This window comes from Trichosurus vulpecula, chromosome 1 (genome assembly GCF_011100635.1).
Source record: "Trichosurus vulpecula isolate mTriVul1 chromosome 1, mTriVul1.pri, whole genome shotgun sequence".
NCBI lineage: Eukaryota > Metazoa > Chordata > Mammalia > Diprotodontia > Phalangeridae > Trichosurus > Trichosurus vulpecula.
Window position 1 is genome coordinate 146297530 of NC_050573.1, and position 144179 is coordinate 146441708.

The 144179-nt window shown below is 39.4% G+C and overlaps 2 protein-coding genes across 2 annotated transcripts; both read right to left on the minus strand.

The window, feature by feature from the left end:
* Positions 1 to 38170: 38170 nt before the first annotated feature.
* SPAG1 (sperm associated antigen 1) lies at positions 38171 to 106617 on the minus strand. The gene is made up of 18 exons (XM_036740516.1): positions 106481 to 106617; positions 103004 to 103163; positions 98310 to 98435; positions 91394 to 91461; positions 88787 to 88896; positions 88092 to 88197; positions 84419 to 84549; positions 82912 to 83018; positions 69358 to 69514; positions 64274 to 64678; positions 63746 to 63845; positions 55719 to 55871; positions 52883 to 53049; positions 48217 to 48358; positions 47214 to 47340; positions 43038 to 43202; positions 40839 to 41216; positions 38171 to 40691 (listed from the first exon to the last, which is right to left on the minus strand). The coding sequence occupies exons 1-18, from the start codon at positions 106615 to 106617 to the stop codon at positions 40560 to 40562; spliced, it is 2871 nt and encodes a 956-aa protein (XP_036596411.1). The 3' UTR covers positions 38171 to 40559.
* A 19009-nt stretch (positions 106618 to 125626) lies between these two features.
* On the minus strand, positions 125627 to 130225 carry POLR2K (RNA polymerase II, I and III subunit K). Its single transcript, XM_036740850.1, has 4 exons — positions 130143 to 130225; positions 129690 to 129759; positions 126561 to 126653; positions 125627 to 125815 (listed from the first exon to the last, which is right to left on the minus strand). Exons 2-4 carry the CDS (start codon positions 129748 to 129750, stop codon positions 125793 to 125795), a joined length of 177 nt encoding a protein of 58 aa, XP_036596745.1. The 5' UTR covers positions 129751 to 129759; positions 130143 to 130225; the 3' UTR covers positions 125627 to 125792.
* Between the last annotated feature and the right edge of the window lie 13954 nt (positions 130226 to 144179).

Here is a 144179-nt window from a genome sequence, read left to right on the forward strand (position 1 = left end):
CTCATTTTTCACATGAGGAAACTGAGGACAACAGAAGTTAAAATGACTTTCCCTAGGTAACAGAGAGCAGGATTCCAAACCCAAGTCCTTCAGCTCTAGTTTCACTGCTCTTTTCCTATATTAGGCTTCTCTAAATCCACCCATGCAAATACAGAGTTTTAAGGTGTTTGTCATCTTTCTGTATCTGTATCTGTGAGTTTACTTGAAAGGATTTGGAATGTGTTAGAAACACTTTTTGGTGCTGATTGCACCAAATGAATTCAATCAGCAGACTAACCTTGGTGGAAACATGTATATTTATCCTTCTAAGTGCTAACACAGTGATGAGAGGCAATGTAGTTCAGTAGAACCAAACTTGGAATCAAAAAGCCCTAGGCTCAAGTCCAACACATATAGGCTGTATAGCCATGAGCAAGTCACTTAACACTAGAAAGACCAAATAGATTACATGAAAAATTTGTGTGGTCCTTTGAAGTCTTCTTAACCTCTCAGTGGCCTAGATTGCCCTCTAAGACCCTTAAGTTACTGTAGTGCTGCTAGTGGGTCAACAGATTTTCCACACTAGGATTTCCCCACATTGAGCAAATCACAGATCTGAACCAAAAACAAAACAACAACAAAAAAAAAACCTGGTGTTTTCAAACCATTTCACTACAATGAGTTATTTCTCAGGTGATCCCCAGGTCTCAGGTCTCAGGTCTCTTTCAGCTCTTCATCCAACCGTGGCCAGATTATAACTTAGCAAAAAAAGAACGGGACTGATACATTGATTTGACAGCAGATGTTTTTTGGTATGAGAAAAGTGTCCAGGCAGCATTTGAATAGAAGGGGTTTTTTTTTCCCCTGTTCTTAAAAAAAAAATTTTCATATCGAAGAAATTTTCAAAGAAAAACTAATTTCTACAATGAAAGAACAGACCTTTAAATCAGAAGAAAGTAATGTGGCGTGAGAAACTTTGGTGTGTAGGATCATAGATTTAGAGTTGGAAAGGACCTTATTGGTCATCTAACCCAATCTCATTTTGCAAATGAGGAAGATGAGGCAGAGAGGGTAAGTGAATTCCCAAGACCACCCAAATTAAGTGGTAGAGCCAGGTTTAAACCTGGTTTTCTGCCTCCAAATCCAGGACTCTCCATGGAAACTGTAGTTCTTTTCTTTTTCTTTTTTCGTAATTGACTTCCTGAATTTAAAAAAAAAAAAAAGTATATTTTTGAGGATCTGCTTCACTTATAAAGGGTGACACAAGAGGTGCTTTTTAAGTATTATCTAATTGAATTATGAAACAAAGTTGGTGTGTGTGGTTTTTTTGTGGTTTTTTTTTTCATTTTGTCAGCAGAGGGAAAGTTAATAAAAGAAACTGGAGTAACCCTTGTCATTAAACCTGGAAGACTGGTATTGGGGGCTCACTGTACTCCTAGGCCTGTGCCTGACTAATTACACAAGGTCAGAAAGAGCATTTATATGTAAAACTAATTGGCCTACTTTATCTTAGGATAACCCCCAAGTGAGAATGAACCTGCCAGCATAGGAGGCCTCTACTTTTTGGGTCAACACCTGCTAAAGAATGTGAACCCTAGCTCTTTGAAAAAGAGAAAGGACCTGATTGGTTAATCTGCCTACTCCAGACTGCCTGTAAATGGGCAGAGAGGATCACTTAAAGGAATATTCTAAATGGACACTAAAGTGTTTCTGTAGTTTCCTTGCTCTCAGTGAAACATTAGCCCCGAGGTATCAGACCGACCGGGTCCTTTTCTTTGGGAATTCCCTTTCTTCAGTACTTGGAGAGCTCCCAGTCATCCCTCCCCCACAACTGTGAGGTAAATTATTATACTCATATTTCATTCATCAACTAGGACCTTCCCTGGTTTGTATAGGGAAATAATAAAAGACTGGTGCTAACATGGTTTTTCTTTCTGCCCATATTCTGTGTCTGCTGTTTTGCCAGCTCAGGCTATAGGGTCTTGAAAGAAAGGAAGTAAGAACTGTAGGAAAACTCGGACAAAAGAACAGTTTGTTGTCTTGGAGTTTATGAAACTATAACCTAGCAGGACCTAAGAATTTTTGACTAAAGATCTCGCTCCAGATCAAATAGTAATGCCCGCCGCTATAAAATTCCATGCTCTGTGATCTTTCAGGGAAAGAGAACTCATCAGCCTCTTATCTGCAGATATATTTTTGTTTCATTAAGTATTTCACAGTATCGTCTTTTAAAATTTTGAATTCCAAGTTCCCTCCCTCCCCTTAAGGCAGGCAATATGACATAAATTATACATATGAAGTCATGCAACACATCTCCATATTGGCCATGTTGCAAAAGAAAATAAAGAAGTGACAAAGGTGTGCTTTATTCTTAAGAGTTCATCAGTTCTCTCTGGAGAGGGGTGGCATTTTTCATCACCGGTGCTTTGGAATTATCTTGAGTCATTGTCTCGATCAGAGTAGCTAAGTCTTTTGAAGTCGGTCATCTTTACAATGCTGCTGTTCCTGTGTGCAGTGTTCTCTTGGTTCTGCTCACTTTACTACTCAGCATTAGTTTATATAAGACACTCAAGGTTTTTCTGCCTGACACTTCTTATAGCACAATAATATTCCGTCAAAACTGCATACTACAACTTGTTGAGCCATTCCTCAGTGGGCATCCCCTCAACTTCCAATTCTTTGCCACCACAATAAGAGCTATTATAAATGTTTTGGTACATATAGATCCTTTTCCTTTTTCTTTGAACTCTTTGGGATACAGACTTAGTGGTATTGCTGGGTCCACACAGTTTTATAGCCCTTTGAGCGTAGTTCCAAATTGCTCTGCATAATGGTTGGATCAGTTCACAACTCCACCAACAGTGTATTAGTGTTCCATTTTTCCTGCATCCCCATTTGTCATTTTCCTTTACTGTCATGTTGTTGGCCAATCTGCTAGGTGTGAGGTCATACCTCAGAGCTGTTTTAATTTGCATTTCTCTAGTCAACAGTAATTTTGGAGCATTTTTTAAAAATGACTTGATAGCTTTGATTTCCTTGTCTGAAAGCTGCCTGTTTGACCATTTATCAATTGAGGAATAGCTCTCACTGGCTCTATTAATTTTATGGGAGATCGGGACCTGTTACTTCACAGCAGGGAATTCCCAGTGTGAAGATTCCTTCTGCTTTTACAAATCTCTAATCTTAAGAGACTTGACTGAGGCATGGAGCGGTTAAGGGCTTGCCAAGGTCATCTAGCAAGGTGTGTGCCAGAGACAGAAGGTGAAGCCAGTACTTCCTGGTATTTGTGTTAAATAGTCATAATTATTAAAAGAAAAATAAGAGAAATAAATGCTGAAAGAAAAATTCATTTGTGGATCACATTAGGGGCATGTAAGAACCTCAACATTTTGGTTTGGTTTTTGAACTTTTCCCCCAACTGCCTTGAGGAAAATTGCAGTGAACTTAGTTGATCATAATTGTGAGCATTTTAAACTTCTCAGCACTTGAAGGTTTGTCAAGTGTTTCACATATGTCATTTCAATTGATCCTCACAACAACCCTTTGAGGTAGGTGTTAATATTGTCCTCATTTCGTAAGCAACCAGGTGGTAGAGTAGGTAGGTGGAGTCAGGAAGATCTGAGTTCAAATCTGTGCTCAGACACTTCATAGCTGTGTGACCCTGGGCAAATTGCTTAAACTCTCTGTCCTTCAGTTTCATCACCAGTAGAGTGGTGATAGCATCTACCTCACATAGTTGTGCAGGTCAAATGAATTCGAATATATAAAGCACTTAGCAAACCTTGAAATGTTCACCCAGATAGGGGCAGCTAGGTGGTGCAGTGGATAGCGCACTGGCGCTGGAGTCAGGAGGATCTGAGTTCATATTTGACCTCAGATGCACTAGCTGTGTAAGCCTTGGCAAGTCACTTAACCCCAATTGCCTCAAAAATAAAAAAGAAAGGAAAGAAAAAGAAAGCAATGTTACACAGATGCTAACTCAATAGCTTTTTAAAAAAATTTTTTTACAAGTGATGATTTTATAAATGAGTATACTGAGACTGGGAGGGTCTGGGGTCAAAAATGCATGTATCTGAGATGGGATTCAAACTCAGGTTTTCCTCATCCTGAGTCTAGCACTGCACCACCTGTCTTCCCTCCCCAACATGTACCATGTTAAGTAATTGTACATCCAAATCTTTTGCCTGATCTGGCTTTCTACTCTGCAGTACGGCCTCAATGGGAGCATAGAACAGAAGGAAAGAACTAACACAGATTCTAAAGTATTGGGCACCGAAGACTGAGCAATCCCCAGGCAGGCTGCAATAGTCAAGATTTTCGAGCCTGACCACCCTAACTGAGCAGGTCCCAACAACAATGGAAGGTAACAGGATAATTTGTAGGCCCACTCTCGGCCCGTCCTCATTCATTTTGCTATTAGTCTTCATTTCTTCCCCTTTGGTCTTAGAAACAGGTATTTTTCTCAGAGTTGTTCTCTAGTTTCAAAAACAGTGTCATGGCAAGTGGTGGAAGGGAAGATTAATTTTTTTCTAATATACTGAAACTTTCTCTTTTTGGATTAGAGCTAAAAAGTCCTCAACCCCATTAAAAATTACTTAAAAGTTCCATCCTTTCTAAAGGGAAGCCTTCCTTTTTTCTTTCTAATATAGTAAGAGCCTGAAAAAGATGAGAAGTGTATCTGTGATTTCATTTGCGTAGGAAACTCTGGGAGGAAGAAACTCTAATGGAGGTCTTCTCTTTCTCTGGAGAAAGTTGCCTAGAATACTGAGGTTAAGTGACTTGCCCCAGGGTTCTGAAAATGGTTTCATTTCCTACCAGCACAAAAAAGAAAAAAATCATAGCCCCTATATGTGGTTCAGCACCCTATATGGTAGTTTAGGGTTAGGATGTCTGGAACAGAACAATAGGATCTTTAGACCTAAAATGGAACAGATGTTGTTTATTTGATCTATATTTGAGAAAGAAAATGCTTTCTATTTTATCATCAGCCTGTGACCAGGCAGAAGAACTCTTATATGACACATGAATTTCCCACAAACCAGCTGGAGCCACTTGTTGGAGGGATTTGCAGGGCACAGGCGGAAATGGGAAGGGAGAAGGAAGAAGAGGAGGAAATCTTATCCCTTTCAAGGTAGAGATTTTTGATCTAGGATTAAAATTAAGTGAATCTGGAAATTGCCCTCTTACCCACCCTTTTAATTCTATCAGATTTCTTTGATTCTGGGGATGTGGCCTACCTACAAAGTTCACTTAATCCTATTGTACAGGTGAGGAAACTGAAGTTAAGGCAGGCCAGCTAGCCGCTGCTAATCAGCACCAGGACCAGATGTGCTTTACAGCTTTGGACTCACGGGTACTCGGGGTTTTGTCACCAATAAAATGCTAAAAAGGAAAAAAGAAAATCAACTTTAAAAGTATTTTGCAACCCCTGCTCCTAGCTTCCATTGTGCTCCAAAAGGGAACCTCAGAGGAGAGCTCATGGGTAAGTGTATATTAATAAAAAGGAACACATGGTTCCTCCTCTCCATTGGCCTGTGCCTCCCACCTCCTTTTAGATCCAGGAAGCCTTCCTTGCCCAGGCTCCATCCACTCTCACTCGGCCCCTCTAGCATGTATCAATTCAAAATAATAAAATATAATAGATGTTTTGCATTATATTTTATTATCCTTATCTTGTTAATAATTTGTTTCTTTTTCTGTCATCTTTTCAACTAGACCATATGGAAATTGTCTGGGGAGCTTACATATATGTGTATATGTGAAAAGCTTTTATATGTATGTGTATATATGCATATATATGTGTGTATATATATCAATATATGAAATATTTATACCCCACAACATCTCACACACAAAATACATAATAGAATCATAGATCTAGAAGGGACCATGGAAAACCAATTAGCCCAACCCCCTCCTTTTCCAGATGAGGAAACTGAGAACATGAGAGAGAAACTAGAAGCAAGCCGGCAAAGCTGGAATTTAAAACAGGGGCTTTTGATTCCATATGCAGCATACTGTCCATTGTACCATTCTGATGCCTTCAATAATGAGTGACAATCACTATTAGCTGATTATTTCTTGTCCGTTTATCGAGCACCGAACTTCTGAAGGTGGACAAACTTCCTTCCATGAGAGAAGCTGGTCTAATCTCCAGAAACCCCAAGTGCCTTTTTTTTGGAAGGTATAGACATTTCAGATCTGTTTAACTTACCAACATCACCAATCCTTGTACTGCATTTGGGAGAAGCACTGATGAGCAAAAAACAAAACAAAAAAAAAAACCTAGGTGGAATGGGGAAAATGTGATATTTCAACACATTAGAAATAAATGGTAAAGATGGCGGCTGGAAAGCAGGGACCAGCCTGAGCTCCCTGCTGAGCCCCTACAAAAACCTATAAAAAATGGCTCTGAACCAATTTTAGAACGGCAGAACCCACAGAACAGCACAGGGAAGCAGGGCTCCAGCCCAGGACAGCCTGGATGGTCTCTGGGTGAGGTCTATCCCGCACGGAGCTGGGAGCTGGGAACGGAGTGGAGCAGAGCCCAGCCTGAGCGACTTGGACCATGCAGACCAGAAGCAGGGCGGAGGGGGCCCTAGCGCCCTGAATATGTGAGCTGCGGCAGTTACCAGACCCCTCGACCCACAAACACCAAAGACTGCTGAGAAGGTTAGTGGGAAAAGCTGCGGGAGTGGAAGGAGTTCGCGGTTCAGCTTCCAGCCCCGGGGGCAGCGGAGGTGGGGCAGCTACGGCTGCTGCTGCTTCCGGCTCCAGGCCCACCTGGTGGGAGGAATTAAGTGGCGGATCAGAGCAGGGGTGCACAGCCTGCCAAAGATCTGAGCCCAGTTCGGGTTGGGGGTCCTTGGGGAAGGAGCAGTGCTGGTGCGGCAGAGCTGGCACCTCCCCCCCAAACGTGGAACATAGAACTCTGTAGTCTACAAGCAGTCATAACCCACTGAAAAACTCAAAGGTCAAGTTAGTTGGCTGGGATTATGGCCAGGCAGCGAAAACGCACCGAGATTCAGTCTCAGACTCTGCATTCTTTCTTTGCTGAAAAAGAAGACCAAAACATACAGACAGAAGAAATTAATAAAGTCAAAGAGCCTACAACAGAAACCTCCAAGAAAAACATGAACTGGTCCCAGGCCATGGAAGAGCTCAAAAAGGATTTGGAAAAGCAAGTTAGAGAAGTAGAGGAAAAATTGGGAAGAGAAATGAGAAGGATGCGAGAAAACCATGAAAAACAAGTCAATGACTTGCTAAAGGAGACCCAAAAAAATACTGAAAAATACACTGAAGAAAACAACACCTTAAAAAATAGATTAACTCAAATGGCAAAAGAGCTCCAAAAAGCCGATGAGGAGAAGAATGCCTTGAAAGGCAGAATTAGCCAAATGGAAAAGGAGGTCCAAAAGACCACTGAAGAAAATACTATTTTAAAAATTAGATTGGAGCAAGTGGAAGCTAGTGACTTTATGAGAAACCAGGATATTATAAAAGAGAACCAAAGGAATGAAAAAATGGAAGACAATGTGAAATATCTCCTTGGAAAAACCACTGACCTGGAAAATAGATCCAGGAGAGATAATTTAAAAATAATTGGACTACCTGAAAGCCATGATCAAAAAAAGAGCCTAGATATCATCTTTCAAGAAATTATCAAGGAGAACTGCCCTGATATTCTAGAGCCACGGGGCAAAATAGAAATTGAAAGAATCCATCGATCGCCTCCTCAAATAGATCCAAAAAAGAAATCTCCTAGGAATATTGTGGCCAAATTCCAGAGCTCCCAGATCAAGGAGAAAATACTGCAAGCAACCAGAAAGGAACAATTTGAGTATTGTGGAAACCCAATCAGAATAACCCAGGATCTGGCAGCTTCTACATTAAGAGATTGAAGGGCTTGGAATGCGATATTCCGGAGGTCAATGGAGCTAGGATTAAAACCTAGAATCACCTACCCAGCAAAACTGAATATCATGCTCCAAGGCAAAATATGGATTTTCAATAAAATAGAGGACTTTCAAGCTTTCTCAGTGAAAAGACCAGAACTGAATAGAAAATTTGACTTTCAAACATAAGAATCAAGAGAAGCATGAAAAGGTAATCAAGAAACAGAAATTGCAAGGGACTTACTAAAGTTGAACTGTTTCGTTTACATTCCTACATGGAAAGAGGACATGGATGATTCATGAGACCTCAGCATTAGGGTAGCTGAAGGGAATATGCACATATATATATGTTTATGTATATATATATAAGTGAATGTGTATGTATGTATATATCTATGTGTATATATATATATGTGTGACACAGGGTGAGTTGAAGAGGAAGGGAAGATATCTAAAAGAAATAAAATGAAATTAAGGGATGAGAGAGCATCATACTGAGAGAGGGAGATAGGGAGAGATAGAATGGGGTGGATTATCTCACATAAAGGTGGCAAGAGGAAGCAGTTCTGTGGGAGGAGGGGAGAGGGCAGGTGAGGGGGGAATGAGTGAACCTTGCTCTCATCAGATTTGGCCTGAGGGGGAATACCATACATACTCAGTTGTATATCTTACCCCACAGGAAAGAAGAGGGAGGAAGAAAAAAAAATAAAAGGGGGGGATGATGGAGGGGATGGCAGATGGGGGTGAAGGTAATCAAAAACAAACACTTTGGAAAGGGGACAGGGTCAAGGGAGAAAATTCAATAAAGCAGGATGGGTTGGGAAGGAGCAAAATGTAGTTAGCCTTTCACAACATGGGTATTATGGAAGGGTTATACATAATGATACACATGTGGCCTAGGTTGAATTGCTCGACTTCTTAGGGAGGGTGGGTGGGAAGGGAAGAGGGGAGAGAATTTGGAACTCAAAGTTTTAAAATCAGATGTTCAAAAACAAACAAAAAAAAGTTTTTGCATGCAATTAAAAAATAAGATACACAGGCAATGGGGCGTAGAAATTTATCTTACCCTACAAGAAAGGAAGGGAAAAGGAGATGAGAGGGGAGGGGGGTGATAGAGGGGAGGGCTGACTGGGGAACAGGGCAACCAGAATATACGCCATCTTGGAGTGGGGGGGGAGGGTAGAAATGGGGAGAAAATTTGTAATTCAAACTATTGTGAAAATCAATGCTGAAAACTAAATATGTCAAATAAATAAATTTAAATTAAAAAAAAAAAAGAAATAAATGGTATCTCATTTGGGGTATTTTCTCTATGCTGCTCAACCTGTGGAGAAATTTCTTGTGGTTGTAACATAACTCATTACCAGGAGATGGCACCAGAAAGCTTCATCCAGTGTCCTGGAGACTATGGTGATCTTATTGGAGGTATACCACCGAAGGACTTTTCCAGCTGGGTAAGTATTGCTTAAGGGGTTAGGATTTTGAAAGGGCCTCCTCATCCATTTCTAAAATGAGATTTCCCTTTAATGGACAAGACAGGAGCGAAATTGGGTGGTGTTAATTCATTTAAAAAAAAAAGCCACTTATAACAAGTTGTCTTCCTTGCTATTAAACTCCTTACCTTCCCTCAATTTTTCTCATGCAGTTCAACTCTACAAGCTAAGTTATCTGGTTTCCAATAAGTAAACACTTCTTGCAAGCAGAAGAGTAGCTGAAGTGGGTATTTTTTTTGTTTTTGGTGTTGCATTCTACTTTGCTAACAAATATCCCAGTAGTCATTCAAGGCTATGAATCCATATTCACATTCATTGGGATTCATAATTAGCAGGCCCCTCCACCAATATATGTATGCTTCCAAGTGAGTTTCTTAGGGCCCTTTTCTTTTAAATTTTAATTTATTTACTTTTAGTTTAGACCATTCAGTTCCACAAGCATTTGAGTTTTGAATTTTCTCCCCCTTCCCTCCGCTTTCCCTTCCCCAAGACTGCATGCAATCTGATATAGGCTCTACATACACATTCATATTAAATATATTATCACATAGTCATGTTGTAAAGAAGAATCATAACCAATGGAATGAATCACGAGGAAGAAGAAACAAAACAAAAAGGAGAGAAAGCAAATACTATGCTTCCATCTGCATTCAGACGCCATAATTCTTTCTCGGAATGTGGATAGCATTTTCCATCATGAGCCTTTTGGAGTTGTCTTAGAACTTTGCATTGCTGAGAAGAGCCAAGTCTATCAAAGTCAGTCATCCCACAATGTGAGCCCTTTTATTTTCTAAACTAACAAGCCAGCAAGCCATGACCTTGAAGCAGGACCTATGCTATCTGATTTTTGTTTATCCCCATCGTAGTAGCATTGACAAGAAGCATTTAAGAAATAAATGCCTTCCTCCCCACAGCCAGTCATTTTCAAATTTCCACCAATCCTACCTCGATATTTCTTGCATCTGTCTCTTCCTTGTCACTCACACTGCCATAACCCTAGTTCAGGCCCCCATTACCTGGTTTTCCCCAGTCTCACTCTGCACTCGTGCACCTCCATGCTTTTGCATACATCAACTCCATGTCTAAAACAGACTGCCTTCACCATCGAAAGATTCCCATCCATCAAGGCTGAGATCAGGTACCACCTTCTCTGTAAGCATTTCTATTTCTCTGACCCCCCTCAGCTAGAAGAGACCTCTTTCCCAATCTATTTTGTCTCTCCTATGTGCTTACTAACCTGTGTTTTCATGGACATATTTCATCTCCTATTAAATCATAAGTTCCCTGTGGGCGAGGACAATGTCTTATTTCATTCTTTGCATCCCAAACACCTTGGAGATAATGTCTTGTACTTGCTAGTGCTTAATAAATGCTGAATTAAGTTACTGACTGACATGCACTATCTGACGGACATTTATTGATGGAGAAGCAAGATCCTTCCAGCTTAAAAGCAAACTCTTTGAGAGTGGGATATGATATAATTTATTTGGGTTTTTTTTTGGAGGGGGGAGGGCAGGGCAATTGAGGTTAAGTGACTTGACCAAGGTCACACAGCTAGTAAGTGTGTCAAGTGTCTGAGGCTGGATTTGAACTCAGGTCCTAACTCCGGGGCTGGTGCTCTACTCACTGCATCACCTAGCTGCCCCAATATGATATAATTTAAACTCTTCAGGATAGCTAGCGTTTATATTATAGCACTTGTTTCCCAAGAGCTTTACAAATATTATCTGATTTGATCCTCATAACAACCTGGGATGGGGCGGGGCGGGGGGGGGGGGCTATTATCATCCCCATTTTACAGGTGAGGAAACTGAGACTGAGAACGGTTAAGTTACTTGCCATGGGTCACACAGCTAGTAAAGTTCAAAAGAGGATTCGAACTCGGGGGTTGTTAGTTCTATTTGCTGCACCCCCTAGTCACCTACAGACTTAGGCTATTAGGGAAGCGGATCACTGTTGGCAAAGTCATCATCCAAGGGAGGGAGGAGATTACAAAGTTATGCATTTCCCTCCTTCTTTGAGGTTGTTGGCTCTTCCATCTAGTAAGCATTAGAGTAAACAATCCTGAAATCCCTTAAGCTAGAGAAAGGTTGTGTGTTAGCTCAGAGTGTTTCTTTTTCTACCTGAGAAACAAGATTGTCTCCTTAATTCCCAGTTAGAAGACATCTAGGGAAAAGTGGGAGCAGGCAATTTCTGAGTATTGGGAGGCCAGATGTCACAGTCTCCTATGTATACAAAGAGAACAGTAACCCCTCTTTCTGAGTGTTTTCAAAGGGGAAGATTAGTATTATTAAAATTAGTTTTATTATTTTATTTTAATTTCATTTATTTTATTATTTATTTATTTTATCGTTATTAAAATTAGTATTCTTGAGCTCAGGGCAAGTCAGTATTCTGGCATACCCTCCCAGGCCAGAGTTGCTTCCATGATTCCTCTGGGTTTTTTGTTTTGTTTTGTCTTATTTTGTTTATTATTTGTTTTAAACCAAACCTGGGATTTCATTGATCTGGGGAAAAACCGGTAAGGAAACCGCCTCCAACAAAGTAGTCTTAGACCATTGCCTCAGGGTGTGAAAAGGATTTGCCTCTTCCGAAGAGGATGTGATTACAATCAATCCGTTAGTGATTTGCCCAATGTCACATAGCCAGGGTGTGTCAGAGACACACCTGGAACCCAGATCTTCCTGACTCAGTTGGCCTTAATCCAGACTCTTCTTCCTGGCATTCAAGACTTTTCACCATAAAGTTTGCAGTGCCTTCTCCAGTCATCCTGACCTATGTCTTGCCACTGGACTCCCATGACTCTGGAGGACCGAGTGAGGCTGGTGACTTTATACAGCCTTGCCTTGCTTAAATCCAATTCACTTGCAAGTCATGGCATCACCTTCCTGACATCATGGTCCTCTTTGAGGACAAAGGACAAACAACAACAACTGTAAGGCGCGTTACTACAAATCTTGAATTTTGCATCATTTTCTTTTTTTTTTTTCTGGATCTGGGATACACAGGCCTGGTTAGGGTATTCAGCAAGTAAATGAGCCAGAAGCTGGAAAGGATATTGTGCTCTTACATCAGTGTAATAGATGCCAAAATCCCAACCTTTCCAGGCCTCCCGATGTAGTAAAGCACTGAAAGTTACCCCTTGAAAGAGCTGATTACTAGAGAGCATTTATGTAATGTTTGAAGGTTTGCAAAGAGCCTTACAAATATATCATTCGATCCTCACAACAACCCTGAGAGGTAAGTGCTATTATCTCCATTTTACAAATAAAGTAACTGAGGCATACCAGGGTTCAATGACTTGCCCAGGGTCACATGTTGTATAAGGTTAAGCCCTTGTAATTGAATTAGTGTATAAGAACTCTTGCTTACATGGAGGGACAAGAGACTTCAGCCCCATGACTCTATCTGTTCCTTAGGTCAAGCTTCTTTATGCAGAACTTGAAATTACCTACCCCAGAATGATGGCGAGTACGTGATACTGGCTCATATATTGTATTGCAGCTATTCAGTAAGCATTTCTTTTTCCTACTATGTGCAAGGTGCTATGGTAGATGCTGGTGAGACAGAGGCAGATGAGATATGATGGCAGGAGCAATACATGACTTAAAAATGGACCAGACTATATCCAAAAATAATAATGATAAATGCTGGAGAGGATGTGGGAAAATTAGAACATTGTTACATTGCTGGTGGAGTTGTGAACTGATCCAGCCATTCTGGAGAGCAATTTGGAACTATGCCCAAAGGGCTATAAAAATGTGCATACCCTTTGACCCAGCAATACCACTTTCTATCCCAAAGATCACACAAGTAGGAAAAGGATTCATATGCACAAAAATATTTATAGCGGCTCTTTTTGTGGTAGCCAAGAATTGGAAATCAAAGGGATGCCCATCAATTGAGGAATGGCTGAACAAGCTGTGGTATATGAAGGTAATGGAATACTGTTGTGCCATAAGAAATGGGGATGATACGGACTTCATAACAACCTGGAAAAACCTACATGACATAATGCTGAGTGAGCAGAGCAGAGCCAGGAGAACATTATATACAATCACAGATATATGGATTCCGTGAGGACCAACCCTGACAGACTTCACTCTTCTCAGCAACACAAGGTGCAAAGACAACTCCAAAGGACTCACGATGGAGAATGCTATCTACATACAGAGAAAGAACTATGAAGTTTGAATGCAGATTGAGGCACACTTCATGCTCACCGTTTTTTCCCCCTTTTTTTCTTCTCTTTTGTTTTTGTTTTTGGGTTTGGTTTTTTTTTTTTGGTTCTGTTTCTTCTTTCTCATGATTCATTCCATTGGTCATAATTCTTCTCCACAACTTGACTAGTGTATAAATTAATTCAATGTGAAAAAAAGTTAATATTTCTTAAGTCCACATTTTAATATCATTGAAGAAGTATTTCATGAGATAGATATTTAATGTGTTTTTCACCAGGACTATATAATTTGAAGTCATCCATGTACATATTTCCTTTCTATAGGCCCCACAAATTTTGCATCATTTTCAAGCCCCAAACTGGATGTTGTTAAATAGTTTTTTATAAGTTAATTTATTTATTTTTAGTTTTCGACATTCCCTTCCATAAGCGTTAAATTTTCTCCCCCTCCCCAAAACAGCATGCAATACGATATCGGCTCTACATATACATTCCTATTAAACATTTTCACATTAGTCATGTTGTATAGAAGAATTAGAACAAATGGGAGGAACCATGAGAAAGAAAAAAAGCAAAACAAAACAAAGGAAAAATGAAAATAGTCTGCTTCAATCTACATTCAGACTTCATAGTTCTTTATCTGGATGTGGATGGCATTTTCCATCATGAGTCTTTTGGTATTGTTTTAGGTCCTTGCATTGCTGAGAAGAGCTAAGTCTATCAAAGTTGATCACCACACACTGTGGCTGTTACTGTGTACAATGTTCTCCTGGTTCTGATCACTTCAAGGAGTCTATTATAATTCTTGTCATGATTTTAATGATAAAATCTGAAAATATAGCATCTATCCATTTGGCTGTACCTTTCTGTTATTTACTAATTGATAAAATAAATGAAAAATTCTGAATATTGCATTAATATTTAATTAATAATTAATATTAAAATAATGCATTGTTTGCATTATCCATTTATGTTACTATCATTATCCATTGTGTTACCAACATCATCCACTATGTTACTAACATTACCCATTATGTTACCAACACTATCCATGATGTAACAAATGTTATCCATTGTGTTACCAATATTATCCATGATGTAACAAATGTTATCCATTGTGTTACTAACATTATCCATTACATTACCGACCTTGTTCATTGTGTGACCAACATTATCATTGTTACCAACATGTTGTTACCGGTATTATCCATTATGTTGCCAATGTTTATCTGTTATGTTACTAGCATTATCCATTACCATCAGGTTTTCTGCTGCTTGAGGTCAGTGTGTGTATATTCTTTTGCTACTGTTTTTTCTACTCTGAAACACTTCATAGATGCTTTACTTCATGTTTCTTTATATTCTTCATAAGATCATAATTTTAGAGCTACAAGAGACCAGAAAGGTCATTAGTTCAAGGCACTAATTTTACAGGTGAGGAGACTGAAGCCTAGAGAGGTTAAATGATTTGCCCAAATTCATATTGCAGGTAGTAAGTAGCAGTCAGTTGTTGATTTCAGGTCTGTTGATTCTAAATCCATCTCTCTTATCTGCTATACTACACTGCCTCCTATTGGTCATGTCCAAAAATGTGTTTATTATTCTGTATATTAGCTCAAGGACTTTACATTCTATGGGGAGAAATAACAGGTGCACACGAAACTATAGACAAAATAAGTATATACAACATGGTACTTCCTTCCGTTTCATATTCCTCTTCTGGCAAGAGCCAAAACCTATGAATTGTGCCAAGAGGGTAGTGGGGAGAATTTTCGCTTACAGTATAGCTGAGAGAGCCTATAAGGTTTCTATTTTCCTTATTTTCTGCTGCTAGACTGGCAAGAATTTGGGGTGGACCATGGCAAGTGAGGGAACTTCCCAGGGGATATGGCTTCTATTACCAAAGTAAGATAGGACAGGGAAGGGCTTGCCTGGGATGTGGCCACCTAAATGCATTTGGAAGTGACTTTCTAAATTTCAGGGTCCTGGGACAAAGCTTCCAGGTTCCCCACCCTAGTCATAGTTTTGCTTTTGGCTTGCAACTTTGCATTGATAATCTAGACTCCATTCCTTTGCCAGATTTCCTAATTTTTTCTCTTTGGCTTTTAGACATAGCAGAGGATGTTTCTGTTGTTCAGTCCTGTCCAAATCTTCATGCCCTCATTTGAGATTTTCTTGGCAAAGATACTGGAGTAGTTTGTCATTTCCTTCCTCTAGCTCATTTTACAGATGAGGAAACTGAGGCAAACAGGGTTAAGTGACTTTCCCAGGGTCACACGGCTAGTAAGTGTCTGAGGCTAGATTTGAATTCAGGAAGATGAATCTTCTGACTCCAGGCCCAGTGCACTTCACCACTCCTTTAGTTGCCCTGGCACATTTTGCTTTGTGGCTTTCAATGCATCACAAACAATGCCTTAACTGAAGTTTGGTGAAGGCTACTGCTGAAAGCTTTAGTACAAATGTATCATACAATAAAATGTAATGGGAGAAAACTTCCATCCTCTTATCTCTAAATTTCTGTAGAGTTTCTGAAAGAAACTGTAAGTTCTCTTGAGCTCACTGAAAACCTTGGCATGGTCTAAGTGAGTGATTGTTCCAACTGAGCTTACATAATTGAACCTGTCCAAATTCCAAGAAAACATAATGCAGGTTTAAGGAAGTTAGGTACTTAGATTGAAAATAAAATAGTTTAAACAGAATTTTCAAGTGAAAATTTCCTTAGGAATTATATTAATAATAATATTAATAGACCTTCACAGAAATAAGGATGGCAGGTTTACAAAATGTTTTTCTTATAACAGTCCTGTGAGTTACGTAAAAGGGTGGATGCTTATGCAATTTAAAGTTTGCCAACCACTTTCTATCCATTACCTCATTTGAACCTCACAACCACCTGGGAGGTTAGTAACTACAAGTTTTATAATCTCTGTTGTACAGATTATGAAATTGAGGTCCTGAGAAGTTGTGACACACAGATGGTATCAGAGATAGGATTTGAACCCAGGTCTTTTAAAATTCCAGGTCCAGCACTCTCTCTACTACCCCCATGCTACCTTTGCCCTGAGATTATATAGTTCAACTCACTGATTTCTCAATAAAGAACTGAGGATCAGAGTTTTGTCCAATTTGCCTAAAGTTACAGAAGTGGTAAGTGGCAGATCTGAGACTAGAATTCAGGTCTTCTGACTTCTGCCCAATGATTATGGAAATATTGGATAGAGCAGTGAACTTGGAGTCAATTTTGCCAGCTAGGTGGTTCAGAGGATAGAGCTCCAGGACTGGAGTCAGGAGGAACTGAGTTCAAGTATGGCCTCAGCCATTTACTGGCTATGTGACTCTGGGCAAGTCACTTAAACGTGTTTGCCTCAGTTTCCTCAACTATAAAATGAGCTGGAAAAGGAAATGGCAAACCACTCCGGTATCTTTGCCAAGAAAACCCCAAATAGGGTCATGAAGAGCTGGACAGGAATGAAGTGACTGAACAACAAAACAACATTTACTAGTTGTGTCACTTAGGGTCTCATTGTTCTCATCTGTAAAATGTGAGTGGAAGTGAGTGTTAGAGATGATGACCTTTGAGATCTCTTCCAGCTCTAAATCTATGATCCTACCTTGTATGACATGCTGCTCTATATGCTTCATAAATGGCTCCAGCTCTCTTAAGAGACTAGACAGAGTTCATAGATACCTTTGAATTGTATCTGTTGCTTGGGGGTCAGGGAGGATTTATCCAGCTTATCATTTTATATATTTTATATATTTTATACCAAAGTTCTCACTAAGTATCCATCCTCCAGCCCAAAGCCTTGTGCTATAAATGTCTTTTCTTAGGCAGTGAGAACATAAAGTGCACTGGTGTTAAGGATTTATTCATTTTATTGTCTTTATTAAAGCTATAATGATAGCCAATTGATTTTTGTTGTTTGTTTTTATAATTACCATACTAAAAGATATGTCATAACTAATTGGAAAAAGTTCCATTGAAGAGAGGAAAGGGGAATTATCTGAAGAAGTTGATCCACAGAAGTGGATACACAGAGAACTCATCAACCAACTTAGATCTGAAAAAGATGTACACAAGTTAGAAGTAAGAGCAGGTAACTGGACAAATACAAAAGTGTGGGACAATATATAGATGGTAGTGTCAAGAGTGCTAAAACTCAGAAGGAAAGAAACAAGCATTTACTAAGCATCTACTCTGTGCCAGGCACTGTTCTAAGTGCCTTATAAATATTTGATTCTCACAACAAACCTGGGATATAGGTGCTATTATGATCTCCATTTTACAATTGAGTAAACTGAGGCAGGCACACATTAAATAATTTGTCCAAGGTCACACAGATAAGTAATTGTATGAGATGAGAGGCAAGACTAATTTTGAACTCAGGTCTTCTTCACTCCAGGCCCAGCATGCTATCCCCTGCACCATCAAACTGAGGAAAACAAGGAAGGTTTTAAAATGTTGTTTTAGAAGTTGCAGAGAAGGTACTGCCCTGCATTGGTAGAGTATTTCCCCATCTGGGAGTTTCCTATTCTAATGTAAACATAGGTCTAGTCCTTATCCCTCTGAAGCTGCATGGGTGGAAAGTGGGTCAAAGGAAGGTGAGGATCTCTACTGGGAACCGATAAGATGCAAATCAGAGCAGCTCACTTGTCATTTTGCTACTATTTGCTCTGCTAAGGATGACAATCTTAGACTAGAAAGAAAAGAATAAAAATGTCTACAAGGGAGTTGATAGGCAGGTAGGGAGTTGATAGGCAGGAAGGGAGAGGTAAGAGAGCACCTGACTGCCCCAGATGAATTCAAGTCACCTGGTCCAGATGAGCTACATTCTTTGGTTCTGAAAGAACTGGTGGGTGTGACTGCTTGGCCACTGTCAATGATATTTGAGAGATGGTGAACAGGAAAAATACTCCAGCAGGGCTGGAGAATGGCCAATGGCCTGGTTTAAAAAAAAAAAAAGAGGGACAAAGAAGAAGGAGAAAGGAGGAAGAAGGAAGAGAGGAAGGAGGAAGAGAAGGGGAAAGAGAAAGAGGATGAGGCAGAAGAGGAGGAAGAGAGGGAGAAGAAGAGGATGATAGTGATACCTTGGCTTGCCACTGCCTGAAGGCCAAGTGTGTCATATTTTATTCCTCCTCCAAGAAAGCAAATGTTGTCTGGGCTGCATTAAGAGAAATATAGCTCACAGATAGTAATCATAACTATGAATGTGAATGGGATGAACTCTCCCATAAAATGGAAGTAGATAGCAGAGTGAATTAAAAACCATAATCCTACAATATGTTGTTTACAAGAAACATATTTGAAACAGGGATAGACACAGAGTAAAGGTAAAAAGCTGGAGCAGAATATATTATGCTTCAGCTAAAGTAAAAAAAAAAATCAGAGGATACAATCCCAATCTCAGGCAAAGCAAAAGCAAAAATAGATCTAATTAAAAGAGATAAGGAAAGAAACTACATCCTGCTAAAAGGTACCATAGACAATGAAGTAGTATCACTACTAAACATATATGCACCAAGTGGTATAGCATCCAGATTCTTAGAGGAGAAGTTAAGGGAGTTACAGGAATAGACAACAAAACTATACTAGTGGGGGACCTCAACCTCCCCCTCTCAAAACTAGATAAATCTAACCACAAAATAAACAAGAAAGAAATTAAGGAGAGCAATAGAATTTTAGAACAGTTAGATATGGTAGACATCTGGAGAAAATTGAATAGGGATAGAAAGGAATATACCTTTTTCTCAGTGGTCCATGGCACCTACACAAAAAATGACCATGTACTAGGGCATAAAAACCTCACAATCCAAAGCAGAAAGGCAGAAATACTAAATGAATCCTTTTCAGATCATGATGCAATAAAAATTTCATGTAATAAAGGGCCATGGAAAGATAGACTAAAAATTAATTGGGAGCTGATCTAATCCTAAAGAATGAGTAGGTCAAACAACAAATCATAGAAACAATAACTTCATCCAAAAGAATGACATACATACTAAACATACCAACATACCAAAACTTATAGGATGCAGCAAAAGTAGTTCTTAGGGGAAGTTTTATATCTCTAAATGCTTACATGAATAAAATAGAGAAAGAGGAGATCAAGGAATTAGAAGTGCAACTTAAAAAGCTAGAAAAAGAACAAATTAAAGATCCCCAATTAAATACCAAATTAGGAATTCCAAAAACCAAAGGAGACATTAATAAAATTGAAATTAAGAAAACTATTGAACTAATAAATAAAAACCAATAAAATAGATAAACCTTTGGCCAATTTGATTAAAAAAAGAAGAAAACCAAATTATCAGTATCAAAAATTAAAATTCACCACCAATGAAGAGGAAATTAAAACAATAATTAGGAGCTATTTTGCCCAACTGTATGCCAATGAATTTGACAATTTTAGTGAAATGAATGAATATTTACAAAAATATAAGTTGCCCAGATTAACAGAAGAGGAAATAAAATACTTACCTAACCTCATTTTCATAAAAAGAAATTGAACAAGCCATCAGTGGCATAAGAAAAAGTCTCCAGGGTCAGATAGATTTACAGCTGAATTCCACCAAACATTTAAAGAACAACTACTTCCAATCCTATATAAACTATTTGGGAAAATAGGCAAAGGAGTCCTACCAAATTCTTTTTATGATACAAATATGGTGCTGATACCTAAACCAGGAAGAGCGAAGAAGAAGAAGAAGAAGAAGAAGAAGAAGAAGAAGAAGAAGAAGAAGAAGAAGAAGAAGAAGAAGAAGAAGAAGAAGAAGAAGAAGAAGAAGAAGAAGAAGAAAATAGACCAATTTCCCTAATGAATATAGATGCAAAAAATTTAAATAAAATATTAGCAAAGAGATTACAGAACTTATCTTGAGGATAATACACTATGACCAGGTAGGACTCATACCAGGAATACAGGGTTGGTTCAATAGTAGGAAAATTATCAGCATAATTGACCATATCAACACACAAAACTAACAAATCATATGATTATCTCAATAGATGCAGAAAAAGCTTTTGACAAAATACAACACCCATTCCTATTAAAAACACTAGAGACTATAGGAATAAATGGAATCACCCTTAAAATGATTGGTAGTGTCTATGTAAAACCATTAGCAAGCATTATGCACAATGAGGATAAGCTAGAAGCGTTTTCAATAAGATTGGGGTGGGGGGGTGAAACAAGGATGTCTATTGTCACCACTGTTGTTCAATATCGTACTAGAAATGTCAGCATTAGCAATAAGAGAAGAAAAAGAAATTGAAGGAATTAGAATAGGCAAAGAAACAAAGCTATCACTCTTTGCAGATGATATGATGATATACTTAGAGAATCCTAGAGAATCAAGTGAAAAACTACTTGAAATAATATATTTATCAAAGTTGCAAGATATAAAATAAACCCACATAAGTCATTGATATTTCTATATATTGCTAACAAAGCCCAACAGCAAGAGATAGAAAGAGAAATTCCATTTAAAGCTACTATAGACATAAAATACTTGATAGTCTACCTGCGAAAACAAACCCATGAACTATATGAACACAATTACAAAACACTTTTCACACAGTCAGATTTAAATAATTAGAAAAATATCAGTTGCTCATAGGCTGAGCTAATATAACAAAAATGACAATTCTACCTAAATTAATTTACTTATTCAATGTCATGCCAATCAAATTACCAAAAAATTATTGAGCTAGAAAAAATAATAACAAAATTCATCTGGAAGAACAAAAGGTCCAGAATATCAAGTAAATTAATGAAAATTAATGTAAGGGAAGGTGACTTCACTGTACTAGATCTAAAATTGTATTATAAAGCAGCAATCATCACAACTACTTGGTGCTGGCTAAGAAATAGTGGTAGATCAGTGGAATAGGTTAGGTACACAAGACACAATAGTCAATGATTTTAGTAATCTACTGTTTGATAAATCCAAAGACTCTAGCTTCTGGGATAACAACTCACTATTTAACAAAAACTGCTGGGAAAACTGGAAAATAGTATGGCAGAAACTAGGCATAGACCAACATCTTACACCTTATACCAAGATAAGGTCAAAATGGGTATATGATTTAGATACTATAAGCAAACTAGAAGAGCAAGGCATAGTTTACCTATCAGATTTATGGAGAACAGAAGAATTTATGATGAAACAAGAAATACAGAACATTATGAAATGCAAAATGGATAATTTTGATTCCATTAAATTGAAAAGTTTTTATACAAACAAAGCCAATGCAACCAATATTAGAAGGGAAGCAGAAAGCTGGGAAATAATTTTTACAGCCAGTATCTCATTTCTAAAATATATAGAGAACTGAGTCAAATTTGTAAGAATACAAGTCATTCCCCAATTGACAAATGGTCAAAGGATATGAACAGGTTAGTTTTCAGAGGAAGAAATTGAAGCTATCTATAGTCATATAAAAAAATGCTCTAAATCACTATTGATTAGAGAAATGCAAATCAAAACAACTCTGAGGTACCACATCACACCTATCAGATTGGCTAACATGACAAAACAGGACAATGATGAATGCTGGAGAAGAGGTGGGAAAATTGGAACACTAATGCATAGTTGGTGAAGTTGTGAACTTATCCAACCATTCTGGAGAGCAATTTGAAACTACACCCAAACATACACTTTGACCCAGCTCTACCACTTCTAGGTCTGTATCCCAAAATGATCATAAAAATGGGAAAAGGATCCACATGTACAAAAATATTTACAGCAGCTCTTTTTGTGGTGGCCAAGAATTGGAAATTGAGGGAATGCCCATCAACTGGCTAAACAAGTTGTGGTATATGAATGTGATGGAATACTATTGTGCTATAAGAAATGATGAGCAGGCTGACCTCAGAAAATCCTGGAAAGACTTTTGTGAACTGATGCTGAGCAAAATGAGAAGAACCAAGAGAACATTGTACACAGTTACAGATGCATCGTGTGATGACTAACTTTGATAGACTTGGCTCTTCTCAGCAACACAAGGATCTAAGACAACTCCAAAAGACTCATGAAGGAAAATGCTGTACACATCCAAAGAAGTGACTATGGAGTCTGAATGCAGATCAAAGCATACTGTTCTCTCTCTCTCTCTCTCTCTCTCTCTCTCTCTCTCTCTCTCTCTCTCTCTCTCTCTCTCCTCATTATTTTGTTTTGTTTCTTCTTTCTCAAAGTTCCTCCTATCGGTTCAAGTTCTTCTTTACAACATGACTAATGTGAAAATATGTACAACATGAATGTATATGTAGAGCCTATATCAGATTGCACATGGTCTTGGGGATGGGGGAGGGGAGGTGAGAAAATTAAAAACTTAAAAGCTTATGGAAGTGAATGTTGAAAATGAAAAAAATAAATAAAAAGAGAAATATAGCTCCCAGGAATAAGGAGCTTCTGTTGTACTTTGCTCAGACTACATCTAGGTTGATGGAGCCATAATACACCCATGATATTAACACAAAAGCAAATGACCATATGGTCAAGAAAATAATAAAAACAACATACTGAAAACATATAATAATACATAATCATACAAAGCACATATTGCATGGGTACACAATAGCATGATCATTTGGCCACATGTGTAACCATTTTTCCAGTTTCTGCTGGAGCATCTTAACTGAATTTGCCTAGTTCTCTTATGACCTGCTAAATTTTGCCTCTATGTTGGAGTTAACTGATAGTACTGGCTCATCATAACCCTCATCAAGACTATGGTCTTGACTTCCTTTTTTTTATGTTTTTTTAACTACTGAAACTTACTTACACAATAAAAAAAGAAAAAAGAAACCTATTATAAATTTAAATATTGAAACTAATACATAATAAGAAAAGAAAAACAAACATGTTGTGTGCACGCACAACAGAACATAACAGAGGATTCAAAAAATATAGCAACAAATTTCCATTTCAAGAAAGCCTATATGGGGGGTGGAGCAAAGATAGAGGCTGGAAAGGAGGGACTTGCTCAAACTCCCTGCCAGGTCCCTCCAAACACCTATAAAAATGGCTCTGAACAAATTCTATAGCTACAGAACCCACGAAATAGCAAAGGGAAGCAGGGCTCCAGCCCAGGACAGCCTGGATGGTCGCTGGGAAGGGTCTATCATACAGAGCTGGGAGCAGAGCGGAGCAGAGCCCAGCGTGGGTGGCAGCAGGACCAACCAGACTGGGAACTGGGCAGAACAGGCACAGTGCCCTGAATCAGTGAGCTGTGGCAGTTACCAGACCTCTCAACCCACAAACGCCAAAGACAACAGAGAAAGTTAGTGGGAAAAGCTGCTGGGACAGAGTGAAAGGAGTTCGTGGTTGGCCACCATGCCGGGGGTAGCAGAGGTGGTGCAGCTCTGAGGCTGCTTCCAGAGCTACAGCTGCAGTTGCCTCCAGCCCCAGGCTCACCTGGCATGAGGAATTAAGTGGCAGATCGGAGCGGGACTGCAGAGCCTGCTTGGATCTGAGTTGCAGTCCGGGTTGGCAGTTCTTGGGGGAGGAGGAGCACTGGTGTGGCAGAGCTTGCTGTGTAGAAGTAGCTCTGAAAATAGCAGCAGAGCCCGTCAAGCTTGGGACAAAGTACTCTCTACTCTACAAGCAGTCATACCCCAACAAAAAGCTCAAGGGTCAAATAGTTGGCTGGGAATATGAACAGGCAGCAAAAATGCTCTCAGATTCAGACTCAGATTTTGCAATCTTTTTTTTTGGTGACAAAGAAGACCAAAACATACATCCAGAAGAGGTCAACAAAGTTAAAGAGCCTACATTGAAAGCCTCCAAGAAAAATATGAATTGGTCTCAGGCCATGGAAGAGCTCAAAGAGGATTTGTAAACACAAGTAAGAGAAGTAGAGGAAAAATTGGGGAGAGAAATAAGTGATGCGAGAAAACCATAAAAAAACAAGTCAATGACTTGCTAAAGAAGACCCCAAAAATACTGAAGAAAATAACGCCTTAAAATAGACTAACTCAAACGGCAAAAGAGCTCCAAAAAGCCAAAGAGGAGAAGAATGCCTTGAAAGGCAGAATCAGCCAAATGGAAAAGAAGGTCCAAAAGACCACTGAAGAAAATACTACCTTAAAAATGAGATTGGAAAAAAAAGAAAAAAAAAAAAGAAAAAAAATGAGATTGGAGCAAGTGGAAGCTAGTGATTTGATGAGAAATCAAGATATTATAAAACAGAACCAAAGGAATGAAAAAATGGAAGATAATGTGAAATATCTCATTGGAAAAACCACTGACCTGGAGAATAGAGCCAGGAGAGATAATTTAAAAATTATTGGACTACCTAAAAGCCATGGTCAAAAAAAGAACATAGATATCATCTTTCAAGAAATTATCAAGGAGAACTGCCCTGATATTTTAGAGCTAGAGGGTAAAATAGAAACTGAAAGAATCCACTGATCACCTCCTGAAAAAGATCCCAAAAAGAAAACTCCTAGGAATATTGTTGCCAAATTCCAGAGCTCCCAGATCAAGGAGAAAATACTGCAAGCAGCCAGAAAGAAATAATTTGAGTATTGTGGAAACACAATCAGAATAATACAAGATCTAGCAGCTCCTACATTAAGGGACTGAAGGGCTTGGAATATGATATTCCAGAGGTCGATGGAGTTAGGATTAAAACCAAGAATCACCTACCTAGCAAAACTGAATATCATGCTCCAAAGCAAAATATGGATTTTCAATAAAATAGAGGACTTTCAAGCTTTCTCAGTGAAAAGACCAGAGCTGAATAGAAAATTTGACTTTGAAACACAAGAATCAAGAGAAGTATGAAAAGGCAAACAAGAAAGAGAAATCATAAGGGACTTACTAAAGTTGAACTATTTTGTTTACATTCCTACATGGAAAGATGATGTGTATAATTCATGAGACCTCAGTATTAGGGTAGCCGAAGGGAATATACATATATATGTGTGTGTGTGTGTGTGTGTGTGTGTGTGTGTGTGTGTACACACACACACACACACACACACACACACAGAGGGCACAGGGTGAGTTGAATATGAAGGGATGATATCTAAAAAAATAAAATCAAATTAAGGGATGAGAGAGGAATATATTGAGAGAGGGAGAAAGGGAGAGATAGAATGGCGTAAATTATCTCACATAAAAGTGGTAAGAAAAAGCAGTTCTGTTGGAAGGGAAGAGGGGGCAGGTGAGGGATGTGGCTTGAGGAGAGAATAACATGCACACTCAATTGGGTATCTTACCCCACAGGAAAGAAGGAGGAAAGGGATAAAAAAGGGGGGACGATAGAAGGGAGGGCAGACAGGGGGAGAAGGCAATCAAAAGCAAACACTTTTGAAAAGAGACAGGGTCAAGGAAGAAAATTGAATAAAGGGGGACTGGATAGGAGGGAGCAAAATATAGTTAGTCTTTCACAACATGAGTGTTGTGGAAGGGTTTTACATAATGATACATGTGTGGCCTATGTTGAATTGCTTGCCTTCATAGGGAGGGTGGGTGGGGAGGGAAGAGGGGAGAGAGTTTGAAACTCAATGTTTTAAAAGCAGATGTTCAAAAAAAAAGTCGTTTTTGCATGCAACTGGGAAATAAGATATACAGGCAATGGGGCATAAAAATCTATCTTGCCCTATGAGAAAGTAAGGGAAAGGGGGAAGGGGGGGAGTAGGATGACAGAAAGGAGGGCTGACTGGGGAATGGGGCAATCAGAATATATGCCATCTTGGAGTGGGGGGGGGTAGAAATAGGAAGAAAATTTTTAATTCAAAATCTTATGGAAAGCAATGCTGAAAACTAAAAATATTGAATAAAATAAATAACCAAAAAAAAAGAAAGCCTATATAACAAGTACTACGCGTTGTGTTGAAAGCTCTTTTCTTTGCTTCCTTGTTAGTTTTCATTTCTTTGTTGTACACTTTTTACTTTGTTCCTTTCCCCCCTTCTTCCTCCTCCCCCCAGAAAGCTCAGATTAAGCTCAGATATCTTTATATATAGATACATATATTCTTATAAACACACACATATATACATATATATATATATATAGACATGCATATATAGACATATACTTTCTCTAACAAATTCTACTTCTGATCCTGTTTTTATGTTTGTGTGTATCTCTTATTTCCTATCCCTCCTAGCTCCTCTACTTTACTTCTACCTGCTACCTTGCCCTCTTATTACTTCACCTAGCCACCTGTAACAATAATTTGGCTAGCAGATGCTGTTGAGGTGTAAGACCCAACAAGACCAGCAACAAGAGCTGCCAGCACAGGTTCTTTGATCTGCTTTACTAAGGAAAGTTACTTTAAGGGGTTAACAATCTCACTTTAATCCAACATACAAATATCATTCACCTAGTTCAGGAGGAAAAGCCAGCAACCTGAACTTCAGAGCAAATACAAACATCAACAGACAGACCTTGTCTGATTCAAATCTCAATTAATAGTTACCAGGGTTTAACAAAGTCCCAAAATCTGGGTTTACAAGCCAGGGGGCTCTTAACAACAGCTGCCCAGAGTCTTTCAAGTCACATGCCACTCTCCAGTGAGTGAATGCCCCCAAAGGAAAAATGCTAACCTCTGAGTTTATATATCTTGTTCAGGGTCAAAAGGCATCACAATGTGCAACTCAAACCCACATGACCTAAAAGCATCACAAACATGCAACTCAAACCCACGTGGCCTAAAAGCTTCTGGTGTCACAAACATGTCACTCAAACCCATGTAAACTAGGCTTTCCCTTGAGGCAAAGGAGGTCATCAAAGACTCCTGATTTAATCAAAGAAACAAACACCAAACTCTTCAGGGGCACTTGATTAAATAAGTGCTAAAAGAGAAAACAGTAAAAGCAAGCCCCACCTTAATTACTCATACATCACCCTCCAAGGATCCTTCAGCCTCCCATTCCCTCAATTCTAAACACCCTTCTATACCCTCTTTTGACCTATTTCCTCACCCTTCCCTCCCTTAAGATCCCTCCCTTATCCTCTCCCTCCTCCCTATCCCCTTAGTGTTTTATTTCTTTCTGAATTTAGAAGATTTTTATATATGTATGTATATATGTATTGTTCCCTCTTGAACCCATTCCCAATGAAAGCAGGTTTCCAGAACTAACAGCCCTCTTCCTCCATCTAATTCCTCTGTGTTGATTCTTCCTCTAGCACCTCATTTGTATAAAATAATTACTCTTTTTAGCTGTTCCTAAACAGTTTTATTTTTTAAAGTCATATCACACTCAGATCTACCCCAACCTTTCTTACAAATTATTTAATTACTAATAACAATCTTAGACATATGTTTTACATTTTACATACATAAAAGATAAACATTCTGTCCTTACTGAGTTCCTTGTAATTACTCTTTGGGATGTACCTTATATTTCTCTTGGCTCTTGTACGTCAAATCTTCTATTAAGTTCAGGTTTTTTTTTTTTGACAAAGTCCTGAAAGTCTAACAGTTCATTAAATGTCCTTTTTGTTTCATTCAGGATTATGCTTAGCTTTGTTGGGTATGATATTTTTGGCCAGACCTCCAGTTCTTTTGCTCTTTGATATATCAGATTCCAAGACCTGTGGTCCTTTAGTGTTATCACTTCTAGGTCTTGTGTAATTTTAATTGTGGCACCATCATATTTAAATTGGTTTTTTCTTGTTGCTCATAATATTTTATCCTTGATCTGGGGGTTCTGGAATTTGACTATAATATTTCTATTGACTTTCCCCATAGGATCTCTTTCAGGTAGTGATCAGTGGATTTTTTCTATTTCTACTTTCCCCTCTTGTTCTAATGTTTCAGGACAATTTTCTTTAATTATTTCCTGTATTATTGTATCAAGATTCTTTTTTTGATCATAGCTTTCAGGTAGTCCAATCATTCTTATGTTTTCTCTTCTTGATCTGTTTTCCAGATCAGTTGGTTTTTTTTATGTTTCACATTCTCTTCCATTTTTTCATTCTTTACTTTTTTTTTAAATTTCTTGATCTCTGACAACTTCTCTGGCTTCCCCTTGCCCAATTTTGATTTTCAAGGAGTCATTTTCTTCCTTAAGACTCTGGATCTCCTTTTCTAATTGGCAAGTTTTCATAATCTTGTTTTTCTTAGATTGTTATTATTTTTTAATAGTTTTTCCTCAATCTCTCTCATTTGATTTTAAAAGTCTTTTTAAAGTTCTTTTATGAATTCTTTTTGAGCAGGTCACCATTTGCTGTTACTCTTTGAGGTAGGTTTCTTTCTTTCAATATCCTCCTCTAAAGACAAACCCTACTCTTTATTCCCATAGTAACTCTCTATAGTTGATTTTTTTTCTCCTCACCTATGCATTTTTTTTTATTTTTAGTAGCTCAGTTTTTATAATCACCTCTAGTCCTGGGGTAAGGGAGATGGTGCCTCTGGCCTTAGATCCTCCTTCAGTTCTCCCCTCTGGCTTGGAACTGGAACCAATCTCCAGCCTCCTGTAAGTGCCCACAGCCAGCGGTGTCCCCACCCTACAGCTTCTGCTCTCACAGGGTATGTGCTGGTTCTTTCTTGCCTTCCTCCCACACCCTTCTGCTCTGCAGCACAGCTGGGTCTGGCATTCCTTGTCAGCAGAGGTTCCCTTGATCTTTCCAACACCTCTCACTGTCCCTGGGGGTAAAAATCGCTGTGGTCGGGGCTGAGGCAGCCTCTCAACCCAGCTAACCCCAGGGCTTGCCACTTGTTTAAGTGGATTTAGGACCTAGCCTGGAGGTGTTTACTCTTCACTCACACCAAACCTAGTCCTGGGACTTTCTTCAGATTGTCCCAGCAAGACACCTGTTCTGCTCCAGACCCTTATTTTTACTGCTCAACAATTGCTCTGAAGTTCTAGTTCATCTCTTCTGTAGGGGAAAATCTTGAGAGCCTGGAATTTTCTGATCTACTCTGCCATCTTTCCAGAATCCTCTCTTCTGCCTTCCTAAACCTGAACTTGGAGAGGGCACTGGCTACCAGTGATACTAAACTCTGTGATGTGGGGAAGTCCCAATAGCTTTAGGACTAGAAAGAAAAAGTGTTGCCTCCGGATTCAGTCCCCTCCTTTTACCTGAATTCGTTTTTGATTCTTTCCCTTTTGCAATGTCTGTTTGTGAGCTTTTGCTATGTTCTGGTAGTCTTTACACTATTGGAAGTCATTCTTGTTTGTTTAAAATCTGCTAATGGGACTGTCCACTTATCTTCTACCTGCTCATCAGGGAGTCCAACGAATTCCCTCCATCCTCAATTAGATGATGTGTGTCAACCTAGAGCGGGGGCTGGTGAAGAGAATGCAAAGGTAGTAGCAGAGAGTAGTGTAGTTCTACTTGGGTAGAAATATATATATACACATACATATGTCTACACATATACACACATATATAGAGGTGTGTGTGTGTGTGTGTGTGTGTGTGTGTGTGTGTATCTTTTTCATCAGAAACATCTTTTGTTACACACTCCCAGGAAATGCTATTTCTGGCAGAGATAAAAGCTGTGATCTGACATGGTGTGGAATCCCTGCAGAGTATACAGCACAGGATACAGATGTAACTGCAAAACGAATTCAGCAACCAGCTCAGATTATAAAAGACACAGAAAATGGAAATAAAAGGGTTTGGAAGACTTTAATACCTCTGTAATTTCAACAGTATTGGTACTTCCTTCATCGATAAAGATTGTAACTCCATGCTTTCTCATTCTGTCCACTTCTTTCTGACAATCCTCTGGATCAAAGGCGTCCAACTCAAGGCCTCCTGGACAGAGTGGCCAGCAAAACTTCTGAGTTGGACCAAACCAGATCAAAATGTAATGGAGAAATGTTTAACAAAGTAAGTACAAATGAAATATAGATAATATTAATTTGTGGTTTTCTAAGTCAATGTGTGTCTAACAGGGTTAGTTTCTATTTGAGTCTGATGCCACTGTTCCAGAGGACTTAACCAACATGATGAAGACCTTTCTCTGGTTCTTTGAATATTCCTGGGGTACATACCAATGCATGTGGGGCAGCTAGGTAGCACAGTGGATAGAGCCCTGGGCTTGGAGTCAGGAAGACTCATCTTCACAAGTTCAAATCTGGTCTCAGACACTTACTAGCTCTGTGACCCTGGGCAGATCACTTAAACCTGTTTGCCTCAGTTTCCTCTCTATAAAATGAGCTGGAGAAGGAAATGGCAAACTACTCCAGTATCTTCGCCAAGAAAACCCCAAATGAGATCACAGTCAGATACAACTGAAGAAGAAACAACATATCATTATACTGCTCAGTTTGTGTATCTGTGGTCTATCATTCTCAGTACATGACTCCATCTTATTTTCTAGTTACCCATGTCATCAGTGATGTCCTTTATACTAACTTTGTACCAAAGTCATCATTAGTAACATGCTACAGTCAACTTATACCCCTGAAAGGTCTTACACTTGTCCTCTGAGTTGCTTATAGAAGTGTTGACCTTTAGAGGTAGAAGAACTCTACCTTAGACATCTAGTCCAACCTCCCCACCCCCCATTGTATAGAAAAAGAAACTGAGATCCCTAGAAGTACCTTGCCCACACTGCCAATGAGCAGATGGGGATGCTAGGACTTGAACCCAATTGTTCTGTCTCCAAGTCTAGGGCTTTTTCCATGGTCCCATACTTCTTCCTTTTTACATCATAGTTGTTCTCAGGACACACTCCCAACCCTTGTCCAAGGAGAACTCTTCTGAGACTCAGGAGCTCCATCTCCTTTGTACCAGCCTGGGATCCAGCCATCACTTTCTTCTTTCAAAGTAGTCCATACTGGCTGCTCTCTGCCAACCTTTCATACCCCTGCACAGCCTGATTATGGGGTCCTGGGAGTCACCAGGAGAAAATGTTAGAAACAATTTAGCCTAATCTTCTCCTCCTCAAGTCTAGGCCCAGTTTGTGGTCAATTTACTGCAACCCTCCAAGATCATAGGTATTGATAAACATGTGAGGAATGGGGAGGAGAAAATGCAACATGTTCTTTTTTTTCTTAGCACAATACAAGGTAGGTAGCAGTGGAGGAAGGGAGAACCTTCAGGAAAGTTTGAGAAGAGAGAACAGTTTCAGCCGAGGGAGAATCAGATAAGGCTTTGCAGAAAAGGTGATATCTGGGCTGAGCTTTGAAGGAAGGGGCAAATTCTGGAAAATGGGACAAGAACAGGGGGCACATTTCAGGGATGGAGAATACCCTACACAAATGCACTAGTCCTGGAGGTAGCATTTCATGCTCTAGGAACATGGAATAAGAGTGGAAATAATGTGAAGGCTGAAGGGACAGACTGTGGACTGAAGGACCACAAATGCCAAGCTTAGAGAAGAGAAGGGAAGGAAGATAGGGAGCAGAAAGTCAGCAAAATTGATTAAGCATCTATTTTGTGCCCAGCTGAGAAGCAATGTGGGAGCCAATAAAGACTTTTGTACAGAGTCAGGAAGATTGACAGTTGTATGGAAGATGGATTAGAGAAAGGGGACTGGAGGCAAGGATAACCCACAGCTAGGATGGTACAATAATCTTGGCAAGAGATAATGAGGGCTCCAATGAGGATACTGGCAGTTATCAGTGGTGACATGGAGACAAATGCTAGAGATGGGGAAAATAGAGTCACCAAGTTTTAACATCCAGTTGATTGGCTGTAGAAAGCAAGAAAGGGAAGACAAAGGCAATTCCTAAGTTTTAAACCTAGGTAATTAGGAGGATAATGCTGGTGCCATTGACAGAAATAGAGAACTTTTGGAGAGGGGAGGATTTAGGTGAAGAGATGAGCTCAAAATGGCACCAAAGTTACCCTCCCCAAGGTGGGTCATCTGGTGGAGTTCAGGGGAGAAATTATGGATGAATATGTAGGTTTGGGATTTATCCCTGAAGAGGTGATTCAGTCATCCCTCAATATCCAAGTGTGTTTAATTTTCACAACTTCAAACATTTGCATGATTTTATTAACCTCATTTTCACTTTCAAGTTGGCAACCACACACATTCAAGGCTATGCATAGTAGAGGAAAAAAAAAAAGAGAGGCACTATGTGTGCAAGTGGAGCAGCTGGTGTCCTAGGCACTTCACTGGTCTCGTTCACCTACAGTAGTAAAGAGCTCCCTGCCCATCCATTGCTTATCTTCATCTTTTGCCTTTAAAACTGAAGGTTTGTTTTGCTTTTATTCCCTCAAGGCACAGTGCAAATCCTTTGGACTAAAATTCCAAAAGTGTAAAGTCAGCCATGTGACTGAGTGAGAAAATAAAGGTGTTGTATAAACTTTGTACTGGAATTTCTGAAGCAGTCACTTCTGGCTGCAAGTTTGGTGTTAATGAAATAACAATGTTCATGAATCCACCCCAGAGAGTGCTCTAGTAACCTCTCAATGAGGAAACTGATAAAATGAAAAAGTGACTGGTGCTCTGGCTGATAAGGAACTGTCCTACTTCTCCCCCACTGTCCAAGCTGGGCTTCCTGGAAGGAGCAGCCTGGCCCACAGTGCACAGGGCTGGGCTGAGCCACCCCAGCAGGAGTTCTGAGCTCACACCTGGGGCCTGGAACTCACCCTGACACATGTTCTTTTCTTTAAGGAAGAGTTCAACCACTGAGCCGAAAGGGAGATTAGAGATGGCAGGTTGCCCTTTTCTCTTTTTAACTTGGGGTTCTTATGAAATTGTTGCCAGGCTCCTCCCCATCTAGCCCTGCGTTGCCTTTCCTCTCCCTTGCATTTTATGGGTTATTTCATGGTTACTGTGTTAGGAAAATGCCTATTATCAGAATTATTGTTCTGTTATAAAGAATTGTATGCAGAAAAGTGCATTTTCAGCAATCTCTAGTGAAAGATTAGTTTTTGGTGGACAGGGAACTTAGCCCCCTATTTCCCATAGGTCAATATGCCAACATTCACATTTTTTACTTTTATGCCCTTTTCTAGGAACATTACCCCCGCCAAAGTTGAGGATTGGCTGTAACTGAATGAATTTGCCAAGGAGAAGGTCTATAACAGGAACTAGAACAAAACCGGAAGAGACACTTGTGCTTGAGGGTGGGAAGAGGATAATGAACTAGAAATGAAGGCATATGAGAACTGAGAGCTGTGCTATAGAACAGAGAGAGAAGAGAATATACAGGAACAGAGCGGGCAGTCAGCAATCTAAAAAACTACATGAAGGTGAGAAAGGCAAAAAGGTCACACTTAGCAGTTAAGATGCCATTAGTAAATTCTGAAAAAGGCAACTGCTGTATGTAGAGTGGTGGAGTGAGAAGCCAAGAGGTTGAGCAGCCCATGTGTGAAGAGCCAGACGGAGTAAGTGTAAACTAGTCTTTCCAGGTGTAAGGTTAGCCATTCGGTAGAGTGGTGATGTGATGCACTGGCTGCCTCCGGGTAGCTGTGTGTTAGACTACCTTGGGGTGGAAGGTCGTGGTGCTTGGGATAACACAAGATCTAGGGCATGGGGAAGGGAGGAGCTCCTTAAGAGAGATTTGGCCACCAAGCCAGAAAGAGCTGTCTACTCAGTAGAATGCAAAGGAAGGAGTCCATTGGCAAACTTCTCTCTTCCTGCCTGCCTAGCATGTGAGAACTCTTCAGTGCTCTGAATTTTTTGTGAGGGGAGGCAGATAATAGCAAATTACTAAACTACGGCAGAAGCAGCAGCCTATGTGCTGGCCCAGCAGAGCTTGAGTGGATCTCAAAATCCTAAGGTGCCTCTACTGCTTCGGATTTTTTTTTTTTTACTGAACATACAGTGGGTGGGCAGTGATCTTCAGATGCAAATTTACAGCCTTGGGAGGAAACCTTGTGAATCTGAGAGGTCTGGAGCTCCTGGCCCACCCACTGCCCACTCCCACCCCCCAGTCAGTGGGGGTGTTCTTTGTATCCACTACAGTCTTTTTGGAGTAGATGATCATTGACAAGAGGAGACCAATCTCAAAGCCTCTGGCCTGGCTTGCCAAAGATAAGGACCTGGAGGGAGCTAATTCAGAGCTGAGGTGAAGGTGAAATGCTTATTCAGCAGTCATGCTTCATGTATTGATGTCTTAAGTATCAACTGCCTAGGAGAATATAACAGTAGTTATAAGCTCTTGCTGCTTAAGTCTGCCAGTTTTCATTAAGTAATTTTTGTGTATATAGGGGAAATAGCTGTCCTATACCTGACCCTGTACATTGAAGACCTTTCTACTCCCTCATTTTGGGGAGACCTTAGAATGAGCCAATTCTAAACTAAAGTGATTTTCCTCAGGGCTGTGGGATGGAGTTAAGGGGGATATAAAGAACCATAGAGTATAAGTAGGGACTTCACCCCCTCTGTCTAGAGGCCAAGTTCCCTCTCTGTGCATGGTTCCAGAGCTAGGGCCCCTCTAAATGGGATAGATGTTTGGGCCCCAAGGCTTGTTCTGTTACACTGGAGGCCAACAGTAGGTAGACATAGGATGATAACTTGAAGGGTTTGCAGGGCTAATTCAACAAGCATTTATTAAGCATTCACTATGTGCCAGGTGGCGGTACCTAGGTGGCTCAGTGGATAGAGTGCTGAGCCTGGAGTCAGGAAGACCTGAGTTAGAATCTGGCTTCAGACACTTACTAGCTGTGTGACCTTGGGCAAGTCACTTAACCTCTGTTTTCTTTAGTTCACAGGAAAAAAGAAATGGCAAACAACTCCAGTATCTTTGCCAAGAAAATCCCATGATCAGTGTTGATGTGTTATGGTCCATGGAGTCATGAAGAGATGGACACAAATGAATGACTGAATAACAACAACATATGCCAGGCACTGTGCCATGTGCTGAGGAACAAAAAGACAAAAGTCTCTGCCCTCAAAAATCTCATACTCTAATGGTTTTGGTGGCGGGGGGGGGGGGGGAGGAAATGGGATGGGAAAGACCTGAACATGCTTCTAGGCATTAGGAAAGGACCCAGCAAATAGAGATGCTGAAATGAGTGCATGATTCAAGAGGCAAAGCTCCCAGAAAGGATGGGATTGTCCCACAAGGACAAGGACCACGTCGTCATCTGAGACTGGGTGATGCTATAGACAGGTCTTGAATTACAGAGAAGGGGTGAGGAGAGGGCTCCTAATAGATGGCTTCAGTCTTCTAAGGAGCAAGGACCTCTACTGAGGGAAGTTGAGGTAGAGTTGGAGACTTGAGGAGAAAACTTGCCACAGCTTGACGAAAGATAAAAATGAGGGCACTGTGAGGTTAGATAAGATGAATTTGTTGTGGATTCAGGTCATCAGCTTTTATGACCTTTTCCAGCATTTTGGGATTAGGAGCAGAGAACATAGAGGGCTGAAGATTAGCAGGATCTCAACATCAAAAAGACAAGGAGGAAGTGATAGAAAGATGAAGGAGAGCTGAACTGGTGAATGATGAGGTCAGGATTTTAAAAAGGAAAGTGAAGCCACAATAGGGGCTCTCCCTGAGGAACTAGGGAAGGACTGAGGAACCAGAAAGGGCCAGGAAAGGTGAAGAACTGGATTAGGAAAAATCAGGTAGTGGGGAAGGTATATAACTTTAAAAGCTGCTTCTGGGTCCAAAGGGCTGAGACACTGAACCTCACTCCCTTTGCATTAAGGGGCCTATCTGCTCTGGACCCACAAGTGTGGTTGGATAGAGTTTAATTCTGGGGTAGCTTGGCCTCTAATGAGAGTAGTTAGGCTCCCCTTTCTCACACTTGTTGATTCCTTATGGCACCCCAGCAGAAAACTGCTTAAAGTTTTGTTTTAGTTGTTGCTCCCAAGAGGGGCGGGGAAGTAGGAAGATACTTTAATGTATACTATCCACTAGGCATGGGACAGTTATTGATTTCCTACACACAAAAGAAATGCTAAAGGACCCAAAAGACTCACAGCACACACTGACAAGACTTAAGCAATCAGTAACTTTTAACTTAAAACTACATCTGCCAGGAAGTTGAATCATACCCATAGGAACAGGAAGTAATACGCATTCCACATGTCACTTCAGCTCTGTAACGTCCAATCTACTCCAGGTCCATTTCTTCTGCCACTCCAGGCTAAGGATTGGGGCCGGATTCCTGCTGGTGGTCGTTTTTCCCAGAAACCCCTCTTGCCATTTGGACTCCGGAATTCTGAAGCTCCCATGACTGGACACATCCATCTCAAGGACAATGTTTGGTTGTCTACACAGGAAAGGAAGCACAAAGCAGAAGAGAAAGCCAGAAGCCCAGGCCCAACCTTCACCTTGTGGAGCCTCCAGGCTTTCACCTCCCATGTGGGAGTGGTCACTGACTGTGGTGAAGGGTCATCTTTCCCCCACCCCTCACCGGAAGTCTCAGTTACATAACACTATCTGTAGGGCAAAGGGGAGCAAATTGGAAGTTACCTCAGCTTTCTAACTAACACAGCATCCCACCTGAGGGAAGGAGAGAGATCAAGGGACTACCCAGGTTTTGCCACATAACACCCAAGCACCAAGTCTTCTTGGAAGTGAGTGCATGTTTCCCTGGAAATGGCCTGGGCAACTCAGTGCAGCTCCATGGGGTGGTCTCTATAGTCCCATTCTATGGATGCTCCCTGGAGGTATACTCCAATTCAACTCTAACTTGGAGGAGAAAGACAGAAGATTGTGATTAGAGGAGAATCTGAGTTCATGGTCTTGGAGGTTACATAGTCTTTGGTGAAGGCCATTAACATTAAAGCCACTAAGGTTACAGAAGGGGTTTGGGGTAGAGAGGAAGACCATGAACCAAGAACTGAATAAGTGACAGGGAGAGGGACTTAGAGTTGGCAGATGATTGCAACAAGGATGTGAACAGGTATAAAGATGAAATGAATTTCAGATAGAAAGAAAAAAGTACGTGCTTAAAAATTAAGGCAGGAATTTTTGGAGATTATTCGCTTAGTTCCTTTCATTCACTTCTGAAATTTTAATAGATATTTTAGAAACAGGGAAGTAATAACATTAATAATCTGGGGTTTACCACTTACTATCAGTGTGACTGAGCAGATTCCTTAATCTCTCTGAATAGGTTTCCTCATTGAATATGCTCCCCATGACATCTGCACTACTTACCTCATATGGCCTATAGACAACAAAGCTCTCTATAACTGTGGAATTTAGTTAGCTCAGATAATGTATATAAAGCTGAATTTTTAAAAATGAGTGAATTACCATGATCAGATTTTTAGGCTAAAGAATTTTGAAAATGGGTCTGAGCTTCCTTTTATAAATTTCAAACTTAGTCCCATTTCTCTGCATAGGAAACTATTTTATAGGCATTCTTAATGAAGACTTTGCAATTTCTGAAATGATTTTCATGATTGAGAGATCCTAAGGTACTTCCTGACCACCAAAGACTAAATTATGTTCAGTAGCTTAAGTAAATTTTATTATCATTATTTGAAAGTTTTTAAGTCCATAAATACCATAAGGTAACTGAATTAGTCAAAATATTTAATTAACCAGAAAACCCCACTCTTCTACTGTGCTTGACAGAAAGCAGGCACTTAATAGACACCGGTTGAACTGAACAATAAGAAAACTTACTGTAAAAAACATGTGGAATAATCTGCCTGGTGTAAGATAGCATGTGAAGGAACTCAAGTTCCAAACCACGTCAAAAGGATCACATTCTTTGAGGAATAGATGGAAACAAGTCTTTCAAGAAGGACCAGGTCAAACCTTCATACCACTAATATGCATCAAATGGAAATGAGACACGTAGATAAAACCTTTTATTGTTATGCATGCCACAGTTCTGTTTGGGCTCCCAGCCAACTTGTAAAATCTGGACTCGTGACCAAACAAATTACAAAGTCTGCACCAGGACTAAAGAAATTAGGAAACAGAGCAGCCAAATTTAAGTGAATTGTTCAGGCAGCACATCAATGAATGCAAATTACAAAATAAAAAGGTAACCAGAAAAAAGTATCTTGGTGCTTTTCAAGGCTGTTTTTATATTTTAAGTTGTATCCTTACTCTAATCCACCATTTCACATGAAATACAGTTTTCTAGCCCTGAAAGCAGCAGACATAACTGACAGTCACTAAAGAAGATGGGTTCTTTGGTATGATTTATATGCATTTTTCTTTTTCTTTCATTGTACAGCTCTCTGATTACAGTATTACAAATAATTTTTTTAAGTTACTAAATAAAAAAATAGTAAATTATTCAAAATTTGAGTGGCTGTGGTCCCATTTTAATAAATGAGTTCTATGAATAAGTCAATAATTTACTATTTCATTTTATATTTCAAAGGAAGAAATGTCTTTGTTAAAAGCTAGAGGTAGAATGCTTTTTATAATTCATTTTTAATTTATGCAATTCTTAAGTAAAACTATAGCTAGGAACAGTGACTAGGTTAAAAGAGTTAAAAAGTCAGCATAATATTATTTTTTCTATAAACTTTTTTATCATTCTGGTTTTTAAAAAAATACTAGAAGATACATATGTGGACACAGTGACAACCTTTTCAAAGACAACCAAATCATATTTGAATATAACTCCATCATGGACAGCCCTTCTCTATGGTGTGGAATGGGATCTTGGGATCACAAGGATTATCCCAAAGGACTGAAGTCTCCAGCACATTCTACCAAGCTAGGACAGCTTCAATACAGAATGGCAACGTATGGGGGTTCCACTGTGTACTTTCTAAGGACCAGCTAAGCTACATTTGGAGACAGAGGTTTATCATTTGAAGGCTGGCCACCAGGAGATAGATTTTTCAGCCAATCAGACAGTCTAAGTTGAAGAGGGGTTACAGTCTGCATTGGTTCCAGGATGGCCCACAAATACAGAAACATCGCTTTTTTGAAGTCCACTACTTATTACCATCTATCCTAGTTAGACAAGTGAAAAAAGAACTACCAAAAAAGGGGAGGAAATGGGACAGAAGACATACAATGCAGTACCAAGTATCTTATCCTAGGGCACAGCTGAGAGAAACTTTCAGTACATAAGACCAAAGTCTTTACTTTCAATTTCACAGAGGAAGTAAATATGGTTGGATTTATAGACAAAAAGAAAAGGGGAATGTAAGTGAAAAGTAGTAAAATCTGTTTGAAAAATATGCAAAATATTTGAGACAATTCAAAGAAAAGAGTAAGACCAGATGGTTCTTGCAAAATGACTCTTTTGTTTCTGTTTTCATAAGCACATAGCACCCTGCTTTTTAAGATCTCTTAAGTAAAACTACAGGACTTCTCCATAATATTCATATTTTAATTAAGACTGATTACTGTCAGATATAAATAAGAAACTATTACTATGACAGTTGAAATTACTGTGTGCAACAACCCCAATGGGAAAAAAATCCTGTGCAATGGTAAACAGCAGACCCTTTGAGAAAGGCAGATTATTGCTTCCCATAATTGCTTTGAGAAACAGTAAGTAAAATTCTTTGAGAAGCCTGAAAAGCCTGATTATCTAGAATTCACATTTCATCTTTATCCAAATATATGCCACCTATTTCATAACCACATACCTTCATAGTACTGAAGTACTATGTACATAGTATGAAGTACTATGAAGTACAAGATGTCCCAAAAGTGTTAGTGCATATTAAAACTTTAGCTGCACTAAGACTTTTGGGATAGCCTGTATTTCTTTAACTGTGTCCATTTCATCTTTGCATTAGCAGTATAAAAATAGGTGTTGTGTCTTTCATGACACAGTAGTCAGATTTTCATGGAATTAAATTTTAAAAATCAACTAAGTAAATTTATTTCTATTATACTTTAAAAGGTCCCATTTTCAGAGTAGAAGAGAATGCAAATTTAGCTCAACAGTTTTACCAAAGGAAAGATGGAAACTATAAAAAGTGAATGTACTTAAATACACTCGAAATGAATCAATATCAAGTCAACTAATTAAATAAAAAGATGTTAAGTCTCTAGGGAAGACAATATATACAGGTAGAAGGTGAGCAGCAGATTGTAGAATGCGCGTACACAATCGTTCGCACATCTTCAATAGTCCAGACAAAGAGGGTGCCTTTCAAAGCCCAACTTTATCCATCCAACCAGGCAGTTTATAGCCCCAGCCCACAGCTATTCCCAGGACCCATTCATGGATGGAGAAATTAAAAAAAAAATAATCTTGGCTTAAAGCTCATAATGTTTTTTCAAGTTCTGTATGTCCTCTGAAGTAAACGCATGGTTTGATTTGTCTGAAAGGGCCTCCAACAGCTGTTCGGTCTGTTCTTTTTGTACTCTGCTAAGCAGTGTCAACATCATCTGAAAGATAAAGATGTTTACATGATAACAACAGCACAGTCAGCTGATATTTTAAAGATCAAAGCAGTAGCAACCCTGAAAGATGAACTTTCTCTTTTTAAAACCCATCAATTTGCATAAAGAGTAAGACATTTGGCAGCAGCTTACCACAAATCTTTCTGCTTTACTTAGATGTAAAAGATGCTGATAGACCAATTCGGGATCATGGTCAAGAAGGTGATTCTTTAGAGACTGGATGAGGAGGAGAAAAGTGTCTCCTTCCAGCTTGTTACTCAGCAATGCTGGCAAATCTTCTGGGTCTGTGATGGCCAAGAGCTTTGCACAGGCTTCTTCATCCTTCCTCATGTTTATGGCATTTAGAATCTGCCCAAATTCATAGGCATTGGTAGGTTTTGAGATGTGGAGTTTTTCCAAGCCCATTGCTGGAGCCCTGCTGCTTGCTGGTCCTTTCTCCAAATCATGGCAGGTAACCAAGACATTCTCTGGAGAATCACCTTCAGGCTGTTCCTCACTGCTCTCCATCACCTTCATAATGGAAAGAATTTAATTTTGACATTGAGCAACATGATACATTAACAGCCACACATATTAGCTCAACTGGTGTTTCCCAAACTAGTGTTTAAATTAAATATACTTTATAGAAATATGAATTTACAAAAATTAAAAAATCAGAACCAATGTATTTTAGCAGTAGAAGGACCTTAGAGAGACTAGTTGAAGCTATCAGTTTTATAGTCCTTTGCTTAAAGTCCCATGGGCAGGCAGCAGCAGAGCCAAGATGGACTAGAACTTGGGTCTCAAAACTCCCAGTCTATGACTATGTCCACTGCTCTCAACATTTACTTTGCAAAAAGATCAAATAATGAACTTCCTTCTTAGAGAATTTAAAATATAATATGGTCTATTAAAATTGATTTTTATGATACTTCAGGAACACAACTAAATTAATGATAAACAGGACAACTGCTTCTTTTACTTTATTGCTCTAGAAGTGACAAGTAAGATCTCATAGAGGGTGGTGTGTGTGTGTGAAGATATATATAATATGTATGTATATATCTATATCTATGTATGTATGTGTATATATACACATATATGTACATCTACACACACACATATATATGCATAGATAGATAGATACAATTGAAATACTTTAGAGAAAAGTAATCCTGGAAAATAAATCACAAGACTCCTTTGATGATTTTTCAGAACCTAGGGGCCACCTCCAGTTGTCCTGATCTATATCTTGCCCTTGGACCCAGATGGCTTCAGAGGAGAAAGCGAGGCTGGTGACTTTGCACAGCCCACCCTCACTTGAATCCAATTCACTTGCAAGTCATGGCGTCATCTCCTTGATGTCATGGTCCTCTTCGAGAATGAAGGACAAAACACACATTAGGTACCTAACTGCAGAACACTGTGCTAGGCACTGGAAAGAGATATGTTTAGCAAGACTGTTCCTGCCCTTGTGGAGCCTACAGTCTATGAGGAGGATAAGCACAAATATAGATAGCTATGATGCACATTATGTGATAAACTCTTCGTAAGAGAACAAGACAAAGTGCTGTATAAAGTCTGTGGAGAAAGGCTGTTACCCATACCATGAGTGGAGTGGGAGGAGGGGAAGATCAAAGAAAGCTTCATGGAAGAGACAGGGTTTGAACTGGGCTTTCAAGAACAGGCTGGAAGTTAGTACGTGAAGACAGGAAACGAACATGAAGGTGGAAGAGCAAAGGGTCTCCTTGTGCAGTAGAGCTACCACATTTGGCTGGGGGGAAGAGAGCATGAAAAGGAGTAATGTGAGAAAAGCTCTGGAAAAGTTGGAGGTGCCAAATTGTGGGGGACCTAGAACATCAGACCCTAGAGTGGGACCTTCCGTCAGGTGCCCCTGACGATGTCTAAACAGAAAAGAGACAGGACCAGAGAAAGGTGGGGTAGGAAGTTAAGGCAGGAAGCCATTCGTGTTGGAGGCTCCTATGGTAGCTTTCCACGTGGCTGGTGGGTGGAGATGCTGAGGGAGCCTCCTCCCTGTCCTCACTTCTATAAAGACTGTCACATGCTCCACCAAGGACAAATCAAGACTAGAAAGGTAGAATTTTAGGTTAGCTAAAGTAGGGAAGGCTGGTTTCGTTTTGTGGTAGCCCCAGAACCTTAAGCTTCAAAGAGGTCTGAGCTGACCTGGGTTTATCCCAAGTTTGCCTCCAGGACCATCAGGAGGACTATGTGAATCAGCCCAGGCTGGGGCCTCGAAGCTCAGCCATTACCTTGCCCCTGCCCACTCCCTTCCCCCATCCCTGCCCCAAATGATACTTTATAACCAAAAAGTTACTTTTCTTATTATAATACCTCTTCAATTTTTATTTTCCTTCTTTCTTTTTCTTGACTGTGTAGTGATATGTCATCCTTGTTATTAAGAACTATGGTTATCTCTTCCAGCTCTTTCTTTGCTTCAGAAACATTTGGGTCTATTAAGAGTACTTTGTTGAGATCATTAAAACTTTCCTGGTAATTCTGAAAGTCAAAGGGGGGGAGGGAGGAAAGAAGAAATACTTCTTATAAATCATGTAAAAACTGTCATGAGTTAGGAAATTGTGTGTGATATTCAATTTTATACACTTAAGTAGAAAGCTCAGAGGCCTGTCCTCATCCCAGCTCCCAAGGCTATAAATCTTCCACTTCAAAGAACTCATAAACTCAGGTGTGTGGGGCCAAAGTATTACATAGTATAACTTGGTAGTGAATTATGTGTGTTAATAATACAAACAGATTTGCTTCATGAAATCTCCCAGAGCTCAAATAAAGATGTGTACAAGCCTCGATGCTTTTTGCAGGCGCTTTCATAGAAATATGCTTTTTTTAAAAAGCATGATACAAATGCAAGGCATTTTCATATGGTTTTTTCACATTCTGTATTTTTATACGCATACCTTTATATATGTGTGTGCATGTATATATACATCTATATGCATTTTTCTGATTTGACTTCTTAAATTCTATCTGGTGCTTAATTTATGGGCTACAATGTAACAATATAATATAACAATACTGCCTGAGCTACATGAATTTAACTTCAAAGTTGGCTTCTTTTTAGAATTCAAATTCACTTCTCTTAATGGACATAAATATGTCGATACGTATTTAAGATCTATTTTAGGATCTTTTAAAATGATATTGTTTTCAGAAATTACATTTATAAAACATGTACACACACTCACACACACAAAGTCCCAAAGCAGTTTTAAGCTTAAGACTTTTGGGACACTGTAGGTATAAAAGCTAAAACAGCAATAATTATTTTGTAATAAATCATTGTTTGGATGCTTTTTTATCTTGCTAAAGAAAAAAGGCAGACGTTCACGTACCTCCTGCTTCTGAGGAACTGGCCTGTGTTCTCTTGGACCAGGAAAAATTATTAAGTTTATTGGATGGGACAGGGCAGTCCATTTGGGAAATTAAATACTGAACTGGTGTCAAGGCGGTAAATCCCAACACCTAAGTTAGAGCACCCAAAACATTTACACATTTATATCCATTATGAGGAAGTGAATTTGAACTCTAAAAAGATGCTGACTTTGAAGTTACTCAAGTTAAATTCATGTAGCCCAGATGCTACTGTTACACCCTAGCCCATAAATTAAGCAGATATAATATAAGAAGTCAAACCAGAAAAATGCATTATGGTCACATAACTCAAAAAACTAAGAAAAGACTAATAAGACAATTTATAGTCATTCATCCTAAGAGAGTACAAATTTCTGTTCTTCGAGTACCCTCAAGCAATGGCCTTTCCTGGGGAAACCAAACACATAATTCCTATCATCCTCAGCTAACAAAATAGATAAGCAAAATGCCTCTTTTTCTAAACTACCCCCCTTTCTCCTTACCCTCTACACTGGTAAATCTTCACTTAGAATTTAAAATTACTATAGAAGTTATTTTTTTTTGTTTATATCTGTGATTTTCTCAGTCCTGGGAACTGTAGCTGTGGAAACTGATTCCACGGATACAGGTCAGAGAGAGGCTGCAACTCAACAGTAACTTAGAACCTTAGAGAATCGCTTTGGGGCAATGTGTCAGTCACAGAGCTAGTATGTGTCAGAGGCAAAACTTAATCCAGGTTTCATGACTCCAAAGCCACGTCTTTGTCCACTAAGCCACACTGCCTCTTATTAATGTGAATATTGTGTTTAAAAGGCATCTTGTACTGAACATTCATCCATGATAGTAAGGAGGCGTTTTTCTGATGGTGACAAAGTATAGGGTTAAAGGTTGGAGCAGACAGAAGAGTAGAGATTATTTTACTTTTCCCATTGTTCACTGGTAATTGTACGCTCTCCTAGCCCTTTATATGCCTGCCTTTAAGAAGTACACCAGATCTGAGCTTTGGTAAGAGCCCAACCTAATAATGTAATCCTAGTTGCAAATTTCCCACCTTGGGTGGCTTACCTCTATTATTATAACCCGCCCAAGTATATTTCAACTATTGTGCTTACTGAAACCTACACTTGATTCTCACAATGAAAGCAAAAACTTAGTTCTACCTTCCCTATTATCTTGGAGTTTCTAAATTCAGATTATTATTCTGCGCTGGACAGAAACAAGGGTTGAGAGCTTGACCCAAAGTCAGATTTTTATCTACACAAATCAGTGGCCATGGCCATAGTGAAGGATTCTTAAAGAAGGGTGATGGGCAATTTTTAGAAGAAAACATGAAGGAAACTGAAGTTTTAACTGAAACCTACACCAGGCGTCATGCACATAATTATTCCAAAATAAGCAAATACATATAGTGAGTGGCATTCAGAAAACAAAGAGCAGAAAGGTCACTCAGACCTCCATCTAGAAATTTGTTTAAAAAAAAAAAAGTGACAAGAGCCGGGATGCTAAGAGCAGCACTATTGAGAAACTCCATTAAACACAAGCTTTCTGTGGGAGATTCTGAAGATGTGTTGTCAGTTTCATGGAATTCATTTAATTTCTGCAAATGTGATTTCTGAGAACAATGTCAATTTAAATGATCTTGAAATAGAACTATTATCAAGACATCTTTTAATATGTTCCTAGTTTTTGTTTGTTATACAACAGTTTCTATTTTTAGGCAGATATATTCTAATATCACATAGAGTGAATGCAAAGGAAGAAAAATATAACATAAAACAAAAATCCATCTTTCCTTTAAGCTAAATGTTACTTTAAGATGGGCTACAAACTTGTCACCTCACCTTTCCAGCATCAAATACGCCCAGCTATGTTGGTCATCCACTTAGAGCCTTAGATGTGCTCATGTTGCTCTCCCTACCAAAGAGAGACGTTTTCTAATCTCTTCTTTCTCCTCTTTGATCTCTCTCTGTGTGTTACTGTCTCTGTCTCTCTGGGTCTCTGTCTCTCTTTTAACCTTTACTAGTGGCACTTATGGACATTACTTAATAATGTTGGCGGTCCTCAGTAACAGTTTGCTGACCCTTGCTAGTTGTGTTTACTTCAAGTATGATAAGAATTAATTCAGCATAATAAACTAAAATCTAGGTATGAAGTCATAGGATATTAGAGTTAGAAGGCACTGATCATTAAATCCAAATCTGTCCTTTTATAGATGAAACACAGAGATGTCAAATTGCCTAGTTCAAGATCCCAAAGCTAGTTAATACAGAGGCAGACGCAGACTGAAGGTCTCTGGATTTATAATTCATAGTAAACTGCAACAGATTCTTTTTACCTCTGGGATTAAATATAAACTCCTACGTTTGGTAATCAGAGCTCTTTAGGATTTGGCTTAAATTGACCCTGCCCACCTGATTGTCCATTACTGCCCTCCATGAACTCTATGGCCAGTCAAATTGGCCTTCTTAGGTTGCTTCTACATGACTCTCCATTTCCCTCCCCATGTCTCTCTGCAATAGCTGTCCCCCATGCCTGGAATGTAGTCCCTCCTCATTTCCAGGTTTCAGGAGCCTTAGTTGCCTTCAAGGTTTTAAGCTTTTCCAGATTCTCCATGCCGCTGGGACTTTCTCTGCTGTCGAATTACTTTATTTTGCATGTATATTTTTATGTACCTACATATGTACATGTTTATCTCCTAAATAGAAGGTAAACTCTCCTTTTTATTTCCCTCCTTCCCTTCCTCCTTTCTCTCCTTTTGTATCCCCAGTGCATAGTATAGACACTTAATAAAATGCTTATTGGTCAAGTTATAATTTAATTCTTTTTTCCCTCTGTTAGAAACTATATTATTTCATCTTTCCCATGTTTTTGTTGATGGTAGCCATTTGATTTGTTTTGAAATAATCCTGTTTGGACATTCATGGAGTCATAAATTTGGAGCTAGAAGGGACTTCAGACGTCATCTCATCTGACTTGCACATGTAATAAAAGGAGAAGCTGAAGCTGAGGGAAATTCAACAACTTTCCAAAGATCACAGAGAAAGCAGCAAAGAGCAGGGTGAGGATTCTAACCCAGGTCCTCTGATGCTCTCTGCCATGCCACACTGTCTTCTAATGCATGTTCTTTCCCCCTTCTCTTACCTTTAGTCCTTTGTGAGCAAGACCTCTCCTATAGAAAGCTTTAACATTAGCCTCTTCTATCTCAAGAGCTCGATCACAGTCCTGTTTTGCCTCTTCAAATTGGCATAACTTCAAGTAACAAAGAGCCCTAGTATAATAAGGTAGGGAACATAGCATCATAAAAGGCAGTGACTCTCAAATATCTTCATACTTCATAATCATGAACGCTAAATAGAAGCCAGAAGTCAGTGACTTGAGGCTTCTGTGTGGGAACATTATAAGAACTTGACTTTTTATAGTCATTGAAGAATGAGGCCTAGTGGTTCTTCAATGGATGAAAAAAGAAAACACAAACACAGTGAATGGCGACCATCTGAAGAACTCGTCTGAAAAGGCTTGGGGAAACAAAACAAATTCTCCCCGTCACTCTATGACAATTTTAGCTGCCGTGACTATCTTGTTTCCAATAGAAAGCTCAGTGATTGTGAACATCATCTGGGACACTCATCTAGAGTGAACAGAACTAGAGAGGTGTGAAAGATGACCACAAAAGAGTTACTGATGGGAGCAGTAATGATCTTTGTGAACCTGGTAACAACCCCCAGAAGCTTTGTGACTCCCAAAGGAGAAACACTGAGTTAGAACGATTTATATCATTAAACAGAGGCAGCTAGGTGGTGCAGTGGATAGAGCAGCAGGACTGGCATCAGGAATACCTGAGTTCAAATCTGGCCTCACATACTTATTAGCTGTGTGACTCTGGGCAAGTCACTTAACCCAGTTTGCCTCAGTTTCCTCATCTGTAAAATGAGCTGGAGAAGGAAATGGTAAACCACTTCATTACCTTTGCCAAGAAAATGCCAAATGTGGTCAGGAAGAACTGGACAGGAATGAAACAACTGAACTTGTTGTTAAACCCAGAGTCACAAAAAACAATAATATCAACTTCTTCTACAGGGATCTATGGTCAGCATTAACCCAGTAAAAAATCCCATTAGAGGTTATGGGTCAGACCCAAATTTACCTGTTTGTGTATATGACACATTCATCAGGATTTATTTCCAAACATTCACTGTATTTGTCAAGAGCTTCTTTATATTTCCCTTTCTTTACAAATTCATTTCCTTCTTCCTTAAGAGCTGCAAACATCTCTTCACGTTTTTCACCTACATGGGAGGAAAAAGGGAATCTTTTCATACAGGTAGCTCTAAGGTTCTAATGTTTGCCAACCTAGTTCAAGTTAACCTAAATGCTGTTGCTCTCTTCATGTGAGTGTCCATGCTACGTGGCAAAAAAATACTGGATATGATAAAGTACAGTAATTGTACAGTTAAGGCTACCATGAGTTCTTAAGATTAAGTACCAGGGCGGACTTCAAAATTCATTTGGTGTGTTCACACAACTTAATTTTTCTCCACTGAGCATTTAGGGAGGTCTAAGTCACCACAGGGTGACAGAGGCAGAGGGAACATGAAGAGGTTTGGGAAAGGTCAATGATACACCAGACATGATTGTTAACTCAATACCCCAAGGTATTGATCTCTGTTTCAGCCATGCTTTGCAACATCTTCTCGCACCATCTGGTGTGGTGTCAAGATGATGCTCAAATACTGGGCCTCAATCAAGTTCTTGAGGACTTGGAAATTTTAATAAGTTTAATTTTAAATGTTATTCACAGATTGTCTATCCGACCTACAACCTGAACTACTAAAGTTTAGGACAATTACACTACCATGCGCAATGTACTCTTTTTTCAGAATGTGTCACAAAATTTTAAAATAGCTATAAATAAAATAGTAATTTGCTTCCTGGGGCCAAAGAACTGAAGGTCACAGTTACTGCAAGAAGAACATTCACTACTCATTACCAGAAAGATTAAAAAAAATCACATCTATCATACCTACAATCTAAATGATTAAAATTTAAAAAGTTTAAAAATGAGAATTCATCAAGACCCCATAAACTTATAATGTGCTAAAGAAAACCTAGATTTGAAAAAAGAACAACAATAATTCAAACTTTGTACTATATGTTTGGCATAGCTACTAGAAATGAAGGGCAGGATAGTGTGGTAGGCAGAGAGCTGGCCTCAGTGCCAGGAAGGCCTGGGTTCAAGTCCCTCTTCTGAAACATACACGCTGTGGGACCCCAGACAGGGCACTTTAAACCTCAGTGCTCTAAGCTGCTCTGGAAGACAGTAAGTTACAGGGAAGGTGGGGATCTACATCCTCCTTAGCAAGGAGGAGATCACTGCACCAATGATTATCATAGGTTCAGTCCCTATCCTTCTGGAAATAGTGGTTCAGGCATTTTGATGCAGGCATCCATTTCTTTTTCCTCCAGTACAAAGGGGCCCTGGTTCAATGCATTTCACACCTCACATATTCCATACCTCACACCCTCACATTTTACTGAGATCATTCATTGAGCACTAATGTGTGCTCTCTCTCTCTCTTTCTCTCTCTCTCTCTCTCTCTGTCTCTCTCTCTCTCTCTTTCTTCCTCCATCTCTCCCTTTTTTTCCTTTTCTCTCTCTCTCCTCATCTTAAATCTCACTTCTTCTACTAGGCCCAGGTCTCTTCCAACCATAAAAACTGTCTTTCACCAGACATTGCCATCATCTTGAGCTTCTTTTCATAGCCAAACTCCTAGGGAAAATCACCTATACACTCATTTTTAAAGCCCTAGCAATCCAGTTTCCAATCCTGCCACTTGAATGAAACTCTGCTTTCCAACATTGTCAATGAACTTTTGAGTAACCTATGCAACGGCCTGTTATTAGTCCTGACCCTCCTTGACACCTCTGTAATACTTGACACTGCCAACCTCTCCCTCTGTCTGGACACTCTCTCTTCCTGGGATTTTTCTGATGCTACCCTCTCCTGTTCTCCATCTGCTTGTCTGACTTCTCCTCAATTAGCTGCTGGATCATCTACGTTCTGTTCCCTATGCATGGGCTTCTTGTGTTGGGTCTTGTGTGGTGATCTCATCAACTCCCACAGGCTTAATGACCTCTGGCAGAGGATTCCCAATTCTACACATCCATGTTTTCTCTCTCCTGAGCTCCAGTCCAGCATTTCCAACTGTCTGCTGCTTCCTATCATCACTAGGATAAAATACAAGTGACTTTGCTTGGCAGATAACCAGACTCATTTCACATTCCAAGCAAGTTGGTCAATTTCCTCTGATCCCTGTACATGGCATTCCACTTCACCTCTGTTTGCCTCAGTTTCCTCACCTGTGAAATGGGATAATAATAGCACCTAAGATCAAAGGAGACAATATTTGCAAAACATTGGAACAGTGCCTGGCACACAGTAGGCACCTAGAGATTTTTTTTGTCTATCCTTGACGGCATCAAATCTTTATCCCTTGATTTTGGAAACAGCCAAGAATCATCTGGAACCAAATTTGGTAAATCAAATTTAATAAGACCAAGCTGGATTATCATACTTTGGGTAAAAAAATAAATCCTGCCTACAAAGTAATTAGCCTGATTTTTGTAAGCGTTGTAACTTTGATTTTTTTCCCAGGACTCCCTAGCAAAGATTTATATTTAGACTGAGGACGCAATAATAAGAATAACAGAACTGAACTCCAATAAGGAAAGCGAGTAAGATGGTACCAAGCTGCACTAAAGGAGTTTAAGTCACCAGGCCCAGATGACCTACATCCCACCGCAGAGAAATCACATACAGACAGGAGTTGTGAACCACTATGATTTAGTGGTTTAAGGAACCATGGCAGGAAACTTAACTGCAGAGAGGAAAATATTGCCTTGATTTCCAAAAAAGGGAAGAGGGTAGATACTTCAGACTACAGACCAATGAAGGTAATGTTGATTCCTAGTAACTCATAGAAGAGATTATTAAAAGGAAGGTTTGCATAAAAAGGGAGGTGATCACAAACAGCCAGCATGGATCCCATAAGAACAAGTCATACCATGTTAACCTCATTTCTGTTTTTGAAAGGGTTATTAGACTAGAAAATCAGGGGAACGCCACAGACAATAGTATATTTGGATTTCAGCAAGACATCTGACAATCTTACATGATATATGAATAATTATTTTAAAAACACTTTGTTCTTAACTTAAACACCAAAAAAGAGCATTTTCCACACATAATAGAACACAAAAAAGGGAATTCTATACCAAAGCACAAATCACCATTTCATACTGCTTACTTCTTAAAAATGTATTTGATAAATTCCACATATTACTTTCAAAACTGTCCTGTTTATCTTTGCTTCCTTCTGAATTTCCTTCTGTTCTCTTCTGGGTATTTTAAGAACTGTTATAATGGTCCTCTTTTTTCTTTCTATTCTTTGCATTTTGATATACTTGTCAACCAAGTAGAGTGATCCAATTCAGCAAGCATTTATTTAAGTGCCGGACACTGTGCTGGGCTCTAGGAATACAAAGGCCAAAACAAACAAAGAAACAAACAAGACTGAACTAAGCCCACAGTAAGGTGGTTTTGGAACTGGTTCACTAACTGGGCCCGCAGAGTGATAATTAACAGATCAACGTGAATCTAGAAGACGCTGAGATTCTGTCTCTGGCCCTGTCCTCCTCAAGCTTTTAACAGGGTTCACAGGTATGAAAGCACAGATGTCAAGCTTATTAAATTCACAAATGACACAAAGATGGGAGGAATGATAACTAATAGACTAGGTGGCAGTACTGGTATCCAAAAAGATCAAGAAAATCTGGAACAGCTAATTGGATCCTAACATGATAAAATCCAATACACACCTCAGATGTAAAGTTCTACCCTTGAGTTCCAAAAATCAGCTGCACAAGGTCAGGACGAGGGACATGGGAGACAAAAGTGGCCATAGAGAAGAAGTAATTCATGTCCAAAAGGTCATAGCAGATCCAATGGATGGAAAACCCAGAGAGTCAATAACATGATGTGGGAGTCAAAAGTGCTCATGTAAACTTGGGCTACAATAAGAGAAGGCAACATTAGGGAAGAAAGTAATTCTGCTGTGCTGTGCCTTGGTTAGGACACACCTGGAGGATTATGTCTAACTCTGGGTGCCAAAGTGTGGAAGGGACAATGCCAAGCTCAAGGGCACACATAGAAGATGACCAGAATGGGGAAGGGACTCAAAACTCTGCCACCACATAGGGATCAGGAAATTGGCCCTGAAGGCAATTCCAAAAATGGGCTGCTAGGGGGCAGAGGTGATGGAGCATTGGACTCAGGTCAGGGAGGTCTCAGGTTTGAATCTCACCTTAGACACCTGTTTAGCTGAGTGACCCCAAGCAGGCATTCAAGATTTTTCAAGGCCCAGTTTCTCCAGGGTTGTTGTGTATATCAAATGAGGTAACAGATGTAAAGTGCTCTGCCCACCTAAAAACACCCTACACATGCCAGTTGTTATTTTTATGCATTCCAAAAATCTTTTGCCTGACAGCATCATCACTGTTCAGCCTCCTAAGTTGACTGATTTGAAAGCTGATAATTAAATGATCATACAAATATAAATACTATAATATGCATATTAAAAAAACAAAACCCTTCTATTCCTCTAGTTTCCCCTCATACAAGGGCTGATTTTGGATTTATGTACTACCATGAATATAGCAAAGAACAGTATTTCAATGAAATGTGTTTTGGCTTTGTCCTAGAATAAGGCCTTGCACCGAGGGATGGGTGAGGTCCTAAAACATGACATGCATACCTGATTTTTGATGGTGTCCAGACTCAGTAGTTCCATTTTGCGTCGTCTGCACTGCAGGACTTCCTCCATCTAATCTATGTAACTGAACTGAAAAGGGAACAGCTGGAATTGGTGATAGTTTTTCCCTCCATGTTGGGCCATCTTGATCTATTAAAGTTCTTGTTATTCTAAAAAAGGAAAAAAAGTTGTTTTCACTGACCATATAATTTACTTCTTCAATATCACAAAAGACTTTACCCCACAGTAAAATTGACAAATGTTTTGAAAGCTTATGATGCTGCTCAATACGTTCCTTTGGGCAAAACACATAAACCCAAGTTGTTTTCAGCCACTGTTGCCATCTAAGTACACAACAGACTAAAGAGGCTTCAGAAACACAAAATGTTGCAGTGAGTGCCAAACTACTAAATAAAATTGATATAATTTTTATTAAAAGAAAGTTTTTTCTCACTAATATATTACTGATTTGGCCACAGGCACATTTAAAAGCTTACTTTTTTAAGAGGTGAATTGCAAGACTGGCATTTAGTAGACCTGGGTGAAGGTTTCCTTCAACATTTAATTATTATATAAATTAGCCAAGTTTTATTCTTAAAAATAACCAAATCCACACCAGCAGTTTTAGATCCTAACTGTATAGTGAGTGGTTTAAAATAATAAAACTGTTAGGAGAAATAAATGTTACATAGTATTCACTTTCTCTTAAAACATTCTGATAGTTAATGATATTCTTACCTTGTATTTTTAGTCTCTAAAATTATCCCAGCTATATTATTTATACATTTACAAGGCACACAAAATAGAGAACGACATACTCCCATAACACACTTTACATTTGGCATTTACTAGTGACTATAAGAAAAATACTAACATACTTTTAAAAATTCTAATATACTTTTAAAAATCATGATCTTTGGGCTTATTTCAAATAAATTGGAAGACTTCCCATTTAAGATTACAAACCAAAATGGTACCCTCTCTTAGAATAATGCATTTCTAACCATACATGGGTAACAATAGTTGTTGCCCACCTGACACTAATGTGATTTATTGAGAATTAGTGGGATTCACACGATTTACTTCAGATTGTCAGCTTCATGTCAGTCTCTGTATCAGAGATCTTGTATTTACTTGTGTTTACACATATACTTCAGTGTAGAAAATAAATAAAAACCATCTCAAATTGCAGATGGAAAAGGAGCTTTAGAGAAAGAATTTGCAAGCAAAAAAATGAATTACCAGCAGAGAAGAAGGAAGAAGCAGCTGGAAAAAGGGTGATGTGTTGCCAGGGAGTAAATAGCTATGTGCAGGGAAATCTAGAAACATAAGAAATGCCTAGAGAGGAAGAGAGGAATATGGTTAAAAGAGGACAAGAATAAAATGAACATGTATTTTTTTTAAATAACTGATGGTCAGTTTCCCTTTACTGAAATTTATTATAGCAAAAAAGCAAACAATTATGAAATTAACAAACAATTATTGAAATTAAAAAATAATTTCATCTGTAATTGGGCATATACACTTTCACCTTTATACACAGCTAAGTCCTCTAACAAGATTACAAAATTATATAGCCACAAAGAGAATAAAGCCTTCAAGACTTCCTAAACAGTAAGTAAAAAGGAATTTTTTTTAAAAAGGGGGGCCCTCATCAATATAAATAAATACTGGGAAAAAATGTAGAGATATTGGAATTTGACTCTGTGTGTTCCCCCCTCTAATCTATCCTGCCCATCACAGCCTGACAAAATCCAAAACACTACTTTTCTCATGTCCATCTCCTGCTTCAGAATTTGGTCGTATGGTATGTTGGAAGGAGTGAGTGTTAACCTAGGATCTGGTCAACTCAGTTTTAATCCCAGCTCTGTCCCTTATTAACCACATGACCATGGACAAGCCATTTGCCATCTCTGTTACTATCTCCAAGATTCAACTTCCTCTTCTCTAAAAGAGGGCTAATAATTTTTAATTTATTAATTTTATTAATTATTTTTATTTTATATATTTATAGATACATTTTATGATATATTATATAATGGTATAATATATATTATAAATACTACATTATATTTTATATATTTTATTAATTTAATAACTTAAATAATTTAGCCCTACTCACCTCCTAGAGTTGTTGTAAGAAAAAGACTTTTTAACCTAAAAAAGTTAAATAAATGAGTCCCCTAACCACTTTTTATAAGGAGAAGCTATTTTGTCTTTCTCAGAATACTTTGAGTTCCTTGAGGCAGGAACAATATTTTTGCCTTTTTTTGTGGGACAAGGTAGGCATTTAATTAATGCTGATTAACTTGACTAATAATATACTACTATCATGTGGTGGTGGGAAGATCTGTGAGATTTTTAAGCATTACAGAGGAAAAACATTGACACAGATGAGAAACCACAGGAATATTTAAAGGTGTTTGTGATTATATCTATATAGGATTTAATCAGAAAAGAGATATATTCTTTGTTGTCCCTTCCCCACCAAAAAAGAAAGCTGCACCAGTAAAGACTTAACTTTTGAAATGGATTGTGAAACACAGGATCACTGAAGATGGCAGAAGTGGAAAGTAAATTAAAAGAAATTAAAAGAAAGTCAGTAACCAAGTCCCAGGCAGAGACTTTCTTTGATTAATGCAGAAAAAAGAAGTTGGAGTAGTAATAGTAACATTACTGTGATTTCAACTACTCTCAGCAAGCATACAGTTATTCTACTTTCCTTGAAAAACTGTTAAATCTAAAATTCTGTGATATCCAACTTGGAGAATCAATTAAAAGCAATTAAACTTAATTAAAAATATACTAGCCTTTCTGCAAAGTACAAAAATTAGCTTACCTGTTAATGCTGTCATTTGCTGCCTGTATTCTGTTGTCTATCTGCAATACTGTTTTATAATCTACATATGCTTTTCGATACTGTTCCATGGTTTCATATGCTACAGCTCGTCTCAAGAGAGGTTTTATAGAAAATGGATGAAGTTCCAGGGCCCTAAATGAAAAGGAAAAATTACAAGATGTAAGTTAAAATATTTTTAATTTTCAAAAATGAAATTCAGAATGATTATACAATGTAGAATCATGTCCTCAAAAGGGCACATGGCTGCAATTTCCTCTTAGTGGTCTGATGGCATAGCAGAAGAGCGAAGTCAGAACAGGGCATGAATAGCTAAATACAAAATGGAATTTACAAAATGTTATTTAGAAGCCAATTCAAAACCACATACTTTGCCATTTCATTTATTTTTTCATTGTTTCACGTTTGTCAGTTTTGTCTCTTCGACTAAAGGCAAACCCCTCAGTCTGGCACTTCGCCACAGTCTTGGAAATCAGCTGTGTCTACAGCCAGCATTCAACAGAGGGCAGGAAGGAAACAAACAACTCAGAACAACAGTTCTAAGGCCCTACCATGTAGAGGGCATTGTACTGCACATGAGGGAGATACTGAATTTAGCTTTCATGGAGTTCACAAGTCTCCTAAGTGGACAAGTGCCCAGGTAAGCCTCTAAGCTACAATACACAACAAGACACAATTGGATTAAAGAGTTGCAAAATAAATGCTCCATTACAAAGTAGACTTGGGCAGTCATAAAATTACAAAACAATAGGTTAGCAAGTATAAAGAAACATACCCACAAACTGAATAAATAATAGGGCTGGAAGAGGCTCAACAGAGAGGCTGGAGGGGATTCTGGGAAGCCATTCTCCAGCAGGTGAGTTTAAAGTCAAACCCTAAAGGTGGTCATGAAGAAGTCTTTTCCAGGTCAGGCAAAAGTATGCTTCTAAATCATGGTGGAGAAAAGACTGTAAGGTTCTGGAGGAGAAAGACTTTCAATTTTTGTTAATGTATCCCAGCATACACCATGCACACAGTGCCTGATACAAAGTGAGTAGTCCATCACAGCTTCTTGTTGAATGAATGAAAGAACCGTTCATTTATGTATCTGAGTATAGCTAAAGCTTTACTAAAGCTTCAGATCAACTGAGGGAGTAAGAAGAGGTGATTGGAGAAAGAAGGTGAAAGGAGTGACTGACAGTGGGCACTGAACACCCATCTAGCTTAGGGAGAAGGAGTTTGTGGGGCAGCTGTGTGATCTTGGGCAAGTCACTTAACCCCTATTTGCTTTAGTTTCCTTATCTGTAAAATGAGGATAATGACTGCACCTATGTCCCAGGCCTGTTGTGACAATTAAATGATATAATAATTGTGAAGTGCTTAGCACAGTGCCTGGCATGTAGTAAGCACTGTATAAACACTATCTGTGATGATGATGATGATGTGGTAGGCTGCCAAAGATTTCCATGGTTCCAGTGTCATCCATTTGCCAAAAAAGACATTACCTTCAACCCCAAAATAGCTATGCTAAACACAAGATGAAATCAAACCAAGACACAAACTTGATCCTCCAGAATAAACACTGGATCATCCTAGACTGGTTTCCTAGCTTGGGGCTAATGGTCACCATTATCAAAATGCATTTGGAAAGAGCAGATTATAGAACACACAAACCTATCCTTTTGACATTATGCTCTAATCAGCTGAGCTAGATCCCTTGCCCTTCAGACATAGCTTCTTTCTAAGGAAACTCCCTGCCTGAAGGAAGACAGTAGATTATCTCCTCCTAAACCAATAACTATTCAAGGAGCTTACAATCTACTAGGAGATGACTTGTATACAAATAATATAAGACAGAATATGATAGGAGCAAAAGATAGATTCAAAAATCTTTAGGATAATTTGCAGAGTAAGAGACCCTTTCACCTGTGGGAGTGGAGATGGGGAAGGAATCAGGGAATGATTCAAAGAACAGGCACCTGCATTGGGCCTTGAAAGAAGAGTTCTTTTTTTTTTTAATAGTATTTTGGGTTTTTTTCCAATTATATGTAAAAACACTTTTAGCATTCATTTTATAAGATTTAGACTTCCTAATTTTTCTCCCTCCCTACCTCCCTGAGATGGTAAACAATTTGATATAGGTTATATATGTGCAATCATGTAAAACATATTTCCATAATAGTCACAGCTGTGAAAGAAGAATCAGACCAAAAGAAAAAAAAAACACAAGAAAAAATAAGGTAAGTGAAAAATAGTATGTTTTGATCCGCACTCAGCCTCCATCAGTTCTTTCTCTGGACATGGATAGCAGTTTCCAGCATTAAAGCTTTATAACTGTCTTGGATCACATAGATAGTCATCACACAATGTTGCTGTTCCTTTGTACAATGTTTTCCTGGTTCTGCTCATTTTACTTTGCATCAGTTCATACAAGTTTTTCAGGTTTTTCTGAAATCTACCTGACGCTCATCATTTCTTATTGCACACAAGTATTCCATTACATTCATATACCACAACTTATTCAGCCATTCCCCAAATAATGAGCATCCCTTCAATTTCCAATTTTTTGTTACCACAAAAAGAGCTGCTATAAATATTTTTGTTCATGTAGGTCCTTTCCCCCTTTTCATGATCTCTTTGGGATACAGACATAGTTGTGGTATTGTTGGGTCAAAGGGTATGAACAGTTTGGTTGCCCATAGTTCCAAATTGCTCTCTAGAATGGTTAGATCAGTTCACAACTCCACCAACAGTGCCTCAGTGTCCCAATTTTCCCACATTCTCTCCAACACTTATCATTTTCTTTTTTTGTAATATTAGCGCAACTGATAAGTATGATGTGGTACCTCAGAGTTGTTTTAATTTGCATTTTTCTAATCAAAAGTTATTTAGAACACTTCTTCATGTAACTATAGATAGCTTTGATTTCTTCATCTGAAAACTGCCTGTTCATATCCTTTAACCATATCAACTGGAGAACAGAAAGAAGCTTTCAATAGCAAGAATGAGGTAGGATGAATTCCAGGTGCAGGGAACTACCTGCATAAATATACGAAAACGAGAGCCAGCAGGAACAGATTGTGTAACAGCTAATAATCCAGTTTGGCTGGATCACAGGAGGTAATAGGAAAGAAAGGTGTAAAGGAAGATTGGGAAAGACTGTGGAGGGCCTTAAATGCCTTAGATGTATTATAAACCATGGCCAGTTGGGAGCTTCTATAGGTTTTTAAGAAGGGAAATGTCATGACCAGATCTCTGCTTTAGGAAGATTATTATGGCAGCTTCATAAAGGACAGGTTGGAGGGGGGAAGAGACTAGAGGTAGGAGACAAGTCAGGAAACTAGCACAACGTTCCAGGCAAGAAGTGACACAGACCTGCGGTAGGGTGACATTAATCAAAGATAATCAACAGAAGGAAGGCACTAGAATTAAGGGTGATGAGAAAGTGCAAATCAAAGCAAATTTGAGGTTCCACCTCACAACCATCAGATTGGCAGAGGTGACAAAAAAAGAAAATGACAAATGCTAGAAGGGCTGAGGAAAAGCAGTTATACTAATATACTTGTGGCTGGAGCTATAAACTAATTTATCTGTTCTAGAAAGTAATTTGGAACTATACCCCAAAAGTTGTTCAGATCTGCACTCTTTGACCCAGTGATACAACTACTAGATCTACAATCCAGAGAAATCAAAAGAGGAAAAGGACCCTTAAGTGTAAAGGCATTTATAGCAGCTCTTTTTGTGGTGGAAAAGAACTGGAACCTAAGGGGGCACCCCTCAATTGAGGAATGGCTGAACAAATTATGGTATATGAATATAATGGAATACTATTGTGCTGTAAGAAATTATGAATTCAACTGAATTCAATTCCATAAACATCTAAGTACCTTCTATGTGCCAGGCAGTGGACTAAGGGCTGAGGATACAAAAAGAGGCAAAAGGGACTCTGCCCTCAGACAGTTATACTCTAATGGGGGAGACAGCAGGTAAACACATTTATACAAAGCAAGCTATATACAAAATACATAAGAACTAATTAAAAGAGTGAAAGCACTAGAATTAAGAAGGGTTAAGGAAGACTTCCTGCGGAAAATGGGATTTTACTTGAGACTTAAAGGAAGCCAGAGAGGTCAGTAGTCAGAGCAGAGGAAGGAGAGCATTCCAGGTATGTGGGACAACCTGAGAAAATGCCCAGGGCTAAGAGATGGAGTGTCCTGTTCATGGAACAGCTGGAGGGCCAGTGTCACTGGTTCAAAGAATGTGTCAAGGAGTACAGTATAAGAAGACAGGAAAGGTAGGAGGGGGTGAGGTTGTGGAGGGCTTTGAATGCCAAATAGAACATTGTGTATTTGCTCCTAGAGGTAATAGGTAATAAAAAGGAGAGTTTCAAAGAAACTTGGGAAGATCTGTATGAACTGATATAGAATGAAGTACGCAGAACCAGGTGAACAACATACACAATAACAATAATGTAAAAACAACTTTGAAAGACTTAAGAACTCTAATCAACTCAACTGACCAACCATGATTCCAGAGGACTCATGATGACACATGCTACCCATCTCCTGACAAAGCACTCAAGGTACAAAATGAGATTTTGTTTTGCTAGACTGTGCATACTTGTTACAAGGGTTTTGTTTTTTCTTTCTTTTTCTTTTTTTTCCCAATGGGAAGGATATATGATGGATTTTGTTCATTGAAAAAAATTAAACCCTGATATCCACTACATATAAGTATATAAAGATTTCTTGTTCCTTGCACCAAATGTGGACAAGAAGAAACACGCCCCAGAATTCCAAAGAACTGAATATGTAATACATCTTCATCTGGCTCCAAGACTTCACTCTAGATATCTCTATATATATGGAACATCTCTCAGGGAGATGAAAGTATCTCTGTTGTGAAGAAAGAGGAAGGAAGGAGAAGGCAGTACAAAAAAAGGAAGGAATCCTTATTTAAATATATCTCTTACCTGGAGACCACTACATACATTCATGAGGAATATTCAAAGAGAGAAAAATAATTCATGTGAGTACTCCTATCTCTTCTCTATGACTCCAGTGTCAAGGCAGGGCTAATGGCTTGTGCCCTGGTGTTTGCTATAAGAGGCACAATGTATACTTGGTGTTTGATAAAAGTGCCATCAGGAAGACCTGGGTTCAAATCCAGCCTAAGACACTTATTAGCTGTGTGACTCCGAGCAACTCACTTAACCCCATATTTGCTTAAATTTCCTTATCTGCAAAATGGGGATAATGACTGCACCTATGTCCCAAGGCTGTTGCAACAATTAAATGATATGATAATTGTAAAGTGCTTAGCACAGTGCCTGGTACAAAGTAAGCACTTTATAAACGTTATCCATGATGATGATGATGTGGTATTCCGGTGTCACCCATTTGCCGAAAAAGACATACCTTCAACCCCAAAATATCCATGCTAAGCGAAAAATGAAATCAAACCAAGACAGAATCCTCCAGAATAAACACTGGGTCATCCTAGAATGGTTTCCTAGCTCAGGGCTAACAGTTGCCATTGTCAGAAAACATTTGGAAAGAGTGGATTATAGAATACATACACCTATCTTTTTGACATTATACTCTAATCAGTGAATAGGCCTATTCACTGAAAGGGTGTTCACTTTACTCTAAGTGAGAACCTGAAAAGGTCTTAGCCTAAAAGGGCCAGGGTCTCCCAAGGCATCCTGGGCCATCTCCAGTCATCCTGATGAATATCTGGTCACTGGATCCAGACAGCTCTGGAGGAGAAAGTGAGGCTGGTGTCTTTGCACAGCCCTCCCTCCTTCAAATCAAAGTCAACTGCAAGTCATGTCATCATTTTCCTGATGCCATGGTCCTCTTTGAAAATGAAGGACAAACACAGCACTCTAATATTCTAATCAGCTGAGCTAGATTCCTTGCTCTTTAAATAAAGTTTCTTTCTAAGGACCCTCCCAGCCCAAAGCAATCTTACTTCCCAAGATAGTAGATTATCTCCTAAAGCAATAACCATTCAAGAATTTACACTCCATCAACTTTAGAAGTTAGATCTTTCATGCCCTCCAGGCACTTCACTAACATTGAACATCACTCATTAGTAAGTGACAGAATCTCAAAACCAGGTAAAGGAAGGAAGCTCATAGCTTAACAGAAGTGCTGACTGTTGAGGACTCAGGTCTAGCCACAAGTCAGGATACAGTGCCGTTACTAGGAAAATGCACTAATAAAGAAAGCAATAATGTCCTATAAGTACTTGGATTACACAGTAACAGAAAGATATACTACTTAAGAGACTGAAGGCTCTTGGCCTTCCATCACATAAGGCTTTGTGTCCTACAAAGCTCAAAGTGCACACGATCTCTAGAAGAGGTGTTGTATTGTTTGTCTGCTCCACTGAGACAAATGCCAATTGTTCATTTTCTTAAGAACTTTGTGTAAAAAAAAAAAAATGAAGTTTATGGGTCAACCAGAAGTCAGTCACTTATTTGGTAATAAATTTTTTGAAACTATAAATCTGAAAATGTGATCATGGCAAAATTAAAGACCTAAAAGTTTGTAGAATTTAGTTACAAATATTATGAAGTATTTTTTGAGTAACAAGTTCTCTGACCCACTTAATGGAACTAATCCTGCCAACAAGAAAAAGAGTAAGCCATTCATCTTATGGAAGGAAAATTAACTCTTTCAGGTCTGACAGAAATCTACTGCCCTAATGCACTTAAAAAGTCCCCTCTTGGTCCAAAATGTGAAACTATTCAATGGTACAAGAAAACTCAGTATTTGTCGTTCAGGGAAATAGCCTCCTTTCCAGGATATAACTTGGTACTTTACTGTATTGAGGTATTTAAGTCACATTAGCATCATACGTTCAACAAATATTTATTTTTGTATTTACTTTTGTATCTTTTTGTATTTATTTGTTTCAACTACATACAAGCCATACTGCCAGCAATTATAAAAAGCACAAAGCTTAAATGGTATGACTGACCTCCAGAACTTTATAATCTAAAGACATGATAATACGTATACAAACAGCAATAATAAAAAGCTGACTGTATCACATGAGAAGTTTTTGAGCAAGTGGATGACATAATTGTGGAGTCACTGGGTTTAGAAGGGAATAGAAGGGAAATTTAAAGATAATCTAGTACAGGGGTGCTGCTAGAAAGGGTTTGACTGAAGAGTCCTCATTTGAGGAGGTAGAGGGCCCCATGTGGCCTTGAGGCTGAAGGTTCCCCACCCCTGATCTAGTTAGTACAACTTCCCAATTTTACAGATACAAAACTTGGGCCAGACAGGTTAAATGGTAGCATGGGTAGTAAGTAGCAGCAGTAGCAGTGCTAAACCAGGGCTAAACCAAGCCAAACCCAGGCCTAAGAACTTGAAACCCTCTTTTCATTACAACACTTGATCAAAATGATGCTTTGGGAAGATTAACCTGGATGAAGTGCTCAGGAGGAGAGTGAAGTAGAACAGTCTTAAGACAGGGAGACTAGGAAGGGGTCTCTAATAGTAAGCAATCTAGGCAAAAATAGTAGATACAAGATTCGTTATATACACACAATATACACACCTACCTTTATTTCAAAACTTGACTATAAGAGGCAGCGAGTAGAGTGGAGTGGATAGAGCATTGGAACTGGAGTCAGGAGGACCTTGGTTCAAATTCAGCCTCAGACACTTGACACTTACTAGCTGTGTGACCCTGAGCAAGTCACTTAACCCCAACTGCCTCACAAAAATCAAATCTTGACTCTTCACTGGTATTTGGGTCATCAGATTCTTCCCTATTCAATTCATCCTTTGTATTGCCTCCAGATTAATTTTTACTAAACCACCCTTTTGTTCCATCATTTACCTGCTCAGAAACTTTGGGTGCCTCCTTATTACTTGTGAAGTAGGCTACATTTCTAGCCAAATTAGGTCCTTATCAAGAAATGTAAAAAAACAAAACAAAAACCAAACAATGGACATGCATGCAAAATGTAGACATCACACAACCTCCTCCAGACCCCGAAGGGTGTAATTTACCTGTTACAATCTTCAACGCAGCGGCTGCAATTGCCTTCCTTGAGGTAACATGCTGCTCTATTGGAGTATAAGACACTTAGTTCATCGGCATTTTCACTTCCTAAAATTATACATAAATACAGTTTAAATTAATTATCAAAGCCCTCTTCCCTTAGACTTCAAAGATCCCTGCAGCTTGCGGGTTGCACTGCAGTACCAATTTTTGCTGATGCTGCAAAACTTCCAGGGGCTATCCTTTATTCCCTATGCAGCCATCACAAAATCAGCAATCACAACATGTAAAACAGGACTCCTTCAAAGCAACGTTTCAAATTACTTCCTACTCCTTGCCAGTTATCACTCATAAATCAGATCGTGTCTTCACTATTCATTAGAAAGGAATTTATAGACGGCAAATTCCTGTCACTCAAAAGGGCTGGGCTTAGATTTTTATGCTATGATTCCTGCAAATAAAATGAGCAGCAATCGTTTTGTTTGTCATGAAGTTAGGCATTCCATGAAACGAAGTCAAATCACATGACACCTCACCTGAACCCTGGACTTTTTCCACTGCCTGTGAGTATTTAAGCAGTGCCTCCCCAAACTGCCCGTTCTTGAACAGCTCATTTCCTTCGTTTTTCAGGTCTGCGGCAGTGGCGGGGGGAAGGGGCCGAGGAGAGGGAGCCCGTTCAGGTCTGGAGACCTCCTTGGCTCCACGGCTCCCACCCGCAGTTCCGTCTCTCCCGAGATGGCCATTGACTTCGCCTCTGGGCTCGGGTGAAGGCTTGACGTTCTGCCCCTCGGAGGTGCCTCCAGTCAAGGTGCGCTCTCCGCACTTCTGGGCCTCCTTTCCTCGTGACTTTTTCCTATTGCCTTTGCCAGTAAACTTATTCTGCACATTTCCCATTTCAGTCTGGTCACTTCTCTGCTCTCCTCCCACGGGCACATCGGTTTCTATAAGGAAGTTGATTAAGGAGGTTAGAGTTTGCATCATCAGAAGAAACTACTGTGAACACAACAGAGGGGTGTACCCGCCAGGAACTGAACCCCAGGTAACTGGGCAGTGGGGTTTTTGAGAAAATCGGGACCAAAAACATGTACCTGAAGATGCCAGACAAACACCTAGGGAGTGAAAGCCTACACTACTCTAAGAAGGTGTTACAGCCAGGGCTGCTTTCCCTTTGCCACCCCTGTTTCTCCTCAGGACCTTCAGTCTTGTGCTACTGAATTGCAGGTTTGTGTCCTGCAACATTAACTCTTTAAATACAGAACTAATCAAATAATGACATTAGGAATGAGTCACTAGGATTCAATTTTTTCACTATCGACTAACTTATTGTCAAATTACTGTTTAAGTAATATATGCAACAATAATATTATTGTTCCTTTCAATAATATTTCATGAATTAATATGACTCAGCTTTAATGGCAAGGAGGACTTTTAGATAACATCAAAATTATACACATGTTCTCTACTTGCTTCCTCCCATTACAGACCACAGTCATTTGTAAAAGGTGAAAATAAAATGAGGGTGAATTTTGATTAATGAATTATTTTCAAATGATCTCCTTGAAAAAAAAAAGATATACGGTAGCTCACTGAAATTTTCAAGCATAAAATATTTAAAATATGTACCAATACTTCCAGGCTCTTTGATGTGTCAGTAGTGGAAATGCCCTCTACTGATAAAGATTAAATCCAGCCTCAGCTGATAAATCTCAGAGTCATTTGAGGTTTCAGGGATGGCTCATGATGACCCTTCTTCCTGAGTTCAAATCTAGCCTCATACACTTACTAGCTGTGTGACCCTGGGGAAGTCACTTAACCCAGTTTGCCTCAGTTTCCTCATCTGTCAAATGAGCTAGAGAAGGAAATGGTAAACTACTCTAGTATCTTTGCCAAAAAATAAATAAAAACCTAAATGAGGCCACCAAGAGTTGGCCACAACTAAAACTTCAAAACTTCAAGGTAGTATTACATATGATGTCACACTTAACTAATGTGATGATTGGTTTGCTTCCAAGCAAAGACCTAATTTGTAATTTTGACTAGAAATATTATTCAATGTGCTTTATACGTAGTGAAACCAATATATGAAAGGTAGAAATTGAATGAATAAGGGTAACAGGAAACGTTTAGCATCCTGAGTTGGGTTTTATTTTGTAATTAGGACTTATTCTCTTGAGAAATCAGTGAAAGGTCATTTGGTCATTTAATTTAAAAATACATCACCAAATAATGGTGATGGTCAATCAATCAAGAAGCATTTACTAAGCACCTACCATGCCTGGAACTAAGGTCCAATCAAGTATAAGAAGTGTATGATTTGGACTCCATTATTAAAAGGATATCATTATGGGCTCTAAATATAAGGCAGCTCTGGTATACTTAGCTTGGCCTCTCCTACCCATGCACCTACCAAAACTAACATAGTTAGGGTGGGTGGAAGCACAATTAGTACTAGTGGAAACCCAGTCTTCACATTTTCTTTTCTATTCCTTGCCACCACCCTAGTCTCTTCATGTCTTTTGGCCTCCAGTCCCTTCCCTCTCCAATATATACTACACACCCAAGCCAAATAAAATACCAATTCCTTTATATCATCCTCTTGTTTAGGAATGCCCTGCCTGATGGCTCTCCAGTGCTTTCAGAATACCTGCCTGGCAACTTACCTACCCACCTACACCTCTATACCCACCTGGTCAGCTTTCTCACTAGCCCCTTTGATTTAGATCTTTGCTCCTGTTACTCCCCCACCCAAGAATGTCTTTCCCTTGCCCCTTCACCTATCCAAATCCTAGCCCCCTCTTGGAAGAGACCTCCCCTGACCACTCCAAGCCCATGCTGATTTCTCCCTTCCCTGTGCTCTATACTCTATTTACTATCTCTGCCACTTATTTTGGCATTTAATGAAATACTGCTCTGCATTGTTACTTAATTTTTCCATCTCCAACAAGCCTGTCAGCTTCTGATTTTTGTCTTACAAAAATTTGGAAATTATGAGTAAAGTTCTATTTATGTGGCCCAGTTGAAGCTAGAGGAAAAATGTTTTAACCTTCTCAAGAGAATTATGCTTTCTTAAGATTCGGTGTAAAGCCCTAGAGGCAAGTTTTAATACCCTCTCTTCCTGAAGAGGGATCACAAATGACCTAGTTTATGAACTGCCATCACAAAAGAGAAAACTAAGATGTGGCAAGGCTCTAGCAGGCTTAGGAGGAGATCTGGAAGTAAACAAACAACAAACGTAGTAAACGATGAATGCAGGTACCCAGAGCAGCACTAACTGAAAAAGGGGCAACCTTCCACAACCTGCCCATCTTACTCGGTGTGCAAAAACAAACACGAATGTCAAAGAAAACCCAAGGTGATTCCCACCCCCCTCCCAATTTATCAGAAGGACCAAGCTTCGTATTTAATTGTTAAGCAGCTGAAGTGTGTTTTTTTGGTTGTTGTATATCCTCAGCACTCTATATCCTGGCATACTGCCTACCACACTGCAGAGGCTTAATAAATACGCTTGATTGACCCACAGGTCCTCCCAGCTCCCTAGTGCTCCTAAACACTGTCACAGGAATGGGAAGCTTCTAGTCTTTCAAATGTATCTGCCCCTCAGCTTAATTTCATCCAGCCTGTATCGAGTTCTCTACAATCAAGTGTCTTTACATTTCTTTTGACTCCTGCAGAAATGACCAAATACAGCTATGTGCAATAAGAGTCCGTGTCACTAAGGAGGGGCATTGTCAAAGCTTAAGGGACACTCTCAGAATTAGAGAAGACACCAGCTGGAGGGCCAGGAGTTCCTTGCCTTCAGCCTGCCTGAGCTGCTGGAGGAGGAGATGTGTGCACATAACTACTGTTCTAGTGTGCACCAGGAGGTTTAAGCTGCTGGGAGTTGAAAAAGGAGTGGAATTAAGAAACAAGAGGCTAGACTTGGCATGGGGTGGGGGATGAGAATGGAGGCTGCAGAGAGTGAGGTCCCAGACGTGAGAAGATACTGGCCAAGACTCATTCCTTTCACTTTGGTTCTCTCTTCCCCTCCCTCTCTTAGTGATAATTCTCTCCTTCCTTTCCTGTCTTTCCTCTTTCTCTTTTTCTATTTCTTACTAACCTATTGAGTCATAATATGAACCTGAAGGATTTTAACATTATTTGTTGCATTTATTAAATGAAGGCTTATATTCTTTGTAGCCCATTATGATTACAATTTGTTTTTCCTTGGGTTAGTTGCCTCAGTGTTAAAAAAAAAAAAAAGTCCTCCAACCTTGACCTAAAGGTTAGGAAACACATGTTTGCTTTTTTCTTTTTCCTTTCATTTTACATTTTGAAGTAGGTGGGAAGAGGAAGGAAGGAAGGAAGGAAGGAAGGAAGGAAGGAAGGAAGGAAGGGAAGAAGGAAGGAAGGAAGGGAGGAAGGGAGGGAGGAATGAAGGAAGGAAGGACGGACAGAAGAATTTATTCAGAGCCTACTGAATGCTATGCACTGTGCTAAGCACAAGTTTACCTCATTTGATCCTTGCAACAACCCTGAGAGGCAGGTGTTATTATTATCACCATTTTACATTTAAGGAAACTGAGGCAAATCAAAAACGATACTACAACTTGCCCTGGGTCACACAACTCGTAAGTGCCTGAGGTGGTATTTTTTCTCTGGTATTTGACTTCAGGCCAGAGCTCCATTTACACTGAAGCATCTAGCTTTCATTTACTAAGGGTCATTTTTTGTTTTAAGAAATATAAAAAACTCCTACAAAGTGACTTTCTGTCTTAAAATAACTCACATATATAGTGATTTAAGATTTACCAAGATTTTCCTCATCACAACCTTGTTTAGTAGTGTTACCCTCATTTTCCTGTGACCAATTGGATCAGGGTCACATATGTGTCAGATCCAGGTTTTGAATCCAGTTTACTGAGGCCTCATAGAAAGAACACAGCTTTTGGAGTCCAGGGAGAAGGACTAGCTCGTGCCTAGCTCTGCCTCTTACTAGCTGTGTAGCCTTGGGCAAGTTATTTAACTTTTCCCTGACAGCTCTTTATCTGGGATATGTTCTTCTACATCCAATTCAAGTTCACTCTTCTCTCACTGCCTCTCTTTGGGATCCCTAATTTATTTTTTTTGGAAATAGAACTTTCTCCACAGTACTTCTCCTTGAGATCTTTTATTTTTGAAAGCACAACTTTTTAAAGAGGCAAAAAAATAGTACTATGTCTTCATTGATTCACCCAGTTTAAGGATGTCTGAGGCTATTCACACAATCTTTTTTTTTCATTTTCTAGTCAATTCCTCTATTTGCCACTAAGTAAATGGTCATAAAGCCCTCATTTGAGACTGAAATTTTTGCAAATTATGGTGTTAAAATGGTACAGTCATAGTTTCACCTAAAAGATCTGATGTTCAGAAGTGAAAGCAAGTAATTGAAAGAGGAACAAAACTGGGGAAGTTTGGAAGAATTTGAAAAATTTTTCAAAAAATAACTTGGAGAGTGACCTGAAAAGTAATTTTCAAAACAAAAAGTATGGCTGAAAGTATGGGGAAGCTCATGTCCTTTTCCATACAAACTGAAAAATATAGCCAGCCTAAATTCTTTAAATGGATTTTTTCTCATAGAACAGTTGAAGAAATGATATTTTACTCTCACCTCCATTGCCATGTTCATGTTCTCCACTTCTTTTTCTATCTTCATCCTCTGAATCCTCTATTTCCTGAATAACCATTCTCTTCCCCTTGGTTTTGGGAGCAGATTCAGGCTGAGACTTGTTCAGGTCTTTTTCAACTTCCGACAAGATTTTCTGTAATGTGATCTTCATGTTAGAAAAATGTTTTACAGTAATAAAAAGAAACATTTTAAAGTTTTAAAAATCAATAAAGAGAATCCTGTTAAGCCCAGTAAGCAGTATCAGAGAATCTCATGTACAAAAGCATGAATTCCTTGACATCTCTGCCAGGCAGCTGGCCAGCCAGCTTTTGTTAAAATACTTTCAGTGTCAAGGAACTCATTCCCTGATGGAGAAGGCTATCCTACTTAGGTGTAGTTTAAACTGCAAGAAAGTTATATTAAGCCAAAAATATGCCTCTCTTTAACTTCTGCCCATTTGGTCCTGATTATGACCTCTAGAGCAATGAAGAATGAATAAGAAAAAAAAGTTAAAATGAGAACAAAGGCAAAGAGATTCAAAGCTAATTCCTCCTCCATATTACAGCTCTCCAAATATCTGAAAACAGCTATCATATCCTCTTAAGTCTTTTTTTGTAAGTTAAAAAGACTTCAGCTTCTTTAATTACTCTTCGTCCGACATAATTACTAGATGTTAAGCAATCCCCATAACCCTCCTCCAGACTCCATCCAGTCCATCAATGTTTCTTTTAAAATGTAGCACCCAGAACTGAACCCAGTGTTCCAGATGTTGCCTGCTCTATGTAAAGCACAGGGAACTATAATCCCCTTTGCTCTGGACATTAAATAGGAACATGTACATAGTGTGGCCTGAACCAACACTTTACCATAATATCATGGTGGTCTGATTTCCTTGGCATAGGGACCTCCCAGTGAGGAAACACCCCTCCTTCCCTGCCTTTGGCAATCCACAGTCTTAGAGAATAACCTGGTGGTGGTGGTGGTAGGAACTGAGAGATTAACTGCTTTGCCCATGGTCATATAATCAATGTGTCTAAGAGGCAGGACTTGAACCCAGGTCTTCCTGATGCTAACACTGGTTAGCTACATACCACACCATGCTCTCTTATTATAAGAACATCATTAATACATTATGAACATAACTTCACAGAATCTTGATGTAAAATCTCTACAGTCATTCGACCAATCAGATGGTCTGTAAAAATGAGTTAGCTAATAAACCCAAAGAGAGTTAACTCTCATGGGGATCATCCGTTTACCATCCCCTTCAATGGTGTTTTACCTAACATCTTAATATAGAATTTTTCTGAATCAAATTAATGACACTGTATGGGGGTATTCCTCTACTTCTATTAATGTAGTCTAATATTTTTATTAAGAGGAAGCTAGATGGCTCAGTAGATAGAGTGCTGGGCCTGGAGTTAAAAAGACCTGAATTCAAATCCAGCCTCAGGCACTCACTAGCTGCATGACCCTGGGCAAGTCACTTAACCTTTGTTCACCTTAATCTGCTGGAGAAGGAAATGGCAAACCACTCCAGCATCTTTGCCAAGGAAACCCCATGGACAGTATTGATGTACTATGGTCCACAGAGTCATGAAGAATTGGGCATGACTGAACAACAACAATATTTTATTAGGCTTTTTAGCAACTGTGTCCTATTTTTACTCATATGGAGCTTGAACCTAATCAAAACCACCGAGGGGCATCTTTATTTCAACTGCTCTTAGGATAGGTCTTCATCATCTCGTACTAGTATAGTCGATTTTTTTTAACCTAGGTGTCAAACTTTATATTTTTCATATTATTAGTTTGGATTCATTGTTACAGCCTACTAAGATTTTAATTTCTGATTCTTCCACATCCAATTTATTCATTTTCTTCCTCTATATAATCTAATCAGCCTCTATATAATCTAAAATTTTGTTATTTTCTTCGAAGTAGCTGAAGTAAATATTGAATGGAACAGTTAGGCAGTCAACAGACATTTATTGGGGGCTTACTCTGTGCCAGGGAACACTATGCTAAGTACTGAAAGAGAGCAAAACCAAGGACAGAGCTATGGGCTGGACAAAGGATGGTGACCTGATACCAGATTTCTTGTCTCCCTTTCCCTGCCTCACCCCTCAAATCTTAGGATTACAGAATTAAAGCAACTTGAGTAGATGATCATATGGTCCTACCTTACTCACTGAGGCCCAAGAAGATCAGCCTCCTTGTACATGGAACCAGAGCCAGTGATAAAAGCCAGGACTAGAAACCAGGTCTCTTCACCTTTGGTCCATTCAGTTCCCCTTGTCATGAACTACACTGAAGGATCATAGCATCCCATATTTGGAGCTACAAGAGACTTCAGATGCCGGATATCCAATCTCCTCATTTTATAGCGAAATTAAGTGACTTGCCCAGAATCACACAACTAATAAGTGTCTGAGGCGGGACCAGAACCCATCTCTTTCTGACTCCAAGTCCAGTGAGCCATTCACAATATCTCTACGAGTTTTGATTGGGGGGTTAAGAAAATGGGTAATTTGCAGATATTGGGTTCTTTGGCAGGTTGAGTAGGCCACAGTGGGACATTTAAGTTAATGCAGGAGACAGAGCATCTAGGAAGCAGGGGTGGAGGGTAACCAGAACACGAGGGTAGGGCACAAAAAAAGAAGTTTAATAATTATAAGAAAAGCTTAATCTCTTTCATACTTCCTAACTCTGTAACCCTGGGCACTTAAACTGTCTGCCTCAGTTTTCTCAACTGGAGAAAATAATAGCACCTACCTCCCACAGTTGTTGTGAAGATCAAATGAAATAATACTTGAAAGCACTTAGCACAGTGTCTAGCACATAGTAGGCACTTAATAAATGCTTGTTCCCTTCCATCTAATATGCTAGTCTATCATTAGCCTTGAGAGTATGAGATAGGATGGCCTCTTTTTTGGATCTTCTTGCATAAGAACTTGGGTAAAGCAAGGCAAAATATAGGGGTTAGATATGACTTGCCCATTTATATTAAAATGAAAGTTTGTTCTAAAATGATATTACTTATATCAAGAAAGAGAAAATACAGAGCACCACTCTGCCATTACAGTAACTACCCAGTTTCAATGTAACTAATTCCCCACGTATGAAATTCCTTTTACTTTGTGAAAATGAGAGTTAATTTCACAGAATCATAAAATCTCAGAGAAAGAATCTCACAGGTCAATGAATGAACATTTATTAAGCACCTACTATATGCTAGGCACTGTGCTAAATGCTGGGGACACAAAAGGAGGCAAAAAGACAGCCCCTACCCTCAATGAGCTTACCATCTGATGGAATGAGAAATCCCTCTACATCTGTTCTGGACTGGGCCTCATTCAGACCAGTCCCTTTTTAGATTAGGAATGAAATGAGATGCTCAGAAGTCATTCAACAGTTAGCAAAAGGAGATCTACTTATGCATAGCACAAGAGTGACATTCAACAAGGACATGCTTTGAGGACACTCCTGGTCAGCTGAGCAAAGCTTCCCTCCCTCCAAATTGCCTATTAGTGCCTGCCCGCCAGGCAGCAGCTTGTTCCGGGAGCTCCATGTGGCTGTTTTGTATTTAGGTGATTAGGAAGTGATATCAGCAGCCTAAGCTTTTAGTCCCCCGAGCCAAGAAAGTCTTGAGGATGGTTTCAATACCTTTTAAGGAAAAACTAGCCTACCTTATATGGGAGCAGAAGGCTAGCATATTCTCAGCCTGACAAGCTGTCATTTAGCATTTGCTTTGAAGATGTCCACTGAGCAGAAATCCACTGCCTCCACCATGGCCCATTCTCCTTTTAGATTGCTCTAATTGTCAGGAATTTTACCTTTGCATTGAACTAAAATCTCTCTGCAAATTCCACCTATTGCTTTTAATTTTGTCCTCCAGGACTGAGCAGGATAAGTCTTCTTTCTTCCAGAAAGAGCCATTCAAAGACTTGAAGAAAGCTGGGCTGTCCCTCCTAAGTCTTGTCTAGGCTGAACACTCAACCACTCTTCCTAGGGTCCTCTTTATCATTCCGACTGTTCTTCTGCAGAGGCAGTCCAGATTATCAAAGTCCTCCCCGAAATGTAGGGCCAATGCTGAGGACAACATTCCAATATGGTGTGCCCAAAGCAGAGCAGAACTGGGAGCTAGTTGTATTGTCTCTCCTCCCCTCATAGTTGTTGTATCCCGGGTCACTTCACTGGAGCCCTTCTTCCAAAATGACATCAAACCATTAATGGATTTGGTCATTCAAGCAGTTCTAAACCTACACAAATCTACAAAGTCCACACAGAGAAAATGCAAAGTATATGGTAAAGTACAAACATGCTTTTCTTATGGAAAAGATGGAGAGGTGGAATAATGGATAGAGTGTTTACCTGGAGTCAAGAACAGCTGGATCCAAATTCTACATCAGCCATTTACTAGCTGTGTGACCCTAGGTAAGTCATCTAAAGTCTCTGATCCTCAGCTCCCTTGTCTGTGAAATGAAAATAATGCCTGTAGTACTTAGCTCACAGGATTATTGTGACAATCAAATGGGATAATGTGTGTCATTTTGTGATAATGTATTATGCATATTTTGTAAACCATAAATACTCAACTGCATAAATGTCAGCTATTGTTATTATTCTTGAGAAATAATTTACTAAATTCTGGGTAAACTAGAGGATTCCCCTGATCTAAGAGCCTGGCAATGTGGTCAAAAAGTGAAGTAAGATTACTCTTACATAAGGGTTTCAGAGTCTGAAAAACTCTTTACAAATAGGATCTCATTTTACCCTTAACAACAATCCTGGGAAATAGGTGCAATTGTTTTCTCCATTTTACAGATGGGAAAACTGAGGCAGACAGAGGTTGTGTCTCGTGTAGGATCACACAGCCAGTGAGTGTTTGAGGTTTCTGACTCAAGTCCAGCACTCTACCCACTGCACCCTCTAGCTACCTTGTTCTTGATGGAATCATGCTTCCCTTTGTCAGTCACTGCTTCATTTTCTAGCTTTTCATTAATCGTTTCTCTATAATATCTTCTAGAGTTTTGCAAAGGATCCAAGTCAAGCTTGCTGGAATGTGTACATTTCAGACTCCATTCTCTTCCCTTTTTTTGAAAATCAGGAAAACACTTGCCGGTTTCTAATCGTGCGCTACCTGCCCCATCCTCCATGAGCTTTCCAAAGTCACTCGTGGTGTCTCGGCACTCACAGCCATGCCTCCTGATGTGAGCTCCCCAAGGACAGCTAGCTGTTCTCTCACCTTCTTCCTATTCATCTGAAGCATCAGCTCCCCATACGGTATCTCTGCGCTAGCCTTTCCAGGCCAATGACCATTCTCTCTGTGAACAGCCCTACCCTTTCTGTTAACAATGCGCATCTTCCTGTCTACCCCCAGTAGCAGTCCTGTCCTTTACTTGATCCTCCTTTTTTCTACCATAATAGCAAAAGATGAATAAACAACACAGGTGTGGTGGTTCAATTTTCCTTGCCAACTGCATCTCCTCCCAAGCTTCGACTGTTCTTACAGCCATGTTTTTGAGATTCATCATTTGCCCTTGCTTCTACATTCTCTACTATGTGTCAGGGATTGACATATTCTCTATGTCTTTTTTTTTTTTCATAATCTAACTTGGTCTAATGAGCTTCTTGTGCATCCAGATATCTCTCTGTCCCTATCTCTCTCTGTCTCTGTGTCTCCCTGTCTCTCTCTCTCCCACCTGCCCTCCCTCCTAGGCTGACATGCCTGTAGAATTTTAGTCCATGGCATTTTACCTGTTGTTTCTCAGAATGCTTTGAAATCTACTCTACTCAAATCTGGGGTGAATGCCAAACTATGCCTATCTTTCTATTTCCTTTTCTATCAAAAATTCTAAAATGGAACAGTCACGTTTTCCAAAGGTTCCCATCATTTCTACTGAAGCTACTTCCTTGTTGGTGAGAATCAGATGTGGAATATAAGCTCCTCATGTTGGTCCCTTTGCCTTTCAAAGGTTGAAATGATCAATAAGGCAAATTGAGAGATTGTGTGGCACTGGGCTCATTTATTTCTTCATAGTAACCTGGATCTCCTATTATTGGGACAGCTATGAGAAGCAGCAGATAGAGCACTGAGCCTGGAGTCAGGAAGACCCGAGTTCAGTTCCGGACTCAGATGCTCACTAGCTATGTGATCCTGGGCAAGTCACTTAACCTCTGTTTGCCTCAGTTTTCTCAACTGTATAATGGGGATAAGAACAGCACCTCACTGGCACAGTTGTTTTGACTAAATGAGGTAATATTTGTAAAGCACTTAACACAGTCCCTGACACATAGCAGACATTATATAATTGCTTATTCCTTTCTCCTCCTCCTTCCTTTCTCCCCCGTTATTGTGATACCACATGTCACCAGGACTGAGAGGAAGCTCAGCTCCCCAAAGTGGCCCACTTTCCAGCTTAGAGGTACAGCCCATCAGCCCCACTGTAATGGAGGTGGGGATAATAATGCTGGTAACACACAGCCCCTCATCCAAACGGTTAGAAGACAAGGCAATGCCATGATGTGATGCCACATAACTGGATAATGCAGGCAGTAAGCCCTTTTTGCTTTCTGCATAGAATTGGCCTGCCTGTGCTCTATCTGGGCCATGTGATTTCTTCCATTGATTACTCCAAATTCACATCAGCTTCTCTTTAAAAGACAACTACCATAGGAAACAAACTCAATATTATCCTTCCGCAATAATCAGGAAATATTTCTGCATCTGTTCACAAACTCGACATCTATTTTCATTAGGACATGAGAAGTCCCTTCAGTAAAATGCTATGGGTGTTCCTGGGAAACTTCTATATTAGCTTAAGTACATCTGAAGGCCAAACCCAACTTTACAAAGGATGTTTTTTTGATCTACTTTAATGCAGAGATCTGCTCCGGCATTCTCATCATGTCACAAGTAATAGTATTAGAAGCAGGAACACAAGTGAGGCCTTGTTGCTCTTCTATAGTTTGAATTGGGATAATCTCAATGCAGAAGTCAAGACTGATGGGTTTAGGGTGCCTAAACTCTGTGTGTGCCTCATAGGAGCCACCTTCATTCCTTCAGAGTGTGGCTTGGTTTTTCAGTCAAGTTTTCTGATGAATTAAACTATAAAGAAACAAGCTGCAGTGCTAGAACTTTCCAACTTCTGACTGGGCCGATGCTCTTGGGATGTTTCCCCAGCTAATATCTGCTCAGCAGATTTAACTCTCCTGGTCCTGAGCAAAACCAAGGCCATCCCTTGTGCTCACCTGAACACCTTTACCAATTCTGCCACAACATTCTCTGACGTCACTTTCAGAAAGCTAATGTTATAGCATGATTTATACAGAAGTTAGATGGTGAAGTGGACAGAGTACCAGACTTGGAGTCAGAGATTTAAATTCAAATTCAGCTCCAGATACTTACTAGCTCTATGACCCTGAGCAGGTCACCTAACTGCTGTCTGACTTGGTTTTTTCAACCATAAAAGAGGGGTAAACATAGCAATTGCCTCCTGGGGTTGTTGTGAGGATTAAATGAGATAATATTTGTGAAACACTTTACAAATCTTAAAGCGCTATAAAAGTGTTTATTGTTGCTGCTGCTGCTATTTCAGCAGAATTCAAGAAGTTACCAGGCATCTCACACCAAATACTTTCTTTCCTGTGGCTCACTCACTATTGGCACGAGCCACTTTCCATTTCCTTCCCTGCAGCCTCTTTCAGGGTACTTGCAATTACCGCCCCCCCCCCCCACCCACCCACCCACCCACCCAAGGCTTTTCTAGCAAAGTCCTGGTTGTACAATCCTTCCTCCAGCAGTAGTATATAGCGAGGCCTCTTTTCTGCTTCTGCTTCTATACCACTACTTATAAATCTCTAGCTGATGTGCTACCTCTTCCCCATGAGAGGAGTGTCATCTCTTTCAGCATGAAGGCTTTTTTTGAAAGGCAAAGCCTTCATGCACCATACTCTATGCTGACAACTCTCAAATCTACCTACACTGCCCCACTCTCTCCACTGATCTCCAAACTCACATCTCCAATCACCTTTCAGACATCTCACAATGATGTAGCAACAATCTGCTAGCAGCTGCTAAATGGGTATAAGACCCGCCAACGACCAGTACACAGAAAGTTGCCAACACAGGTTCTTTGATCTGCTTGACTAAGGAAAGTAACTTTAAGGGGTTAACAATCTCAGTTTAATCAAACATACAAATATCATTCACAGTTAAAGGGGAAAAGATCAGCCCCCTGAACTTCAAGGCAAATACAAACATCAACAGACAGACCTTGTCTGATTCAAATCACAATTCAAAGTTACCAGAGAAGAACCAACATCTGGGTTGCAAAGCTGGGGGGCAATTTGCAGCTGCCCAGAGTCTCAACACTCCATGAGTGTGCCCCCAAAATCAAATGCCAACCTTGGATCTTATATATCTGTCTAAGGGCCCTGAGGCACTTGATTACCTCAGTGCTGAGAAGCACTCAAACAAAGAACAGTGAAAAATCCCATTTTGCTGGCCATTATGTTTGAAAGGCAAGACTCATCAAAGGTACTTAATTACCTCAGCATTCCAAAGGAGAAGACAACAAAAAGTCCTCCCCTGATTACCATTATATTGTCTTAGGGCTGAGAAACACTCCAAGACAAAAAGATCCCATTTTATTTGCCCCATTCAAACAAAGGCCAGAATTCTTAAAGGTACTTAAGAGAAGAACAGCAAAAAGTCCCGCCTTAATTACTATTACATATGTCCAGGAGACATATCCTCTCAGTCCCCCAGGCTCACAACCTAGGAGTCATCCCAGATTCCTCACTCTCTCTCACCCCCCATATCCAATCTGCTACCAAGTGTCAATTCCACCTTTGTAACTTCTCTCCAATATGCCCCCTTCTGGTGCAAACCCTCATCACCTCATGCCTTGATTACTGCAACAGCTGTTGGTGGGTCTTCCTGCCTCAAGTCTCTCCACTCCAATCCACCCTCCATTCAGCCACCAACTCATCAATTTTCCTAAATCATCAATCTGATCATATAATACTCCCCCCAACCCCACCACTCAATAAATTCCAGGGGCTCCCTATACCCTTAAGTGGGAGATATCTCATGTGAAGACTTCACAGAGGGAGAATATAAAAAATATTTCCCTCTTTCCTTCTTAAAGTAAGTGGAATTGAAGGGAGAAGGGAAGGGGAAATCAAAATGGACTCAGGATTTAACCTTACAGGGAGTTGATTACCTAATTCTTAGGAATTCAGGGCTTGGGGCAGTGGGTATCCTCCCTTTCTCCTTCTTAGTGCTACCACAAAGGTTTCACCAAATAAGGGCATAATGGGCTACATAGGGGTTGTTTGTTTCTTACTCCAGGAAGGCTAGCCCTCTCCTCCCTCAATCCTCCTCTCTACCTTAGCCATATTACTGCCACATGAGCAGCTAGCTGCTAAATAAAAAGATATGTTTTGGGATTGGCTGTGCTTGATTTCCTGGTTCTTTGTCTAGCTTTTTGCCTCGCAACCAATGGAGAGGAGGGATAATGGTGGGTGGCAATCTTTTTGCATTAGGATATAAATTGGTCTCTTGCCTTTTGTAATTCACCTCCTTTCACTAGTCCGTCCTAGTGGAGATGACGCCCCTTTCTCATGAGAATTGAATAAAATAATTTCTGTTCTTACCACGATTCTCCTCTTTATTTCATAAATTTTATATTGGTAAGGGTCTTGTAGCCCATACACCTTCTAGGATCAAACACAAAACACTCTGGTTTGGCATTCAAAGCCCTTCATAGCCTCGTCCCTTCTACTTTTCCAGTCTTCTTACACCTTATTCCCACATGTACTCTTCCATCCAGTGAAACTGTCCTCCTTAGCTATTCCATGAATGAGAAATTTCATTGACCAACTCCAGGCGTTTTCATTGGCTGTCCCCCATGCCTGAAATGCCCCCTCTCCTCATCTCTCCCTACTGGCTTCCTTTATGTCCCAGCTAAAACTCTATCTTCCAAAGAAAGCCTTTTCCAACCTCTCTTAATCCTAATGCCTTTATTCTCTTAATTATTTCCAATTTATCCTGTATATAGCTTGCTTTGCATTTTTTTTGTTTGTTTGCACGTTAGATTGTAAGGTCCTGAGAGCAGGACTGTCTTTTGCCTCTTTTTGTATTCCCAGCACTAAGTATAGTGTCTGGCACATAGTAGGTGCTTATTAAATGTTTATTGACTGAATTAGTAGACTGGGGAAAAAACCTTAACAGTTTTTCTTCCTATACAGAAAATCTGTCAGTTCTATCAGCCTTAGCTTTAATGGGCATTTCCTCTTCAAATAGTGATTCTTTACTACCAACACCCAGCTCTCTGGAACAGAGAAGAACCCCAGCTAACTAGTGCCAGAAGGCTTAAATCTACCTTTTTTTCTTTTAAGTTTAATGTATTTTGATAGTAAATTTATAAGAACAGCACAGAAGACAGATATTAAAAACACATGCTTATGTACATATAGGACAACTCGGAAAAGTATAGTGAATGGATGGAATGTACTGCATAATAAAAATATTATAAACACCATTTAGTTGCCATCAATAAGAAATTTACTTATTTTTAAAAGTACAAAGGCTGGTATGTCCAGAAAAATGTAACAGATTTATCTGTAATTATTACAAAATTGGATAGTTGAAATTTATTCATTGAAATATTTTTGACTGCATTAATGCTTTATGTCATTCCATTTATATTCAAAATTCACATACAAATGAAAACAGAAAAAAAAATTGCCAATACCTGATTCTATCCCCTATTTTTCCATTCAAAATCATATACTTAGGCACCTTTTGACCCCATTGGAAAAAATATCTAATATTCCAAACTACTGATAACAGGAAGAAGATTTTTTTTTCTATTTTGAGAATGAAGAATGTTTCCCCCCATTGTGGAGTTTTAAGCACACTCTCCATATATGTGGTGTGCTGGTTGGATATCCTTTGGCATGACTGCGACATGTCTGGCATGGATAACACATCGACTGGTGTCCTCAGACCGACCAACCAAATAGGCCTCCCTTGGCTCCTGCAAAACTGTTTTGAAGTCTGGAGCAATTTCACACACCCAACACCAGAGGGGAAGTGTCCGAATCAGAAGTTAGTGGACTTCTGGAGGTTGGGTTTCCTGGAAAGCCCCAGTCCCCGGCCTCTAGATTCCTCTAGCACAAGGAACTGCCTTCTGGGTGCTCGACCACCAGGGCATTTACCACCAATTGGCTTGGTATGAGCCATGTCCCTAAAAATGTCTCCTTATGGCAGCCCTAGCACTGGAGAGCAACAGAAGGGGCTGCAAACACTATTCTTCTATTCTTTAACCTTGACTTCCTGCTCACTAAGGGGGAGGGGGATGTCACTGTCAGAAACCTCAGTCCGATTTAGGACTGAGGTTCCTTGTGACCTCCTGATGAATGGCTGACTGCTCAGCTGAACCCAGCGGGCATCAGTCAAGAGATTACCCTTTTAACAAGCTGCCATGGGCTCTCTGGGCTCAAGGCTCCCAGTTTTCTCAACTCAGAGATTCTTTTAGTTTCCCATTCAATTGAGTGGGAAGGGGGAGAGGCTCAGAAACAAAGCTAAGTCCAGACAGCAAGGTTATTTTCTTCTTACTACCTGGTCTCATTCCCACCTATAATATGTGTGCATATACACATAGAGACATATGGCTGAATATGTATATACATACACACACACATACATATGTAAATACACATACATATGGCTGTCAATAAGCCACTGGACATCTGCATGATGAATTTCTGTTTCATGAAATGAACCTGTTTCAATCAGTCTGTTTCAGTTCATCTAGTTTCTGTAGAAATGCATCATTCTCTGGTGTTACTTAATCTGGCCGTGTTTATGCCACTTCGGACTAGGTACCCATTTCCCAGAGCTATTAAAAACCATACCCTATGTTCCTCAAGCCCTTTCTTCCAGGAAGTTTTTGGTCCACTTAATTTTCATTGCAGAAAACTTTTTTGAAAGTAGAGGCAGGAAACAAGCATTTATTAACCTGTTCCAGGCACTGTGCCAAGTACCTTACAAATATTATCTCATTTAATCTTCACAACAACCCGAAGAGATAGGTGCTACTATTAGCCCCATTTTTCAGTTGAGGAAACTGAGGCATATTAAGGTTAAGTGATCTGCTCAAGGTCAAACAACTAGTAAGAGTCTGAGACTGTTTTTGAAGTCTTCCTGACTCCAGGTCCAGCACCCTGAAATTTAAGCAATTCCAGAGGTTTATACTTGTTTGTCTCTCCTCTAGTCCTAATCTATAAGGCCCAATTGGGCAACTGAGGACAAAAAAGACATATTTCCCTCATATCCTAACTGGGGCCTTTGGGAATAAGTGAAAATCCTTTCAAATAATGAGGAAGTCCTGTGCTCAAACCACCTATGGGACACCGAAGGCTGCATCAAATTGCATCTCTTGAACTGATAGGTTGTCTCAAAGAATATGCCAACTGAGCACACTTGCTTGGTAATGGTCCTAACTGACTATTGTTCTAGGCAAAGAAGATGCACATACATATTGACTTTGGACCAGACCTATGCTGATGTTGGCGTAGGGAGCTCTCAGCAAGGAGCCAGCAGATGCAGTGGAGAGTGGCAGGTGGCCTCAAAGTCAGGAAGACCTAAGTCCAACTCATGCCTCTGACACATACATACTGCAGGACCCTGGCAAATCACTTAACTGCTTGGTGACTTAAGCACTTCTAGAATGTTAATTCACAGATCACGTAAAAGAACAGAGACCATAGGATCACAGAATAAGAGATCTAGGGAAACCAGGGGGCTCAGTGGATAGAGTGCTGAACCTGCAGTCAAAAGGTCCGACAAGTTCAAATTTGACCTCAGATACTTCCTAACTGTGTGACTCTGGGCAATTCACTTAACCTCAGTTTGCCTCAATTTCTTCATCTGTAAAGTGGGGGTGATAATAATATCACCTGCATCCCAGGTTCATTGTGAGGATCAGATAAGATAACCATTCTAAAGTGCTCAGTACAGTACCTGGCACATACCAAGGGCTATATAAATGTTAGTTATTATAGCTATAAGTAGTCTCACTGCCTCATTTTATGGATGAAGAAAATATGCCTAGAGAGGTGAAATGGTTTGCCTAGGTCATCCAAGGTGTGGGCAAGCTAGAATCTGAAGCCACATCTTCTGACTGCAAACAGATGTTCTTTCCTCAACAGATGGCCTTCAAGGAACTATTAGCACCACTGGAAAAGCAACTTCAACAATGTGTCCTTTGCTGACATGTTAATAGTTTGCGAGTGTGTGTGTGCACATATTTATTATGCATGTACATATGTGCATCATTTAAAAAAACCTAAGCATGTATTTTCATTTTACTTCCAAAAATTTATTTATATTCTGTCCTACCTGTGATGCCTTTCAAATAGAGAATCTAGCCCTCAGTCTAAGTTTATTTGCTAAGGATGTTATCCATTAGTTTTGTGACATTTTAATACAATTTAGGACATAAATTACAGAAGCAAGCAGGAAATCATTTTCCTTACCTTTGCTATAACATTGTCTGGTTCAACATTTAGCACTTTCTTCAAATCCTCTATTGCTTCATGATACTTGTTTTGATGTTTATATGCAGTAGCACGTCGCATAAAAGCTGCAAATTTGCAAAAATATTTCCTTCAACACTTACACTGTAGATGGTCGTGGCTTATTTTGCAATTGAAGGAAGAATCCAAGTAGCACAAAACCGTTAATTATGTAATTACCAACGTGTATGGACACTAAACAAGAACCATTTTTTCAGTCTTAATTTCTTTTTTAATCTTTTTTTTTTTTAGAGTGGGGGAAGGCAGGGCAATTGGGATTAAATGACTTGCCCGAGGTCACACAGCTAGTGAGTCAAGTGTCTGAGGCCGGATTTGAACTCAGGTCCTCCTGACTCCAGGGCCAGTGCTCTACTCACTGCACCTCCTAGCTGCCCATTAATCTTTCAATAGTAACAAAAAGCAAGGACAGGAAAATTTTAGAATATCCAAGTTCTAGTTTTAGCTTATTTCATATTAGTATCTCTCTCAGTGTACTGTACCATCAGTGAAATTTGCATTGCCTGTTCCAAAATAATTGATACAAGGTATTTCTGAGACAACATCAGGAAAGAATCCTTCAGATTACATGAGTGCAGAAATCAGCTACATCTAGGAGTGGGCACTTTTATAAACTGAACTGAGTATCAGAGATATTGATAGCATCACTGGTTTAAAACTCCATACACTTAATGGTGTACTGTTGACTCCAGCAGACCCAAGAGAGAGCTCATGTAATAATAATAACAATAACAATTCATCTTTCCACAGCACTCTACAGTTGAGAAAGAGCTTTCTTCACATCAGCTTTAGAAGACAAGTGGTATAAGCAATATTTTTTCCATTTTACAGATGGCGTAGCACACTCTGAGGTGAAATAACTTGCCCACAGTTATGCATCTAAAGCAGGACTTGAGAATAGGTCTCCTGATTCCAAGTCCACCATATCTTCCATTGTACCAAACTGCCTATAAAAATTATTGGCTTAATAGCTTAATGTGTCATGACTTTAGTAGAACTGGTAAATGTCTTTGTTAGAAGTCACTTAGTCTAACCCCAGGAAGCACTGTGGAGTAATGAGTAAAGCACTGGACCTGGAGTCAAGAACCGGGGTTCAAATCCTGCTTCAGATACATACTTGCTGTAATACTAGGCAAGTCATTTAAATACTCTGGGCCTCAGTTCCTTCATCTAGAAAATAAGGGAGGAGCTGGACTTGACCTTGGCCTCTAAGGTCTTTTGTAACTCTGAATCTATGATCCTATGAATTCCCTCATTATACATATGATGAAACTCAGGCGGAGAAACTGTAAATGACTCAACCCAAGTCACACGGGGAGTCAGACCAGAGAACTGAAATTCTCTGATGCCAAATCCAGTTGTTTTTCTAATTAAGGATGCTTACATGAAGGAGATAAATCACAATTAGACATTACAAACAAATGAAATTAATTTTTATGACTTATCTTACCCTTTAAGTTTTCAGGTTCCAACTCTAACACTTTTTCACAATCCTGAAGAGCATTATTCCAGTTCTTTAGTTTGATTTCTGCTTGAGCTCTGTTGTTATATGCAGCCACCGTGGGCGATACCGATATGCTCCTGCAATAGTAAAGAGAATCTATTTACCTACAAAGCTTAACTTGTTAGACATCAAAAGTACGTGTGTATGTGTATATATTACTCAGATAAAACTGCAAAGCAGTCTAAATAGACAAAAGCTGATAAAATGAAAAATGAATACAAGCAAAATATTCTTATGCAAGTAAGTTTTCAACAAAAGTTTTAAAATATATTTGAACACTAAAGTTTAGTCCAGAATATAGAAGTAATAGAGGACTACTTTAACTACCCAAGATGGCTGATTGACAATCCATTCAGTAGACCACGAATGCCAAGCAGATTTTGGATTACTATGAAAACAATTTTCTAGTACAGAAGGTAAAAGACTCAATTAGAACAAATAATCTTCTTGTTTTAATTTCTTTGCTAATAGAAAATAATCTGGAAGTGGCTGTAAATCTCTGAAGTAATGATCACAGGATCAACGGAATTTAAGACCCACAGGGACAGAGAAGAGAAGCCAACAGGATTAAGAAAATGAATTCTAAGAATGAAAATTTTATGAGCTTCAGGATAGGAGTGGGAAGGATCCAGCAGAAACAAAAACTAAGAAACGAAAGGGCCCCACAAATCTGGCTGCTGTTCAAATATGATGCTCTGGAACAAATTATACATATGTATGGGAAGGATAAGGATAACAAGAGATTCAAGTCAGCTATAAACTCTGAGAAGAACTATAGGTAAAAATAGGAAAGTAATAAAAGATGAAAATAAATTCAGATTACTAAAGTAAGTATAAAAGCACTGCACAGCTAAAACAAGATGAGACTTGATCCAAAGACAAGATCCAAACCTGAAAAGAGGTGCTGCTCATTGTGGCCATTACCACATTTTGTTCAAATATATCATTTAAAAGAGAAGGAATTCAGAAATGTTATTGTTATGAAAGTCAAGGGCCTCCACAAAAGCCCTGCCTGATCTTCCATCAGCTCTGCCAAGGTCCTACCAAGCTGGAAGCTTTGAAGTACAATGGCTCCAGCAACAGAATCAATCTGGTAGCCAAAGACCAGCCTAGCTAAGAGCAGAGAGGCTCTGAGTAGCAGCTACCAAGAAGAACGGGTAGGAAGAGATGTGTAGGACCATTGAAGAGATCACGTCATCAATGGCTACCTAGATAATGACCACCAAGACAGTGGTATTTTTATGTCCATGGTAGTGGCTATATACTCACACCCTGCCTGCCTGGGCAGAAGCTGTGACAGCCACCATCTGTAAGAGCAGAGAAGGATAATTAAAGCCATCTGCACAGGTTGGTTCAATGCAATGTGCATCGTAAGGTTCATGGTCTCCAAAAACAATTAAATCTTATGCTACTGAACCCTAAGAACCACAAGGCCTTTCCATCCACCCAGTAATTGAACCCTCCTATGTGTGTTGATTCTGCCTTTTAGAATGTGACCCCTTCCCCCATTAAGAGTAAGAACTGCCTCAATTTCCTAGATCCATTTACTCAGTAATTTGGTAATCGCTAAATGAAAATTGGGGAGCAGCATGGTGTCAGCACTACTTACAAGAATTAAAGTAACATCATTTCCCAGCTGTACCTCTGGCAGTTAGATTGCAGGCATCTCTCCTCTTCTCTATGACCCATGGGATCACTCTTTAGTTCTTGGAGTTCTTCATGAGTACATCTTATTAATTAATTAATATGCCATAACTCCATTACCTCCTTGTATCTAGACTATTCCTGCATATGGTTTGCTCTTTCCAGTCCTAAATTCCCAAGTCCAAAGTCTCAATGATAACTAGAGGACTAAACTTTTATTATTTCTAGTTTATCCTATTTATTCATACTTTTATGAGGCCTTGGGTCTTACGGTTGGCTCTCTTGTGACATTTTCTCATGCAAATTACTGGTATTAAATTACTGTCATTCTTCTTCCTACTTGTTACTCTCCATAGTATGTAGCTTGGCAAGTTTTGTGGGTAATTTTCTCCTCCTTTCCTTCTCAGCTTAAACTTTACAGCCTTCTTAATTAGAGACATATAATTTCAAGAGATTATATTTTACAAGTATTTACTTCATAACATTTTATATTAATATATATATACATGTATATGTGTGTGTATGTATATGTAAATATATATATGTATCTGTATGTTGTATCTTTTAATAAGCTCTCTGGAGGCAGGGGCTGTTTGTTTTTTCTTTTCACCTCTCCTCCCCCACCAGTGCCTAGCACAGAGCCTGGCATATAGCAGCTGCTTAATAAATGCTTGTCCATTGATTAATTAGAAGTACTCTGTCCCTTGCCGTAATTCCTACATGTTAAGTTACCACCCGGAAATCTGAATGTCCAGATACTGTCTCTGGCTTTGGCTTCTATACACTAGAATTCTTCTGGTTTTCCTCTACTAGGTCCCCTCTCCCTAACTACAGTTGTTCCAGAGGGATGAATCGCTGCCACTCTACATGTTATTACAGGCAGTATTCTTTTCTTCAGTGATCTTTCCTTTTAGCTTCAATGTCACCTTTATGCCAATGACATTCAAATCTTTATGTCCAACTTTATCTCCAACTACCACAAAGCCGTTTCCACCTTGATGCTTCAGACCACCAGCTCAAACTCAACAGACGCCAAACCTAAAGGGTCCCCATTTTCATTGGATCATGCCACCAACGCACACAGGTTCTTTAACTCCATTAGCAGTACCACCATTCTCCAAGGCAGATATGGTAGGAATCCTTGACTTATGTATCTCGCCATCAATGTTGGGACATTATGAAGGACCTCTTTGACATGGCAAATACCCTTAACATTCCTATCTTCCTCTTACCCAACTTACCCTATTGTCAGTACTAGCAGTAGTAGTCATTAACATCTATATAGTATTCTGATGGTTTGTGGGCAGCTAAGTGGTACAGTGGGTAGTGTGCAGGGCTTGGAGTCAGGAAGACCTATCTTCCTGAGTTTATATATAGTCTCAGATATTCTCACTAGCTGTGTGATCCTGGGCAAGTCACTTAACTCCACTTGCCTCAGTTTCCTCATCTGTAAAATGAGCTGGAGAAGAAAATGGCAAACCACTCCAGTATCTCTGCCAAGAAAATCCCATGTGGGGTCAGGAAGAGTCGGACACGACTGAAGAATAACTGAACAATGACAACGACTGATGATCTGCAAAGCACCTTACTTATGTTACCTCCCATGATCCTCACAACAGCCCTGTGAGGGAGGGGCTATTATTAACCCCATCTTGCAGATGAGGAAACTGAGGTACAGAGTGGTTAAGTAACTTGTCAGGTGTCACACAGCTACTAAATTTCTGTGGTAGTATTTGATTTCAGGTCTTCCTAAATCCAACATTATATCCATTATTCTGTTTAGGTGCCTTTCACTAAGCAGAAAATCACCAAAGTGATCTCTTTTAATTACATCCACCCTGGCATCTCATATAATTTAGAGTTATATGTGAGAGACATTTTGAACAAACCCAAATTCTCTATTAAAATCAACACACTGCCAAAGAATGGGATCTTCTGTTCACTTGGAAAAAAGAAAAACCAAAAACCAGCTTACCTAGTATAATACATTACAGCCTCCTCGTAGTCACCTGAACTGAAAGCTTCGTTACCTTTTTCTTTTTCCCGAGTAGCTAAGAAGTCTTTTTCTTTGTCACTGAGACCTAGAAAAGAATATCTTTGATGCATAGAAAAAGGGCTAAAAATATAACAAAACTAAGAGAATTTAATTTTAAAAATAGGAACTAAAACTTTTACAATCACATGGTTTTCTTTTAAAAATAGTTCTATCCTTCTGAGTGTCTTGTGCTGAATTCATTCTGAGGGCTTTTTTGGTTATTGTTGAGTAATATTAATCTTAGTTGGCTCCTAAAGTGAACTAAAGAACTGTTACATGATGCCTCAAACCTGTTTTGTATGTCAGTGGTAAAGAATGGAACTGAGGGCCTCTGGAGAAGAAAGAACATTAAAAGGAAGATAAACAATTGGATAGATGGTGAGAAAAAATGGATTTATTTGAAGTCATACAACCCCAATAAAATAAATCAATTATTTAATGGTAAGTGACAGTGACAAGATAGGGTTTGACTAGGATGGGAAAAGTAGCTTTGAGGAGAGGGGGGGAAATTTACAAACCTTCAAACAATTTATGTATTTCTGAGCCCTTAAAGATGTCATCCAGTTTATTATCAAAGGTCAACATGATATGACAAAAAGTCCAAAACTTACTAAATTAACATATGTTGCAATTACCTACTGTACCAATATTCTTCTCAATTTTAAGTGAATGTGATCTGATATTTGCTGTAGTATTTTCTTTATAATCTTCATCGATCTTTGAACATTCTTTTTCCACATCAAATCTTAAATGAAAGAAAAAACAAAATGACTTTTATAAATGGGACATATGGAAAACTTCAAAACAGCAAAGGAAAGTTTAATTATTGCTATATTTATGTTTCCTACAGTGTGCCTTCAAGAACCTACTGAAACAACAAATACATATTTAAATATGGCATTAAACTAAATAAATGTGGTTTATTGGTTTAGAGTTTGTATGACGCTTTACACAAATGACATTCCACCTTCCCTCCCCGTGCCTTTCCAGAGGTTGTCCCTAGGCTCCTTACTATCCCTTCTTAAAATCCCTAATTCTCCTCAAAGATCACCTCTAATGCCACCTGCTCTATGAGGCCTTTTCTCATCTCCAGCTTTCTCCTCTCCACCTCCTGAGATCACCTTGTATGTCTTCTATATAGAGGTATATCAAAATTAATACAAGGTTTTTAACCTTAGTACATGTCGTATAGAATGTAAACTCTCTGAAGGCAGGTCCAATCTCATTTTTGTGCTCTGTATGTCTGGTACAATGGCTGGCACATAGTAGACACTTAATGAAAACTTGCTGATTGATCTTGTTTGACCCTTATCCCTGATCTATGAGTAGTTAGTACCTACAGTTAGTTACTTCAGATTCCTATTTTAGAGAGACCAGAAGAGCTAAGCAAGTGACTTGCCCAGGGTCATACAGCTAATAAATTTCAGTGCCAGGATTTGAACCCAGGTCTCTCCCACCTTCAAGTCCAGCATTCTTTACACAATACCACACTGCTTCTCAATATAGGCTTATGTTACAAATTATCTTTGCTATAGTCTTAACAAATTTGCAATCTAATGGGGACTCCCTAAAATGATCAAAACCTATGCCATATTTGGTCTTATAGATTAACATCAAGAAACATCTTTCAAATCTCAGGCATTGTGCTTTGTTGGATAGAAAGATGTTATTGCTTGGCCTTACGGTAATAACACTTACAAGCTGTGTGACCATGCACAGGTCACTTAAACCTGCTTGCCTCAGTTTCCTCCTCTATAAAATGAACTGGAGAAGAAAATGGCAAACCACTCCAGTTTATTTGCCGAGGAAACCCTAAATGGGGTCATGAAGAGTTAGACATGACTAAACAACTAAACAAAATGATAACAGAAGGTAGCAGAGAATAAGAATTGGAGTTCAGTGAGTTCACTGATATAATAATATGATGTAGTAATGCTAAGATAATATTATAATAAAAATAATGATGATAATGATAGCAACATAAAGTACCTACTATGTGTCAGGCAGTGTACTAAGCACTTTACAAAATATCATTCTCTGATTCTCACAACAACCCTAGGAGGTAGGTGCCACTATTATTCTCATTTGCAAAATGAGGAAACTGAGGCAGAGGTTAAGAGATTGGCCCAGGGTCACACAGGTAGTAAGCGTCTGAGGCTGGATTCGGGTTCAGGTCTTCCTGGTTCCAGGCCTAGCCCTGGATCTACTGCACCACACAGCTGCAGGGTGTGGCAAGTTCCAGACAAGGAACTGCTTCTATCAATGCAGGCTGGGACTTTCTCCACAACTCAGAGTCTTAGAGTGATGCCTAGAACACTGAGAGGCTAAGTGACTCCCCCAGGGCCACACAACTGGTATGTACTAGAGGCAGGACTTGAGGAGGAGAATGCATTTTATTGAAGCTTTACATTTAGAAAAAAAATTCACAGAATAAACTGCACCAAGAGTTAGCCATATAGACTTCAAATTTCCAGTGGTCTTTGCTTTGGGTGTTAAAAGCAGTGTGGTATATGTAATAAGAACCGTGATGGACCCAGAAGCAGGAAGAGACCCAAGTTTGAAGGCTCTGACACAGACTAGCTGGGTGAGCCTAGACATCCAATTTCTCTGAGCCTCAGTTTCCTCACCTGTACAACTGGGATGATAAAGGTGGTACTGCCTCACAAAAATCTACAAATGGAATATGGCCTCACAAGGTGGTTATGAGGATCAAATGATATCATGGATGTCAATCACTTTATCAAACTTCAGGGCTATACAAACTTCAGCTGTCATTATTAGGATTATTAAACAGCCTTGGACACAAACTAAGATATCATCATCCCTCCCCTCTAACTGGAGGGCGGAGAACTGAACTCCTGCCGATGTCTTCCTTCATAGAGGGCAGACACTGGACTCACTTCTCTCTGGTTTGCTGTGCATAGAACAAGACACCCCTGGCCTGGTACCTCCGGGTGATCATCCTTCCCCCCACCCCACCCCACCCCTTCTTCTGCATCCTTTTGTGTGTTGTTTCCCCCTTTAGGCCGTAAGCTCATTGAGGGTAGTTACTGCCTTCCTTTTTAATCAATTGCATTCCCAGCACTGAGCACAGTGGTGCCTGGGACATCTTAAGGGCTAAATAAATTTTGATTACGTTGGATATTTAAGAAATTATTTAAGAATTTTACAGTAACTCATTATTTTTCAGAAACAAATACACACAGCTAAGGAAATAGATATCATAATATAAATTTGCTTACTTATCCCACTCTGCATAATCTCTTGGTACATTCTTCTTCTGAGAGGATTTAGATTTATTATCTTTCTCCTGAAGGAAGAATAAAGCTGAGTTTTACTAAATATTTATGTTTTTCTTAGAGTCTTATTGTGATTAAGATGTGGGGCCTTAGGTTCGAGCAAACACAATTATTATTGTTTTAGGCAAGGTAGCTACATTCTCCCCAGTTGATGCACCTGGGGAGTTATAGTGATGTAAGGGCACCCATCTCTAAGAGCAGATTTGGGGAGATGGAGGTAGACTGCTAACAGGTCTGCTAACTCATTCCCTCCATACTGTTTGCTTACAGGAGGAATCTGATAGTTGGGAAGCACTACCTCGCTGAGGTAAAGCCCAACAAACTTTACTTTGTTCCAGCGGTAAAGGGACAGGATTTGACTTGCAACTGATTCTCAACTCAAGGACTGATGCTGGGTTGGTGGGAAATTGGTGGGAAATCTTGGGGTATGTAAAATCAATTAGACTGCCTCCCTACGTTGTGCCAGTATATGTGGCCTCTGGGAGAAAGATCAGGTGCTATTCCATTCTGGCATTCATCAGAGCAGTCCCTGGGATCAACCAGTTTTTAAAAAACAAAAAGCCTTTTGTTCAGCTCTGGCTGGAAGCTGGGTCAAGAACTGAATTTCCAGATTTTTGCCCCCCAGGGTATGTGGCAGTCTGGGATTTGCATGGCAGATTGAGATTTAATATTAATTTGTGTTACCAACTGTTTAAACACTTTTTTTAAAAATAATGACCTTAGTAAAAGTAAGTCAGTGAGACAAAGCTAAAGCAATTCAACAGGAGTAGCTAGAAAGGGGCCCAAGCTGAGTGGTTTGATTGGTAGATGCAACCGCACCCCTAGGCAGCCATAGAACCTGGCACCACCCACACAGGAGGGACTGACAACCAACTGCCCACAGTACCCTCTAGTGTTCAGTGGTACCCATTACATGAAAAAATAAAATCATGTAATAGCCTTATAAATAAACACTCTCAAGATAAGGAAAAATTTACTCTGGATGGGTATTTAAGGATGTTGACAGTATTTACCTTGTGATCTCTAATAGCGGCAGACACCCTCTAGCAAAACTTCAGTTAGCCCACAACTGCAATTGTTCATTAAAGCAGAATTGTTCATTAAAGAAAGCCCTGAGATTCCTAAGATATCCTACTCTGAATGTAGGATTGTGTGTGAAGTGAGGCCTGAACATAGTCCCTGCTTTGAACAGGGACATCAGCTGTAGTAGAATGAGGGGCAGACAGCATGAACTTGAAAGAAGAGCAGGGAAGCCCCATGGAGCATCAACAAGAGGCACAACCTTGGAGGACTGCAGGCCCATGGAGAAGAAGGGAAGGAGGGAGGGGAATGGAAAGAGGGAAGGAGAGAGAGGAAGAAGGGAAGGGGAGAGGTGGGGGGAGAGGGGAGAGAGAGAGAGAGAGAGAGAGAGGGAGAGAGAGAGAGGAGAGAGAGAGAGAGAGATAGAATAGAGAGAGAGAGAGAGAGAGAGAGAGAAAGAGAGAGAGAGAAGAGAGGAGAGAGGAGAGAGAAGAGAGAGGAGAGAGGAGAAAGAGGGAGAGAGAAAGAGAAAGAAAGAGAAGAGAGAATAGAAAAACTGAGCTGAGCATCATAACAGCCATAGGCCCATGGGAGAAGTACCACAAGCTGGGTTGATTCACGTCAGATTCCTAGATGTTGGCTACCCTGCCTCACTTCTCCAGGACTAGAAGGCTGAAGTAGGCCAGGGGCACCCAGAAGTGATGCAACATTTACTCCCAACCCCACCATGCTTCCTGCTTGGATAAAGGGAAAAAAAGATGGAAGAGGGTCAGAGGGTGAATTCCTGGATACAAATAAAAAAACCAGAATTCTTCTGTGCAGTTATGTTCCAATAAGAAAATCCTGTGGGCCAGCAAATCCTTGTCTGGTGAGATACATGACAGTAGCCATTAAGAACAGAGATTTGGGAAAAGATTTTTTGAAAGGAAGGAGATCCACCTTTGCTACAGTCGAGGCTGAACCCCAAGAGGGAAGAATGGATACTGACCCCTTATGAGCAAAGGAGGGGTGTTAATGTCATGCCCTGAGGTGAATTCAAGCTTTCTCATAAATAGGAGGGCCTATAAGTAGAGAGATATCATTTTATATACATATTGTCCTAGACTTCACTGAGGTAAACCCTTTAGGTAAATGCAAATGGAACCCAAACAGCACCAATCTCCTGTGTGGTGTTCACACTCCATGAGCTGGGGGTTGGCCAACACATCCTTTCTAGGTGGGGTGCCCTGTGCTTTGCCCCACATGATCACACTATGTTTTGGTCCACCATTCTTTCAGAAATCAGATGCTGGCAGATTCTACCAATGTAATTTCCTCCCACACGGTGCAAAATGGACAATCTTTTCTCTTTCAGCATGTTTATTTCCAGAAGTCTCCAAAGCCAAGTTCAAAAAGATGTCACTAAACTGATGAACTATGGGTCAGAGTGTACTATCTGTTTCCAGAGTCTGGTTATCTCCACAACTCTATCTGGGCAGAGAGTCCCAAAGTCAGGATTATAACCATTAGAAAAAATCTTAAGTTTTCCCCAATAAATAAATGGTAAAAGGATAAGAACAAACTCTTAAAAAATAATTTCAAATTATGAACCTCTATGTGGAAAATATATTCTAATAAAAGAACTCAAATGGATCTATGATTTTATCGATTTGGAAGTTCCCTCCAAAGACACTAATACCAACCCATCTATGCTGCACATCCTGAGCAACACTGGTCCATGTTCTCCCCTAAGCCTGCCATAGGAGGTCCACCCAACATGCTGGGGTCCTTCCTTTCTTTCTCCTGCTTTCTAGAGGACCCCAGTGGAGCACTCTGGCTATTCACTTGTTATGCCCTGGCCTCACCATATAACTGGTTCATTTTTATCTTCCTATCATATAATTCCTCGATGAAGTCTTTTACTCCTATTCTTCAGAGTTCCTACCTAGTTATATCTTACAGCCTGCTCACAACACTCTCTTCCCACAATGAGCCTCTGCATTACCTTCTGTATGTTATTCATTTTTAATTTCTCAGAGATGGCTATATTTCATGTCTTACTGACATACAGCAGCACAGGTAGAAAGCTGGCATAAAAAAAGATAGGTGTTTGCTTTCATGGGAAGCTTGGATTCAACAAAGGACCTTCAAAATTACTTTACGATGTTCTCAGAGCAATCCAGGATGTTCTCTTCCTCTTATTCATCTCTAGACCCGACTTCTCTATCTGTACTATCTGTCCTAGACATACATTCTGTTGGAAAAGTTCTATGTGCTGCCCATCCAAATGTAGGTTGTAATCCAGGCAATAGACATTGATCATCCATTCGGTCTTTTCAGTATGGATGATCAGGCCAAAATGCTTTGAGTAATTACAAGTAAGAGAAAGACAAATTAAAACAACTCCAAAGTTTTATCTCACACTCAACAAGTGGCAACAATAGAAATAGTTATAGGATCATAGATTTAGAACCAGGAGGGACCTTAGAGGACAAAAAATTCAATGGCCTAATTTTACAGATGAGGAAACTGATTAATGAGAGATTAAATGATTTGCCAGGGTCACAAAACTAATCCTGAGACAGGATTTGAACCCAGGTCTTTCTGACTCTAAGTTATTACCTCACCATGACAGAAGGAAGACAGTCACACTAACGTATTAGTGGATCTATGAATTTATCCAACCCCTCTGGAATTGTATAAGAAAAGTTACTAAACTGTTTATACTCTTTGGCCTGCCTAGAGATCTCACTACTGACTGTTCCATGAACAAGACACTCCATCTCTCAGCTCTGAGCATTTTCTCTGGCTATCCCTTATGCCTGGAACACTCTTCCTCCCCTGCTCCGATTTCTGACTTCTCTGGTTTCCTTTAAGTCCCAACTACAATTCTACCTTCTACAGCAAGCCTTTCCCAACTCCTCTTCATTCTAGTACCTTCTCTCTGTTAAGTATTTCCTACTAATCCTGTACATGGCTTGCTTTGTGTATTTTTATATGCACATTGTCTTCTCCATGAGATTGTAAGCTCCTCGAGGGACTATCTTTTGCCTCTTTTTGTATGCCCCAGTGCACAGCACACAGTCCCTGGCACATAGTAGGGGCTTAATGTTTAATTGATTGATGTACCTCAAGGAGTTCAAAGATAGTAAACCCTCACATATAACAAACTGCCATAGCAGAACTTTTTTGGATAACAAAAATCTAGAAACAAAATAGGTTACCACTAGTTGGGAAATGGCTAGACAAATTATTGGTTATAAATGTGCAAGGATGTGGCTTCGAGGGGCTGAATTTACATATAAAAAGTTCAAGGCAGTAGATGAAGAATTAGACAAGACAAGGAACTAACTGGTCCTTCAGGCACTGATTGCTTCTGTACCTTTTTCCACCAAGTCCTTTCCATGGATAAGCCATAGAGAATTAGATTGTTGTTGTTGTTGTTTTATAAACAGGGAACTCTGTGCTCCAGAGTTGTTTGGGATGGCTGGGCCAATAGCCATGGGCCCATCTTAAGGCCTAGCCTACATCAATATGAATTTGGGAAGTATGATCGATAATTGTTATAACGCAGGGTGAGGTATCTGACTTAGGGAACTTAGCCCTATACCAAGAGGAGCGGTCAAACTATCAAAGTCTAAGGGCATTAATCTGCTGAGTCAATCCTGCCTTTTTTTCCTGCCTAAAAGATGGGAGACATCAGAGCTAAGATTCTGAGAAAACAGAAATACAGGTACTTCTGCTGATCCTACGGTTCCTGGTAGCCAGCTCAGTGGCACAGAAGATAGAGGCTGGGCTTGCAGTCAGACCCTTATATGACCCTGGGCACGTCAGTTAATGTCTATCTGCCTCAGTTTCCTCAAATGTAAAATAGGGATATTAATAGCACCCATCCCACAGTGTTATTGTGTGCTTAGCACAGTGCCTGGCACACACTAAGCACTTAATAAATGTTTGTCCCCTCCTTTTCTGAAAGATCAAAGAAGCAGTGTAAGCATGGCGAGGCATATGACAGCATCAGTGTAAGGACATCAATGGTCCTGTAGCATCAAATGTATGAACTGCCCCTTCTTGCATATACCTTGGCTACATATGCTCCCTTCATGTGTTCCCTTCTGTTTTTGAACTCTGTGTCTCTTCTTCCCACTGACACTCTCCTATCTGTGGGACGATACACCCCAAGTTTATGGGAGGGGTATTTTGTTGCTACTGTTTTTACTATGCCATGTCAGTAAATACCCTTTGCTTTAAGCTAACTGTGTCCTCTGGCTAACAAGAGTCAAGGTAAATGTTCCGGTAGGGGCTTGTGAGCTCTGATTTTAGGGGCATGGGCCTAGCAAGCACCTCAAACCTTGAGCAGTCATCTCTTTTTTTTTTTTTGCTTTTCTTTGTATCCCCAGCAACTAGCACAGTGAGTGGCGCATAGTAGGTGCTAAATAAATGTCTACTGACAGATTCACTCAACCTTCAAGTACAAGTTGGGGAGGGAAAGGGCAATCCCAAGGGATGCTACAAATTTAATGGAATGTTCTTACTCCATGAGAAAGGACAAAAATGAAGAATTCGGTATCATACAAATGTTAGTTGCCAGCACTATGTTGGCTGGCTTTGCTAAATTGTTTTTCCTCTATTATAAGGGAGGAGAGCTTACTAGATGGGAGGAGAGGGGGATGGAGGAAATGACTGTGTTGTAAAACCACATCAATCAAACTTATCATTAATTTTTTAAAAGCCATAAGAGCAAAGACAAGAAGTTTTTTTTTAAAAGAACAAAACATAAATGGAATACAGGATGGTTAAATAAAGATGAAGGGAGTAAGTGAAGAGGAGTCAGAGATTCCTGGGGAGAAACTGAGGCTGGTGATGCAGGTGACTGTCACAAAATTGTTATTACCTGAAGCTGAGGTGGGTCAGATCTATGGCTCAGAGAGGAAAAGATCCCATGGCTCCAAGGCAGAAAGAAGGTGCTCAATTTAGGGTAGAATGTGGAAATGGGGGAATAGGGGGAGGAGTCAAGGTCCAGAAGAAGGGTCTGTGGAACTCTCCTGACCTCTGTCTCATAAAGACCCTCTCTTCCTTTAAGAGGCAGCTTGGGTGCCATCCTGTGCATGACATCTTTCCTGGCCCCCTCCCCAAGTAATAGCAACCTTTATCCCTTCATCCCAACAGCTACTGTGTGTGTATACACATATATGTGCACATAAACATATAAATGGGTGCTGGGTACTGCACCTACTAACCTCTGTATTTCTTGTCTCCCCCATTAGACATTAAGCTCCTTGAGAGTAAGGATTATTTCATCCTTTGTATTTGCCTCCCAGAGCCTAGCACAGTGGCTGGCACACAGTAAGTGTCCAATGAATATTCACTGATTTCCTGAAGTAACTTGAGGATGAGGACTGTTTCATTTTCATTTTCATATTCCTAGAATCTATCAGAGAGCTTTGCATACAGTAGGTACTTTAATAAGTGTTTATTGAATTGAATGGGGATAGGGAGTGCCTTAATGTTTTACGTCTGTACCAAACCAAATAACAGGAGACTGTCCCTGCAATTTTCCCCAATTATATATAATTTGTACCATGACACCCCCACACACTCTTTGGGGAAATCTGCACACATGCACTGGGTTATAGTTATCAAGGTAGAAGACAGGAGAAGAAAAAGTAGAAAAAACTTTGATCTCAGGGGTTTCATTTATAGAAGAGAAACTTTTCCCTTTTCACTTCTCAGTGATAGGATGTCAACTGGAAGAGGGAAAAAGGGAATGGAAACTGAAAAAAGTGACCTATAGGTACCTCCCCCCCAGAACCTCTGGCCAAATTTATTTAAAATTTTGTTTAAAAAGAAATCCAAATACCTTGCCAGTATTAAGATGGTCATTTGTACCACGAACTGGAGGTAGGTGGCCTTCAAATTCCTGAAATGTGTCAATTTCGTGAAAATGCATCTTAGAGTCTTCCTTTTTTATTTCCGATACCCAACTCTAAGAAAGAAAAAAACAATTACAGGAAAACAGAGCTTAAAAGATTCAACCAATTGGGTTAAAACAATATGTAATTAACTCAATTATTCAGGGATTAACAATCATTTGCATTATTCTTTACTATCAAATTAAAACCAAGAAGACATTATAAAAAAACTATATTTATAAAGATAACAAAAAATTAAAAATGTGGGATTTAATTTACCTAGATGAAAGTGTGCCTTTGTAATAAATGTGCAGATGCAAATAACCAAAGGGAAATTAAGTGTTCATGAATTTATCTATTCAATAAAGGCCAATGACTCAGCACTTAGCACAGTGCTTGGCACATTGTTGGTGCCAAATAAATGCTTGTTGACTTGAAATGACAATAATCTCTAAATTATTGTAAAATATCAATCAAAATACCAATGATATTAATGTGTTCCTTTAGAGATATTAAACTGGATAAAAGCATGACAAATATACATATGGAAAATCAAAGAGGCAAGAATATCAAGAGTTAATGGGGGAGGGGTGCTGAAGAAAGCAGATTTGCTTTAATGGGCTTTTAAGTATATCATAAAACACTTAGGATCAAAGTTGTCATGGGGGGGTGGGAAAGAAGAATATTAATCTGTCAATTTTCTGTAATTTTGTAGGTGTTGGAATTCAGTTCAATCTGTCTAGGGTTTAGATAGTCGTTGAGTGTTCCTTGAGTCTCAGAGAGGATCAGTGACTTGACCATGGCAGTCAGAGCTAGGAAATGTCAAATGCAGGATGTAATACTAAAAACTTCCTACCTCCAAGACCAGAAATTCTATCCATTACATGACACTGCCTCTCAGAACAGAATATATTTATCACAAAAAGAAACAAATATATGCAAAATAGCAGGGTTTGATAAACTATGGAAAATAAAACTGGAGAAGGGATTTACTAACAAATATTGGGAAAACTGAATTGCAGTATGGTTAAAAAAAATCAATCCTCACCTCACATCATATATCATAATAAATTCCAGCTAGATCATAGATTCAATTTTTTAAAAAACTAAAAAGTTAGAAGAAAGTTGGAACAATATGTTTAGCTCAATTATATTCTACTAAATAAATAGGACTTATTGCAGACAATAAAACTTTGTAAAACTATCAAAACAACAACAAAAACTAAACCAGATAAAAAGAAAAATAACCTGTCAGAAAATAAACTGAATAAGGGAGAACACGAGAGTATGAAAGCAATCATTTGAATTGAATCAAATTTATCTTCTCCTAGTTCTGCTCACTTCACTCAGCATCAGCTCATACAAGTCTTTCCAGGTTTTTCTGAAGTCCACCTGCTCACCATTGCTTATGTAATGTAATGTATTCTATTACATTCATATACCACGACTTGTTCAGCCATTCCCCAATTGGTGGGTATCCCCTCAATTTCCAATTCTTTGCCACCACAAAAAGAGCTGCTATAAATATTTTTGCACATGTGGGTCCTTTTCCCTTTTTTATGATCTCTTTGGGATATAGACCTAGTAGTGGTGTTGCTGGATGAAAGGGCATGAACAGTTTTATAGATCTTTGAGCATAGTTTCAAATTACTCTCCAGAAAGGCTGCATCAATTTACAACTCCACCAACAATGCATTAGTGTTCCAAATGTCCCACATCTCCAACATTTATCACTTTCCTGTTTTTTCATGTGAGCCAATCTGATTGGTGTGATGTGGTACCTCAGAGTTATTTTAATTTGCATGTCTCTAATCAATAGTGACTTAGAAAATTTTTTATATGACTACAGATAGCTTTAATTTCTTCCTCTGAAAACTTCCTTTGACCATTTATCAACTGGGGAATGACTTATGTTCTTATAGATTTGACTCCATTCTCTATACATTATCTCTGTCTTAATTTTAAATGTATTAAGTGGGAGAACTAATGACAGTTTCCTTATCTACCTTGGAGGAATGTTCATGTCTGCTGGTGAGTAGAAACATTGTTCTTTTGGGACAGCCACCTAGTTGATTCACTGAGTGAACAACACATCTTACTAGCCTAAAGGAAATTAAACACTCTACACCTACATTGTAAATGAGACCAATAATTCTTGCAATTTGTTGCCAAAACTAAATCAAACCTGAAAGTTCTGTGAGACTGCTTTTTTTATCTTTGTCACCCATAAAAGGCCGTTTTCAGAATAAAGACAGGAAGACCAAGACACTGACCAAACAGAACGTAACAAGTTATAGAGAGCAACTTAATATGTTTTATCCTCCATTATCCACAACAAGCTCTTCCAATCAGCTACATTTTTGCTTCCTGCAACTGCTACTCCATTCTTATCTTCCTAGCCACACCATTTTATGAAGTTCAAAATAGATTCAGATAAGGCAGAATTCAATAGCTGTATTTTTAATAGTATCAAAATTGTCAAAGAGCAACTTAGTATCCTTTCCCACAAATCCTAATTTCAAGTGAGAACTGATAATTAGAAATGACAGATGGAAATTAAATTGATGGCAGAATAACATAAAGCCTTTATTCTGTCTAGCTTGTGATACATTGTGTCAGTTGAACATATGTGCCAAATTTGGGTTAGGTGTGGAAAGCATTTATACCAGGGCTCATCATGTCTTGCGAATGATCTGAAATCCAAGAAGGTTCATTTGGTACTTCCCTCAAATCGACATTGAGTCTGGTACAGGATCATATAGGTATATGGCTGGAATGGGTCTAAATATTAATTAGTACAGCCCTGTAGCATTTTAGTGAAGAGAAAACTGAGATCAAGTCAGATCAAATGAACTGTCAAAGGTCATACAGCCAGAATTCAAACCTTGATCCAAATGGCCAATATGAGAATTTGTTTTGCTTGACTATGCACGTATATTACAAAGGTTTTGACATTTTTTTCCTTCAAAGAGAGGTGGTAGGAAGGAGAGAAAAATAAATGCTTGATTGAAAAAAAAATGGAAAAAAATCCTGGTCCAAGTTCTTTGTTTCACTCCCTGATCAATGAGCTTTCACTATAGAAGCTACTGAATTTCATTGAATACCAAAGCATACCAGAATATTGGATAAATGAAACTAAATGGGTTTGCCATAAATTCAATAGCTACTACATGAATTCTGCTACTGCTGTGCTTACATTCCAGTACTCAATTTAGCCAGTGGCACACTCCTACGGAGGCATCTCTTCCGTCCACTTCTGGATTAGCCAGGGTTTACTTTGCCATGGAGTTTGCTCAGCTGACTCACCAGTGTCGCCCTAAAAAGGGTACTTATTACACAAGTATGGCAGGAGCTGTCAATAGATAGGCAAAGCTCACCATCTGAAAGGACCAATCAATATCACCATGCCTTTTCAGGATGACTATAAGAACTCAACTCTACAAAAATCCAGCAAAGGGATCTGGCAGAAGTCTAGATCTTGACCTTGAAATCTGACCAATCAGAAGCTGACTGAGCTTCCAGAGACAGGCAAACTGAAGTGGGTGTGCCAGAGTTCCAGTTGAGGAAATCCAGGGAGCTTTGGTCCAGATACAAGAATTCTCTCTGCTTCCCCCTCAACGTCTTGCCATACTAAAAGTATCCTTCCATTAGCTTTTCAATAGCATGCAATAGGTCTAACACTTTCCAGTGACATGTGGGCAATATCCCTGTTGCACAACTACATAAACTATGCTTCCTATATTGATAGCTCTCTGTGTGTTTGTGTTTGTGTGTGTGTGCTGAATAGGCAGGCAGACAGGCACACACAGAGACAAAGAGAAAAATGGAGACTGAGACACAGAGACAGAACCTAAATTTGGGGGATCGAACGTGACTCACTATTTTTAATAACCAAAACCTAAACAGGAGTTAACAAACCAAAACACAAAAAAGTGAGGCATTCCCAAAGAGGATAAGCACATTTGGGGGAGCTGTCACATTATATGGGCAGCTAGGTGGCACAGCGGATAGAATGCCTGGCCTAAGTCAAGAAGAGTCATCTTCCTAAATTCAAATACAGCCTCAAACACTTACTAGCTGTGTGGCCCTGGACAAGTCACTTAACCCTGTTTGCCTCAGTTTCCTCATCTGTAAAATGAGCTGGAGAAGGAAATGGCAAAATGCTCTAGTATCTTTGCCAAGAAAATCCCAAACGGGGTCACAAAGAATCAGACATGGCTGAGAAACAATGGAAATGAACTCATGCTGTACACCACAAACTCTTTTCCAGTAGGGACACAGAGACAGATGATGGTTCAAGGGACTATTGCTATACAGACCTGGCTGGAGCTAACCCTTCCAAAGATTACTTTTCCTCTTCTATAAACATTCAACTACTTGATCATACCCTCCCATACATCTTCTCACCAGTGTGATCTTATTATGTGTATCACTGAGAGGGAGTGATGGAGCATCAGTCACCCTATGTTATTCATCTGATAATTCACATCCCTAGAATTTTAGGCCACTAACATTCAGTTGCATCAAATACCACCTTCATGACACTGCTAAATCCAAGAAAGGATGTGGGTAACTTTGTGGACTCAAAATCTAGCCAAACATGTTATATACAATTTATCAAAAACTGATTTTACATATATACCTTTATATCACCATCGATTTTTTCCCATTCTTCTTGTGTAAAACTAGATGCTGTTGCTGCAGGTTTCTCTTTTCGCAAGACTCTACTTTTGGGACATAGGCTTTCAATGCGTTTTTCACAACATTCTATAAGTTCGGGGTAAAATCCTTCCTCACAAGACCTTAAAAGATACAGTAGGCACATGCATTAAAAAGTGACTATGTACACCATGTCTATAGTGAGCATACAACCTAGATTTTCTGGAACAGTACCGATTTCTAGGGGTAGGGAAGGGAAGGACACTTTAGTAAGGCTTCATCAGAACACGTATTCCCTTATTTGGTTTAGGAAAATATGATTACCATAACATACATTATCTTCATTTAATGAACAGCAAGATCTGCAGCTCATAGATGGGATTGCAAATACTGGACATAGGCACAGAAGGAGAAGTTAGAACACCCATGTAGAATGTAGATTCTATAACCTAGTATAATCCAAGAAGAAACTGGACAAAAAGCTCACATATAGGGGAATAGTAGCATACTCCTTCCTCAGTTAAAGTAGGGCATCTGATTATTTTTTAAAAGTTCAACTTTCTGGAAGAATAAATACCAAACAAGTATAAAACTTAATGCAATCATTTTAGAATATTCATAAAAATTTTTATGTAGTACTCCCCTTATTCAAGAAATTAGAGGACAGATGAGAAAACAGTAGGAAAAGACTGAAATAATAAGCGTATTCTGATCTGAGAAGACAGGGGCTGTTCCTGTGCTGGAAAGGGTTAACTTTCTTTCCATTTATCCTAAAGTAAAAAGAAAAGCTGAAATGTCAGGGAAGTGAGGAGGCTGAGCTGAGAGGGAGAATGTAAGGCCCTCCAAGACACAACCAAGCAAGGGAGAGAAGATGGGAGAATGTCTACACTGGGAAGCTGCTGGGCCATGCTGCCGCCCCTATGGCTACCCTGAATCAAGAAGGAGGAAAAGACTGGGGGTATACACTAAGTGGAAATCACACTGAGTATGATGAAAGATTGTTGGAAATGTTTCTATTTGCTGAGAATGAAACTGGTAATGCTCCTTATTACCTTTACCTTGCTATGGCTCTCATGCTAAGCCTATATTCCCAACCTTCATTTACTTAACACCACAAGGAGCAGGTACAACAATTGATATGAGAATTTTAAAACACAGTTTTACTATAATTTCTCCGATCTGTGCAAATGAATATTAAATAAAAGTCATTATTAACAGATATCATAATTTTACTTTGAAATAAAAATTTTCATCCTACTATCTGTATTTTGCCTTCTAGATTAAAAAAATGCACTGTGTCAAATGACAGAAGTTAGCTCTTTCATGTATTCTTAAATTCTGGCACATTTCAAGAATGTATTCACTTTTTTATTGGCATATGTTTGTTTTTTTTTAAACGGGTTTCTCTAAAATACTGTTCATTATATTAATGTTTTCCCTGGAGGGATTAAATGCAGAAGAGAAGAAGGCTATGTATGATTGGCCAGATACATAAGAGAGAGAAATAGACTCTCTGCCTAATTGCTGGGAATATGAGCTGGGAGCTGGACAGAAAAGATTTTATTGATATATATTATAGCTCTTGAAAGGCAGCTAGGTGGCACAGTAAATGGAGCACTAGGCCTGGAGTCAGGAAGATTCATTTTATGGGTTCAAATTTGATCTCAGACACTTCCTAGCTTGTGTGACCCTGGGCAAGTCACCTAATTCTGTTTGCCTCAGTTTCCTCATCTATAAAATGAACTGGAGAAGGAAATGACAAACCACCTCCAGTATCTTTGTCAAGAAAACCCCAAAGGGGTTACAAAAGAGTTGGACATGACTGATAAAGGACTGAACAACAAACAACAAAGGCAGAGAAGAAGAAATTAATCAGGACTACCATAGACATAGGATGTGAGCAGTTTTCTTGTGGAACATAGGATGAGACAGTAGTTGTCTGGTGGGAGGAGGTTTAGTAAATTCATCAGAGTCAGCACTATCTGAGGCACTGGCTGCAGGCAAATTTCCTCTCCACTGTTTCTTTCTGTGCAGGTTTACAGAACCCTGTATTCACCCACACACCTAAGTGGAAGACTACACAGTCCCTGAAAGGAGGAATTGGGAACAAAGTGGTGATGTTCTCATGAGGGTGAAGGTCAGAGAGATAATGACTAGTTCTAATTCTCAGCCATACACATGGCCCTAAACACTACTAGTCATCTTTAGATAACTGTGATTTTCGAACTTTTTCATTCCACGGTGCTCTCATTACTTATATCACCTCTTCAACAAAAACAAATTAAAAGAATTAAAATAGTCTCATGCTACCAATAAAGTCTCATGCTGTTCATTTCAGAAACAAACAGGTTTCTAAAGTTAAGGTTTTTGTTGCTTGTCTTTCATTCTGGAAAAGTACCAATGATATCTGGAAGGTGATGTCATGACTTGCAAGTGAATTGGATTTAAGTGAGGCAAGGCTGTGCAAAGTCAGCAGGCTCGCTCTCTCTTCTGGAGCCATCTGGATCCAGTGGCAAGATGTAGATCAGGACGACTAGAGATGGCCCCCAGATGGCCCTTTTAAACTAAGGTCTTTACAATAAGACTAGAAAGGTGTGTGTGTGGTGGGAGGTGGGGGTAGCTCTGCCACCAAATGTCCCAAGCAGTTCATTTTTCCTCTCTCCCTGCCCCATCATTCAACCCTTCTGATAAACTTAAGGTTATAACCTCGGAAAAGAAGATGTCATAGTAGAGAGAAAGAGATGGTCAGGAAGAGTTAAAAGATAAGAACGGGCAAATGACAAAGTGATGATGGTGGATGGAACATAACAGTGCCAGTAATGTAGAAGAAAGAAAACAGGCCTTTAGTTCTAGTCTCTAGATACCCTTCAGTCTCCCTAGGAAATCCCAGATAGGTATCTGTTACCAGTTTGAGACTGACTACCTCAGATCTATGTGATTCTTGCCTTCTCCCTCTGGCCCTGGCCCCTTCACTTCCAAAATAATATATAGGTCATTTTCTAGCTTGTTCCATCTGGCACCACTAGCCTCCATCATAATCAGTTGGCAATCAACCACTCTGTTTTTTTTTTTCTTGGGATGACTGATATAAAGGTCATTTGTATATCAAGGGATCGCAGCAAAGTAGACTGGCTAAATTTTCTAGCTGCTGGGCAAGTATATACACTACTATTTTCCTACTCCCTCAGAAAAATGTAACAAATTCAAGTTGGCCTAACCCTAAAGTTGTTAATAGGTCATGAGAACTTTCAACAAAACTATATAGATACACATAGTAAGCTTACTAGTGAGAGTTAAGATGTATATGAAAACAGTCTAAACAAAACAAGTGAAAGTTTTCCAACATGTTAAGATTATTACATCTTAAACCAGTGTCATTTAAATGTTACATGAAGTAAATTAAGGAATCAACTAAGTTAATTAACATTTCTAAAGAATTGACAATTTAAAAAATGTTTACCTGAGTACAATAAGAATCTTTTCCAAATGCTTAACATCTGAACAGTTTTCAACAAATTTGAAATCCAGATGTTCAATGGGAATTTGAAATGTTTTTGTTGTTCCGAAGCTCCACAGTGAAGGTGTTTGATCAGTCATAGCTATGATATTTGATAATAGAGAAAAACTGTCATTATTCTCCCAAAAGTATGTTAGCACTCATATTGGACTTAACACTTTACACACCAAATTAAGCTAAAAATCCTTCATTAGTGATGGAAGCCAGAAAACTTCAGTTTCTGCTATAGCTTTACTACCAGCTAGCTACATGGCCTTGGCTTGAAGTCAAAGAATCTGGATTTCAAACCCAGCTCTGATATTTAACAATTATGTGACCATAGGTAAGATATTTCCCCTTCCCAAACCCAAGTTTCTTTGTCTGTAAAATTAGGGAACTGGGTTAGATCTTCTGAGTTCCTTCCCAGTTCTAAATGTATGATCTTATGATCCTCCCAACTCGTAATACTCTATGACACTATGAAATGCTTTGTTTATAGCTCCATTTAAACATCCAGGTGAAGATGTCCAGCGGACAATTTGAAATGTGGATCTGGATCTTAGGAGAGAACTGAGGCTAAAGATGTAGATTCTGGTATCATGCTTTGAAATAATAGTAGAAGCAGGCATGGGGATGATTGCTAAAGTAGACAGCACTGAGAGAAAAGGAAAAAAAGTATTAGGATCAAAATTGGGGAAAGAAGCTCTAAACTAAGAGACAAGGAGGCAGTATAGGTGAAGATAAGGGCATTTTGAAGCAGCAAATTGAGGCCACTTGCTTCAGACAGCCTCCATCTTCCAGAAACAGACATTCTAAGCTTCAGGTTCATCATCAGAAAACTGGAGTTTGAAGTGAATGATTGCAAAGTGCCTTGTAGCTCTAAAATACTCAGTTAAAATGTTTGTTGAATTTTTTGGTGATCTTAACTCTAACCTTGTTTTCATGTTGTCTCTCCCATTAGACTTGGGGCTCTTTGAGAGCAGTTTGAGAATGACTACCTTGGATTTATATGACTCTTACCTTTTCCCTCCGGCCCTGGCCCCTTCATTTCCAAAATAACATATGCTTCATTTTCTAGCTTGTTCCATCTGGCCCCACTAGTCTCCAACACAATCAGTTGACTAGTCAACCACTCTTTTTTTTTTCTTGGGATAACTGATATAAAGGACATTTTGTGTCTCCTTTTCACTTTCTTTACATCTCCAGGGCTCAGAACATGACCTAGCACATAGTAGGCATGTCATACAGGTTTATTGACTGACTCTCCAGCAAAATTATAGATGAGATTATTTAATGAATGTTTTGTCAGGACTTAAAGGAAGCAAGGCTCCGCTAAGATCCAACAGGAATTCAGTAAGAATAAGTCATGCCAGGCTAACTTCATTTCAGTTTTGGACAGGGTGACTTGTTTGGATGTCAGAGAAATGCCACAGACATATTACTCCAGCAAGGGATATGACAAGATAGATCCTAGATGACATCAGTTGGTATTCAGGGCCCAGTCCAAATAATTTTTCCCTCTGCTGAATCATAGAATCTTAGACTTGGAAGAGTCTCAGAGGAAAGCTAGTTGAATCCAAAACCTGAGCAGGAATTCCACCCTCTCTCCCCCATGTTTATCCAGCCATCATCTGCTTTGCAGTCCTACCTCAGACAGAGACTGACTGGCACCTGATATGCCCTATTCTGCTTTTAAACTACTCTAACTGTTGAGGTTTACCTAAAATGGAGCCTTTTCTGTTTTCTCTGCAACTTTCATCTATTTCTACTACTTTTGCCTTCTAAGAACAAGTTCAAACCCTCTTCCACATGACAATCCATAAAATACTGGAAAATGTTCTCTTTTCTAGTTACAACATATTCCCATTCCTTCAATCATCATGTGGCATGGTCTCTTTCCCCTTGTCATTCGGGTTACCCGCCTCTCCAGACTGGCCAGTATCTTTCTTAGTATAGCACTCCTAATCAAACACAGTACTAGAGATGCAATCTGATTAGGACAGAGAATAGAAGGATTATCAGTAAACTTGACCTCCTCATTCTGGTGGCATACTGGGCCCAAAGTCAGGAGGACCTGAGATTAAATCTGGTTTCAGACTCTTACTAGCTATGGGACCCTGGGGCAAGTCACTTAATCTCTGTGTCCTCAGTTTCTTAACTGCAAAATAGGGACAAAATGGCACCTACCTTGCAGGGTTGTTCTGAGGATTAAATGAGATGATATTTGTAAAAAGCACTTAACACAGTGCCTGGCACCTAGTAGACAGTATATAAATGCTTATTTCCTTCCTCTGTCCTCTTCCCTTTTTAGACAATTCAGGATTACATTCGTTTTTTTTTTTTTTGTTCTTGTTGTCATATCATTCAGTTGAGGCATATTGAGCTTACAATATACGAAAATGCTTAGGTTGTTTTCAGATCAATTGTGATCCAGCTATCCTTCCTCAATCTGGTACTGGTGATTTTTTGAACCCAAATATAGAACTTAATAGTTAGCATAATTACTTTTTAATTTTATTAGGTATGCTAGTCCATGTTGAGATCTTTTTGTATTCTGATTTAGTCATCCAATACACCAGCTCTCCCTTCCAACTTCATGTTTCTTTATTAAGTATGCTATCAATGCTTTCATTTAAGGCTTCAATTTAAAAAGTTGAAAAGCATCAGCAAAGGACAGAGATCTATAGCATTCCAGTGGTGGCTTGCTTCCAAGCTGACATCAATCCATTAAGTATCACTCCTTGGATCTGGCCATTCAACTACTTATGAATCCCCCTAACTGTAACAGGATTCCACCCATATCACTCTGCCTTGCACATCAATATATCATGAAGGCTTTTTCAAATGCATTGTTGAAATTTGAGTAGAATGTGTCTCTAGCATTCCTGGCATCTACCAGTCTATCTAATAACCCTGCCAAAAAAGGAAAAGAGGAAAATCTGATATGATTTGTTCTTGACAAAATTATGCTGGCTTATAGGAATCCTTGTTTCAGTTTCTAAGTACCCATAAACCATTCTTTTAATAATATGTCCTAGAATTTTTCCAGAAGTCGAAGCCAAATTCACTAATCTATAGATTTAAAAATTCACTTTCTTTGCTATGAAAAATTGGGGAAAAATTGTCTATCTGCAGTCCTGTGGCACCTTTCCCATTTTCCATCCATGATTTTTCAAAGATCACTGATAACTGCACAATAATCACATCCACAGATTCTTTCAGTATCCTGGAATATGGTTTACTGGAATATGTTGACTGGGATCAGTTGGAATGCTATCTTCGCATCTTTTGTATTCCTGTATAGCATTTATTTTCCAGAATACATAGTCAGAGGTTCATTTTCCTTGGTGGATGAAGGTGGGGCAAGGGAGAGAAGCAAAATAAAATTTGTATAGTTCTGCCAGAAACATAAATAAGTATCTTTTAATTTGCATTTTTAAAAATGGTTGGAGTTGGGGTAAGGAGATGAGGAGGGAAGAAGAAAGGCAGGACAGCACAAATTCAAGCAGCCTCACTGGTTGAGCAAGCTGCCAACCTCTGTGACAGTGGCACTGTGATGATAAGAGCAAAACAATAAGGGGAAAGACGTGGGATTAAGATGGCTATGATTGATCCACCTGTTTTTCTCTCTTACTCAACCCCTGCTCTCATACTAGGGGACTTTAACATCCATATTTATATTCTCTCAAACACCATAAAATCCCATTTCATAACGTATTCATCTCACATAAGCTACTCCTCTACTCCACCTCAGCCTCACACAAAGATGGTCATACCCTTGATCTTGCCACGAATGCACCACCTCCATGTTCACAGACTCTGAAATTCCCTGATCTGACCACAATATATTTTCATTCCATCTCTTCTTTGCCTTCAAACCCTGTTCTTTATCCATACCATGAACTCCAATCCCTTGACCCCTCAGTCCTTTCCCAGGCCATCATTCCTGCACTAGTTACACTCTCTTCCCTTACCCATCTTGCTCCTTTGGTGAACCAATTCAACTGTCTACTGTCTTCTTCTCTTGAGTTCTTTGCCCCCTTTTCATATCTCCGATCTTGCCCTACTAAACTTCAGCCTTGGATCACTCCCACTATTTACCGCCTTCATTTCTATGCATGTGCTACTGAACAAAGCTGAAGAAAACTGTGAAGCTGTGCTGACTGAGTCCACTACAAATTTATGTTACGTAGCTTCTACTGGACCCTTGCTGCTGCTCCACAATCCCTTTAAACCTTCCTAAGCCACTATTCCATTCTCTACAGCAGCTCTTCCAAACCTTTTCATCCTTCCACAAACCTCCCATGGCATCCTTCCCCCACCTGAAAACCTTGCCCCATATTTCCCCCCTCCAAAAAAATTAAGGCCATTCACTGAGAATTCCCTCTTTTTTCCTCCTCCATCTCATATCACCTATGTGCCTTTGGTCACTATAACCAGATTTACCTTTGTCTCACATGAAGAGGTGGATCTTCTTCTTTGCCAAAGCAAAACCCTCTACATACATAAGCGATCCCATTCTATCCAGTCTTCTCCAGAAAACTGCTCCTTCTCTATCATCTCTACTATCTCATTTATCTTCAATCTTTCCCTGTCTACTGGCTACTTCCCTACTGTCTATAAACATGCTTAGGTTCTCCCCCACCACCATCCTCAAAAAACCCTCACTTGATCCATCCATCCCTGCTAACTATTGTCCTATATCTCTCCTTCCTTTTGTGACTAAACTCCTTGAGAAGGCTGTCTATAATAGATACCTCCACTTCCTTTTCTCTTACTCCCTCCTTAATTCTCTGCAGTCTGGCTTCCAATGATCTCATCATTTAACCAAAATTGCTCTCTCCAAAGTTGTCAATGATCCCTTAATTGCCAAAGCCAATGGCTTTTTCTTAATCCTCATTCTTCTTCACCTCTCTGTGGTCTCTGATGTGGTTGCTCATCCTCTTTCCCCTTTTTCTCTCTTCTCTCTAGGTTTTTATGACTTTACTCTCTCCTAGCTCTCCTATCAGTCTGATTGTTCCTTCTCAGTCTTATTTGCTGGATCTTCACCAAGGTCATGCTCATTAACCGTGGGTGGTCTACAGGGCTCTAATCTGGACCCTCTTCTCTTTTTCCTTCTATGCTACTTCATTTGGTGATATCATCAACTCCCATGGATTCAATGATCATCTCTTTGCTGATGATTTTCAAATCTACTTACCCAGCCCTAACCTCTTTGCTGATCTCCTTTCTTGCATCTCTGCCTATGAGATATCTTGAATTGTGTGTTCCTTAGACATCATGTGCTCGATGTGTCCAAAACTGAATTCATTATCTTTTCCTTCTAAACCCTCCTCTCCTCCTAATTACCTTATTATTGTCCAAAACACCACCATCTTCCCAGTTACCTAGGCTCATAACCAAAGTGTCATCCTCAACTCCTCACTCTATTTCACTGTCCTGCCCTAATATCCAATCTGTTGATAATTCTGTTGATTTTATTTTTTGTGACATCTCTCGAATATAGACCCTTCTCTTCTATGAGAAGCAGCTAGGTGGTACAGTGGATAAAGTGATGGGCTTGGAATAGAAGTTCCTCATGTTGGTCCCTTTACCTTTTTAATGGTGAAATGATCAGTAAGACAAATCAAGAAACTGTATGACATTGGGCTCGTTTATTTCTTCATAGTAACCTGGATAGGATATGTCCTATTATTGAGATAGCTATGAGAAGGAGCAGATGGAAGACTGGACCTGAAGTCAGAAAGACCCGAATTCTAATCCAGCCTCAGACACTTACTAGCTGTGTGAGAACCCCGGGCAAGTCACTTAATCTCTGTTTGCCTCAGTTTCCTTGACTGTAAAATGGGGATAATAACAACACCTACTTCATAGAGTTGTCATGAGAATCAAATATTATAAAGCACTTGGCACAGTGCCTGGCATATTGTAAGCACTAAATAAATGTTTACTCCCTCTAACGCTGCCATCATCAGGTGTAGGCTCTCATCATCACACACCTGAACTATTTCAAGAGCTTTCTATTTCTCAATAGTTGGTATCCCTGCCTCAAGTCTCTCCCCACTCCAGTCCATCCTCCACTCAGCCATTAAAGTGATTTTCCTAAAATGCAGGTCTAACCATGTCACTCCCCTACTCAACAAATTCCAGAGGCTCCCTATCACCTTTAGGATCAAATATAAAATTCTGTTGGGTGTTCAAACCCATTCAGAACCTAATCTCTTTCCCAGTCCTCTTACCCTCTCCCCACTCATGTACTCTTTGAGGTAGTGATACCGGATTCCTTGCTGTCACTTCATTGCCCAACTCTAGGCATTTTCTCTAGCTGTCCCCCATGCCTAGAATGTTCCCCCTCCTCTTCCTCTCTGCCTCCTGGCTTCCCTGGTTTCCTCCAAGTCCCAGCTAAAATCCCCCTTTCTACAGGAAGCCTTTCCTAATCACCCTTAATTCTAGTGCCTTGCCCCTGAGATGATCTCTAATTTGCCCCATATGTTATCTTGTATTTACATAGTTGTTTTCATTTTTTCTCTTTCATTAGACTGTGAGCTTTCTGAGATCAGTGATTGTCTTCTGCTTTTCTTCACATCCCTAGAGCTTAGCACTGTGCCTGGGATGTATTAAGTAATTAATAAATACTTACTGCCTCCTTGAGGGGACAGACTATTTGGGGGTTGTTTTTTACAGCCCCCCACAATGCCTAGTATAGAGTCTTACTTTCAGTCTATGTAGTGAAGGCCCTCAACCAAAGAGCATGCACTTATCCAGTAAATTCACATTGACCAAATAAAAATAAATGCCTCTCTACTGTGTAGCATCATTGTGGTAGTAAAGAATTTCTGCTAATAATATGCACATTCTAGTTCTAAGAAAAGAAGGTTGGATGTTTTCCATGTTATGCTCCTTATTTTTTCCTGATTCATCAATAAAAGTCTGAAGGTATGACTTTCAAGAAAACTATTTTTAAAATGTATATATCTATATGTACATATACATATATATTTTTAAAGTTAGTATTTGCAAGCAAGCTTGTGTGCTTGGACTAACTCTCTAGGTATAATGTTATAAAAATGTTAAGATATAATGTTATAATAATGTTAATGTTAGTTATTACCCTTTAAGGTTTACTAGAATAAAATGAAGTTTGTATAAATTTAAATTTTTAAATGGCAAGAGAATAGAACACAGGATAATATTAATACTGCTGGTTCTTGACAGCAATAATTGTTTTAAATGAAAAAATTTGGAACACTAAATGTGAAGATATACTCACCTACAGATAAATTTTGCTTTGCTTCTTTATTTTCTTGTATTCTCCCCTCCCAAAATATAAGCTCCTTGAAAGCAGGTACTTTCTTTAAAAAAAGAAAAGTGGTGAGAGGTGGAGCTAAAATGGCAGATTAGATGCTGCAGCCCAGCTGAACTCTCTCAGTATTCCACTCCAAACAACTTTAAAATAATTCCTCAAATCAAATTTTGGAGCAGTAGGATAACAAAAGGTCAGAGTGAGACAATTTTCCTGCCTAAGAAAACTTAGAAGGGAGGCAAGAGAGGTCTGTGATCCTGGGGTGCCGGCCAGCACCAGCAGCAAGCATTGGAGGCTTCAGCAACAGCAACAGAATCAACCCAAAGATGGTAAAGGAGTTGGACAACTGATCAAAAAGTGATTACAGGGGACCCTTTGCTGGCACAGGATGCAGCTGGCACTGACTGGCAACTCTACTGCCCATACACAGTTCTGGGAGTGCTTCTGATGGGTCCCAAGGGAGCAGAGACCCTGGTCGAAATTCCAAGGCAAAGAGAACCTATATATGTACAAAAATATTTTAGAAGCTCTTTCTGAGGTGGCGAAGAATTGGAAATTGAGGGGATGCCCATCAATTGAGGAATGGCTGAACAAGTTGTGGCATATGATTGTGACGAAGTATTATTGCGCTATAAGAAAAACATGGCAAGACCTATATGAACTGAGGCAAAGTGAAGTGAGAAAAATCGGGACACCATTGTGCACAGTAACAGCAATGTTGTAATAATTACCAACTGTGAAAGACTTGGCTACTCTGATCAATACAATGATCCAAGAGAATTCCGAAGGACTCATGATGAAAAAAAAGAAAAAGATCTCTACCTCGGGAGACAGAAATGAAAAGTGCTTTGTTGTATATAAAACTAACTACAGGGCAAAGCACTGAATGAATGGATAAATTTCTCGGTAATTATATGTATGTCATTCTGAATATGATTTTCGGGTGAGATTTTGAATTAAAAAAATTTTTTTTCATGTTTACTTAGCGGAGCCCGCACTCTCACGCAAGGAAATCAACAAGTTTATCTTTGCTCCAAAGATAAGATTCTACCTTGCCTTATCTTCTCTCTTTGGAGTTGCAAGATCGCTAGTTCCCTGAACTGAAACCCTTGCTTCACTTTCATGCTTATAGAGTTGGGTCGGATTTGCCCCGCCGCCCCCAGTTCTACAAACTGCAGGTGTCTGTCATCCACCGCGAGCAAGCTAAGCAGACCGCCGGATCGGAAAGAACGAGCCAGCGTACTTACCTACGTCCAGCCTCCCCACCAGCCCCGCCAGCTCCGACCTACAGGGAGCAGACGCGTCCCCCTCTCCTAGCAACTGTTGCTATGTACAGTGCGGGGCCGTGCGGGGGTGGGGTGGGGTCCTCCGGGCTTTCCCTCCCCCTTCAAGCCTCGCTCCCTCTTCCCCCTGCCCCCGCCCCGGCTTCGGTTAACGGCCCAAGTCCACCTAGCTGGTGTCTTGGGGCAGGAGCGAAGACCAGAAGTCTGCCCCGGGGATCATCTCAGGCCCCTCCACGCCCGGGGGAGGGGGCTATGTCGTGCAGCAGGCACCGAAGGGGCGGGTGGGGAGAGGCTCTCGCACCATCTCAGAGGGCCAGGCAGAAGGGTCGGGCACAAGCACTAACCTTGTTCCGAGGCAACCGCCCTGCGAGGAAGAAGCGGGACCGCGTCGGACCTGGGCACTAAGCGAGCTAGAAGATGCTTCGCTCGGGCTGGGATAGAAGAGTCAGGCGAGCCGGTCCTCTAAGGGGGCGGGGCAAGATCTATCCGGGGAGCAGATTGGCTGGTCCGCTGCTCGTCTCCGTTGATTGGCCCATTCCCCCTTCGCTGAGGCTAGCCCCACCTCCTTGGCTTTTGATTCTTCCTCTCTTCTCCCCCTGACACCCTGCAGGTTGTTCAGTAAGTCTGGGTAGGAGGGAGGAGCTGAGAAGCCTCCCTGCCCTAGGTGTCCTGGTAAATGTTTAACAACCACGTCACCGAAGAAAAAGAAATGTGCACGACACACTTATAAATTTAATCTGCGGTATTTACATTTTCTCCATCACTTTCTTTAGGGCTAGACAATCAACAAAACAATAAATTAAACCCTGATTTGCAGAATCTGCTAATTCCCGAGGTGTAAATGTTCACCCTATAAATTTAACAATCGACTCTCTTTATTTCAGAATATGAGATCAAAAAGGTAGCATAGTGTAGTGAATAGAGTGCTGGGCTGGACATCAGGAAGACCTAGTTTCAAATAGCTCCTCCCACACTTGCCTAGGAGCTACTTAACCTCTAAATTTTATGAAACTCATTGGGATTTAATCCAGAAAATTAAAACCCCTTCATTCATTACAAGAAATAAATTAGGCTGGTCTTTTGTTAAAGGGAATATGTTTATTCTTTTTTTTTTTTTTGAAATGCAATTTCAATGTCTACGCTGCAATTTTTCTTTTCTTTTTAATGAAAGACTTCACTGTTCTGCCCTTAAAAGACTGGACTAGTCTGTCCCCTGGCTTATATCCTTTGTTCTCCCTCTGGCTGCCCTTGTTTGCTTAAGATTGTAAAAGAATGGAATTGTTCTCAGAGGTTTCTCCCAGATCTACATCTACAATCCTTTCTTGAGTCTCCATTAACCTTTCACTTTTGGATACTACTTTGTTTTAGTGTTGTACTTATCAAGTTATATGCCATGTCCTCCTCTCTATGGAAGTAAGCTCCATGAGGACTGAGAGTGTCTAATCTAAACTTATTTACTCTCAAGTGGCTAGTACATTGCTTGCCACACAGTAGGTGCTTAAACATTTGGTAACTTTATTTTATGGGGCAATACTTTCAAACTTTGAAGGGACTGTGACAGATGAACTTTGAAAAGTACAAACATTTTTATTTCAAGTGCTGGTAAAAATGGCAGAAATTCCACTGCCCCAAATTGAAAGGGTTTGATATTTCCTAAGTGTAAAACCATTGCAAGTCTCTCCCTGATCAAATAACAAGATTAAAATCTCTGCCCCTCCCTTTTAGAATATTAAACTTGGCTATTTAATTTCATCTTTTACCCGGACTATGTTCATTCCCTTCCAAATCGCACAATGGCCTCCAACAATCAACAAATTACTTGAAGTCACCCTGCCTACTCTCATTTGCCCTGTCTTCCTCCTGCCATAGGAAGGAAACTTTCACTAAACACTAGGAAGATGATAGCAATTCTTCCACTTCCCACATTTCCCTCTTCAACTGTGAATTTGCATTCAGGAAATCTTTCTGTAATAAAAATAACAATTTCAGGGATGCTCATCAATTGGGAAATGGCTGAACAAGATGTGATATATGACTGTGATGGAATACTACTGTGCTATAAGAAACGAGAAGCTTGATGATCTTAGAAAAATATGGATAGACTTGCATGAAATAATGAAGATCGAAATGAGCAGAACCGAGAGAATGTTATATACAGTAACAATATAGTTTTAAGAACAACTTTGTTGTTGAATAAGACATTTTGACTATTATAAATACCCAAATTAACCACAAAGGACATATGAAGGAAGACACTATCTGCATCCAAAGAACTGATAAATAAAAGTATGTGTAGAATGGTCTTATATATGTGTATGTGATATACATACATACTCACACACATATTTGTGCCTAAAGGTAGCCACCTCAGGGGGGTGGGGAGGAGGGAAGAATAAAAGGGAAAAAAGAGAAAGTTACATGATAAATTTATTATATATTTAAAAGGAATAGCAAGTTGTATATAAGAGATCTACAGTTTCATGTTAAATCTTTTTTTTCTATTCTACTATGTTATGGAAATGCTTGTTTTATTTAAGTTCAGAATAAAATAAATAAATTTTTAAAATATCTCATGTGCATTCAAAGTTTACAAGGAGTTTTATTTTTTCAATTTTCTTCACAATAACCCTGTAAATTAGGCAATGAAAGTATAATTACCTGTTTTGTAGCTGAGGAAACAGAGGTATAGACAATCATTAAATACAACCCCATTCTTAAAATTCCATATACATTTATTAAGCACTTACTATGTGCAAAGCACTTGGGATACAAATAGAAAAGTATGACAGTCCCTGCTCTCAAGGAGTTCATATTCCAATCAGACAGACAAACACATATGGCGGGTTCAAGCTGCCAAGTCAAATGGAAAAGTTCTATGTTCTTCAGGGTTCAACAGCAAAGCCAAAGGCAATGCCTCTACTTTGATGTCATTCCCACTAACAAAATACCAGTTTCTGATGTTGACCCACTTGACAGTGCCAAGGACTTTGTTGGCAAGAACTTTTCTGGGTCTTTGGTAGCTAAGGCTGTAGCACCTGCAGGAGCAATTGCCAAGCTGCATATCCACAGGGTTTGAGTGGGCACTAGGCTGGAAGCTATGGTTTTCCCAAGGCTCTTGGGTTCCTGGGCTGTCTCCATCAGGATCTGAGAGGAAATGGTGGTCAAGGTGGTAGTGGCAGTTTGATGTGCCTGGCACAAGCTGCCCCTTGTCTCTCCCTCTTGGTGCCTTGCTGCTTCTCAGCTAGGCTCACTTGCCTGCCTTGTGTGTAGCATATAAGAGCTTACATTATACACATCTCACTTAATTCTCACTTTTCTATGTGGGAATGTCACATTTCTAATAAATACGTAAATAAGTTGTTTCTCTAATGTTGGACTTGGCTAAGAAAAAAAGATGCTGATTTTTGATAATTAGAAATAATCAATTTGATTATGTTGAAAACTCAACCAATATCAGTTTCAGAACATCAATCTACATGAGTGCTTCAGAAACCAACAGAGTACACTTCATATTGTAGTCAAAAGGATAAATATATCAACTCTGACCATGAATGGAAGAGTAGACCAAACCATTTCAGTTGGCATAATTCCAGTACAAACAAAAGAATAACAGATACAGTTTTTGTTATAACTTTGGATTGAGTGGACATAGGAGTGGAGTAAAGGGGGAAAAATGCAGTGATAAATTAAGTTTTAAAAAGTCAACTTCAGGAAACAGAAATAAAGGTTAAGGATGAAAGTCATCTTGGATCCAGAACATGGGGGAAATGGTGTTGTCCTCAGCGGAGTCAACTAAGATCAAAGGAGTGCTATAGATAATTCACCTTGATTTCAGGATTTGATAGTCTTTCATGCTATTCTTCCAGAACAGATAGACAGATGTAGTCTACATGACAGTACAGTTGGATAGATTTGAAAGCAGTTGAAAGGCTAGACTCAAAGAGTGGTTATTTCTGAGTTGATGTCAACTTAAGGAGATTTCCAGTACAATATCCTAGAGGTCTGTGCTTGGTCCTGTGCTATTTGCCATTCTTGTTAATGACCTGGATAAAGGGATTTCAATCAAATTTGCATCTTGGTTTTAATCCTAGCTCCACTGACCTCCAGAATATCATATTCCAAGCCCTTCGATCCCTTAATGTAGAAACTACTAGATCTTGTGTTTTCCTAAAGATTCTACCTTCTTCCCTATCTTGAACATAGGGATATCAGTCAAATTTTTTAGAATAATACTAAAGTATCAATGTATTTTTGTTATATATCTTCCCCCCCATAGTATTTTATTTTTTTCAATTACATGTAAAGATAGTTGTCAATATTCACTTTTGTAAGATTGTGAGTTCCAAATTTTTTTCTCCCTCCTCCATCCCTAAGACAGCAAGCAATCTGATATAGGTTATACATGCACAATCACATTTAACATATTTCCACATTAGTTCTGTTGTGAAAGAACAATCAGAACAAAAGGGAAAAACCATGAGAAAGAAAAAAGTGAAAATAGTATGCTTTGATTTGCATACTCCATAGTTCTTTCTCTGGATTTAGGGTGTTTTGTTTTGTTTTGTTTTGGGCAAAAATACTGGAGTGGTTTGCCATTCCTTCTCCAGCTCATTTCACAGATGAGGAAACTGAGAAGCATTTTCCATCATGAGTCTTTTGGAATTGTCTTAGATCACTGTATTGCTGAGAAGAACCAAGTCTATCAAAGTTGGTCATCATATAATGCTGTGGTTACTGTGTACAATGTTCTCTTGGTTCTTCTCACTTCACTCAACATCAGTTCATGTAAGTCTTTCCAGGTTTTTCTGAAATCTGCCTGCTCATCATTTCTAGCACAATAGTATTCCGTTCCATTCACACAATGCAACTTGTTCAGCCATTCCCCAATTGATGGGCATTCCCTCAATTTCCAATTCTTACCACCACAAAAGGAGCTGCTGTAAATATTTTTGCACATTTAGGTCCTTTCCCCTTCTTTATGATCTCATTGAGATATATACCTAGTAGTGGTATTGCTGGATCAATGGGTATGCACAGTTTTATAGCCCTTTGGGCATAGTTCCAAATGGCTCTTCAGAATGGTTGGATCAGTTCATAACTCCACCAACAATGCATTAGTGTTCCAATTTTCCCACATCTTCTCCAACATTTATCATTTTCCCTTTTTGTCATATTAGCCAATCTGATAGGTGTGAAGTGGTAACTCAGAGTTGTTTTAATTTTTTTAATTTTAATTGCCTTTCCCTAGCCAATAATGATTTAGAGCATTTTTTTATATGACCATAGATAGCTTTGATTTCTTCATCTGAAACTGCCAGTTCACATCCTTTGACCATTTGTCAGTTGGGGAATGACTTGTATTCTTACAAATCTGATTCAGTTTTCTGTTTTAGAAATGAGGCCTTTATCAGGAGACATTGATTATAAAAATTGTTTCCCAGCTTTCTGCTTTCCTTCTAATCTCGGTTGTATTGGCTTTGTGCAAAACCTTATTAATTTAATGTAATCAAAATTATCAATTTTGCATTTCATAATGTTCTCTATCTCTTGTTTGGTTATAAATTTTCCCCTTCCCTTCTCCATTGATCTGACAGGTAAACTATTCCTTGCTCTCCTAGTTTGTGTATGGTATCACCCTTTATGCCTATAAATCATATAACCATTTTGACCTTATCTTGCTTCATGGTGTAAGATGTTAGTCTATGCTTAGCCTCTGCCATTCTATTTTCCAGTTTTCCCAGCAGTTTTTGTCAAAAACTCCTTATCCCAGAAGCTAGAGACTTTGGGTTTATCAAATAGGAGATTACTATAGTCATTAACTACTGTATCTTATGCATCTAACCTATTCCACTATCCACCAATCTATTTCTTAGCCAGTACCAAATAGTTTTGATGATTGCTGCTTTATAATATAGCTTACAATATGGTTTTAGATCTGGTATGGCTAGGCCACCTTCCAGTCAAACATTTTTCAGCAGCTCTGCCATTACATTTGTCAGTCAAATGCAGCTTGTTTCAGCCTGGTGTCTTGAACTCTCTGAAGGTAGATTCTTCTTATTCAACAAATTAAAGCAACAAACAAACACCTATAACGAACAAGGCATTGGACACAAGAACAAAAACAAGTATATTACAGAGGCAACATGGTAGAACGGAAGCACTGACCTTGGAGTCAGGAAGATCTGATTTCAAATCCTTTCTCTAAAACTTATTAATAGTGTGATGATAGGCACACGGCATAAAATCTGTGAGCTTCTACATCAATCTCTTTCATCAGTCAACAAACATTTATAAAGCACCATGTGCTAAGCACTGTGCTAAATGATATAGTTTCCCTTTAGTTTAGTATAGTTCCCTTTTTGGTCAACTTTCCCTTGAAGAATTTTAGGTCACAGGCTCCTATCTATCCTCTTTCTGAAATCTTTGAAGTTTGCTTTCCTTAAATTTGGACTGTACCCACTAACGTCAACCCATACTCAGCTTTTCTCTCTTCCTCTATCACACACCAAGATAGTTACTTCATCCCAAGGTTTCCATCATTTCTACTCTGACTTTTTCTCTCTGTTTTAGAGAATGCAGTGATCATTAAGCTAAGAAATTGTTAGCTTCCTTAGTTTTTGGCAGTTTTAAAAAATGTCAGAATAATCAAAATCTCCAAAACCACTGCATCATGACTCTGTGAGAGGTATAAGGTAATTTCCCACTCATCATCCATTTCCTTCCTCTGGCTAGGTATTCTGTAGCATACTTACCACAATATTGCTTATTTTTCTCCCTTCTCTGATCCTCATCCAAATGTTCTTTATCATCTTTCCTCCTTTTGCTTCCTGAATTTACTTATGCATATTTTTTATATATATTCCTTGAATACAAAGAGGCACCAATATATAGTAGATAGAAAGCTAGCCTTAAAGTCAGGAAGCTCTGGGTTCAAATAGTGTCTCTCACAAGTCACTTAACACCTGAGACAACTAGGTGGCACAGTAGATAGAACTCTGGGTATAGTCAGAAAGACCTGAATTCAAATCTAGCCTCAGATAGTTAACTCATTTAATCTGTATATCTCAGTTTCCTCAACTGTAAAATGGAGATCATAATAGCACTCACACTGTAGGTCTGAGGATAAAATGAGATAAGGTCTAAAAAGCGCTTAGCATAGTGCCCAGCACACAGCAGGTGCTTAACAAATGCTTGTTCCCTTCCCTCTCAGTGCTCTAGGCAGCTCTTTAAGACTGTAGATTGCAGAGAAGGTTCCAATCTGCATTAATAGGAGCTTCCTCACCTGGTAGTTCCCTATACCATCTGAAGAAAGTAAACCCTTGTAATGGCCAGATTCTAGTCGTGGGTCAGTCATGTCCTACTAAATTTCAGTGATACTTATGAAGTCAAATTTACCTCTTTGTGCAATCTCTAGTTTATCTCGTTTACTGTCCATATCATCATGTCTTTGAGGAATTCAAGGCCATGTGTTTAATTGCTACATTATCTCTTTTTGAGTATTATTACTTGCCCTCTCCACTGATGTTCTTCTTTAGATATTGTACCCGATATTACTTATCTGTGTTATCTGGCTTGCAGGTACAGTTTCCACCGTTTTAAAGATGGGTGTAATAATGAAAAACAATTCTCTTGAATTACTCTTTAATGGTACCTAAAAATCGACATTTCATGGGACATGTATACAAGGTACTTCGGACACACAAAAGAATAATTTTGTGAAAAGATTTAAAATGGTCAAGATTACAAAACTGTCTTAGATAAATTAAAACAGAAAGGGTTCTTCTTCTTCAATGGGTGTTCTTATGTAATGTTCTGTTTAAATGGTGGGGGAGGGGAATACATGCTTGGGGGGCTCAGACCCCCATTCAGGGCAGATTGTACTTACAGACCAAGGAAAGGACCTGCAATAGAATAATACAGCATTTAATTGAACCACATTGTAAAAAACAAAACAAAAACCCAGACTAAGTTAAAGTCACATTAAGTCAAGAGTTTTACTTGTTTAAAAAAGGGGAAATTGTCAGATCTCTTTGAATTCTATCCCGGTTCTACATGGCTTTATATTTTTATAAGTTTAAAGGGGAATGGATTAAACAGTGGAAAAATTTCAAGGATGTTACAACACACTGTACTTTGTATGTTTACATTCTCAAACTTCAATATCTATGTTTTACATTTTAAAACACTTTGTCTCACAACTCTTCTTGCAATTTCCTAAAATTGTGTTTGTCATATCATTTCTAATTGCCAAGGTTGCTGCAATCAGTCTTGTTATTCCCCTTTAGTATCACATCCTATGCAATAGTCATTCTTAATCCCTCAAAAAAAATGGCAAGCAATCTTCCCCTACAGAATCCCACTCCCATTGAGGAAAAGGGAATGAATTCCAAGGTGCAGCAGAAACAAGGGGAAATTTGTACACTGAAGACAATAGATTTCATGCTACCTGTAGTCTGGGCAGGCCCTTCATTCTCTGCTGTAACCAGATGAGGTTCTCTCCTGAGCAAGCTAGTACCAGACACTGCCTGGGCTGTTAGCTGCTTCTGCCCTGTCATAGCTGTTTCCATCTCCAAAGCTACCATCCCCAGAATCTCAAAGCCGTCACTGCAACCTTAAGCTTCTTGGCTATAGTCAAAAGAAGCTTCAGTGACATTCTCCACTTTGGGCAAATATTTATTCCTTTAGACCTCCCTGCCCAGGCTATTGTACCTTTATAGGGAACAAATTATCTGGGTCTCCTTCTTTCACAGGTAGACCATCCAGACCCTAAGGGGTATTGATACTATCTTTTGCCTTTTTCCTCTTATATCCCCAGAGCAGCCAAGAGGGTCTTCTCAGGCACTTGCTATTAGTCATTTACTCATTCCTGTCCAGTCCTGACTCTCAAATGGGGTTAAAAGATGCTTTTTTTTTCCCTTTTAAACCACTTCCCCACCTGACAACTCGGGGTAGACAGTTTATGTTCCCACTCTATCTACACTTTACTAAGGTCTTAGGATGAACACATGTGCCTCTCTCTTCATTCATTGGTCCTATCTAATCCTACAATATTCTGCCTTTCATATTGTCTTGAAACTTTGGTAAGTCTCAAAATACTGACTGGGGAAGAGACACAAAACAGCAAGTCTTCTGACAGTTTTTGCTGCCATAGCAAATTCTTTGTGTCCTTTATAAATAGTTGCTAAATAAGTATTTATAGAGGGCCTTTTATGTACAAGGCATGTTGTTAAGTGTTAAAGGGATAGATATGAAAAATGAGTAAGACCCAGAGTGAATAGTCAAGCATCATTTTATGGTTGTAAACCTGGGTGATTGGAAGTACAGTACTATCTTTGACAGAACTAAGAAAGCTAAGGACATGGATGGATTTGGAGGAGGGGAAAAAGGAGTTAATTAAGATGGCTAAATAGGAAGAATACAAAGAAATCTGAACAGCCCTTTATGAAGCAATGCAAAGCAGAGAAAAAGCAAAAACAAAAGAATAGTAGTTCACATTAACTACAACTACCTAATAAGAAAACAATGAGAATGGACAAAGAATCCTGATGAGAACTTAAGAAACTGAAATTATCATACTTTATGCATTAAAATTAATTTAAATGTAGTTATTAAACAAGTTTAGTTGAACTTATGTTCATCAAGTTTTTAATAAAAACTTTTTTTTTCAAAAGGATTATACCCTCCCCACTCTTACCCCTGTTTGACCTCTCCTATGCCCTATAGTCCTTCACTGGGCTGTGGCTAGAGCCCCAGGCTCTATGATTATGCCACATCAGTTGAACACAGGATTTAGCAGCACCTACACCAACCTGAAATGACTTTGAGTAGGGGCCAAGCAATGGACTGAGTCTGTTAGAGGCCTTGCTTAGCTAAGTCTGCAGAGTCTTACTACTTTTTCGGTTGTGGCAACTCAATAATGCTATTTCCTAAGGTGTAAAAGGGCTGCAGTCCACAACGATGAAATTGCACTGGGGCATTTATCACATTTCGATGTATATGATAGTCATTTATGTATATGTCTTAATTCCCACTAGATTGTAAACTCATTGAGGGCAGGGAACTATGGGTTTTTTCATCCATGTAATCTCAGCACCTAGCACAGTTTATTGCACAAAGTAGACAATGCATTTAAATTACATTGATAATTGTGGCTGCACAAAGCTGTTCAAAAAATTCCTTTATCTTTTATATGTAATTGATTTTATAAAAAGAAAATATCTAGGTAAGATTTTCCCCCCTCATGTGTACATTATAAGGAGGTTTTAAAAATAGTCATGCCTGAAATTATATTTTAAAGAGAAAGGAAAGGAAATATTAAAGAAGGAGGTAGTAAAATTTCACACAGATCTTGGAAGGCGACACAAAACAAAAGGAGTTTTTGTTTTTGTTCATTTATTCTAATATCTTGTATGTTATAGATTTTATGTAAGATTTTCTTCTTTGTTTTGTTTATGCTTTTTTCAGTGATGGTTATCCATTTACAATTTTCTTAAAAGCAATAATACAAGAACACAAGCAGACTACTTTGACACTACATTTGAAAATTTTATTTTAAAAATAATTTATACCTACAGAATGGAAGAGTATTACAGTGTTATCTGTAAAAGAAAAGCATATAATCCAAAAGCTATGCAATTTGAAATGGTTGTAGGAATTCCAGAAGAAGCTTTTACTCTGAATTCTTAGGACTTCACCGGGCATCAAAAACCACCACTGTATTAAAATTGTGTTAAGGACAAAGGAAAAATGATGAAAAATTATTCCAGTCATTACACTTTCAAATTATGTTCTGATAGAACTAGATAATAACGGTACATATATAGTGCTATAGACAGCTACAAAACACTTAATGATAGTTAATAATTGTTTATTTAAAATGCACAGAGAGATAACATACTATATACTTGTTACGACAATCTTGGAGATGGCTTAAAAGAAAAATCACTCAAAATTTTATTTAATCCCCTTTTCCATTTGGAGAGTCAAAGACATGCATGTGATATTATTAAACCATTCTTTCACATACACATGAAATAACAATGAAGGTAACAGCTTTGTAGTAATTTTTTTCCTTTATTCCTGGCTACCAATATGACCTTTTAATAAGAGTCTTAGGCTTAGGGGCCAGTTCAATTTGAATAGGTGAAGCAAAACATGTCATGTCTGTGTTTATACAAAATGAATTCCAACTTCTACTGCCCACTAAGTAAATGACAATTACAAAAATACAGAGAATACTGAAAATAAGTAGCAAGCTTAACATGATGGCTTTTAAGATTATCCTAGGACATAAATTTTGAATAATTCATATTGGAACAATATAAATACTAATCCTGAAAATTATTTTTTCATAAGTTAAATAATTCTTTTTGTTGGCGAATGCCCTTTAATATCAATTCAAACACTCTTTTTACCCACTTCTTATTATCATACTTAGAAAGCAAAGGTGAAAGGATACATCTTTTTGTTCTTTTCTTGTACATTATTCTATATCCACATTCTCTGCACCTGATTGGATCCCTGGATTTTATTTCATTTTCTGTATGACATTCTGAAAAAGTAAACATTTTTTTTTTACTTAAAGTCCCCTGACAGCCAGGAATGTTAATATTCCCAATAACTGCTTGTCTAGTTGTCATTCTAATTGTATAATCAGACTTAGACAATTTTAGAAATAAATGGAACTTAGAGATCATTTGGCCCAATGCTTTCATTTTCCATATGAAAATACTGAAACCCAGAGAAGTTAAGTGAGTTGCCTAAACCAGTGGTGTCAAACTCAAATAGAAATGGGGGTCATTAAACCATATGTAAGGATTCCTGTGCACTGCATCATTGACTTAGAAAACCACATACTAACATTATCTATTGAGTTTTTATCCCAATTACATTTTAATCTGGTTAGAGCAACATGGGAATGTTGCTAATCATAGACAGTCTGAGAGTTCTGGCCTAAACTATCCAACAGATAAATTTAACAATTTTTAGTTTTCAGCATTGATTTTTAACAAGAGTTTGAATTACAAATTTAACATCAACTATTGTGTATTTTCCATTATCACACACTGCCCAAATAGACATATGAGCAGTTCTTTACACATACTAATCAACAATGAATTCACATTTAGTGTTTTAAGGTTTATAAATTGCTTTATTTCCTCACAATAACCAATTAAGTCTAGTATTATTAATACCATTTTAATACGATCTGCTCTGAGAAGGTGTGACCTTTGCCTAAGGTCATACAACTAGTAAATTTTGAATCCAAAGATCAGAGGCCCTGGGTTCAAATTATACCTCTGCCATTAACTGGATGAACTTGGGCTTAACCTCTTTGGGTCTTAGATTCCTTAGCTGTAAACAGAAAGGGGAGAGCAAGATGACTTTTGAGGTACCTTCCAGCTCTACAATCTATGAATTTATGAATTCAAAATATACTGCTGAAAGCTAAGCTCATGTGTCGTCTATTATGAAGAAGTTATAGATAAGTGATAGGATTTTGTTCCTTAGAGCCAGGTAGGCACTTTTTGCAGGGGAGAAGACTTAACTGTTCCTGCACTAGTTTAAAGGAAAGAGCACTAGTCTTAGAGTCAAGAGCTGGAACTCAAGCCCAGTCAATGAATCTTAAGGATCTTCTGTGTTCAGGCAATGTAATAGGCTCGAGAGATTAAAAAAAAAAGGCTTGGTTGTACTGGCTTTGTGCAAAACCTTATTAATTTAATGTAATCAAAATTATCAATTTTGCATTTCATAATGTTCTCTATCTCTTGTTTGGTTATAAATTTTCCCCTTCCCTTCTCCATTGATCTGACAGGTAAACTATTCCTTGCTCTCCTAGTTTGTGTATGGTATCACCCTTTATGCCTATAAATCATGTAACCATTTTGACCTTATCTTGCTTCATGGTGTAAGATGTTAGTCTATGCTTAGCCTCTGCCATACTATTTTCCAGTTTTCCCAGCAGTTTTTGTCAAAAACTCCTTATCCCAGAAGCTAGAGACTTTGGGTTTACCAAATAGGAGATTACTATAGTCATTAACTACTGTATCTTATGCATCTAACCTATTCCACTATCCACCAATCTATTTCTTAGCCAGTACCAAATAGTTTTGATGATTGCTGCTTTATAATATAGCTTACAATATGGTTTTAGATCTGGTATGGCTAGGCCACCTTCCAGTCAAACATTTTTCAGCAGCTCTGCCATTACATTTGTCAGTCAAATGCAGCTTTTGTTTCAGCTTGGTGACTTGAACTCACTGAAGGTAGATTTCTTCTTATTCAACAAATTAAAGCAATAAACACCTATAACGAACAAAACAGAAGATCTCTCATCCTAATTTCTCTATTTGTGTCACTCAGCCAGGTTCAAAAACTCTCCATTATCCTTAATCCTCTACTCTTCCTTACCCCACATATCCCATTAGCTGCCAAATCTTGTTTCTACTTCCACAGGTCTAACATTGGTCCCCTTTTCTCTACTCATGTGGTCTCCACTCTGGTTCAGAACCTTATCAGATCTTGTCTGAGTTATTGAAATACCTTAATATTTGGGCTTTTCTCTCCTTTTTCTACTCCATCCTCTACAGAGTTCCCAGTAAGTCAAAATATCCTGAGGTACTATTACAGACAGGGGGCATACTTTTTACTATAAGAGCAAGTTAGGTCGAAAGAACAAGGTTTTGGAGTCAGAAGACTTAGAATCAAATCCCAGAATACTATGAGACTTTGGACTCTTGTCTCACCTCACATCTGGAAGCCTCAGGTTCCTTATTTATAAAATAGTATTTGTTGAAAAGCACTTTGTAAAACTTAAAGCTCTGTTACTAATTGCATTAAGTCTTCTTAGTGCAAAATTATGTTATATGCTATGATACCAGTTATGTTCAAAGATACTACAATTCTAAAATGCATAAGTTAATTATGCAATTTATGGTTTATTTTGTTCCCTTGATTCTCCCTGCTGCCATATTTTTCTGCCTTTAAAACAATTTAGTAAAGCTGGGTGGGAACAGAGAGAATAAATAAAAACAAGACAGTTCTTTTTTGCTAGTTGGTGCAGTGGATAGAGGGCTGGGCCTGGAGTCAAGAAGATCCGAGTTCAGATCCAGCTTCAGACACTCACTGGCAGTGCAACCCTGGGCAAATCACATAACTAGTTGCCTCATCTGTAAAACTGAGATAATAACTCCACCTACCTGTCAAGGCTGTAGTGAGATCAAATGTGATAATATAAGTACAGCATTTAGCACAGTACCTATAGTATGCGCTAAATAAATGTTTTATTGTTGTTTTTGTTATTTGTATGTGCCTTCTATGTACCAGGCAATGAGGACACAAATATGAAAAAAGAAAGACACTGCCCGGCACACAGTAAGCACTATATAACTGTCAGCTATCATTATTAGTTGCTGATAGATTTGTAAGAAGTTTAGTTCTTAAAAAGGTTAAAACTAGTGGTTAACAGGAAAGCTGTTGATAACAGGCAATCTATCTGTAAAGCCTCGTATTCTGAAGGTAATCTGTCCATCACAATTTACTTTTGAAACCCTGAAACGGGGTATTATTTTTCAAAAATGACTCTCACCTCCACAGATATATATCATTGGCTGCTGTTTTGGCGGCTGCACATCCTTCTGGGTATCCATCGTCAGTCCCTAAAAATCACAGGCAGGAATATTTTCTCAAATCAAAGAGGCCCCCAAATTGACTCAAGGGCCCGCATTCCTCCTCACCCCCAAACAACGTGGGTCACGGAAATGTGACACTTATGAGGACGGTTCAGGTCCACTGAAGGCGGTTTTCTCCCGCCTCCTCGCCCCGGCAGACACTGCCGAGGGCAGCGACCCATCCGGGGCACACAAGAGCGACAACCCTGGGGTCCGCCTGCACTGCCGCGCGGGAGAAAGGGCGCCCTCCTGAACGACCGACCCCGGCATCTCACCACCTTCCCCCTTTCAAGCCCCGCTGTCCCCATCTCTCAACTATTCCTAAAATCGACCTGAAACGTTAACTCTCTACCCGTAGAAGGCCTTCCTACCTCACACGTCGCACTCCGACGAGTCGCAGCCCCCGGAATAACAGAGCCGAAATCTACTTCCGGTGCTTCCTAATGACGCAGAGGCACCCTCAACAACCGCGCCCCTTCTGCCTCGTGCGCGGACGGAGGCAACTGATTGGCTGGGACCAAAAGAAGGCGGGGCGAGGGCTGGAAAGGGCATAGGCGGGAGTGCGTTCCAGCGGTCGATTGGAGAAGAAGTCTAGCGCTTGAGGGGCGGAGTTGGAGGCTGCTGGGTAGATCTTTCTGTCTGTGTCCCTTCCTTTGCAGTCTCAAACCTGTTGTTGAGTTAGGAGGGTGTCTACCCCACGCATGTGAAGACTTCCTTTGGCAGGATGGGCAGATGACGACAACAACCACCGCCCATTCGTTGGGAACGCCGTGAAGGCGGCTGAAGCTGGAGGAGTGCTTGGAGCTTGGTCAGGCGTGGAAGAAGCCGGGTCATCCTCTGCATCCCGGGACGTCAGCGGTCTTCTTGACTTTTCACTTAGATTTTGATGACTCAGGACGATAAAGTGAGGCTGACAACTTTGTGTGACTCTGCTTTACTTAAACCCAATTCACATGCAAGTGTCCTGATATCGTTGGTCCTCTCCGAAAGTGAAAGAAAGAACAAGTGTCTGAGACAGTATTTGAACTCACGTCATATTAACTCCAAGTCCAGTACTCCATCCAAACAGACCACTTGACTGATTTAACTAATCAATAGACATTTATTAAAGTACCTATACTGAGAGGAGAGAAGTCTTGGACTTGGACAATGGATAGAGCAACAATTAGGGAGGAGTAAAAGGATTGTCGTGCAATAATGTAATTATTTGTAGTAGACCCAGTCATCCCTGTGGTGTGACCTTTTTCAGCTTTGTTAGTAGGGCATGAGTTGTAACAGAAGCAGCCAATGGTGGGAGGCAGTATAGGGTAAAACTGTTTAATTATAGGGCTCAGATAGGGAAGGAAGGAAAATAAGATTAGAGTAGGGGAGATGGCTTTGGAGTGTACAGAGGGAAGGAAGGAAGGCATAAGGAGAGATGGAAGGATAGGAGTTGGTGATCTGATAGAGAGATTTTGGAGGTTAAAAAATTGCAGAAGTAGAACACTTGAAGTTGGGGGCAAGATCAAGGATGTGATCATCCCTCTGTACAGCCGAGATAGAGGAGAGGAGTAGGTCATGGAAATTGAGGGGATTGAGAGATTGAGCATTTAGGATGTTTGAGAGGATAGCCTGTGTATGCTGAAGTGCCTTAGTACAAGGGCAGGCATTGAGAAAGATAAAAATACTATGACACAACTACTGAAGTCTTTGTGAAAGGAAGAAGAATGTCCTGGGAGCCAATGGCTAACTAATACTAGAATCCAGATTGGGTGATAAATTTGAGTAGAGTGAACCTAAGAGGAGGAGAGGTTGTTGAAAGGAGACAAAGGGAATCAGCGGAAATGTCAATGAGGAACAAGGAATATTCTGACTCCTCTTCTAGGACTAACATATCTGGTGAATGATAGAAAGTACAGAGTGAGACAAGTTGTTCTTTGTGGTTTTTTTTTTCCCTAAAGAGTACTAATGACATCACGGGGTGATGTCTTAACTTGAGCTCAAATTGGATTTAAGTGAGGCACAGTCAGCCTCTTTCTTCCAGATTCATCAAAGCCCAGTGGCAAGACAGAAGTCAGAATGACTGTTGATGGCCCTGGCCGCAGTGGATGACCTTGGTATCTTCGATGCCTGATCAAGCTCTAAGCGCTCCACAATTCCTGCTTCAGTCACCTTCATGGCTGTTGGAACAGGTTGTTCTCATCCACCTATTCTGCCAGGGAAAGTCTTCACGTCCTTGGGGTTGACATCCCCCTAACTCACCAACGGGTTTGAGGCCTGTTGGTTATCCTCAACCAAGACAGTTTTGCTGGGGTGTGGTCATTGGGCATGCTTCAGCTTCTTGGAGCCACAGGTATGAATTGAGTGCCAGGCAGACACAAAATGTGGATGAGCAGCCCTGAAAAGGTGGGGTAGGATAGTAGCACATGAAGATGAGAGCATGTGAAGGGGGTGGGGGTAGGGAAGGCTGTGGCTTACACTTGGGCATCCAAGAAAAGGTAGGGTGTTTGTTAGTAAAAAAGGATTCATTCCAGGCAGAGGGCACTGGCAACGCTCTGAAAACTCAGCGTTTCAAGGTAGGTGATGTTCTCTGCCTTGATTTCTAGGCTCCTCTTTCAGGTGTAGGGGTGGGAGAGAGGAGAAAGAAGACTAAGCAACTTGGTTTTACTAGTTTTGTGAGATGTGAGGTAGGGAGGTGAACGCCAAGCAGCCTACTCCTGCCATGCCCTCAATCTAAATCAGTACTGCTCTTATTAAACTTCCCTGTCTTGCTGATAGGGTCTTAATTCAGAACTTGATAAATTTGAAAAAAAGAACAACCCTGAACTTTTACACATGTTCTGGTGCTCTGGAAGCATCTGTTTTTATTTCAGACATTCATAAAATAGCTTCCCCACAGACAGGTATTATTGAGGACTGTGATAGAGCCAGTTTTTTAAGCACCTATCACATGCCAGGTGCTGTGCTAAGCTCTAGGGTTCAAAGAAAGGCCAAAAGAAACAAACAAACAAATCAGGAGCTCACAAGCTAATGAAGGAGATATCATGAAAACAACTATATACAAACAAGGTATAGAGAGGATATATTGGAGATAATTTCAGAGGCAAGGTGCTAAGATTAAGGAGAACTGGGAAAAGCTGTTTTTGGCAGAAGATGGGACTTCAGCTGAGACTTGATGCTATGAGATAGAGATGAGGAGGGAGAAAGTGCCAGGTATGGGGGAGCCATGAGAAAATTCCCAAAGTCATGGGATGAGGTGCCAGGAGGCCAGTGTCCCTGGATTTCAGAGCAATCAGAGGGGAATAAAATATAAAAAAGACTGGAAAGGTAGGAAGGGACCAGGTTAAGAAGTGCTTTAAAAGCCAAACAATGTATTTTGTATTTGATCCTGGAGGTACTAGGGAGTCAGTAGAGTTAATGAATAAAGGCGTGACCTATGCTTCAGAAAGATGAATTTGACACCTGAGTGGAGGATAGACTGAACTGCAGAAAGACTTGATTCAGGGAGACCAATCAGCAGACTATTGCAATAGTCCAGGCATGAGTTGATGAGAACCTGCACCAGGGTGGTGGGAATGTCAGGAGAAAAGGGGTTATGTATGAAAGATGTTGCAAAGATAAAAATAATAGGACTTTACTGATTGGCTATGAGAGGTGAGAGAGAATGAAGAAGAGACCTGGGTTAGGAGATTTGGGTGACTAGGAGGATGGTAGTGCCTTCAATAGTAATATAGAAACCATTTTCAGGGTTGTTCATCCACCTTTTGTGTCTGCCTGGCACTCAACTCACACCTGTGGCTCCAAGAAGCTGAAGCATGCCCATTGGCCACACCTCAGAAAAATCATCTTGGTTGACGGGAACCAACAGGCCTTGGTGAGTTAGGTGAGGTGTCAACCCCAAGAATGTGAAGACTTCCCCTGGCAGAATGGGTAGATGAGAACAATTTGTTCCAACAGCTATGAAGGTGGCTGAAGTAGGCACTGTGAAGCACTTAGAGCCTGATCAGGCATTGAGGATGCTGAGGTCATCCACTGTATCCTAAGCCATCACCAGTCATCCTGACTTTTGTCTTGCCACCGGGCTTTGATGAATCTGGAAGGGAGAGTGAGGCTGATTGTGTCTCACTTAAATCCATTTCAAACTCAAGTTAAGACATCACCCGTGATGTCATTGGGTCTCTTTCAAAACAAAGACCAAACAAAAACAATAAAGAGATCAGGAAGAGGGAATTGGTTAGGTTTTAATTTTTTGTTTTGGTTTGGGGTTTTTTTTGTTGGGGGAAGGGCAGAGATAGTGAGTTCAGCTTTAGACATGTTAAGTTTAGGAAGTCTACAGAATATCAAATTTAAGATGTCAAATAGACATTGGAGAAGAGACCAGGAGATAAGTCAGGGCTGGACAGAAAAATCTGAGAATCATCTGCATAGAGATGATAATTGAATCTAAGAGAGCTGATGAAATTACCAAGTGAAATAGTTTATAGGGGAAAGAGGGCTTAGGACAGAGCCTTGGGGGAGACCCCATAGTTAGTGGTCATGACCTGGATGAAGATCCAATGAAGGAGAATGAAAAGAGGTCCATCAGTTAGAGTGAAAACCAGGAGAGAGCAGCATCATGAAAACCCTGGAGAGAATATGTCCAGAGTTAAAAATTAAAGAGGATATAGCAAAGGGGTAGGAGTTGCCTCACATAGCCCTAATAGGAAGAAGAGAAAAAAACACCACAGGACCCTGAGATTAAAGAGGATCTTAGTTTTGGATCTGGAAATGACCTAAGAAAGCATTTGGTCCAACTCCATCTTTTAGGACCAGAGGGTGAAAGAGTAGGGTGTGGAAGAGATCTTTAAGGTCATCTAATACAAATCCCTCATTTTATAGTTGAGGAAGCTTAGGTTCAGAAATAGGAAGTAATTCAGTCAAGGTAGAATAGGGGATAGTAGCAAAGCCAGGTTTTGAAACCAGACTCTGAATCCAAATCCAGCATTCCTTCCACTGAACCCTAAGTTCTAGAGTAGTGACTTACTGTAAGTCTTACAGGCTCCTAATAATTCGCAGAATTAGGACTTGAATCCAGAACTTCTGACTCCAAATTAGGGTCCTTTCCATGATCTATTGCTGTCTCACCTATTCCATACTGCAAACACTTATTGAACACCTCTGGTGTACAAGGAACTATGTTAGGTATTGGGCATATGTGGCATTAAATTCCAGTTAAGGAGACATAACACACACACACACAAAGATAAATACACGGTACCATACAGTGAGTACCAAAAGAATGAATAGACAAAACATGCTATGGGAGATCCCATGTAAGAAAAAGTAGAAAAGGAAGGCACTGTGTGGTGTGAAGGTATAATGATGGGGGTGCGGAACAGTAGGGATGGATACATTAAAAACTGATATTTGGTGAAAATAAATGCACATAATTATCTTTCTAAACATATTCTTTAAACAAAGGTGTGGGAAGCTGGAAGAGGAATAACAAAGTCCTCCAAATTATCTTGTTTCTAGCTTCTTGATTTGTGGCCACTAGCACAAGACTGGGATGGGGAAAGACAGTGATGCGGGGTGGGGGGAGGAGGAAGTTGGGGGGGGCTTCCCATTCCATATTCCTCCCCAAAACGGTCCCTAACGTCTGGAGCCGGACAAGTTCCTGGGACAGCCAGAGGGCAGCGCAGAAGAGGAGAGTGGGACAGGACGGGGGCAGGGCAAGGCAAGGAAGGAAGAAAAGAGGGAAGAGGAGGAGAAGGGAAGGGAAGAGAAAGAGGGAGAGGGGGAGGGGGAGGGGCTGCAGCTAGCGGTTATTCAGGGCGGGCAGTTCAAACCCAAGAGAGGGAAAGCGGTGGCGGCCCCACGCTACCTGGGATTGGGAGTTGCCATAGCCAGAGCATCCCTGGGGCCAAAGCCGGTGACTCTGCCCCTTCCACGCCCTTCCCCACCACTCCCCTCTCCCCGCCCCTTTCTCTCTTTCCCTCTAGCCTCCCTCCCAAGCTCAGCAGCTTCAGCTGCTGCCACTCATCCATCCCAGAGGAGGCAGGTGGAGTCTGCTCTGGGCTTTGTAGTCTCTAGTTGGACTGGGGCGGGGGACCCCAGGCTGCTGGGGCTGCTGCTGCTGCTGCAGGGGAGCAAAATTCCTGGGAGTCCCCCCTCCCCGCCCCCAGTTTGTTTTCCAGGTGCTGGAAAAAGGGTGAGATGCGTTGAAGTTACCTGCTGCCTCCTGCCTCCTCTTATCTCCCTCCACTGCAGGTGACTATACCCTCAAAATTGTGTATATCTCTCCCTCCCTGTGCCCCGCTGGCTTTCAGGGTCCTGAGGAAAAAAAAAAAAACAAACAGCTACTTCACCTTGGTGGCTGGAAATCCAACCTTAACTTTCCAAGCTGGGCGGGGAGGGACAGCAGCGAGTAAGAGGAGGGAAATTAATTAAAATAAGGAAAACTAGTGATGATTTAGGAGAAGCTTGGTTATCACTTATCCCCACCAACACATACCTTCCTCCAAGGGCAAGGAATTTATAGAACTCTGGCAGCCCTCCATCTCTTGAGAACCCCGATTAAGGAGTTTATTCATAACATTCAGCAGTGTAAAGGAGGGAAAAGAAGATTAAGATTTTTGTTGTATGAAATGGTGAACAACATTTCAAAATATTTTGTTTTTAAATGTAATGATCATAGGTTCATAAATTTAGAGTTGCATCACAGCATTTATATTCCACACCCTTCAGATTTTAGCCTTGAGAGGCTTATGATTATACTAAGCACAGTGTCTGGCGCATAGTGAGCATTCTTATTTACTGCTTTGCAGTTCATCTCAAAGAAAGTTTTTTTTTTGTTCAAATTTGATCTCCACTGTGATGTTGAGGTTTTCTCTGCCCCACCCCAACCCCACTGATTGTTCGTAGAATACGATACTTGTTTATGGTTTAATTAGTTTTTTTCCTGCATTTGTAAAATTAACATAGTCTAAAGATTTCGAAGTTCATCTGATGGTAGGTATCCTAGTTTTACAAATAGAGGAAATTTGGTTTCAGTATAGTTAAACTATTTCTTTCATTTCATTTAAAGTATCTACTAAACACCTCTTTAGAGTAGAAGACTGTGGTTTGTTTTTTGTTTTCCTTTACTGAGGGGTCTGGATGATTATTGTAGTAATATCAACTAGTTTATCAGGAACCTGTTACTACCTAAATGTATAATTTCTTAACTTCAATGGTTTATAGCTGGAGGGGACTTCTGAGGTCATCTCCAAATAATAGCAATGTGATTATTCCAAGAAAATAACATTTTCAAATTTTGTTGCAGAGGGATGAAATTAACACATGAAAATCAAATCGAAGAGTAAAAAGAAAGTGTTAGGTGAGAGTATAAACCCTAGGGGGGGCAGACCCCTTTGCCTTTTTTTGGTTCTTCAATCCCTCTGACAATCTGGTGAAGCCTAAGTCCCTTAAGGAAAAAAGAGTTTAGACATCCTTGAACTTGGGTAGTTTTCAGACTTTGTGGAAATGACATCCTTCTCTTGATATTTTGTTAATCATTGCTCCTTGTTTCTGTTTGTGTGTGTTCCTCTCTGTAAAAACAAACGGAATTCAATATAGGCTTTTGTCTCATTTGCTTTTCAATTCTGAGGTCTCAGAAAAGCTCTTAAGACATCTAGTGGTGAAGTAGCTGAATAGTTAGTTGTTTCCTAGTCCCATTTTTATATATACAATGGCTGTATGATATGACTAAATGACTTTAGTAAAAATTGTAGTTTAATAAATACTTTAAAAATAGGTTCCAGAAATATTATGTCCTAATGAGATATACCGTAGTATGTAAATTTCCCACCAACCACATGTGAATTTATCAGTTCCATTAGCCCAATTGGTTACTAACATATAAAATATTTACATAAATGATATTCCCTGACAAGTCAGCCAGTCAATAAATATTTATGAAATGCTTACTATGTGCAGGCACTCTGCTAAGTATTAGGGATATGAAAAGGGTCAAAAGATAATCCTTGCCCTCAAGGAGCTTATAATCTACAAAATTTCTAAAATTTTGGATAATATCAGAAAGAACAGAACATTTGCTGTAGAGAAGACTCAACTAGCTTTCTTGTCCAGAAGCTTCTTTATAGAAGATGTTCAACTTACAGAGGGATCTCAGAAGGCATCTAAGTCAATGTCCCTTTCCATGGTATGGGTAGAATTGTATAGTGGAATGAGTTCTAAATTTGTAGTCAGACAACCAGGGTTCAAACCCTTGCTTTTCTCCTTACTGCCTATATAATTAATCAATAAACATTTAATTAAGCATTTACTATGTACCAGGCATCATGCTGAGCACTGGGGATATAAATATGAAAAAAGAAAGCACTTGCCCTCAAGGAGCTTACAATCTAATGGGGGGGGGAGACAACACACAAAGGGAAATTGAAAAGTTGGGGTGAGGAGGTAGGAAAGAGAAGGAAAAAGTAACCTACCTGACAGCATAGTGAAGTCAGACAAAGAAGTACCAAAGTAGTGCAGACAGGTGAGAAATGAGGAAATTTCTGAGTTGAGCTCTCTCCTTTAATAGAGGTTTGGAGTTCATATTTCCATGCTCCAATCCAAGAGAGACAGAAGGGAGAGATAAGGTAGAGTTCCGAGGTTAATGAAATCTTAGAGGATAATGAACTTACAGGAGCATGGTGGTGAAATCAGTCAGAGAAGTCCGAAAGTTTTTCAAGTGGATGAGGTGGGCATAGGTAAATCACCCCTTTTCTCTGACCCCCCACCCGTTTCCTCATCTGTAAAATAAGGAAATACTGGAGTAGGTGATTTTTTAGGTCACTTCTAGCTCTAAGTCCATGATCTGTAACCCTTATGGAAAATCTGCTATTTAGCATCCCTGACTTGTGGTGGTAAAGCCCCAACTTGAATTCCTACAGTGATGACCTCGTGAGTTGTTGAGGCAGTTTGTTTGAGATTAAACAGCTCTAAATGCTAGTTTTCCCCTTCTATTGAGCTGAAATCTGTGTCTCTGGAGGTAATAATGAATATGTATACAGGGTATCCTAAAAGCTTAGTATGGTTATAAACTGTAGTAACTTTAAAACTGCTCTAAGACTTTTGGGACATCCTGTATAATGATTTACGATATTTGCAAAGTGCTTTACAGATAACACCTTATTTGTGCCTCATGACAACTTTATGAAGTAGGTGCTATCGTTGTCCCCGTTTTACAGATGAGGAAAACTGAGGCTGAGTGAGGTTAAGTGACTTGTCTAGAGCCACACAGCTAGTACGTGCTTAAGGCTGGATTTGAATTCCAGTCTTCCTGACTCCAAATCTAGCACTCTGTTCTAGCTGTCCCTCCTCACTTATTCTGAGTTCTATAGTCTAGACTCAGAGCCTAAATGAATATATGCAAAAGAACGGGGAAAAATTATCTTATCTTTCTGTCATTGAATCAGATAAATATTGTGTCAGAAGGACTATACTGATATTCTGGGTGAAAATTAGAAACAATAGTTTCTTTTCAGCCTCACTAATATTATTAGATACAATTTCTTCTTAAAATACTTTATTGAATTTACTTTTCAAAATTAGTAACAGAGAGCATGTCGTTAGCAAATATATATATATATCATCTGTTAAATAATGTAGCTCACTAGATCATAGGGTTCAGAGCTTAGAGCTTAGAGATCTTCTAGCCTAATTGCTCTTAATCTTTCCTGTGCATCATGGACCTCTTTTAGCAGTCTGGTGAGATCAATGCACCTCTCAATACATAAAATAAAACACATAGGGTAACGAAGGAAATAAAATATATTGAAATACAGTTACCAAAATATGAAAAAAAGTTTATAGTAGTTCATTCCCCTCATTTTGCAGGTGAAGAAACCGAAGCCCCAAGATCCAAAGTGATTTGCCCAAGATCATACAGGTAGTAAGTATCCCAGGATCTCCAAGTTGGAAGCACCGTTGAAGGCCATCTTCTGTAGCCCATATCTGAAGAAGAAAATTCTCTACAACCTCTCCCAGCATGGTCCTTTAGCCTTAGTGGAAGATCTCTAGTGGTGGAGACCTTGCTGCTCTCTAAAGCAGCCCATTCCATTTTTGATGGCTCTAATTGTTAAGAAATTTTTCTTCACATCATGCCTAAGTCTGTCTCTTTACTATTTCATCTAGTTCTTCCTTCTGGGGCCAAGCAAAACTAGGATAATACCTCTTTCATTTGACAGCCCTTCAGATACTCGAGGACAGTCATTGGGTTGCCCCTAACTCTTCTTTTTCACCTCCAATTCTTTCAAACAATCCCCATATGGCATAATTTCAAGGCCTTTGACCCTACTGGTTGCCCCTCTCCAGATTATCTATCCAATGTCCTTCCTAAAATGTGGCATCTAAGACAGAACACAATATGACCAGGGTAGAGTGTGTGTGTGTGTATGTGTGGATATATGTGTCTGTAGATATATATGTATATATATATTTGAGTATATGATACATATATATACATGCACACACATATATATATGTCTACACACACACGCACATACATATGACAGCATTTAGCCAAATACGATCTTATATTTTTAGATAAAATACTTCTTTTCTTACATTTGTGAAGTGAACCCACTACTTACCACAATGTCTGGCATATAGTAGGTACATAATCAATGTTTATAGGCTATTGACTATTGAGATTCAACCCAAAGTTCTAGCCTTTGAGATTTAAAAAACAAAAATATCTTGACTGTCATCTGGTGTGTTATCTATTCCTCCCAATTTTATGCACATTTTATAAGCATGCCCCCTATCCCTTTCTTCATATCATCTATAAAAAGGTATTTTAAACAAGTATTGGACCAAACCCTTATCTCTCTGACACTCTTCTGGGGCCTCTTTCAAACTATTAATGGCCATTCTCTGAGTTCCCCCACTTAACCATTTGAGAATGTACCAAAGTGTGAACTCATCTAGTCCATGTCTCTCTATCCTTTCTCTAAGACTAGCAGGAGGAACTTTGTCAAATGCTTTGTTAAAATCTAAACCTTTGTTTAAAATCTAAGTAAGGTATCACTGCAGTAGTCTCCTGATCTCTATGCCCATTTCATAACCCTGTCAAAAAAAAAAAAAGAAATGAGATGAATTCTTGTTTTGAGCAAGCCATAAAAGCTCTTTGCAATTCCAGATGTTAACTCACCATTGTTTTAGTAACACCTCTAGGATTTTGGCACCAATCAGAGGTCAAGTTCACCGGCCTGTGGTTTTCAAATTACACTTTCTTCTTCCCTTTTATGAAAATCACAACTACACTTGCCCTTTTCCAGTTCCAGGACTTTAAATCTTTCCAAGATCGTTGATTACAAGACTCCACGTTGATCAGAAGAGTCCACAATAACCTTGGCTAATTTTTCTAGTTTCCTTGGTAGGGTGACTTGAGCACACAAGTATGACTTACTATCTTGTAACATCTTGGATGTCAACTCCCTATTTTCCATTTTTGGGGTTCTTTTTTCCAGTCCCTAGATCACTCTCTTTGACAGAGATAACAGAAGCCCAGGAAGAATTGAGTGTCTCTGCCCTCTTTGAGTGTCCTTCTTCATTGTTCTATCTCCTAGAGCAGTCATCCTATTTCTTTTTTTATTTTTTTGTCATCCTATTTCCTACGTCTGCTTTTCTATAATATAGTTAAAAACTCTTTTCTGGTCTCATTAGCTCTTCTCACCTGCCTCAGCTTATTCTGGGCTTTAAGAGCTTCTGAAACTATTCCAACAAAAACATGTGATCCTTTTGCATTCCTCCCAGGTTACTTGTCCTTATTTCTCCACTTTGAGCCTCAATTTACTCATCTATAACATGAGAATAATAACACCCATCATACTTTGTAGGGTTGTTGTGAGGAACACATACAACCATGTATATAAAAGTGCGTTGTAAAAGTCAAAGCACCATCAGCTTTTATTATTCTATCTTCTATGCATGCCTTTTTTTAAATTTATTTTTTATTTTTAGTTTACAATACTCAGTTCCACAAGTTTGTGACTTCCAAATTTCTCCCCCTCCCTCTCTTCCCTGCCCCAAGATGGCATGTAATCCAATATAGGTTCTATATATACCTTTGCATTAAACTTATATATATTATATTAAATAACACATATTACACTAAACTTTATACATGTTTTTATTAACAAAAATCTATCAACCAGAAAACATTTATTCAAAATCCACTGGTGTGCCAGATACTGTGCTAGGCACCAAAGATGCAAATACAAAAAAAGAAGCAGTCCCTACTCTTGATGAGCCCCTTAAGGACATGTCCAGAAAGCCTTACTGAAGTTTTTAGCTTTAATAAAGTTGTTTTAATAAATTTGAAATTCTACAGGGGAAGTCAACCCAGGAAGAATGGGAAACTTATGGGAATGAAATTTTGTGGCCACAAAGACAGAGAATTATTCCAGTGAGGAGGAAAAGGAGGAATTACCTAAAGCGACCAATGTGGATGCACAAGGAAACTCACCACCAATTTAGATTTTTAAAAGACATATATAGAATACTGCTAGGAAATACACAATTTGTACAACGTAAAGGACAGCCGATGTTAGGAAGCTTTAATGCCTAAGCATCAGAAAAGACTGGGAGGTTGACTGCTAGCACCCATCTTCCTTAACTACCCTATATTTAGCAGTGCTGGAGTGCCAGGTCTAGGGTCAGGAAGATGAGTCTTCCTGAATTCAGATCTGGCCTCAGACACATACTAACTGTGTGACCCTGGGTAAGTCACTTGACCCTGTTTGTCTCAGTTTCCTCATCTGTAAAGTGAGCCAGAGAAGGAAATGGCAAACCATTCCAATATCTTTGCCAAGAAAACCCCAAATAGGATCACAAAGAGTCAGATAGGACTGAAACAACTGAACAAACAAAATAGTTGTTTAGTTAATATGCTATATGTGCTTATATAAAGGGTATCCCAAAAGTGCAGTTTAAAGTTTTAATAGCTATTATTACAGCTGACTTCCCCTAAAGAATTTTAGTCCATGGGATTCTATCCTTTCTCTGAACTCTTTGAAATCTGCTTTCCCCAAATCTAGGATGCATATTCCTTCTCTATAACAAATTCTAAGATGGAGTGGTCGCTTCTCTGCCTGGAGCCTATCATTTCTACCATTTCTTCTTTGTTGGTGAGTATCAGATCCAGAAGAGAAGTTCTGCTTGTGGTTCTTACACCTTTGGAAGAATGAAATCACCAAATTATCACGAAGGCAAGTCAAGAAGTAATTAGCAGCTCTTCCTGAGAGCGAGATGGGAGGAGAGAGAGCAGGGGGAAGGGAGAGGGAGAGGGGAAAACAGAGAGCGAGCGAGAGAGACAGAGAGAGAGAGAGAGAGAGAGAGAGAGAGATAGATATGGGGGAAAGAGAGGGAGAATGAGCACACTCTAGGAGATTGCAAGATGATTGAAACTTCCATCCCTACTGTAATCATTTTGACCTTTGTTAAGCTTGGGTTCCATTTTCCAAATTCCTCTCTTCTCCATTTTTCCCAAGTTAGCTGTAGTATACTCTGACAGAGTGTCTGATTCTGCCTCCTTTGGTGCTTCATCTAAGTATTCTTTTCCACTCTTGTTTCTTGGATTGCCTCCTTTGAGCGTATCTTCTTACCTATATAATACTGTTCCTCTGCCTCCACTCCCATTGTTAAACCTATCTCATTCTGCTTAGATAAGGTATACACATCTAGGATCATCTTCCATTCATGGGCCCTATCCCTCCAAGCGACAGTTATGTCTGTGAGGTCATGGAGTTTGCCTCCTTGGGTTAGGATCTCTAGTATACATTGCTAGTTAACCTCTATTCTGTGCATTTATATAGATACTGGAGATTTTATTGCTACAATTTCTTTTTTTCTAATTTTTTTATTTAAAGAAATTTTTTCTCCTACAAATTTTTGGACACCTTTACTTGTCATTCTTCCTATATTTTAAATATTCTCTTTGGTGTCTATTTTGCTGGATATATGTAAACCCTTCCCATTACTTCTCCCTGCCTCCCCCGCCCCAACTCTCCTTCCTTTTTAGCTTAAGGCCCTTTTGATTAGTACAAGACTCCAGACAAATTCTTACCATTCCTGATCAGATATACTTTATTCCTGGCCAGGACCCTGACATTCCTATATTTTAAGGTGTGTTCCAGAAACCAAATCCCATTCTTAGACTCTATTTTCTTCATTGGTTATTCACTTCCTGAATCTCTTTTTTTCCCCCGAAGATCATGCTTTTGATTGCCAATGGTGATGAAAATACTACCTGTGCCCTTTGGTCTCCAGGCTCTCATCTAAACCTTTACAATCCTTAGCATTTAAACTCTCCTAACTCTAAACTCAGGGCCTTTGTGTTGAAATTCATCTGCGAAAAGATGTATAAGCAAGAAAGTGAACATACCTTGCTAAATATAGAAAAT

Coding starts and splice junctions, on each gene's coding strand:
- POLR2K (XM_036740850.1), bottom strand. CDS start 129,750: ATGGATACCCAGAAGGATGTGCAGCCGCCAAAACAGCAGCCAATGATA. Junction 126,654..129,689: donor AATGATATATATCTGTGGAG/GTGAGAGTCATT, acceptor TTACTTTTTCAG/AATGTCATACAGAAAATGAA. Junction 125,816..126,560: donor CAAGAAAAGAACAAAAAGAT/GTATCCTTTCAC, acceptor ATTTTAATACAG/TGGTGGTTTTTGATGCCCGG.
- SPAG1 (XM_036740516.1), bottom strand. CDS start 106,617: ATGACTGATCAAACACCTTCACTGTGGAGCTTCGGAACAACAAAAACA. Junction 98,436..103,003: donor AAATCGATGGTGATATAAAG/GTATATATGTAA, acceptor TTTCTTTCTTAG/AGTTGGGTATCGGAAATAAA. Junction 88,897..91,393: donor GATTATGCAGAGTGGGATAA/GTAAGCAAATTT, acceptor CTTTCATTTAAG/ATTTGATGTGGAAAAAGAAT.